Source organism: Mustelus asterias, chromosome 1 (assembly GCF_964213995.1).
Source record: "Mustelus asterias chromosome 1, sMusAst1.hap1.1, whole genome shotgun sequence".
In the NCBI taxonomy this organism is placed as follows: Eukaryota; Metazoa; Chordata; class Chondrichthyes; order Carcharhiniformes; family Triakidae; genus Mustelus; species Mustelus asterias.
This window is the reverse complement of record NC_135801.1, coordinates 116,722,090-116,831,113: the sequence shown is the minus strand read 5'-3', so window position 1 is coordinate 116,831,113 and position 109,024 is coordinate 116,722,090. Positions and strand designations below refer to the sequence as shown.

The following is a 109,024-nucleotide window of genomic DNA, read 5'->3' as shown; positions in this document are numbered from 1 at the left end:
AGTGCTGTGGCACATCCTCACAAGGGGAAGTCGGACACCATTAGAATTTACCGGTAATTGGCATAGGGAGACACCAGGTGGCTTCATTGTACCCAGCTGTTTGATGCTATATGTGCCATTTTGACTCCAAAAAGGCACCTGAGGCGTGCCCACACACACTTCTGCCATACCAGCTAGCCACACCAAGTGCCATCTTAGGGCATTAGCATGCATAGAATGACCACTGGATGATAGTGCTGCTATTTTGGAGGTCAATGGTTTGACTAATACCCTCTCCTAACAGCTGCCAAATACTATAGAACCATAGAGTCCTTACAGTGCAGAAAGAGGCCATTCAGCTCATCAAGTCCACACCAAATTTCAGGAAAAGTATCCCACTCAAGCCCTCCCCTCCGTCCCATCCCTGTGACCCGGTATTCAACAGTGTTAATAACCTAACCTGCACATCTATGGAGTATGGGAGGAAACTGGAACATCTGGGGAAACCCATGCAGAAAGCAAGGCTGGAATCAAACCCAGGTCGTTGGTGCTGTGAGGCAGCAGTGCTAACCATCGTGCCACCATGCTGGTCCTAAAGAGTTGAACATTTTGGAGTAGTCATCAACTCCATTCCTGATCTTCTGACCTGGAGAAGGCGAGACTCCAGACTGGTAAAAGTACATTTTCAGTGTCAGAGAGGCTGTTAGGCGGTAATTAAGGCTGATCGTACCCTTAACCATTGAATGGGATTTGAAAGGAAAAGGCCCAACTATTTCTGGCATGTTGGACTGATAACTATTAGGCAAGTAATACAATTATATGCCCTTCTGAAGCTTTAACATGCAAACCCTAATCCTATTGTTATGGCACAGTAGGTGGTAAATACCAAGATGCCCAAATCTCAGAGGGAAACTTGAAACAGTTCTGAAATTTGTGTATTATGAGGAGGTTTTCAGAAAATCAGGAAGTAACATCTCAGATCAATTGTGATGATATATTAAAGTGAAGCATTTTTTAAAATAAAGAAAAAAATCCACCGGACTCAACCAATGTGCTTCATCCAAACTCAAAACATTGGCGCTATTCTCTCCACAGATTCTGTCAGACCTGCTGAGATTTTCCAGCATTTTCGGTTTTTATTTCAGATTTAGGGTGGTACAGTGGCACAGTAGTTAGCACTGTTGCCTCACAGCTCCAGGGATCTGGATTCGATTCCCGGCTTGGGTGGAGTTTGCACATTCTCCCTGTGTCTGCGTGCGTTTCCTCCGGGTGCTCTGGTTTTCTCTCACAGTCCTAAGATGTGTGAGCTAGGTGCATTGGCCATGCTGAATTGCCCCTTAGTGTCTCGGGATGTGTAGGTTAGAGGGGTTAGCAGGGTAAATATGTGGGGTTATGGGGATATGGTCTAGGTGGGATTGTTGTCAGTGCAGACTCGATGGGCTGAATGGCCTCCTTCTGCACTGTAGGGTTTCTATGATTTCCAGCATCCGCACGCAGTATTTTGCTTTTAACTTCAAATCACTTCTTATGTTGACTTATGTAAATTTTTATTCAAGTTCTCCTGGTTTCTTCTTCTGTTAATCACCAAATCAAACCAATTGCCTTCACACTTTCTCATTGATGTTTGACCTTTGCCATTTGTTCTGTTTCTAATCCAATTAAACCAGTCACATCCCCACAAGCTTGTTTTTCAGTATATAAGAATATGACAGCGATATTACAAAAGACATAATATTAAAACTCTTGTTCTTCCTTTTTGGAAAATTAACCATTATAATTCAAAAAGATGGCTTCATTTTCTAAAGCCTTTTCGCATGAGTTATTGCTTATCTCTATATTCTAAACTGTTATATTATGAGATGCATCCATTGACAGTTGTGCTGTATCAGAATAATTCATTTCAGTCCCTTCTTTAGATTTCAAATGTCCATTATTCCTTGAAATTTCAACACTTGACAATACATCAGCAATTAGGCTTTCTCATCCAGCCACAAATACAATCTGAGTCAAATGTTTATAGTAACAAATCCCATCTAAGGTGTCTAGAATTCCCATCTCAAAAACTTTACAAAAACTTCAGTGGATAATAATTAGCGTAAACAATTGTCTCTGATGGATTGTTGACAACATAAATTTCACAAAATGTTGCAATGTCTTTACCAGAAACAGCATTTCTCTTTTGATGATGGAGTGATATTACAAAAGACAAAACATTAAAACTCTTGTTTTCCTGACAGTTGCCCTCACTGAACAGCAGACACCCTCCACAAATCCATTACAGTCACATTTCTCTCCTTGCTGCAGACAAGCACACAACCCTGGTGGTATACAGAGATCGAAGGTGGGGCAGGGTGGTGGGTGACCCTCTAGTTACAGCAACCAATTAGCCATTGGCAATGCATGCCCACCTGGTCCACTGGGAAGGCAGTCTTGTTCAAGGGGGTGGCAGACACTAGCGGCGATCTGCCATGAGAAGCCTGAACCTCCTGAGACATTGGTGCTTTGACATATTGGGAGAACAGATCCTCTGCCTGTAGATCCTGTGTTGAGGCTCTCACCTCCTTTCAGCTGAACCTCAGTGTCCATTCTCTCTGCTTGTAGAGTGGTATGCAGCTGAAGAAGGCAGCTGGTACTGATGCTGGTGTGGCTTCTGCTGCTGCTGTTGGCGGTCGTGTTGCTTCTCCCTGTCCTCTCATCAAAGGTGGAACTTGGAGCTGTATAAACTGTTCCCATATCATTGTGAAGGCAGCAGGCAGTATAGCTGAAGCGATTTAAGTACTAGACAGGTGACGTGTCTTTCAAGAAGTTGACAAACATCTATCAAGCAGTGCCAGCACTCTGGGAGAAGGAGTGCTTTGAATAGCAGCTCTCACCTAGCTGTGGCTGAAGATCTGCAGTTTCACAGATCAATGTCTTCTGTTTTACTGAAGAAGTTACTCTGCTCTGCAGTCACCTCAGTGACCCTGCTGAGTTGCTGACAGATTGGAAACTGGTGCACTGGCTATTAAAGGTAAAATTCAGGGGGGCAACAGTGTTTAAGGAGCTATTTGAATATTTTAATTACCTGATAGGTATAATGGGGTTCTCCACTCACCTTCAATCCCATCTGGGTGAAACCCTGAAATGGATGGGATGATGCCAGAATCCTGATGAGGTCCCTTTTATGGGAATTAACTCTACCAGGCTCACCCAATGTGCTTCCTCTTGCCTGAAAAAGAATTCCACCCCCCCACCCCCACCATGCTGTTGCTATCTGCACCCCTCTGGAAGGGCCCAGCAGTTTGTAGCATGCTGCCTGACCTTGCCATCCTAAAAGAAGAGCTGTTGTAATCCACTATCCAATGACCAACTGAGAAGCAGGAAGTGGAGGAAGGGAGAAGACAACCAATTCAGTTCCTTTCTGGCCAGGTTGTCCATGATTGATTCATCCAATTGTGATACCAATAAATTCCCTGTCCACCATCAACCCCACAGCTTTGTTACTGACCATCACATTGCCTGCTGGGCAGCAATCATTAAATAAAAGCCATCACAAAATAAACATCCAAAATGAAATTTATAAAGTAAACCATGCCATATTGCATACAAATACCAACACATCACCTTTGTTTATCCTCTCAGTAATATTCGTGGTCTGTTGCAGAATAGATTGCTGATCTGCTGTGACACCCTGCAAGCCTGTTTGAAAACTAGTAAATGCAACCATGATGGTAGCCATCTGAGCTTGTCTGAGCACCCAGATGTTAGGTGCTTTCTGATTGTGCTATAATGAAAGCCGAGACAATGGCCATCAGATGCTGCATTACGGTTTTGTACACTGGTGTGCTAATAATGTTGATCACCATTTCCATGCTAGAAAGACTATGCTTAAAGCTCAGTGTGTAAAGCCCTGTGCTAGGTTGGTTTCAGGCACCTCCCTACTCCTTGACATTAGTTGCAGGCTTGTTCGTGTACTATGAATTTCAGTGTGCATATTCATCAGCTTTTTTCTGTAGGCTAACTTATTGAAGTCCTTATCTGAGTCCTCTGCAGCAGAAATTTGTGTCTGATCTTGCCTTCCAGTGAGTGTTTTTATTCATGGCTGTGGATGTCACCAACAAACCCAACATTTTTGTCCATCCTTAGTTGTCTTTGTGAAGGCAGTGGTGAGCCACCTTCATGAATGACTACATGTATGCTGTGTATAACAGCTTGCTAGGTCATTTCAGAGAACATTTAACAGTCAATAACATTGCTGTGACTTTGGAGTCACATATAGGCCAGGCTGGAAGAATGGCCTGCCTCAAAGGACATTACTAAACCAAATCGGTTTTTATGACAATCTGGTAATTTCATGGTCACCATTACTGATACTCGTTTTTTATTCCAGATATATTTAATAGCTAAATAGCTGATGTAGAAGGGCATACAGAAACCCCTGGGACTTTGAAGATTATTAAAACAAAGTAGACTAGTTTAGAATAGGGATCACAGTGTGCCATATATATACCATAAGGAATCACAAAGTGCCTATAAATGTTATGTATATATATCTATATATCATGCGACGGCATTGTCTGCATAGACACATATATAATCATTGGTAGAGAATTTTGAATAAGTATTGTAGATTTAAAATGTTTTTTCAAATGTCTTGTAAACTTTGGCCAAGATGCAGCCTGCCCCAAAGCATAATGGGAAACAAGCAGAACTAGACAAGCCACATTCTTTGGAAACAATAAGGTATAGAATATATTCTCTATTATCAGTAAGAGACTTTGCAGCTGCAAGCTATCAAGATTTTAAAATGAGGTATTTAGCTTCGAGTTGCAATGAATAGACATATTCAGCTTCCACTGATAAGGGGAGCTTCCCATAGTTTGCAGATAGAGAAGGCGATCCTTGAACCTACCGGATTTGCATAGGTAAGGTTGTCAGGCAATGGGGAAGAACTTCCAGGTGCTGTTGACCAATGAATTCCCAACTCTGCTAGAAGGTAGAATGCTATTGGCCAAGGTAAATAATGTGTATTAATGTAATTGGATTATCCAGTTCAGATGATAGGTTTGTTTCTCCCACCGAACCTTCGAAAAGGTATATCTGTTTTACACTTGTACTGTAACATCAGAGAGAAGTTGGAATCTCCCGGCTCGCTCCCAGTGTGTGTTCGTCAAATAAAGAACGTATTTAACTGCATACTGTCTTTCACGGGTCTTTGTATTAGCTGAGTTCAGCTCAACACATGGCACCAGAGGGAAGCCCCCAGAAAACTCCCTTACAGCTGGTAACTTTGAACTCATGTCTCCAGATCAATAGTCAATACAATAAAGGGGGAAATAAGTTTTAGTCTTGATCTGTCACAGCTTTAACTACCCAGCATGTTTCACCCATTAGGGGATCAAAGGTTATGGGAAAAAGTTAGAAATTTATCAGTCATGATTGAATGGCAGAGCAGACTCGATGGGCCAAATGGCCTAATTCTGCTCGCATATCTTATGGTCTTATTGTCTTATAATCTTCTTCAGATTTGTAAAATGAAGAGCAAGAGATGATGCAATGCTATGGCCACCTATTGTATGTATGCGAAAAACAAATCAAGAGATTTCCTGCATGTCCTCTTTCAGAGAAGAAGTTAAACAAAAACTGTAGATCAAATAAATCTTCCAGTCGTATACTCAAGCATGTGTTCCATTGGTTAATAAAAGGTATTTATTACATACAACACTTTTATCATTACACACTATAGGACCAAATGCAGTGTTGGAATTCAAAGTAACGTAAACCCAAAAAGAAAACACAATTAGAAACAATTGCACTTTGCAACACTTTAAAAAATAAAATTAAACCCAAGTTACAGTAACATTATATCATAAAATTACTCTTGGATATGGAATGAGAGTAGTAATAGAAACAATTATTTTGACTAAATGTCACTTAGCCATTTATATTTGTATGGTTACAGGAAATAGTCCGTTTACAACTTGTATTTAAAAACAGTAAATGAAAATGTAAAATTACAAACACAATAAATATGTTCAGCAATGACAAAAGTTCTGTATTCCAAAAAAATTAAGAATTGTGCCCTTGAGTAAACGTTTTGATATTTTATTCTATATTAAAATTAACTACACAGTGCTTGTTCCTTTCAGTGCTGAATAAATGGGGACTCCATATAATCAACAAATGTTGTGATAGGGTTTTTAAGGATTAATTAAAGCAACAGCATAATATGTTTGTTAGTGCAAAGTATCTTGAGCAAACATTTGGATAATATACAGCTATCATATTTCCATTTCAATCAGTATAAACTGCCACCCCAAATGTAATTATTTACTGGAGTAACAGGGTCGTTAAGTTTTTCGGTGCCAGGTTTGTCTGCATAGTATCTACACATGAACACAGTTAGCACATTAACTGGTTGTCATATATTTTAACACATGACCCTCATCTTTTATATATTTCAGTGTATCTCAGGACAATACCAATCAAATACATGAAATACTACTATTGATATAGCATTTGCATTTGGACAACATTGAACCCTACCTGGAACATTAAGTTGAAATGTAATATGATACCCTAAAATGCAGTTCTCCAGGTGTGCTTCTGTAGGTACTTTTGGGTAAATCAACAAAAATCCAGTGACTTAAAATTGAATTCTCTTTACAATATGCAACAATTGAAACAATAATCTGTCCTCCTTTCTACGTCATATATATTTAAAATTCTACAATTAAGAATGCACAACGAATCACTTCTCAAGCAGATGTGGGAAATAAGAAAAAATGTTCCCTACAAATTAAAGGTCATTTAATCCGTAAAATCTTGCTGAAATGTTTCCAGCTTTCTGAGCAAGTGTGTGTGACACACCTCAACAGCAAATGTCTATTGTGAAAACCTGCAGTAAAATTTTCTGTGTTAACATGCTGTATATTAAGCAATAAATTCTTAATTTTCTGACCTTATTTTAAGATTTGTTTTATTTTGTATTTGCTTTAAGAAACATTGTGTAACATCTTTCAGGGGAAAAAGCATGTTACAAAAAATATACAGAGCTTTCTTCCTAAATTTTGATTTTAGGGTAAGTAAACTTATAGGTTACCATATTTGCCATATCTAAATAAAAATATTTTATTTATTTACACTTGAATGATTTTCTCACCTATTTTAAAATTTCATAATCTGAACCAGAACGGGACTAACATCCTTGCAGGACATTTTGCTAGTGCTGTTGGGAGGAGTTTAAACTAATTTTGTAGGGGGAGGGGACACAGATGATTAGTAGAATAAGGGCTTGGAATCATAGAGCAAAACAAGAAGTCAGAAAGAGTGCAGCTGTATTAAGTTTCAGGGGAGTAAGGCCAGGCTGGATGGCCTCTATTTTAACGCCAGGAGTGTTGCTGGTAAAACAGATGAGTTGAGGGCAATGATTGACACATGGAAGTGTGATATAGTAGCGATCACAGAGACATGGTTGAAGGAAGGACATAATTGGCAACTCAGCATTCCGGGATATAGAATCTTCAGGCGAGACAGGGGAGGAGGTAAAAGAGGAGGAGGCATTGCATTATTTGTTAAGGAGTCAGTTATTGCAGTAAGGAGAGATCTTGGAGGGGGTATCAAATGAAGCTTTGTGGGTAGAGTTTAGGAATAAAAAAGGGCAGCCATATTGCTAGGCGTTTATTATAGACCTCCAGGTAGAGGGATACTGAGGAGCAAATATGTGTTCAGTTTGTGTAGGTGTGTAAAAACAGTAACAATAGGGTTATTATAGTAAGTGATTTCAACTTTCCCAACATTAACTGAGTTATGCATAATGTTGAGGGCTTGGATGGATTGGATTTCTTGAAATGCGTACAGGAGAACATTTTAAATTAATATGTGGAGGGTCCAAAAAGGGAGGAAGCTGTGCTGGAGCTGATTTTGAGGAATGAAGCCTCACAGGTGGTTGAGGAGGTGGTGGGGAGCTTTTTAGTGATAGTGATCACAATACAGTACAATTGAAGCTTGTGATTGGACAAGGAAATAGACAAGCTGCAAAAGAAAGTTTTGGGTTGTGCAAGAGTGGATTTTAGTAAAATAAGACAGGATCTGGCCAAGGTAGGCTGGCAACAGAAGAGCAGTGGGGGGCATTCAAAAAGGAAATGGGAGGGTGCAAGTCCAGCGTGTTCCCTCTAGGGTGATAGGTAGGAATAATAAGCCCAGAGAACCGTGGATGATCAGGGATATTCAGGATACAATGAGAAGGAAGAGAAAGGCTTTTAAAAAATACAAGGGAACAAATCAGTGGTCGCATTAGTGAGGTATAGAAAGTGCAGGGTGGATCTTAAGAAAGCAATTAGGAATGCAAAGGGGGAATATGAGAAAGCTCTGGTTGGTAAAAGTAGGGAAAATCCCAAGATATTCTATATCAATGGAAAGAGGATAACCAGGGAAAGAGTAGGGCCCATTAGGGACCAAGGGGGCAATCCGTAGGTGGAGCCAGAGGACATTGGTAGAGTGTTGAATGAATACTTCACATCGGTCTTCACCCAAGAGAATTTCCTACCCATGGTATGGAATTCAGGGAGAGAGACTGTGAGGTTCTTGAGCAAATTGACATCGGGGAGGACAAGATATTGGAGGTGTTGGCAGCTTTAAAAGTGGATTAATCTCCAGGTCCGGATGAATTGTGCCCTAGGCTGCTGAGGGAGGCAAAGGAGGAGATTGTAGGGGTCTGACCCAAATCTTCAATTCCTCTCTGGACACGGGGGCGATGCCAGATGACTGAAGAACAGGTAGTGTTGTTCCACTATTTAAGAAGGGTTGTAGAGATAAATCAGGGAGCTAAAGACCAGTGAGTCTCACATCAGTGATAGGGAAACTATTAGAGAAACTTCTGAAGGAGAGTATCTATCTCCATTTGAAGAGGCAAAGCTTGATCAGGGATAGTCAGCATGGCTTCATCAGAGGGAGGTCATGTCTAACAAATTTGATTTAATTTTTGAGGAAGTGACCTGGTGTGTAGATAAGGGTAGTGCAGTCGATGTAGTTTATATGGATTTCAGCAAAGCCTTTGACAAGGGAGACTTGTAAAGAAGGTAAATTCACATGGGATACAGGGAAATTTGATAAAGTGGATTCAAAATTGGTTCAGTTGTAGGAAACAGAGGGTGATGACAGAAGGCTGCTTTAGTGACTGGAAGCCAGAGTCCACAGGCATGCCACAGGGATCTGTGTTGGGCCCCCTATTATTCGTCATTTAGATAAATGGCAGTGATGACTATGTGGGGGGTAGGATTAGTATTCTTGCAGAGGACACAAAGATTGGATGGGTGGTTAACTGTGAGACAGAGTGCCTTAGGCTACAAGAAGATATAGACAGAATGGTCAAATAGGCAGATAAGTGGCAGATGGAATTTAACCCTGAAAAGTGTGAGGAGATATACTTTGGAAGGAGCAATTTGACAAAAAAGCATTAATGAATGGTAGGACACTAGGAAGTTCTTTGAAACAAAGGGACCTTGGCCTGTTTATCCACAGATCTCTGAAAGCGGAAGGGCATGTTAGTTGGGTGCTGAAAAAGGCATAGGGGACACTTGTCTTTATCAATCAAGAACAGGAAACTTGAGAAACTCGGCATCACCACCAGCAGCAACCAAGCCTCCCCCGGTACCACAGTAGAAAACAGTACCACTGCACCTCACCTTTATCAATCAAGGCATAGATTACAAAAGCAGGGAAGTCATGTATAGAACTTTGGTGAGGCCAGAGCTAGTGCAGTTCTGGTCGCCACATTTTCGGAAGGAAGTGATTGTACTGGAGGAAATTCACCAGGATGTTGCCTGGGATGGAACATTTAAGTTATGAAGAGAGGTTGAGTAGGCTTGGGTTGTTTTCATTGGAGCAGAGAAGACTGAGGGGCGACCTGATCAAGGTGTACAAGTTATGAGAGATATGGACAGAATGGGTAAGGAGATTTAGGGCGGATGTAAGGAAAAATCTTTTTACCCAGAGGGTGGTGACAGTCTGGAATGCGCTGCCTGGGAGGGTGGTTGCCTCACATCCTTTAAAAAGTATCTGGATGAGCTAATGGCACATCATAACATTCAGGGAAATGGGCCAAGTGCTGGCAGATGGGATTAGGTGGGAGTTCAGGTGTTTCTGATGTGCCAGTGCAGACTCAATGGGCCGAAAAGCTTCTTCTACACTGTATGATTCTTTGATTCTATGAATCCCAAGATTTCATAATCCAAAGGACTATTGTTCGGAACTAATGAGTTGAATTAAAATTGTGTTAGAGACTACTTGGAGAAGGAGAAGGAATAGATATTTGGGGATGGAAAGAAATCAGAAATTTAATCAAAGGTCTAGAACATTGGTAGCAGGACATAGGCCAGACAGCAGTAAGAATCTAAAATTTAATGTTAAAAAATTGAACAACTATTTGAAGAAGTCAGTGAAACATGAGTTGTGAGTTAGATAAATGACATAAAAAATTGGATGGTTAAAATCAGAGATAAAAACAAAAAAGTCTGCAAATACACAAAATCAGGAAATAAGTGTTGTGATTTCAAGTAAATATCTCGTTAGAAATAGATTGTGACACATAGCCATCATATCCCAGTTCTAACAAAGCTTTGATTTTAGTACAGCTTTTCTTTCTGATACAGAACAACCTAATGTGTTTAAGCATTTTCCATTCACAGTTACACATTAGTCTTTTTAATCAGAATTTTACCAGCTATTAGCAACAATGAAAGTTTTGTTGAACTCAATGCAAATTATAATTTCAGGAAAACTTAAGTCAATGTAAATTAGGATGTCCAGTGTTTTCCTTTTGGCTTCTTGCCATGTATAAATGAATGAATTATAAACTGGCAAATTATAAATACACTTTTAGAGTCTTTTTGTGCTGATTGCATGGTTCATATCCTTTTTCTGTCCATGTGCTGCATCTCAGAGATAGTCATGTAGCCAGGGTTTAAAATGTATGAAATATGGGGAAAATGTGTGTGTGTGTGTGTGTGTGTGTGGGTGGGGTGGGGGGAGGAGTGCTGGGTAAGATGCCGAGTTGGTGCAGACTCGATGGGTGGGCTGAATGCCTCCTTCTGCACTGTAGGGATTTTGTGATTCAATGAATAATAACTGTACCCTTGAAAAAGTCCTACAGTCTCCTGAAACAGATAGTGTAAAAACCATGAGACTGCATGGAAGGATTAATAATTTAGACTTTTAAGAAATAATTGAATTGACTGATGGAAGCAAGTTTACGTGAATTGAAAGACTCCATAGCGTTGAGAAAAACACTGCGCTTTAGTGATAGTACAGTTATTGAAGAAGCAATCAGTGATGACTCATAAAGATCATGAAGCTAAAATATTACCCAAGAGTGTTGCAGTAGCTTTTATTTCAATAATCGAAGGTTGCAATAACTTCTAGATTAGATTAGAATGGTTCATTTTTATCCGGACATGCTACATAAAAGCTGTGGTCTTTACATTGTCTCATTAGTTTTATCATGTCCTACAGCACTTGATGCTCTTGTTTTATTTTTTTTTACTTCCCAGGAGATATCAGCAAATCCCATAGAATATGTTGCTTACATCATTTTATACAGTTAACAATCAAAATTAAAATGACCATGATTCGAATTTTATGTCAGAAATTGATGGTCAAAATCAGCAAGGTAGAATATTCTCCAATGTGGACTAATAATCCCTATTATTTCATAAAATGCAAATGCACCATAATAAGCAAAGTGCATAAATTGGCAATTTAAATAAAAATACATACTGCTTAAATGATAATGGATGGCTTCTTGTACTATACAACAAGTCGGAGAACTGACAGGTTCAATCTGAGTTAATTAGCCTGTTATTTCCTACTCCAGGATGCTGTATCAGGATGTTGCAGCTATTGCTGCCAGGTTCAGTAATATTTTCCTTTCGCTAATGTTTATGAAAACATTAATATTTGGACTAAAACAGTTGATTTTACTGCAAGCATGCTGAAGACCTTGTGTTCTGTTATGTATCAGAACTAATTATTTATGTGTGAGTTTAAATTTAGTCTTCAGATACACAGACTGCTCTATTATAATGTGATGGAATCAAGACTAAAGCCCAAATCTTTCAATCAGAGTCGGAACCTCTGCATCAGACAAAAAGCTACCCACTTACCTGGATACACTTAAAGGCTAGACCATGATGCAGAAGACTTCCCTCAGTGCAGGAATCCATGCAGAGAGCAGCAAAGAGAATCAGTGCAAAAGACATGCCCCCTTTTTATGGCACTAGCTGCCATAAGATAAATTTAAATGTCCAGTCTGATTGTTGGTGAATGCGTGAGTGGATGAATGGGTAGATATGTGAGGTAAGTGGGTAGAGTGGCAGGTTGGTGAGGTGGTAAGGTAACAGTGGGTCAGGTGGTAGGGGGTCGGGTGTGTAGAGATTGTAGGGTCGCAGATGAATGAAGTGGATGAGTAGGTTGGTGTGTTGTGGTGTAGTTGGGTCAGTTTGGGAGGGGTTGTCAGGTCAGGGGGGTTTGTGGAAGGAGTTTGGGGGCTCAATATTGGTGACTGGGAGTCAGTTGTATAGCTACCCAGGAGCTAGACTAGGATTTGTCAATTTAACATTTCCTGGTATCCAACCAGGTAAGTACAATGGAACTGTCAGAAATGTCCAACTCAAACTCAGAGTTGGAGACTGTTTCAGAGGGTCCTGGGAAGCAGGGAATTGCCCATCGGTTGTTCAAACTTCCTGGACAATTCCCACAGAGTCAGCGCACCAGCACCTCTGGGGTTCTCCAGGCGTATCTTGGGTTATATGTCCAGTGTCCAATGATCCAGAGACCAGAAGATCTGGGCCATGTTTTTAATTAAATCTGCGGGAGTTCCTTATTTACACTAAAATAGGAAAAATGCTTGAGAAATGTGCAATTTTATTTATAATCGAAGAACTGCCATAACATTTGACCCAATTGTTCAAAATAACTCTTCTAAATTCAAACTAGTAAACAGTTGAATAGCACTGTTGAATAATTGTTTAAATAAAATTGAAATTATGATTGCACACTTAGACTATCAAATCCACTGAGAGCAGTTGTCTATATAATAGCTTCACTGCATCTAAAAGCCACCAGAGATCAACAGTTCTCCAAACATTTGTAACTGTAGGTTTTTCCAATGTCTGTTACTTTCCCTTGTGATTATGCTACAATTTTCACGCTGAATTTAAGCCTACAGCAATGTAAGTTTAGCATAAAATGTATGGTATTATGGGTGTTGAATTTTAATCTACTATTGCCATATATGTTTCAGCAAGTCCCAACCAATGATTGAACATTGGTAGAGAACCAGTAGGAATTGATATAATACACCAAAATGGGTCAGTATCCAAATCTCCAAGTTGGTTGCATTCAGATTAAGAAACTAATTTGCAGTTTAATTCTGCTCATCTACGAGATATTAATAGTACCATGAGATATAAAGTCAAAAAGCCCTGAAGCTGCTTCTTTTTCTTCTCGATAATGAGAAAAAATCTTAAGCAGTAAATCCTGCTTGAATTTTGGTTATCATCCTGCTTAAAATATATCCAAAAAGTTCATTGATCTTTTGGTGGTAGCATTTTCTCAGTTGGTGAAAATATTAGATGTGACAATTTTGGAACGGTTTATAAGCCAGGCATTTGCAAACTTTGTTTGGTCTTGGCAAATTTGGAAAGGTGACATGCATTGCCCCGAGGTGGGATTTTGAATGATGAATGTATTGTTGGGAGTTTTCAATCCTGTTGCTGTTCTTTCCGTGGATGTGAGTTTGCATTTTGGGGAGGAGGAATCAAGTAATGGAGAAAAGAAACAGACAAATGATGTGAAGTGTCATGGCAAGGAGAACCAAGATACCAACAAATAAAAAATAATGCGTGGGAAAGAAAAAAAGACAAAGATAGAGGACTATATAAAAGTGGAAAAAGGACAGACATACAAATGAGTCAAGAAATAATTACTGATAAAATACAAAGATGGAGAAGAACCAACTGGCAAGAACAAACAAAAACTTGGGGATCTAGTGAGAACAGACCCACAGAGGAAAGTGTGGGAGGCAGTGGTGTCATGATATTGTCGCTGGACTAGTAATCCAGAGACCCAGCATAATGCGCTGGGGACCCGGGTTTGAATCCCACCATGAAAGATGATGAAATTTGAATTCAATAAAAATCTGGTATTAAAAATCTAATGATGACCATGAAACCACTATTGATTGTTGTAAAATGTCCTCACTAATGTCCTTTAGGGAAGGAAATCTGTCGCCCTTACCTGGCCTGGCCTACATGTAACTCTTAATTGTCCTCAGGAATGAGCAATAAATGCTAGACCAGCCAGTGACACTCACATCCCATGAATGAATAAAATAAAATACAGATTTATAATGGATTGGAGTAAAACTCAGAAGAAAAACTGCTAGAAAGGCGATTAGGATACAACACTAGAAAGTAGAAGAGTAATACCCACAAACAGGCAGATGCAGACACAGGTGTGGAAGGGGGGGCTAGTAGCTCAGATCTCTTCAAGGTCAAAGTACATAAAGTAACACATCAGCTACAAAAAGGATATTGAAAGGTGGATGAGATATGGGGGTGAATTTCAATGGAGGTTCACCCACTGCTTTAACATCAGTGAATAGCTGTGGAAATCCTGGCTAAATAGTGTCAACTACATTGGTGCCAATATTCCACTGATTCCCTGGTTATCAACGCACAATACAGGAGAAACCCAGCAGAAATTCATCCACTGTGCCCTTTTCTAATCTTGTGACTGCAGATGGGACTGTCCCACAGAGCAGGAGAAATAAAACAGACCTTCAAACATCTGACACAGATTAAAGTAAGAGGGCACCACTGATGTGCAGAGGAAACATTCAGACAAGCATTTTATGCAGCAAATGCCATTTACAATAGACATCTTACCCAAATTCTGTGCAACAGGAAAGATAAAAGAAAAGAAAATTGTATTCTAGATGAGAAGGGTGAGGGCAGGGTGGAGAAACCATTTTTCATTTTTACTTTAGGCTGGTTTAATTTTTACTATGGCATTTTAGATTTGTTTCCTGATCTATATTACTCTAATTCCTATTTTACGTTTGACTGAATTAAGCACCTCTTTGAAACAAATAACCTTTCTCTCTTGTTCTTGTTAGTATTATTTTGCAAACAAAACATTTTTTTTTCTAGAATCACAGACATGTACATCATGCCAAAATCCAATCCAAAAATATAGTTTAACTAAATGCTAAAATTAAAATCAAGTTTCATTTACAATCAGGTTATGAAAATATTTAGTATTTTGTTGAAGGACTTTGGGACACCATTTAGATGTCCCTACAATACAAGTCAATACTTGAGATATTTTTGAGCAAAGGGAACGCTCTTTCTCACAGGTTTTGAAAGTGGTGGTCGCAGGAGGAAACATTACCACACTCAGTTGAGAACTGGAATAGGTAAATGTACGCAGTGGCTTTTCATGTATGCTGCTTTTCATGTATGTTCAAATTTACAAACAATATTGGGAAGCTACGGGGAATGTGAATCAAGATTTACATTTGCAAGCCATGTGTTATTTGCATTCTTGATATACTGAAAAAGGTGACATATGCAGCACATGCAGTGCTTTTTATGGTTTTAACCTATTTTGAAAAAAAATACACTTTAGCACTTTTGTTTAGTGGTAGCTATACAGGATATAGTGGCAGTTCCCAAACGATTTGGGTTCACTTAATTATCTGAGGACAGTCGCTCCAAGCTTTAGCTTTTCTCTTGGCAAGGGCTAGCCAGGCAGGTTCCACAGATACCGGTGCAGCATCGGGAGTTGAGAATCTCTTCGGCAATTCTGTCGCAGCCTGAGTTGATGCCACTGAATCACAAATTTCAACTATGCAAAGAAAATTTAGAAAAGATTATACACAAAAATGGATTTTATTGAAGAGCAAAGTATAAGGTATAAGAAACAAGGATTTCTTCTTACAACAAAATAAAACCATCAATCTAATTCAATGTGCTACCAATTTTTTCTCTTCCCCTTGAACTTCTAAAAGTATTGACTCTTTATTCGACACAGTCCCACAGGCCTGTGTTTAAGCCTTGTCAGTGAATGTATCAGGATTTTCAAACACATTGAGGGAAAGGAGGAATAACAGTTGGTTTGGTTTCTGTGTTATTTTTTCATTCGTGGGACATGGGCTGACCAGCATTTATTGCCCATCCCTAGTTGCCCTGGAGAAGGTGGTGATGAGCTGCCTTCTTGAATCGCTGCAGTCCATGTGCTGTGGGTTGACCCACAATGCTGTCAGGGAGGGAATTCCAAGATTTTGACTCAGCGACTGTGAAGGAATGGTGATAGATTTCCAAGTCAAGATGGTGAGTGGCTTGGAGGGGAACTTGCAGGTGGTGGTGTTCCCATGTATCTCCTGCTCTTCTCCTTCTAGGTGGAAGTGGTTGTGGGTTTGGAAGGTACTGCCTAAGGATCTTGGGTGAAGTGCATCTTGTAGATAGGACACTGCTGCTATTGAGCGCGGTGGTGGAGGGAATGGATGTTTGTAGATACGTCCTGAATGGTGTCAAGCTTCCTGAGTGTTGTTGGAGCTGCACCCATCCAGGCAAGTGGGGAGTATTCAATAACACTCGTGACTTGTGCCTTGTAGATGGTGGATAGGCTTTGGGGAGTCAGGAGGTGAGTTACTCGCCGCAGTATTCCTAGCCTCTGACCTGTTCTTGTAGCCACTGCATTTATGTGGTGAATCCAGTTGATTTTCTGGTCAATGGTAACCCCAAGGATGTTGACAGTGGGTGAGTCAGTGATGGTAACACCATTAAATGTCAAGGGGTGGTGGTTAGAGTGTCTCCTATTGGTGATGGTCATTGCCTGGCTTTTGTCTGGCACGAATGTTACTTGCGACTTGTCAGCAAAAGCCTGGATATTGTCCAGATCTTGTTGTATTTGAACATGGACTGCTACAGTATCTGAGGAGTCGCAAATGGTGCTGAATATTATGCAATCATCGACGAACATCCCCATTCTGACCTTGTGATGGAGGGAAGGTCATTGATGAAGCAACTGAAGATTGTTGGGCACAGGAGACTATCCTGAGAGACTCCTGCAGAGATGGCCTGGAGCTGGGATGACTGACTATCCACAACCCCAACATCTTCCAATGTACCAGGTATGACTCCAACCAGCAAAGAGTTTGCCCCTTAAGACCATAAGACATAGGAGCAGAATTAGGCCACTCGGCCCATCGAGTCTGCTCCGCCATTCAATCATGGCTGATATTTTTCTCATCCCCATTCTCCTGCCTTTTCCCCATAACCCCTAATCCCCTTATTAATCAAGAACCTTTAATCTCTGCCTTAAAGACACCCAATGACCTGGCCTCCACAACCTTCTGCGGCACAGAGTTCCACAGATTCACCACTCTCTGGCTGAAGAAATTCCTCCTCATCTCTGTTTTAAAGGATCGTCCCTTTAGCCTGAGGTTGTGCCCTCTGGTTCTAGTTTTTCCTCTCCACGTCCACTCTATCCAGGCCTCGCAGTATCCTGTAAGTTCCCCCCTCATCCTTCTAAACTCCAACGAGGACAGACCCAGAGTCCTCAACTGTTCCTCATACGACAAGCTCTTCATTCCAGGGATCATTCTTGTGGTGGGGTTTTAGTTAAGTCAGGCAACATGGTCGGTGCAGGCTTGGAGGGCCGAAGGGCCTGTTCCTGTGCTGTAATTTTCTTTGTTCTTTGTTCTTTGAACCTCCTCTGGACCCTTTCCAAGGCCAGCTTTTCCTTCCTTAGATACCGGGTCCAAAACTGCTCACAATACTCCAAATGAGGTCTGACCAGAGCCTTATACAGCCTCAGAAGTACATCCCTGCTCTTGTATTCTAGCCCTCTCGACATGAATGCTAACATTGCATTTGCCTTCCTAACTGCCAACTGAACCTGCACGTTAATCTTAAGAGAATCTTGAACAAGGACTCCCAAGTCCCTTTGTGTTTCTGATTTCCTAAGCATTTTCTCATTCAGAAAATAGCCTATGCCTCCATTCCTCCTTCCAAAGTGCATAACCTCACACTTTTCCACATTGTATTGCATCTGCCACTTCTTTGTCCACTCTCCTAGCCTGTCCAAGTCCTTCTGCAGCTCCCTGCTTCCTCAATACTACCTGTCCCTCAACATATCTTTGTAGCATCTGTAAACTTAGCAACAGTGCCTTCAGTTCCTTCTTCCAAATCATTAATTTATATTGTGAAAGGTTGTGGTCCCAGCACCGACCCCTGAGGCACACCACTAGTCATCAGCTGCCATCCTGAAAAAGACCCCTTCAACCCAACTCTCTGCCTTCTGCCAGTCAACCAATCCTCTATCCATGCCAGGATCTTACCCTTAGCACCATGCGGCACCTTGTCAAAGGCCTTCTGGAAATCTAAATAAATCACGTCCACTGGTTACCCTTTATCTAACTTCCTTGTTACCGCCTCAAAGAGCTCTAACAGGTTTGTCAGACATGACCTCCACTTGACGAAGCCGTGCTGACTCAGTCCTATTTTATCATGCACTTCCAAGTACTCCGCGATCTCATCTTTAATAATGGACTCTAAAATCTTGCCAATGACCAAAGTCAGACGAACTGGCCTATAATTTCCCATCTGCTGCCTCTCTCCCTTCTTAAGCAGCGGTGTTACATTAGCTATTTCCAGTCCTCTGGTATCCTCCCTGCCTCCAGTGATTCCTGAAAGATCACCATCAATGCCTCCACAATTTCCTCAGCTATCTCTTTTAGAACCCTGGGGTGTAGACCATCTGGTCCAGATGATTTATCTGACCTTTCAGTTTCCTCAGAACCTTCTCCTTAGTGATGGCCACTACACTCACCTGTGCCCCCTGATTCTCCTGGAGCTCTGGCATCCCACTGGTGTCTTCCACCGTGAAGACTGATGCAAAGTAACTATTCAGTTCCTCTGCCATTTCTTTGTTTCCTATTATTACTTCTCCAGCCTCATTTTCCAGTGGTCCAATGGCTATTTTTGCTCTCTCTTACCTTTTATATGTTGAAAAAAACTCATCTATCTTATTTTATATTACTAACTAGCTTACACTCATATTTCATCTTCTCCCCCCTTATTACTTTTTTAGTTGTCCTCTGCTCACTTTTAAAGGCTTCCCAATCCTTCAGCTTCCCACGAATCCTCGCCGCTTTGTATGCTTTTTCTTTTGCTTTTATGCTGTCCTTGACTTCCCTCATCAGTCCCCTGATACCCATTGACTCAAGTTTTGCTAGGGCTTCTTGATGCCACACATGGTTGAATGTGGCCTTGATGTCAAGGGCTGTCACTCTCACCTCACCTCTGGAATTCAGCTCTTCTGTCCATGTTTGAACCAAGTCTGTAATGAGGTCAGGAGTTGAGTGACCCTGGTGAAACCCAAACTGGGCGTCACTGAGCAGGTTATTGCTGAGCAGGTGCTGCTTGATAGCACTGTTGATGACTCCTTCCATCACTTTACTGATGATTGAGAGCAGGCTGATTGGGCGATAATTGGTGCGATTTGTCCTGCTTTTTGTGTACAGGACATACCTGGGCAATTTTCCACATTGTTGGGTAGATGCCAGTGTTGCAACTGAAATGGAAGAGCTTGGCAAGGGGAGCGGGAAGTTCTGGAGCACAAGTCTTCAGTACTATTGCCAGAAGGTTATCAGGGCCCATGTTTCTCTGATATTTACTGATTTTGTATGATAATGTAATAATTACAGTCTATAACTGGATTAGTAATCCAGTGGCTTGAACTAAACATCCAGAGAACTAGGGAAATGTGAATGTTTTGTATTCAGTTAAAAAAACCCTCAAAATAAGAAAACTAACCCCATTTTTAAAATTATTTGCAAGAAGATGTCAAATCCATGACTGGATTTTGCAATAAGAATGGTGAGGTTATGAGTGCTCACTTTTATTTAGGAATAATGAGGCAGCAACATTTGTAGTCTGCACATACACAGTTAAACTTCCCTCGCCTCCCACAGGAATCTGTGGGAGGCGAGGGAAGAGATTGCAGAGCCTCTGGCGATGATCTTTGCGTCGTCGATGGAGACGGGAGAGGTGCCGGAGGATTGGAGGATTGCGGATGTGGTTCCTATTTTCAAGAAGGGGAATAGGGATAGCCCAGGTAATTACCAACTGGTGAGTCTAACCTCAGTGGTTGGTAAACTGATGGAGAAGATCCTGAGGGACAGGATATGTGAGCATTTAGAGAGGTTTAGTCTGCTCAAGAATACTCAGCATGGCTTTGTCAAGGGCAGATCGTGCCTTATGAGCCTGGTGGAGTTCTTCGAAAATGTGACTAAACACATTGACGAAGGGAAGGCGGTAGATGTGGTTTATATGGATTTTAGCAAGGCGTTCGATAAGGTCCCCCATGCAAGGCTTCTCGAAAAAGTGAGAGGGCATGGGATCCAAGGGGCTGCTGCCCGGTGGATCCAGAACTGGCTTGCCCAAAGGAGGCAGAGAGTGGGTATAGATGGGTCTTTTTCTAAATGGAGGTTGGTCACCAGTGGTGTGCCCCAGGGATCTGTTCTGGGACCCTTGCTGTTTGTCATTTTCATAAATGACCTGGATGAGGAAGCGGAGGGATGGGTTGGTAAGTTTGCCGACGGCACGAAGGTTGGTGGGGTTGTGGATAGTCTGGAGGGATGTCAGAAGTTACAGAGGGACATAGATAGGATGCAAGACTGGGCGGACAAGTGGCAGATGGACTTCAACCCAGATAAATGCGTAGTGGTCCATTTTGGTAGGTCAAATGGGATGAAGGAGTACAATATAAAGGGAAAGACTCTTAGTACTGTAGAGGATCAGAAGGACCTTGGGGTCTGGGTCCATAGGACTCTAAAATCGGCCCCGCAGGTGGAGGAGGTGGTTAAGAAGGCGTATGGTGTGCTGGCCTTCATCAATCGAGGGATTGAGTTCAGGAGTCCGGGGATAATGATGCAGCTATATAAGACCCTCGTCAAACCCCACTTGGAGTACTGTGCTCAGTTCTGGTCGCCTCAGTATAGGAAGGATGTGGAAAAGATTGAAAGGGTGCAGAGGAGATTTACAAGGATGTTGCCTGGATTGAGTGGCATGCCTTATGAGGATAGGCTGAGGGAGCTCGGTCTTTTCTCCTTGGAGAGACGAAGGATGAGGGGAGACCTAATAGAGGTGTATAAGATGTTGAGAGGCATAGATCATGTGGACTCTCAGAGGCTTTTTCCCACGGTGGAAATGTCTGCTATGAGAGGACACAGGTTTAAGGTGCTGGGGGGTAGGTACAGGGGAGATGTTAGGGGTAAGTTTTTCACACAGAGGGTGGTGGGCGAGTGGAATCGGCTGCCGTCAGTGGTGGTGGAGGCGAACTCAATAGGGTCTTTTAAGAGACTCCTGGATGAGTACATGGGACTTAATAGGATGGAGGGTTATAGGCTGGTCTAGAAGGTAGGGATGTGTTCGGCACAACTTGTGGGCCGAAGGGCCTGTTTGTGCTGTAGTTTTTCTATGTTTCTATGTTTCTAAACATGGAAATCAGGAAGTTGCTGACTTGAGTTCCCCAGCTCCTTAGAACCATGGAATCATTCAGTGTAGGAGATGACCTTTGGCCCATTGAGTCTGCACTGATATGCGAGAAGCACCTGACCTCCCACCTAATCCCATGTGCCAGGACTTGGCATATTATGATGTGCCAAGTTCTCATCCAGATACTTTTAAAGGGTGTGACGCAAACCGCCTCCACCACCCTCCCAGGCAGCGCATTCCAGACCATGACTCTTACTCTGAGTAAAAAAGTTTTTCCTCATATCCCCCCTAGACCTCCAACTCCTCACCTTGAACTTGTGTCCCCTCGTGACTGACCCTTCAACCAAGGGGAACAGATGCTCCCTATCCACTCTGTCCATGCCCCTCATAATCTTGAACACCTCAATCAGGTCGCCCCTCAGTCTTCTCTGCTCCAATGAAAACAACCCAAGCCTACGCAACCTCTCTTCATAACTTAAATGTTCCATCCTAGGCAGCATCCTGGTGAATCTCCTCTGCACCCTCTCCAGTGCAATCACATCTTTTTTATAGAAGCTTTGTTCTGGCAGTATCTTGCCAAGAGACTTAGTGTTCACATATATCAACAGCTACAGTTACAGTTACAGTGTTACAGTTACAGTGTTTACCCACTAGACACCCACTAACTGCACCAGAGCAAGTTAAGGCTTGTTCTTTTGAGTGCAAGTGAATCTTTACCAGCATGGCAAATCTTAATTACTGCCAAACAACATCTCTTATACAAAAAAAATCTTTTGAAAATGTGGAGCCTCACTCCTTCCTCTCTTTATCTTGTTTCCCATGCATGGTTTGGTATTGAACTAAATATTCTCACTAATACTTACTGGTTTAGACTCTGCGTAGCTCATAAGGATTCTTCAATCTGATTGGTTAAAGAGACATGCTGTTGTTTGCTCTGTTCAGACATCGCAAAGAATAACACAGTGACATGGATTTGTGATGCACACATGGCCAGAATGCATGTAAGACCACACATTCTTTGTTAGGTTTAACAACTTTAACAGGTTTCTTTAACATAGGAAACTATCTCAAGATGCTTCCCAGCAGCGTTATCAAACAAAATTTGCCACTGAACCACCTTAGAACATAGAACATAGAAAAAATACAGCACAAACAGGCCCTTTGGCCCGCAAGTTGCGCCGGTCATGTCCCTACCTACCTAGGCGTATATATAGGCTTACCTATAACCCTCAATCCTATTAAGTCCCATGTACTCATCCAGAAGTCTCTTAAAAGACCCTATCGAGTTTGCCTCCATCACCATTGACGGCAGCCGATTCCACTCACCCACCATCCTCTGAGTGAAAAACTTACCCCTGACATCTCCTCTGTACCTACTCCCCAGCACCTTAAACCTGTGTCCTCTCGTAGCAGCCATTTCAGCCCTGGGAAAAAGCCTCCGAGAATCCACCCGATCTATACCTCTCAACATCTTGTACACCTCTATTATGTCAGCTCTCATCCTTCGTCTCTCCAAGGAGAAAAGACCGAGCTCCCTCAGCCTATCCTCATAAGGCATGCCAACCAATCCAGGCAACATCCTTGTAAATCTTCTCTGCACCATTTCAATCATTTCCACATCCCTCCTGTAATGAGGCGACCAGAACTGAGCACAGTATTCCAAGTGGGGTCTGACGAGGGTCTTATAAAGCTGCATCATTATCTCCCGATTCCTAAACTCAATCCCTCGATTGATGAAGGCCAGCACACCATATGCCTTCTTAACCACCTCCTCTACCTGCGAGGCCGATTTTAGAGTCCTATGGAACCGGACCCCGAGGTCCTTCTGATCGTCTACACTGCTAAGAGTCTCACCCTTGATATTATACTCCTTCATCCCATTTGACCTGCCAAACTGGACCACTACACCTTAAGAGATATTAGGGCAAATGACCAATAGCTAGGCCAAAGAAATGGGTTCTAAGAAGTATCTTTAAAGAGAAAAGGGAGGCGGAGAGGTATAGGGAGAGAATTCCAGAGCTTGGGTCATTGGCAACTGAAGGCATGGCCACAAATGATAAGGCAATTAAAATCAGGAATCCTCATGCCAAATTTGGAGGAGAACAGAAAACTTGAAGGATTGTAGGGCTGGAAGAGATTACAGGGACAAAGAGGGGTAAAGTATGGAGGGATTTGAAATTAAAGGCGAGAATTTTAAAATTGAGGCATTGTTTAACCATGAGTCAATGTAGGTCAGTGAGCACAGGGGTAATGTGTGAACGGGACTTGGTGGAAGTTAGGATATGATGGCAGAATTTTGGATAGCCTCAAGTTCAGAAAGGGTAAAAAGTGGGAGGATGGTCAGGAGCGCTTTGGAATAATCAAGTCCAGAGGTAACAAAGACATGTTTGAATGTTTCAGCAACAGATGAACTAAATCAGAGGCCAGTAGGGCAATGTTAGGGAGGTGGAAATAGGCTGTCTTAATGATGGAGCAGATATGTAATCAGAAGCTCATCTTAGTGAAATATAACACCACGATAACAGTCTGGCTCAGTCTCAGATAGCTGTCATGGAAGAGGTTGGAGTTGGTGGTTGGGGAATGGAGTTTGTGGTGGGTATGAAAGACAATGGTTTCGGTCTTCCCAATATTGAGTTTTGCTCCTCCAGCATTGGATGTTGGTCAAGTAGTCTGACCATTTAGAGTTGGTGGGGTGGTTGGGTGAGATGGTTGTGAAGTAGAGCTGGGTGCTATCAGTACACATGTGGAAACTGGAACTGTGTTTTCAGATGTTGTTGCTGAGATGAATGTGATATCAAGAAGCCTTGGCAAATTTGAAGTCAATAGAAATCAGTGAAAAAAACTCCAATGGCTGGTACATAGAAAGATGGTTGTTGATGTAAGAAGCCAATCACCTCAGCCCCAGGACTTCACTGCCACAGTGCCCAATATTGACTCAATCATCTTCAGTTGCTTCATTAATGACAATCCCTCCAATGCAAGGTCAAAAGTTGGGATATATGCTGATTATTGCACATTGTTCAGTACTATTCGCAACTCCTCAGATAATGAATCAGTTCATGCCTGCATGCAGCACAATAAGTGGCAAGTAACATTCGCACCACACAAGTGTCAGGCAATGGCCACCTCCAACAAGAAAGTCTAACCATGTCCCCATGATATTCAACAGCTTTACCAGCTATGAATCCCTCACTATGAACACCCTGGAGGACTAGAAACTTAACTGAATCAACCACATGAATACTGTGGCTACAAAAGCAGATCAGAGGCTGGAAATTCTGCAGCAAGTAACTCACCACCTGATTCCCCAAAGTCTGTCCACAAGACACATGTCAGAGGTGTATAAAAGCAAATTAGAGCGGATGCTGGAATCTGAAACCAAAAGAGAAAACGCTGGAAAATCTCAGCAGGTCTGGCAGCATCTGTAAGAAGAGAAAAGAGCTGATCTTTCGAGTTCAGATGACGCTTTGTCAAAGCTGACTTGCACCAAGTTCTGTGCTTTGACAAAGGGTCATCTGGACTCAAAACATCAGCTTTTTTCTCTCCTTACAGATGCTGCCAGACCTGCTGAGATTCTCCAGCATTTTCTCTTTTGGTGTCAGGTGTGTGATGGAATACTCTCCAGTTGCCTGAATGAATGCAGCTCCCACAACATTGAAGAAGCCTGATAATATTCAGCTTGATCAGCACCTCAACCACCAATTTAAACATTCACTCCTTCCATAGCTAACATACCGTGACAGCTGTGTGTCCTATCTACAAGAGAGCTTGCAGCAACTTGCCAAACCTGCTTTGACAGCACCTTCCAAACCTGTGAATTTTACCGTCTAGAAGATCAAGGACAGTAGGTGCATGGAAATGCAACTCTCTGCACAATCTGTTCCAAGTCTCATGCACAATCTCCCTTGATCACCCTTGGATCTAAATTCTGAAATGCCCTACTTAACAGCGCTGGGAGTGTACCTACACCACAGGGATTGCAGAGGTTCAAGAAGATGGCTCACCACCACCTTCTCAAGGGCAATTAGGGATGGGCAATAAACCTTGGCCTTGGCAGTGATGCCCACATCCCGTGAACTAATGAAAATAAATTCTCGTAAGGTTGAACTGGTATCTTGATTTTGCTTTCTTCATTGACAGTAACTGGGTCTATACCATTTTCGAGTGAAATCACTTGAGGATTTTTAGGGCCTTTGTTTTAATTTTTGGTCAACAGAGGAAAAACTGCATTGAAAAAAATAAACTCGCTGTGGCAAGTCGAAGTTCTACAGAATGAATTTCTCGCATGGACTGAGCAGTAGAAATATTGGGAGCATACTCTTCCAGGATCTCCTCGCACTGAAAACATCTCAAAGGCTGCAACATTACTCATTCAATGTTATTTCAAAATTGTAATGCATATGAAATGTTTTCATATTTAAGACTTGGGCTGGGAATTTCCTCCCCGTCCACGGCGTGTTTCGCACTGGTGCATCGTTCGCTGGTGGCAGGATTTCCAGGCCCCAATCCTGATTAATGCACCCCTCACCGCGGGTAAACCTGCGGTAGGGATGCGCCGTCGGCAGGACCGTTCAGTTCCGCCAGCGTAACAGCAGCAAGATTACGGCATTTGAGTTTCTAGATTGTGCTGTTACTTTTCAACGCAATTCTCCCAATTTCTGTGTAACTGATGCAAAATCCCATAGAATTTCAAGCACAAACTGCATTCAGAGCAATTTGAGTTTTGTGGTTTTTACACCATTTTTCAGGCTGCATCCCCAGGAGACATAATCACCATTGGAGGTTTCCTAATTGTGTACCTTTTGAGATCAATTCTAGGAGCTTCCAAAATTTAAGTTAGAAATTGGAGGCAGGAGTGCTGGTGAGAGATTGATTGAATTATTTATTTATTTAATTAGTCAGTTAGTGTGTGGGTTTTTTTGGCCTTTACTTTTGTAGTAGTATTTTTCTTAAGTTTAAAGTGAAAACCGGACGTGGGCTGCTAAGGAATCTGGGAAGGGTTTTTTAAGCGCGCGAAGTATAAAAGGTAGGCTGCAGTATACAGCGGGCAGCATCGGGAGCGGGCAGTGGAGTGTGTGGGAAACAGAATGTGAGCTATAAGGGCTTTGGCTCATAGGGCTTAGGCAGAAAGGGTGAGCAGGGGTGAGTTTAATTCATTTTTGCTGTTTCTACCTGGTACTGGCAAGGTATCTAGAGGGGATGGGTGTGCAGGCAGTGCTATGTTCCTCTTGCACTATGTTTGAGGTGAGGGACGACGACAGTGTCCCTGCTGATTACATCTGTGGGAAGTGCACCCATCTGCAGCTCCTCCAAAACCGTGTTAGGGAACTGGAGCTGGAGTTGGATGAACTTAGGATCATTAGAGACGCAGAGGTGGCCATAGACAGAAGCTTTAGGGATACAGTTACTCCGAGGAATGAAAACAGATGGGTGACGGTGAGAGGGGCTGGGAGGAAGCAGTCCGTGCAGGGATCCCCTGTGGTCGTTCCCCTTAGCAACAAGTATTCCACTTTGGATACGGTTGAGGGGGACGACATACCAGTGGTGAGCCGCAGTGAGAGGATCTCCAGCACTGTGTCCGTCTCTGTGGCTCGGGAGGGTAAGGGGCAGAGCGGGAGGGCAATAGTTATTGGGGACTCGTTAGTTAGAGGGATAGATCGGAAGTTCTGTGGCAGCAAAAGAGACTCACGGATGGTATGTTGCCTACCGGATGCCAAGGTCCGTGACGTCTCAGACCGTGTTTTCCGGATTCTTAAGGGGGAGGGGAAACAGTCACAAGTCGTGGTACACATTGGTACCAACGACATAGGTAAGAGAAGGGACGGGGATTTAAAACAGGAATTTCGGGAGCTGGGCTGGAAGCTGAGAGCCAAGACAAAACATGTGGTCATCTCTGGTACGTTGCCGGTGCCCCGTGATAGCGAGTTGAGGAATAGGGAGAGAGTGCAGTTAAACATGTGGTTGCAGGGATGGTGTAGGAGGGAGGGTTTCAGATACGTGGATAATTGGAACACATTCTGGGGAAGGTGGGACCTGTACAAACAGGACGGGGTGCACCTGAACCAGAGGGGCACCAATATCCTGGGAGGGAAATTTGCTACGGCTCTTCAGGGGGGTTTAAACTAATTTGTCAGGGGAGTGGGAAAAGGAGTTGTAGTCCAGAAGTCAGTGAGGGTGGTGAGGTATTGGGGAAGGTATCAAGGTCAAGGGTGGGTACCGGTAGACAGGAAGGTGCGTTGAAGTGCGTCTACTTCAATGCAAGGAGCATCCGGAACAAGGTAGATGAACTTGGGGCGTGGATTGGTACTTGGGACTACGATGTTGTGGCCATTACGGAGACGTGGGTAGAACAAGGACAGGAATGGTTGTTGGACGTTCCGGGGTATAGATGGTTCACTAAGTGTAGGGAAGCTGGTAAAAGAGGTGGAGGAGTGGCATTGTTAATCAAGGATAGTTTAACGGCTGCGGAAAGGCACTTCGAGGGGGATCTGCACACTGAGGTAATATGGGCTGAGGTTAGAAATAGGAAAGGAGCGGTCACGTTGTTAGGAGTTTACTATAGGCCCCCAAATAGTAATAGAGATGTGGAGGAAGAAATTGCTAAGCAGATTATGGATAGGTGTGGTGGTCACAGGGTAGTTGTCATGGGGGACTTTAACTTTCCAAATATTGATTGGAACCTTTGTAGGTCAAATGGTTTGGATGGGGCAGTTTGTGTGCAGTGTGCGCAGGAGGGTTTCTTGACAAAATATGTGGATAGGCCGACAAGAGGTGAGGCCACATTGGATTTGGTAATGGGAAATGAACCGGGCCAAGTGTTAGATTTGGTTGTGGGAGAGCACTTTGGAGATAGTGACCACAATTCGGTGTCTTTTGTTATTGCAATGGAGAGGGATAGGGCCGTACGGCAGGGCAAGGTTTACAATTGGGGGAGAGGTAATTATGATGCGATTAGGCAAGAATTAGGGGGCATAAGTTGGGAACAGAAACTGTCAGGGAAAGGCACTAATGAAAAGTGGAACTTTTTCAAGGAACAAATACTGGGTGTCCTTGATAGGTATGTCCCTGTCAGGCAGGGAGGAAATGGCCGAGTGAGGGAACCATGGTTCACGAAAGAGGTGGAATGTCTTGTGAAAAGGAAGAGGGGAACTTATGTAGGGATGAGGAAACAAGGTTCAGATGGCTCGATTGAGGGTTACAAGTTAGCAAGGAACGAGCTGAAAAAGGGGCTTAGGAGAGCTAGGAGGGGACACGAGAAGTCCTTGACGGGTCGGATCAAGGAAAACCCCAAGGCTTTTTACTCTTATGTGAGGAATAAAAGAATGACCAGGGTGAGGTTAGGGCCGGTCAAGGACAGTAGTGGGAACTTGTGTATGGAGTCAGTAGAGATAGGCGAGGTGATGAATGAATACTTTTCTTCAGTGTTCACCAAGGAGAGGGGCCATGTTTTTGAGGAAGAGAAGGTGTTACAGGCTAATAGGCTGGAGGAAATAGATGTTCGGAGGGAGGATGTCCTGGCAGTTTTGAATAAACTGAAGGTCGATAAGTCCCCTGGGCCTGATGAAATATATCCTAGGATTCTTTGGGAGGCAAGGGATGAGATTGCAGAGCCTTTGGCTTTGATCTTTGGGTCCTCGCTGTCCACGGGGATGGTGCCAGAGGACTGGAGAATGGCGAATGTTGTTCCTCTGTTTAAGAAAGGGAATAGAAATGACCCTGGTAATTATAGACCGGTTAGTCTTACTTCGGTGGTTGGTAAATTGATGGAAAAGGTCCTTAGGGATGGGATTTACGACCATTTAGAAAGATGCAGATTAATCCGGGATAGTCAGCACGGATTCGTGAAGGGTAAGTCGTGCCTCACAAATTTGATTGCATTTTTTGAGGAGGTAACTAAGTGTGTTGATGAAGGTAGGGCAGTTGATGTCATATACATGAATTTTAGTGAGGCGTTTGATAAGGTCCCCCATGGTCGGCTTATGATGAAAGTGAGGAGGTGTGGGATAGAGGGAAAGTTGGCCAATTGGATAGGTAACTGGCTGTCTGATCGAAGACAGAGGGTGGTGGTGGATGGAAAATTTTCGGATTGGAGGCAGGTTGCTAGCGGAGTGCCACAGGGATCAGTGCTTGGTCCTCTGCTCTTTGTGATTTTTATTAATGACTTAGAGGAGGGGGCTGAAGGGTGGATCAGTAAATTTGCTGATGACACCAAGATTGGTGGAGTAGTGGATGAGGTGGAGGGCTGTTGTAGGCTGCAAAGAGACATAGATAGGATGCAAAGCTGGGCTGAAACATGGCAAATGGAGTTTAACCCTGATAAATGTGAGGTGATTCATTTTGGTAGGACAAATTTAAATGTGGATTACAGGGTCAAAGGTAGGGTTCTGAAGAATGTGGAGGAACAGAGAGATCTTGGGGTCCATATCCACAGATCTCTAAAGGTTTCCACTCAAGTGGATAGAGCTGTGAAGAAGGCCTACAGTGTGTTAGCTTTTATTAACAGGGGGTTGGAGTTGAAGAGCCGTGGGGTTATGCTGCAACTGTACAGGACCTTGGTGTGACCACATTTGGAATATTGTGTGCAGTTCAGGTCACCTCACTATAAGAAGGATGTGGAAGCGCTGGAAAGAGTGCAGAGGAGATTTACCAGGATGCTGCCTGGTTTGGAGGGTAGGTCTTATGAGGAAAGGTTGAGGGAGCTAGGGCTGTTCTCTCTGGAGCGGAGGAGGCTGAGGGGAGACTTAATAGAGGTTTATAAAATGATGAAGAGGATAGATAGAGTGAACGTTCAAAGACTATTTCCTCGGGTGGATGGAGCTATTACAAGGGGGCATAACTATAGGGTTCGTGGTGGGAGATACAGGAAGGATATCAGAGGTAGGTTCTTTACGCAGAGAGTGGTTGGGGTGTGGAATGGACTGCCTGCAGTGATAGTGGAGTCAGGCACTTTAGGAACATTTAAGCGGTTATTGGATAGGCACATGGAGCACACCAGGATGATAGGGAGTGGGATAGCTTGATCTTGGTTTCAGATAAAGCTCGGCACAACATCGTGGGCCGAAGGGCCTGTCCTGTGCTGTACTGTTCTCTGTTCTATGTTCTAATAGGTATGTTTTGAAAGCTTTTGACTATTTTTTAAAAAAGTACTAAGGAACTGACTATTGTTTACCAATATAACAAGAAATTAGTTTGGTATATTTTTAAAGTCACTTTCAGAAGTTCAAGTTCAGGTTACTCGTGGTGGTAGACTGACAGACACCGGCTGTAATTCTCTGACATCGCCACTGCTGCCAACAAGAATGGAGAATTTGGCACTCAGCCAAATCTCCATTCACAGCAACAGGACTGGAGAATCCAGGCCATTGTGATTTAAGATGCTTATTTTTTAAATGATTAATCTCATTTACAGCTGTGTTACCCAAGGCCAGGATTTTCCAGCCCCCCTGCAGTGATTATTCCGCTGGAGGCGGCTCACCATTGGCTGCCAGCAGTATCTCCTGGTCCTGCCGGAGTTGATGGTCATTGGCATGACTTGCCGCCATGCCGCTGGGGAATCCGTCGCAGGGGGTCGTCTTCGGTGGGACCAGCAGATTCCACCAATGGGAAGAGCCAAAAGATTCCTCCCTAAATTTTACAAAATTACCACTCTTAAATCTATTAAGGAATATTTTTAAAGCAACATTTTAAAAAAATGTTTAAAATGCTGCCAGATTCCGTGGCTTCATAGCAGATTTTGTGTTTGGGGACATGCAAATCAGTTTGAACAGAAACTCAGACACAAACACTTTTCAAAATGGTCTCAATTTTGTGTGCAATTTATAGCAAAACCATTGATTGCAACAAATATGAAAATGCTATCCCATCAACTAACAATAACTACTTAATATATGCAAACATGTGCTCTTAAACAAAGGTATCAAGTACCTGTGACAGAATTTGGAAGTGTGGCAGATTTTTTCAGGTGTTCACGGCGTTCCACTTTTGACATAATATTGCTCCCAATTTTCTTTTCCTCACCCTGACTGGATTTCTGCAATGTGCTCATGTAGTGATTGCCTCCTTTATTGTCCATGGAGCTGGATACTATTGTCTGTAATGACAAAGACAGACAAAAATCAACAAGAAAACATCTCTGCTTTTTCCCCAATGTATTTTACAGGTTGGTTTTCTTATTTGTTTGTTCCAACTACAGGATGATCATCATCAATAGCGGCACGGTAGCACAGTGGTTAGCACTGCTGCTTCACAGCGCCAGGGACCCGGGTTCGATTCCAGGCTTGGGTCACTGTCTGTCTGGAGTTTGCACATTTTCCCCGTGTCTGTGTGGGTTTCCTCCGGGTGCTCCGGTTTCCTCCCACAGAATGAAAGACATGCTGCTTAGGTGCATTGACCCAAACAGGCACTGGACTGTGGCGACTAAGGGAATTTCATAGTAACTTCATTGCAGTGTTAATGTAAGCCTTACTTGTGACTAATAAATAAACTTTGAAATGAAAAATTAACCCCTTTACAGAAAAAGTCCAGTTGTGGTAAGAAGTCCATCTTAGGATAGCTCAAGTTGGATGTATTTCTGGAGGCTTCATCACATGAACTCTCACCTCATACCAATCTATGCCCATGTTCCTCCAATGGGGTGAGTTTTTCCGGCCCGACTGCATTATTTAAAAAATGGAGGCACATAACATAAAGCGATGGCCAACCCACCGCCTTCCACCTGCCCTCCACCTGTTCCACATATTGTGGAGGGGCTGTTATGGGGTCAAACAACCCAGTAGCCCATAGGCCCATTGAGGACCTAAAGTGGACAATTAACTGCCACTTAAGGGCCTCAATTAACCTCCACCACAATTTTCTGGTCCTTTCAAAAGTCTGATGGCAGCAGAGAAGAATCTGTTCTTGAGTCATTGGTAAGTGATCTGACTTTTGTATCTTTTCCCCGACAGAAGAAGCTGGAAGAGAGTATATCCAGGGTCCATGGGGCCCTTGATTATGCTGGCTGTTTTTTAGAGGCAGCGGGAAGTGTAGACGGAGTCAATGGTTGGAAGGCTGGTTTGAATGATGGACAGGGCTAGGTTCACAACCCTTTGTAATTTCTTGCAGTCTTGGACAGTGCAGGAGCCATACATACCAAGCTGTGATACATCCGGAAAGGATGCTTTCTATGGTACGTCTGTAAAAATTGGTGAGAGTCGCAGCAGACATGCTGAATTTCCTTAGCCTCCTGAGAACGTAGAGGAGCTGGTGGACTTTCTTAACTATAGCGTCAGCGTGAAAGGACCGGGGCAGGTTGTAGGTGATCTGGACACCTAAAAACTTGAAGCTCTCGACCATTTCCACATTGGCAAGGGGCGGGTAATCCATCTCCTTGCAAAATCCACCTCAATGGCTTATCCTCCGGGATGAATTCCTTTCCCACTCCAATTAAAAAACTGACTTTTTCAGACCAGAGTGGATTAATTTTGACTGTTAATCAGCCATTTTTCTCCATCTCCATTATGTTTATAATTAGTAAATTGTTTGAAGAAAATGAAAAGCACACAATCTTTTTAATGGCCCTTTGATTTTTCTCCTGGGTCGTTCACAGCAGTGCCATAGAGATTTCCCTCCAATTCCTGGAGACTCTTGGAAGATTGGTAACTCTTATCTGTTTTGTAATATTTTGCCTGAAATGACTGCCTGAAATGTCTATATTTCGGTGTTACAGGAAACATAACCCTACATGAATAACTGACGTCATACTGTTTCACAAAATTTCGGAGAATTTTTACAGTGTGGAAGGAGGCCATTTGGCCCATCGTGTCTGCACCGGCTCTGTGAATGAGCAAATGAGTTGAGAGTGACTGCCCTTCACATCAAGGCAACATTTGGCCAAGTATGGCATCAAGGAGTCCTAGCGAAACTGGAGTCAATGAGAATTTGGAAACCCTCTGCTGGTTGCAGTCATACCTGGCGCAAAGGAAAATGGTTGTGGTAGTTGCAGGTCAATCATCTCAGCTCCAGGACATCACTGCAGGAGTTCCTCAGGGTAGTGTCCGGGCAACTGTCTTCAGCTGCTTCATATTTGACCTTTCTTCCATCATAAAGTCAGATGTGGGAATGTTCGCTGATGATTGCATAATTTTCACTATTATTCGCAACTCCTCAGATACTGAAGCATGGTGGCACAGTGGTTAGCACTGCTGCCTCACAGCACCAGGGACCCGGGTTCGATTCCCGGCTTGGGTCACTGTTATTTGCTGCTTGTCAGCCCAAGCCTGGATATTGTCCAGGCCTTGCTGCATTTGGACATGGACTGAACCGTAGAATTTCAGTAGTGCAGAAGGAAGCCATTTGGCCCATCAAGTCTGCACCGACCATAATCCCACCCCAGGCCCTATCTCTGTAACCCCACGTATTCTTCTTGTGTCTGCGTGGGGTTCTTCCAGGTGCTCCGGTTTCCTCCCACAGTCCAAAGATGTGTGGGTTAAGTGGATTGGCCATGCCAAATTGGCCCTTAGTGTCAGGGGGATCAGCAGGGTAAATACGTGGGGTTACAAGCATAGTGCCTGGGTGGGTCGGTGCAGATTCGATGGGCCGAATGACCTCCTCATGTAGTATAAAGATTCTATGATTCTGTGATTCAGTCCATGTCCAAATGCAGCATGACCTAGACAATGTCCAGGCTTGGGCTGACAAGTGGCAAATAACATACAAGACAGAGGGTAGCAGTGGAAGGGTGCGTTTCTGAATGGAGGGCTGTGACAAGTGGCATTCCTCAGGGTTCAGTGCTGGGACCTTTGCTGTTTGTAATATATATAAATGATTTGGAGGAAAATATAACTGGTTTGATTGGTAAGTTTGCAGACGACACAAAGGTTGGTGGATTTGCAGATAGTGATGAGGACCGTCAGAGGATATAGCAGAACATAGATCGGTTGGAGACTTGGGCGGAGCGATAGCAGATGGAGTTTAATCTAGACAAATGTGAGGTAATGCACTTTGGAAGGTCTAATAAAGATAGGAAATATACAGTAAATGGCAGAACCCTTAAGACTATTGATGGGCAGAGGGATCTGGGTGTACAGGTACGCAGGTCACTGGAAGTGCCAACCCAGATGGAGAAGGTAGTCAAGAAGGCATACTTGCCTTCGTTGGCCGGGGCATTGAGTTTAAAAATTGGCAAGTCATGTTGCAGCTTTATAGAACCTTAGTCGGCCGCACTTGGAATATAGTGTTCAATTCTGGTCGCCACACTAGCAGAAGGATATGGAGGCTTTGGAGAGGGTACAGAAAAGATTTACCAGGATGTTGCCTGGTATGGAGGGCATTAGCTATGAGGAGAGGTTGGAGAAACTTGGTTTGTTCTCACTGGAGCGACGGAGGTTGAGGGGCGACCTGATAGAAGTCTACAAGATTATGAGGGACATGGACAGAGTGGATAGTCAGAAGTTTTTTCCCAGGGCGTAAGAGTCAATTACTAGGGGGCATAAGTTTAAGGTGTGAGGGGCAAGGTTTAAAGGAGATGTACGAGGCAAGTTTTTTTTACACAGAGGGCGGTGGGTGCCTGGAACTCACTGCCGGGGGAGTGGATACGATAGTGAGTTTTAAGGCGCGTTTGGACAAATACATGAATAGGATGGGACTAGAGAGATATGTTCCCCGGAAGGATAGGGGGTTTTAGTTCAGTCGGGCAGAATGGTTGGTGCAGGCTTGGAGGGCCAAACAGCCCGTTCCTGTGCTATAATTTTCTTTGTTCTCTTTGTTCTTTGTACACAGGTGCCAGGCAATGACCATCTCCAACATGAGAGGATCTAATCATTGCCCCTTCACATTCAATGGCAGTCCCGTCGCTGAATTCTCTACTATCAGCATCCCGGGGGTTATCAATCATCAGAAATAGGTTGAGAAAACAAGGTTCAGATGGCTCGATTGAAGGTTACAAGTTAGCAAGAAATGAGCTGAAAAAGGGGCTTAGGAGACCTAGGAGGGGACATGAGAAGTCCTTGGCGGGTCGGATCAAGGAAAACCCCAAGGCTTTTTACTCTTATGTGAGGAATAAAAGAATGACCAGGGTGAGGCTGGGGCCAGTCAAGGACGGCAGTAGGAATTTGCGCATGGAGTCAGAAGAGATAGGCGAGGTGATGAATGAATACTTTTCTTCGGTGTTCACCAAGGAGAGGGGCCATGTTTTTGAGGAAGAGAAGGTGTCACAGGCTAATAGGCTGGAGGAAGTAGATGTTCGGAGGGAAGATGTACTAGCAATTTTGAATAAACTGAAAGTTGATAAGTCCCCTGGGCCTGATGAAATATATCCTAGGATTCTTTGGGCGGCAAGGAATGAGATAGCAGAGCCTTTGGCATTGATCTTTGCATCCTCACTGTCCACGGGGGTGGTGCCAGAGGACTGGAGAGTGGCGAATGTGGTTCCTCTGTTTAAGAAAGGGAATAGAAATGACCCTGGTAATTATAGGCCGGTTAGTCTTACTTCGGTGGTCGGTAAGTTGATGGAAAAGGTCCTTAGGGATAGGATTTACGACCATTTAGAAAGATGCAGCTTAATCCGGGATAGTCAGCACGGATTCGTGAAGGGCAAGTCTTGCCTCACAAATTTGATAGAATTTTTTGAGGAGGTAACTAAGGCGTTTGATAAAGTCCCCCACGGTCGGCTTATGAAGAAAGTAAGGATGTGTGGGATAGAGGGAAGTTTGGCCGATTGGATAGGTAACTGGCTATCTAACAGAAGACAGAGGGTGGTGGTGGATGGAAAATTTTTGGACTGGAAACCGGTTACCAGCGGAGTGCCACAGGGATCAGTGCTTGGTCCTCTGTTATTTGTAATTTTTATAAATGACTTGGAGGAAGGGGCTGAAGGGTGGATCAGTAAATTTGCTGATGACACCAAGATTGGTGGAGTAGTGGATGAGGTGGAGGGCTGTTGTAGGCTGCAAAGAGATATAGATAGGATGCAGAGCTGGGCTGAAAAATGGCAAATGGAGTTTAACCCTGACAAATGCGAGGTGATTCATTTTGGTAGGACAAATTTAAATGTGGATTATAGGGTCAAAGGTAGGGTTCTGAAGAATGTGGAGGAACAGAGAGATCTTGGGGTTCATATCCATAGATCTCTGAAGGTTGCCACTCAAGTGGATAGAGCCGTGAAGAAGGCCTATAGTGTGTTGGCGTTCATTAACAGGGGGTTTGAGTTTAAGAGCCATGGGATTATGCTGCAACTGTACAGGACCTTGGTGAGACCACATTTGGAATATTGTGTGCAGTTCTGGTCATCTCACTACAAGAAGGATGTGGAGACACTGGAAAGAGTGCAAAGGAGATTTACCAGGATGCTGCCTGGTTTGGAGGGTAGGTCTTATGAGGAAAGGTTGAGGGAACTTGGGCTTTTCTCTTTGGAGCGGAGGAGGTTGATAGGAGACTTGATAGAGGTTTATAAGATGATGAGGGGGATAGATAGAGTGAACGTTCAAAGACTATTTCCTCGGGTGAATGGAGCGGTAACTAGGGGGCATAACTATAGGGTTCATGGTGGGAGATATAGGAAGGATGTCCGAGGTAGGTTTTTTACTCAGAGAGTGGTTGGGGTGTGGAATGGACTGCCTGCAGGGATAGTGGAGTCAGAAACTTTAGGAACATTTAAGAAGCTATTGGATAGGCACATAGAGTACTTCGGGATGATAGGGAGGAAATAGCTTGATCTGGGTTTCAGACAAAGCTCGGCACAACATCGTGGGCCGAAGGGCCTGTTCTGTGCTGTACTGTTCTATGTTCTAGAAACTGAACTGGACTGGCCATACAAATACTGCAGCTACAAGAGCATGTTATTCATCCCCTGACTTCCCAAAGCCGGTCCACCATCTATAAGGTGCAAGTCAAGAGTGTGATGGAATACTCTCCACGTGCCTGGATGTGTGCAACTCCAACAGCACACAAGAAGCTCAATACCATCCAGGACAAAGCAACCCGCTTAATTGCAGCCCCTTCCACAAACATCCAATCCCTCCACCCTGACACACAGTGGCAGCAGTGTGTACCATCTACAAGATGCACTGCAGGAACTCACCAAGGCTCCATAAATTGCACCTTCCAAACCCACAACCACTATCATCTAGAAGGACATGGACAACAGATCCTTGGGAGTACCATGGCCTGGATGTTCCCCTCCAAGTCATTCACCAACCTTCACTGTTGCTGGGTCAAAATCCTGGGACTCCCTCCAAATCAGCACTGTGGGTGTATCTACATCTCAGAGACTGCAGCGGTTCAAGAAGGCAGCTCACCATCCCCTTCTCAAGGACAACTAGGGATGGGCATAAATGCTTCCCTAGCCAACTACTCCCACATCCCATAAATAAATTGTTAAAAAATTTACTCAGTGCCATTCTCCTGCCTTCGCTCAATAACCCTGCACATTGTTACTTTTCAAATAACAGTTTAGTTTCCTTTTGATTGCCTTGATCGAAACTGTCTCCACACAACTCTCAGGCAGTGCATTTCAAACCCTAACCACAGTTTTCCCTCTTTTGCTTTTGCTCCTTTTACAAATTACCTTGAACTTGTGCTTTCTTGTTCTCTATCCTTTCATAGTGGCAACAGTTTCTCCTTATGACCCCTTTTGATTTTGAACATATCAAATCCCCTCAACCTTCTTTTCTCCAAGACAAATACTCCCCACTACTTCAATCTATCTTCAGAACTGAAGTTCCTCATCCCTGGAATCATTTTCATGAATCTTTTCTGCAATCTCTCCAATGCATTCACATCCTTCCTGATGTGCTCAGAACTGGACACAATACGCCAGCTGAGGCCTAACATGTCTCTTGTACTAGTTCAAAATCACCTCCTTATACACTTATACTTTATGCCCCCACTAATAGGCCTGGAATTAAGAGCTTGTCGTGTGAGGAACGGTTGAGGACTCTGGGTCTGTACCCGTTGGAGTTTAGAAAGATGAAGGGGGATCTTATTGAAACTTACAGGATGCTATGAGGCCTGGATAGAGTGGACATGGAGAGGATATTTCCACTAGAAGGAAAAACTAGAACAAGAGGGCACAACCTCAGGTTAAAGGGACAATCCTTTAAAACAGAGATGAGGAGGAATTTCTTCAGCCAAAGAGTGGTGAATCTGTGGAATGTTTTGCCACAGAAGGCTGTGGAGGCCAGGTCGTTGACTGTCTTTAAGACAGAGATAGATAGGTTCTTGATTAATAAGGGGATCAGGAGTTATGGGGAAAAGGCAGGAGAATGGGGATGATAAAAATATCAGCCACGACTGAATGGCAGAGCAGACTCGATGGGCCAAGTGGCCTAATTCTGCTCCTATGTCTTATGGTCTTATAATAAAGCCTAGAATTCATTACGCTTTTTCAACTGCTCTCTCTTCATGTCCTGCCACTTTCAATGACTTACGTACATGTAGGGCGGCACGGTGGCACAGTGGTTATCACTGCTGTCTCAATTCCAGGGACCCGGACTAAAGTCCGGCCTTGGGTGACTGTTCGTATGAAGTTTGCATGTTTTAAAATTCCAAAGTTGTGCAGGTTAGGTGGATTAGCCATGGTAAATGCGCAGCGTTACGGGGATAGGGCAGTGGGGATGAGCCTGGGTAAGATGCTGAGTTGCTGCAGACTCAATGGGCTGACTGGCCTCCTTCTGCACTGTAGGGATTCTATGAGTCTATGATAAACACCCTCTGCTCCTGCACCCCCTTTAGAGATGTATCCAGTGTATCTCCATGAATCACTTTACATTTCCTTTTTAAAAATCTTCATCTGGTACCTGTCTGTCCATACCATCAACTTGTTTATGTCCTTCTGAAGTTCTACACTATCTCCTCACAATGTACAATGCTTCCAAGTTTCATATGATTCACAAATTCTTCAGTGAGATTCACCATCAACTTTCCTTTTCAAATTAAACTGTTACAAAGAATAGCAATTATCTTGTTAAACTGTTTGTCAGATATTGTTTTGTTAAATATATTTCTTGAGCAGTTTCTGATCACAAGCATATGCATTTCATCTCTGACATTCCAGGCCTCTAACTCAAATTTGTTTGCCATTTCTTTTCTAATTTCACACCCACATTTTTTAAATAAGGAGACAAGCCACATTGTTTATTTCCCAGGAGTTACAATTTGATTTAAATTGTTTGCTGTCATTTTTCTTCCTTCTTCCAGGGTCTGATTGTATGCAGCACAATTTCCACATCCTCGCTGATTCTGAGGCTACTTGTAACAAGTTCTCCTTCACTATGAACATGACATTTGTCTGTGACAGGTAAACTCAAATTACAGCATTTTATTTCCCCTGCACGAACTGTGTCAGATGTGTGAGTTTTTGGAGACACAATACGGAGATGCCACTGGTTAATATTTTTCATCCAATATATTTTTCTGAGGAGGTCTTGTGGCAGCATCCATACTTCTGGGCCAGAAATTCTGGGCTCAAGTCCCACTTCAGGACTTGGTGGCCACAGAAGGTACATACAGAACATGACCAAAATGATTCATTACCACTAGGTGGTGGTGAGCTGCTTTCTTAAACTGATGCAGTCCCTGAGGTGTAGGTACACCCACAGTGCTGTTAAGGAGAGAGTTCCAGGATTTTGATCCAGCAACAGTGACAGAGCCCGCTCAGCGCTATGCTACTGGCCTCTCCAGCGGGAATAGACCCCCTTTATCGCGATTCACACTAGGGCTCTCTGTGATGTGCACAGTGTGGGAGATTGATTTTGAAAATCCCTCTGAAAAAAAGCAGCGGAATTTACTTCAGTTTTTACGCAAATTCAACACTTAGAATTTTTATGGAAGAATTCCGCACATTGAATCCAATATAACCCTTCCCCGGAACTTTATTCCAAAGAAGGTGAAGTTCTGAAGAATAGTCATATTGGACTTGAAATGTTAATTCTGCTTCCCTCTGCACAGCTTTCCCAGCACCTTATTTTTGTTATTTCACATCCTGAGCATTCGCAATATCTTGCATTCATTCCTGTGATTGTTGTATTAAGGGGAAAAATTATTGTCACCATATGTTATTGATTCTTACCAAAAGGTGCAATCCTAACAGCTTTATAATGAAACTGGCTCCCACAGGCTAGAGGTGTGGTCTATTTGATTCGGACTGGTATCTATTATTAAAATTTAGAATAATAGGAGGTGCATACATTCTCTTTAGCCTGCTTCTCCGCCAGCTTAGCTTCCCTGGCTTGTCTTCTCTCCTCTCGGCTGGCCTGCTGCTCACGGAATCCTTTCTGCTTCTGCATCGCTAGGGTGATCCAAAGAGGCTGGGCGGATTCCACCCTATCCACGAGCCTTGAGCTGTCCAGAGAATGTCTGCTCTGCAGAACAGGTTTCTCTGAAAACAAAATGTGGAGCTGATTAATTTTCACCAAAAGGATGTTAATGAACCAAAAACTGGTGATGCAGGTACACAAGTAATCAGATTATTGAAATCAACAGCATTCACGTGTCAAAAATGAAAGCTAAATACAGAAAAAGAGCTCAGTAAATATCAATCGCGAATGAGTAGACACTTAACCTCAAACTCTATCAAAAAAGAAAGACATTTACTTTAACATTCAATATTTGATGGGGTGGAAATGAAATCAGTAAAAAACATATTTCAGTATTAAATAATAAATATCGAAGGGGCAAAGTTTACCATCCCCGCCCACCACGGGAATCAGAGCAGGAGAGGGGCAGACCATGGAATGACCAGGGACAGACCAGGCAGACCATGGAAAGGCCCGTTGACCTCGGGTGGGATTTTCTGGTTTTGGGTCAGCGCTGAATCCAGAATTTATTCTACATAACCCCAGATAACAAGAAAAAGAAGAGACTGAAATATTGACATGCCAGGAATTTTAGCAAAGAACAGATGTGAAAGAGAGAGGGATTTCAAGCTGTGTTGGATAAATAATAAATTCATTTTCCAAAAACAATTATTAAATCTAATAGTGTAATATTGCTATAACATTGGCTTACTGTTTCTCTCTTTTCTCTGCTCTTCCTGGGAAAATGCAACTTAAAAGGGAATTCTGCAATCTGCTTAGAGATTTTTGTCAAATCCATCATAAAATGGTCACCAAGTGATAGTCTAGAGTGACATTGTGGTTACTCTTTCTGAAATTTCCCTGCCTCACCTCTACCTCCCCAAGGAAAATGTTTGACCCTCATTCTACAGCCACTGACATCATGTGTGGGGAATTGAGACTGTATTACAGAAGGCTGCACAAAAAAATTGGAGTTTGACTAAGATCTGAAGGCAGCGCATTTTAAATAATAGCTCTCTAATTGAAGTCAATGATGAGTATTACAAAATATATAAATTTTAGGTCAAAATGTTAACAGTGATAGTCGCATGCATTTTGTTTTAGAATTTATCATCCTTTTCACATCTGCTGGCTGGGAGCCGAATTCCGACAGCTGTGTTTTTCAAATCATGTTATATGGCTTTTACTGTTAACAGTGCCTGTACGGTCGAGCTGGAATGTTAAATTAGCTTCAGGTCAATTTATGAAGTTAATAGATTAACGTTTTTGCAGCTGAGTGTGGTAGCTTCAGAAACCGATGCGCACGTCGGAAAATAATTTGCAGATATAAATAAAGAGGCGTGAATTAACATCACACACTTTCTACTGCTGCATTTGAATAAGCTGCAAAAACATTAAATCTCTACCTGTTTTTAGCACAGTTCTTTTTGTGTGTTTGATACACGCAGTAGTTGACCTTCAGCTATTGGGTGAGATTCTCTGGCCTCCCCACAGTGTTTTCTTGGCAGTGGGAGGCAGCGTGCTGTTCACTGGCATTGGCATCTTCTTGTCCCACCGCTGCCAATGGGATTTCCCACTGTAGCCACCCTACGCTGCCAGGAAACCTATGGCAGGGAGTCCACTGCCGGCGGAACCGGAGAATTCCAGCCACCATTTTTGGCACTGGAGATATATTTAGTTTACCTCCTATCAGCTGTGAATAATGGTACTTTCTAAATTCACCTTTTTCCTGTATACGATAAATGGAATTACTTATGGAACAATGGATACCCTGAGGTGATCATAACACCATAATTCAATCAAGGAATTCAAATGAACTCTGACAGAGGGACGCCTGAGTGCTTTAGAACCATCATCTGACCCTGAAATGACAGTCTCGCTATCAATCTATGTTGCTCATGTTTTTAGTGTATAAGTAAAGGTTCAAAACATTGAAACCAGGTTGTCTGCAAGCTCCTTACTGCCACCTGTATGAGCTCACCTCAGTAACCAGAAGCTAGTTTTGAACTGATTTCTGCTTGACCACTTAGCAGCAACGGGGGTCTGAAGTAGGAGACATACCTACACCTTATATGATACAAAGCTCTTGATTTTATAGAACAGCGAATCGTTTGACTTGCCATGAGCAACTACACTGGAGGTCTGCTCATTGATGCATATACATGTTAACACTCTGGGTGGGGGAGGAGGGGAAGAAGTTCATCTTCCATCTTAAATGGATACATAGGGCAGGATTTTCCTCCCACTCTGCAGCGTGTGGCCAGAGGTGGTGCAATGTTATGGTCCCACTGTTGTCAACGGAGTTTCCCGTTGAAAACACCCCTCACCACCCGAAAGCTTGCGGTGGGGACGCACTGTTGGCAGGAACGCAAGATCCTGCTGGTATAAATGGCAACAAGGTGTTGGCGACAGAAGCAGCCTGAGTGCATCACCTAACCAAGCCAGTATTGTTCAAATGCCCTCAGTGAGCAATGGGCTCAAAACAGGTCAGCACTAATGTTGATTCCCAGAAGGAAAAAACAGCATTCTTATTTCCCCGATTTACTGGTGTCCCATTTTGAAATATACAAGACCAGTTCAGACCAATATTTTAACTAATACTGTTTTTTCCCTTGCGTTTGGGAAGATAGCAACTCGGCTGTGAGTCTGGGCAGGCCAGAGATTTTTAGATGCCCACGTGGAGGGCGGCACGGTAGCGCAGTGGTTAGCACTGCTGCTTCACAGCTCCAGGGTCCCGGGTTCGATTCCCGGCTCGGGTCACTGTCTGTGTGGAGTTTGCACATTCTCCTCGTGTCTGCATGGGTTTCCTCCGGGTGCTCCGGTTTCCTCCCACAGTCCAAAGATGTGCGGGTTAGGTTGATTGGCCAGGTTAAAAATTGCCCCTTAGATTCCTAAAGTGTGTAGGTTAGAGGGATTAGTGGGTAAATATGTGGGGGTAGGGCCTGGGTGGGATTGTGGTCGGTGCAGACTCGATGGGCCGAATGGCCTCCTTCTGCACTGTAGGGTTTCTATGATTCTATGATTCTATGGAGCATTCCTCCACCTTATAAACAACAGTAACAAAAATGAAAAATTTCATTTTCCCATTTCAAAATTTGTTTACTTGGGAAGTTTTCAGAATGTAATTTGTTTATCTTTTGTGAAAACAAATCACAGAAAAATATATGCAATAAGCAGAGGAAAAAAAAGTAAATATTTCAGAATACTGATTATAATTATCTCTCCCTCTCTGTCTCTGCTTTATTCTGTGTCTGATACGATAAAAAATTTGAGGGGGGTTGTGGTATTTCTGGTCTCCATGTTTCGCATGGCGGGAGGTGGTGTGCCATTAGCTGGTGGTCTGATCTTCTGGTCCCACCGCTGTCAATGGAATTTCCCACTGATTGCACCCCATGTCGCTGGGAAACCTGCAGCGGGAGTGCACCATCGGCGAGACCAGATATCACCAGTGTGAACAGCTAGCCATGGTATTGTTTAAGTGTGAAATGTTACCTAACAATGGTGCTTGAAAATGTCATGTTTCCAAGTCTTTTGAAACAAATATAACTTCATACACATGCATAATTCAAGTTAGTCGACTAAACCATGAGAGAAGATTCTGGAAATGACACATATACAGGTATTTTGTTATATTCCCTGCAGGTGTTCTGGATAAAAAAAGTTCCAGTCAAATTACTGCCTTTTGGGATGGTGACTGTAAAGTAAAAAATACAATAATAAGATTCATGATAGAATCCCTACATTACAGAAGGAGGCCTTTCGACCCATTGAGTCTGCACCGACTCTCCAACAGAGTATCTTACTCAGGCCAACAGCCCATCTGTCTCCTCGTAACCCTGCGCATTTACCCCGTCAATCTACACATCTTGGGGCATTAATGGGCTAATCACTGTGCCACCATACCGCCACAGATTGTAGACTCAATTCCAATGTAAATTTAACAACACTATTGTGCAACGCCAGTACTCTGTTTTTCCCTATGCATTCTATATAATTCACTATAACCACTTCCTTTGGTAGCAAGTTTCAAAGTCTCACTTTTTTTTGGTAAATAGGTTTCTTTTGAATTCCCGATTAGATCTCCTGCAATGATTTGATGACCTCTAGTTATGCTGTTTCCTAAAACGGGAAATATTTTCTCTATATCCACTTTGTCAAAACCTTTCATAATTTTAAAAGCCACTATTAGGTCATCTCTTGGCCTTTTCTCAAGAAAAAAAGATCAATTCAACCTTTCCCTGGTATGTATACCTCCTCTGCACGCTCTCCTGTAATTTGTTGCAATCCTCCTCAGCATAGACTATCTCCCCCCCCCCCCCCACCCCCCACCCAGCCCAGCACCCCCCATCCCACCCCCACTATTTGGTGTCATCCACAAAGTTAGAAAACCTGGTTTTGATTCCAAAGTCCAAATTATTAATGTAAATTGTGAACAGCAGCGTTCCCAGCACTGCTCCTTGTGGAACAACCCTTCCAACCTTCTGCCATCCCTACCCTTTACTCCCATTCTCTGCTTTCTGTCTTGAAGGTAGATAATAATCCATTCTGCCACTTGCCCCCAACTCCCCATTCTCTGGCATTATTCGTTATTATATAACAGAGCACCTTACCAAAGGCCTTTTGAAAAGCTAACCTAACCCTAATGCATTATGACTGTCTACTCTCTCTGTTACCTCCTTAAAATATTTACATGTGCATTGTCAGACTCACAAAATGCCCCAACGCACTTTACACCCAACAGATTACTTATGAAGTGGAGACACTGCTGTTCTGTCGGTATGCAGAGCAATTAATCTGCAGTCAGCAATATCCTACAAACTATAAATGAGATGAATGAGCTGCTTATCGTGTTGTTGGCTGAGAGAAAAATCCCCTGCTCTTTCCCTGTTGTGCCATGGGAACATTTACATTCACCTGAACAGGCAGATAGGATCATGTTAGATTAACAGCTGATCTGGCAAACAGCACCTCCAGCAATAAAGTGCTCTCTTAAGTACTGCACTGAAGTACCAAACTGCATTAGGTGCTGAATTCCTGGAGTGGGACTTCAGTCAAGTTAGCTCAGTTGCTGGCATTAGTTCAAATGGAATAAATTTGTAAAGCACCCAACCAATTACAAAACATTTAGATAAAATTGTTCCAAATAAATTCTATAATTAATAGTTGGCAGAATCAACCGCAGGTAAATAAAGAAATAGCGTTGGATTTGCTGGTACTTGAGACTGCAACAGTGAACCAAGAGGAGAGATCACACAAATTAGGCTTGAATTTCCAGTCATTTAGAATATTAAGGGATAATTTGGGGAACAGATAGGATAGATTGGGAAAAACTATTTCTGCTAGTTCTGCTATTTCAGTCTCGGAATGACATAGCCAGCAAAACAGAGTTTGAACTTTCAGAAGTGAAATGAGGAAACATTGGGGGCGATTCTCCCAAAAGTGCTGAATTGGTGGGAGAACTGTTCTAAATCCCGACTGTTTTGTCAGTTCGGCTTCTCACCCGAATCTCCGCACTCTGTGCACTGCAGAGGTCCCAGCCGTGAATATCATTGTGCTCGGGGGGAGGGGGGGGGGGGGCTATTCGCACCAAAGAGCCTGAAATCAGCAAGATGAGCGGGAACCCGCGCATGCGCACATCGCTGGGAAGTCCTCCCAGCATCCAGATCACTGCCCTCAAACCCCCACAGACATCGCTGGCCTCATCGCTGGCCCCCACAAACCCCCCACAGACATCGCTGGCCTCATCGCTGGCCCCCACAACACCCCCACACAGATATCGCTGGCCTCATTGCTGCCCCCCCCCCCGCCCCCCACACAGACATGGCTGCCTTCTCACCTCATGCCCCCATGGGATCCAGATAATGTGGGTACGCAAACCCTCCATCCCTTGAACATACTGTCCTCACTGCTGCCCTGCAGAGAACTAGCGTTGTGCTGACATGTACAAGCCCAGCCTGTGATCATTCCCTCTCTTGAATGGGAGCCTTGAATATTGCAGCCCCTGGGCAGAGCAGCTAATTGATTCGGAGCCCTGAGTATTGCACCCCACTGGATACAGCAGCCATGGGTGTCGGGGCATGTGGGAGACACTGCTGGCCATCGCTGTGAGCTTCGACAACTTAGCCCAGACTCAGAGGGCTACTGCTGAGGGGCTCCAGAGCCTGGCTTCCTCACAGAATGTTGTAGCGAAGGGGCTGCGGAGCTTGGCCGAGTCTCAGATGGCCAGGGCTGAGGGATTACACATCATGGGGCAGACGCATCTAGGCCTCCAGAACTGGCAGAGCCAAGTGGCGCCGGAGCTTCTGGAGCTCAGTCCAGCAAACCTGGCATCCCATGGAGTGCCCCCAGGGCTTTTAGGCACCCCAAGGGAGGAGGAAGGGCTTGAACCCATGCCGGGGTCTTCCACCCAGGGGGATCCCAGACGTTCCGAGACCTTCCGATTCCCCCCTTCCTCACACTGGGGCACCTCAAGGCCAGCGAGATGAACAGGTTGGCACTGAAACAGTGCCATCCGCAAGTCAGCCAGGGCCCTCCAGGTCCCGGCCATCCACGGGATGTCCGCCAAGGCCATCACAGACAATGGGGCGTGCATCACAGCTGGACTCCTCCACCTCTGATGTGCCTCCTGGGGTAGCACCTAGAAGAAGCAGTAGACAGCACAAAGTTAGAAAGTTGTAGTTCACTAGAGGGCACAGGTGAAGGTTACCAGTAGTCAGAGTTTGGTAATCATTTATGTTAAGAACACAATAAACTGTTAATTGCACTTCATTCTATGACTAATGTGTCTCTGATTCTCTTCCCTCCCCCTCTGCCCACAGCTCAGTGTTCCCGACTCCCAAACATAGAGGTGCTGTCTGTTGAGCCTTGCAGACTCAGCCCATGTTTCAGAGTGCCTGCCCTACCTCCCCCAACATCCACCAGACCCTTGGTGCGTGCACAGATGTGTGCACATCTCTTCCCCCACCTTGGCCAAAAAACATGCGTCCCCAACCCTTACAGCTACGTGGGCCAGGGTGGCAGCATGCATTCAGAGTACAGGTAGGTGTCAGACTTGAGTGGCACCAGGGGCAGGATCCCAGTGCGCACAACAGCGAGTCGTCATCATGCTCCAGCCTCCAGCCAAGGCTCGCAACCATTGCCAGCCCAGGCATATTAACAGGTTCGGATGTTTCTGGGAGATATGGTGGTGGGATGACAGGAGCAGGGGAAGGGTGATGTGGTGGTTTGAGGGCCCAGGTCAGTTTGCAGGGGGAATAGTGGCCGCACGTGCTCCTGGGGTGTGGTGGATGTGTGTTGGTTGCAGCTCCCTCACTGCACAGCACCAGCTCGGTGACGCGGGCTGCAATCAAGGCGTCCCTCGCTGTCCTTCTTTGCCGGACACCTGCCATTGCCGCCCATCGTCTTTCCTCTGGCTCTTCATATGGCAGGACGCCTACCTCGCCCCCTCGCTGTCCTCCTCCTCCTCCTGCTCCAGCTGGTCTCCTCGCTGCTGGGCAATGTTGTGAAGAGCGCAGCAAACGATAATGATGCGTGAAGCATGACAGGGTCATACTGGAGGGCCCTCCGACAGAGCAATCCAAGCAGAGGAACTGCATCTTCAGCAAGTCGATGCACTGCTCTATGACGGACCGGGTGGCTGCATGGGCCTCATTGTAGCGGGTCTCCACCTCGGTCTGGGGCCTCCGCACAGGCGTCATCAGCCATGACCTTAGCGGGTAACCCTTGTCACCCAGTATCCATCCCGGGAGCCTGGGCTGGTCTTCGAAGAGTCCAGGGATGTCCGACTGCCAGATCACAAGGCTGTCATGGACACTCCCTGGGTGGCGTGCATCAACCTGCATGATCTTCAGCTGATGGTCGCAGACAATTTGAACGTTCAGGGAGTGGAACCCCTTCTGGTTCAAAAATTGCTGCGGCCCTGCATGGGGGGCCCGCAAGGCGATGTGTGTCCCATCCACTGCTCCCTGCACATTCGGCATCCTGGTGATGGATGTGAAGCCGAGAGCCCGGCCTCCTGCTGTGCACGACCCACATCGAAATTAATGAACTGCCCTGCCCGGGCATACAGGGCATCTGTGACCTGCCGCACACATCTGTGCACGGAGGCCTGGGAGATACCAGCTAGGTCACCACTGGGTGCCTGGAATGACCCGGAGGCATAGAAATTGAGGGCAGCTGTCGCCTTCACGTCCACAGGGAGTGGGTGGCCGCTGCTCCCCTGAGGTGCCAGGTGTGAGAGCACCTCACAAATGTGTCGCACCATGGTCTTGGACAGGCGCAGCCGGCGACGGCACATCTCCTCCGAATGGGCCTCAAAGGAATTGCAAGCCCTGTACCTCCTTGCCCTCAACACTCTCCGCCTCTGTGCATCCTTTCGGGAGCCTGCTCACCCACCTCCTGGCCCTCAGTGGCAGCCCCCTGCCCTCTTTCCTGAGGGTCTGGTGGTGGCTGCTCCTGCGGTGGTCTCTCCACGCCCACCACCTCCTGAGCCGCCGCCCCCTCCTCCTCCGCCCCTGCTGCCACCAACATGGCCAGCTCCAGATCGAGCAAACCGAGCTCCATCTGCACAGTGGGGTTTGGAAAGATCATAGAATGACGGATTATTCTCATTGGCTGCATAGACCCAGCAACACCCCAATCCCTCACTTGGGCCAGAGCCCCCACTTGTGGGAGCTGGGAACCCCACACAATCCATAGCGCCATGCGTGGCCCGATTAGGGTGGTGTGAGATTCCCATCATGTCAAATGCTGGTGCAGGTCGGTGTGTAGCCATGGACGGCGATGCGCACCCTTGAGCCATTGCTATGTGTGGAACTGCAGCATCCGTTACAGGCATGTGTTGGTGGTCCACGTCACAGGGCAGGGACAGACTGAAAATCAGCACCAGATGTGTGCCCAGTGACAGCAGATTCCTTGCAGTCCATGTCTGAACCTCTGCACCCCGGCTTGGAGCAGCAGCTGCTTCATCTGGTTAGGCCTCAGTCAGCACATGGTACACACCTCCCCACCTCGGAACACCAGCACTTAGTAGAGTCCCTGACCACACCCCGCGGCAAGACTGCCACTGCAAAGTGCTGTGAAGGGGGAGGGTGAGCGGCAGCCCTCGAACCTGCTTCCCACACTGCGCTTCAGCACTGCCCAGGAGCTGGGAGGTGGGAGCCCTCGAGGCTGCTTCCCACATTGCGCTTCAGCACTGCCCAGGAGCTGGGAGGTGGGAGCCCTCGAGGCTGCTTCCCACACTGCACTTCAGTGCTGCCTGGTGAGGGGAGGGGGGCAGGATTCCCCCACCCCCTCACCCCCTCTCCCTGACAGATATCACTGGTCCATGGGCCAACACCTGAAGGCAGCAGGACGAAGGCCACCAGGCATCTCCAGGGCCTGCCTGCAACAATCCCCCGTGCTCCACTGGCAGCACTTACCTTCTCACGCCAGCTCAAGGCTGCCACGCCAGGTTGCAACTTTTAAATAGCTACTCTGATTCGCGCCAAAGTTACATCACGCCAAAGAGGTGGGAGACGCAGACGTGGGCGGAGATTGCTGTGTGGATCCTGATAATGGCATGTAAACGAATGTAAACTCATGTTAATCAGCGGGTCACTGATTTTCAGCAGGTTCCCGGCGGTGCCAGTTTTCTCTGGCTGGAAGATATGCGCGGGGAAAACTGGCGGGGAACCCGCGAAATGGCCGACTCGCGCATCTCCTGGCTCGACCCACCAGAAAAGCTGCAGGTCGTGATGGGAGAATTGCAGCTATTTTTTCACACAAAGGGTGGCAGATGTTTGGAACTCTCTTCTGCAAATGGCAATGAGAGTCATAGAAGTTCACAGCATGGAAACAAGTCCTTTGGCCCAACTTGTCCATGCTGCCCTTTTTTTAAAACCACCATGCTAATCCCGATTGCCAGCGTTTGGTCTATATCCCTCGATACCCATTTTGCCCATGTAACTGTCTAAATGCTTTTTAACACACAAAATTGTACCCGCCTCTACTACTACCTCTGGCAGCTTGTTCCAGACACTCACCACCCTCTGTAGAAATATTGCCCCTCTGGACACTTTTGTATCTCTCCCCTCTCACCTTAAATCTATGCTCGTTAGTTTCAGACTCCCCTTCCTATGGGAAAAGATGTTGACTATCTAGCTCATCTATGCTCCTCATTATTTTATAGACCTCTATAAGATCACCCTAAGTCTCCTACGCTCCAGGGAAAAAGTCCCAGTCTATCCTGCCTCTCCTTATAACTCAAACAATCAAGTCCTGGTAGCATCCTAGTAAATCTTTTCTGTACTCTTTCTAGTTTAATAATATCCTTTCTATAATAGGATGACCAGAACTGTACATAGTATTCCAATTGTGGCCTTACCAATGTCTTGTACAACTTCAACAAGGCGTCCCAACTCCTGTATTCAATGTTCTGACCAATGAAACCAAGCATGCCGAATGCCTTCTTCACCACTCTATCCACCTGTGACTCCACTTTCAAGGGGCTATGAACTGTACCCCTAGATCTCTTTGCTCTATAACTCTCCCCAACACCCTGCCATGAACTGAATAAGTCCTGCCCTGGTTCAATCGATGAAAATGCATCACCTCGCATTTATCTAAAACTCCATACGCCATTCGTCAGCCCACTGGCCCAATTGATCAAGATCCTGTTGCAATCCTAGATAAACTTCTTCACTGTCCACTATGCCATTAATCTTGGTGTAATCTGCAAACTTACTAACCATGCCTTCTATATTCTCATCCAAATCATTAATATAAATGACAAATAGCAGTGGACCAGCACCGATCCCTGAGGCACACTGCTGGTCACAGGCCTCCAGTTTGAAAAACAACCCTCTACAACCACCCTCTGTCTTCTATCATCAAGCCAAATTTGTATCCATTTGGCTACTCCACCTTGGATCCCGTGAGATTTAACCTTATGCAACAACCTATCATGTGGTACCTTGTCAAAGACCATGCTAAAGTCCATGTAGACAACATCAACTGCACTGCCCTCATCTACCTTCTTGGTTACCCCTTCAAAAAACTCAATCAAATTTGTGAGACATGATTTTCCACTCACAAAGCCATGCTGACTGTCCCTAATCAGTCCTTGACTCTCTAAATGCCTGAAGATCCTGTCTCTCAGAATACCTTCTAACAACTTACCCACTACAGAGGTTAGGCTCACTGGCCTGTAGTTCCCATGCTTTACCCTACAGCCCTTCTTGAACAAAGGCACAGCATTTGCCACCCTCCAATCTTCAGGCATCTCACCTGTGACTGTCGATGATTCAAATATCTCTGCCCGGGTACCCACAATTTCCTCTCTAGCCTCCGACAACGTCCTGGGATACACTTCATCAGGTCCCGGGGATTTATCTGCCTTGATGTGCTCTAAGACTTCCAGCACCTCCTTCTCTGTAATATGTACACTCCTCAAGACATCACTATTTATTTCCCCAAGTTCTATGCCTTTCTCAGCAGCAAATACTGATGAGAAATATTCATTTAGGATCTCACCCATCTGTTGTGGATCCGCCCAAAGATGACCTTGTTGATCCTTAAGAGGCCCTACTCTCTCCCTTGTTACTCTTTTGCCCTTTATGTATTTGTAGAAGCTCTTTGGATTCTCCTTTTCCTGATCTGCCAAAGCAGATCAAGGCAGTGTCCCCTTTTTGTCCTCCTGATTTCTCTCTTAACACTACTCCTATACCCGCTATACGCTTCAAGGGATCTACTTGATCCCAGCTGTTTATGCATGTCACGTGCCTCCTTCCTCTTGACCGGGGCCTCAATATTTCCAAGTAATCCAGGGTTCCCTACTTCTACCAGCCTTGCCCTTCACTCTAAAAGGAATGTGCTTACCCTGAACCCTGGTTAACACACTTTTGAAAGTCTCGCACTTACCTGCCATCCCTTTGCCTGCCAACAGACGCCTCCAATCAACTTTTGAAAGTTCCTGTCTAATACCATCAAAATTGGCCTTGCCCCAATTTAAAGAACAAAGAAAATTACAGCACAGGAACAGGCCCTTCTGCCTCCAAGCCTGCACCGACCATGCTGCCCGACTGAACTAAAACCCCCTATCTTTCCAGGGACCGTATACCTCTATTCCCATCCTATTCATGTATTTGTCAAGATGCCCCATGAATGTCACTATTGTATCTGCTTCCACTACCTCCCCCAGCAGCGAATTCCAGGCACCCACCACGCTCTGTGTAAAAAAAAACTTGCCTCGTACATCTCCTTTAAACCTTGCCCCTCGCACCTTAAACCCATGCCACCTAGTCATTGACTCTTCCATCCTGGGAAAAAATTTCTGACTATCCAGCCTATCCATGCCCCTCATAATCTTGTAGACTTCTATCAGGTCGCACCTCAACCTCCACCATTCCAGTGAGAACAAACCAAGTTTCTCCAACCTCTCCTCATAGCTAATGCCTTTCATACCAGGCAACATCCTGGTAAATCTTTTCTGTACCCTCTCCAAAGCCTCCACGTCTTTCTGGTAGAGTGGCGACCAGAATCAAACACTATATTCCAAGTGCGGCCGAACTAAGGTTCTATAAAGCTGCAACATGACTTGCCAATTTTTAAACTCAATACCCCGGCTGATGAAGGCATGTATGCCGTATGCCGCCTTGACAATCTTCTCCACCTGCATTGCCGCTTTCAGTGACCTGTGTACCTGTACGTCCAGATCCCTCTGCCTATCAAAACTCTTAAGGGTTCTGTCATTTACTGTATATTTCCTATCTGTATTAGACCTTTCAAAATGCACTACCTCACATTTGAATTTAAAATTTAAAGTTTAACATTTAAAATTTAGAATTTTAACTTTTGGGCCAGACCTATCGTTCTCCATAGCTATCTTAAAACTAATGGAATTATGTTCACTGGTTCCAAAGTGATCCCCCACTGACACTTCTGTCACCTGCCCTTCCTTATTTCCCAAGAGGAGGTCAAGTTTTGTCCCCTCTCTAGTCGGGCCATCCACATACTGAATGAGAAATTCCTCCTGAATACACTCAACAAATATCTCTCCATCCAAGCCTCTAATACTATGGTTGTCCAGTCAATATTGGGAAAGTTAAAGTCCCGTACTATTACCATCTTATTTTTCTTGGCGCTATCTGTAATCTCCTTCCATATTTGCTCCTCAATTTCCCACTGACTATTTGGGGGCCTCTAGTACAATTGATGCTAGACCAATTGTTAAATTCAAAATTGAAATTGATTGACATTTGTTGTGGGTTGGCAGGTGGATGCCAAGGTAGGCAGATTAAAATGCCCACATCCATTTGCTGGGACATCAGCCCATTTCAGTAGCTTGAGTGCGAGATGCCCTTAATCTCACCCCCCTTGCCCCCTCCCCCCTCTAGTATGTACAGAAATCATGAGCACTAGAATAACTTTGGGAAGTCTTTAAGATGTAAACGGCTATGATGTAGTCAGGATTACGGAGACATGGCTGCAGGGTGACCAGGGATGGGAAATGAACATCCACGGGTATCAGTATTTAGGAAGGACAGCAAAAAGGAAAAGGCTGTGGGGTTGCATTGCTTTTTAAAGAGGAAATTAAGGCAATAGTGAGGAAGAATATTAGCTGTGACAATGTGGAATTTGTATGGGTAAGAAATACCAATGGGCAAAGAAATGTTAGTGGAATTTATATAATGACCTCCAAACTGTAGTGGTGGTGTTGGGAATAGCATTAAACAGGAAATTAGAGATCATATGATAAAGGAACATCTGTAATTATGAGTGACTTTAATCTGCATGTAGATTAGGCAAATCAAATTAGTCACAATAACAAAAAGGAGGAGTTCCTGGAGTGTACACGGGGTGGTTTTCTTCGCTAATTCATTGAGGAACCAATAAGAGAACAGGCCATCCTTGACTTGGCATTGTGTAATGAGAAATGAATAATTGGCAATCTAGTTTTGTGACACCCTTGGGGATGAGTGACAATATTATGATAGAATTCTTCATCATGATGGATTGTGGCATAGTGGATTCTGAGACTAGGATCCTGTACTTTAAAAATGGAAACTACAATGGTATGAGGCATGAGTTGGCTGTGAAGGATTGGGAAACATAACTTAAAGGGATGATGGTGGATTGGCAATGACAAGCATTCAAAGAACGCATGGGTGAACTGCAACAACTATTTATTCCTGTTTTTAAAAAAAGTGAAACAGGAAAGTTGGGAGCAGTTTAGAATTCAGCAAATAAGGACAAAAAGATTGATTAAGAAGGGGAAAATAGAGTATGAGAGTAAACTTATGGGAAAACATAAAAACTGACTAAATGTTTCTATAGGTATGTGAAGGCAAAACGATTGCTGAAGAAAAATGTAGGTCCTGTACAGTCAGAAACAGGAAAATTTGTAATGGGATACAAAGAAATAGGTGATCAACTAAATGCATTGTCTTCACAAAGAAGGACATAGTGTGTAGTGAGTGGGAGGAACTGAAGGAAATCAGTATTAGTAAAGAAACGGTGTTGGGGAAATTGATGGGATTGAAGGCCGATAAATCCCTTGGGCTTGATGATCGACATCCCAGAGTACTTGAGGAAATGGTCCTAGAAATAGTGGACATATTGGTTGTCATCTTCCAATTCTGTAGATTCTGGAACAGTTCCTACAGTTTGGAGGGTGGCTAATGTAATCCCACTATTTAAAAAGGGAGCTAAAGAGAAAACAGGGAATTATAGACCATTCAACCTGATGTCAATAGTGGAGAAAATTTTACAGCCCATTGTTAAGGATTTTAAACTGGCAGATCGGACAGAATGTGGAGATGCCGGCGTTGGACTGGGGTAAACACAGTAAGGAGTCTAACAACACCAGGTTAAAGTCCAACAGGTTTATTTGGTAGCAAACGCCACACAAGCTTTCGGAGCTTTCGGATGAAGAAGGGGCTTGGAGCTCCGAAAGCTTGTGTGGCTTTTGCTACCAAATAAACCGATCGGACAGAGTCAGCATGGATTTATGAAAGGGAAATCATACTTGACAAATCTACTGGAATTCTCTGAGGATGTAACTAGTAGAGTTGATGACGTGGAGCCAGTGATTTATTTGGACTTTCAAAGTCCCATATAAGAGATTAGAATATAAAATTAAAGCACATGGGATTGGGAGTAGTGCATTGAAATTGATAGAAAACTGGTTGGCAGACAGAGAGTGGAATAAATTGGTCTTTTTCCGAATGGCAGGCAGTGACTAGCAGATTACCGCAAGAATCAGTGATTTTGATGAGGGATGCAATATTGCCAAATTTGCAGATCACACAATGCTGGGTGGGAGGGTGAGCTGTGAGGAGGATGCAGAGAGGCTTCAGTGTGATTTGGAAAAGTTGAGTGAATGGGCAAATGCATGACAGATGCAATATAATGTGGATAAATGTGAGGTTATCCACTTTGGTAGCAAAAACAGGAAGGCAGCTTATTATCTGAATGGCTGTAAATCAAGAGAGGAGAATGAGCAAAGAGACCTAGGTGTCCTTGTACACCAGTTGCTGAAGGAAAGCATACAAGTGCAGCAGGCAGTAAAGAAGGAAAATGGTATGTTGGCCTTTATAGCGTGAGAATTCGATTACAGGAACAGGGATGTCTTGCTGCAATTATACAGGGCCTTAGCAAGGCCACACCTGGAATAGTGTGTGCAGTTTTGGTATCCTTATCAGGGGAAGGATATAGAGGGAGTGCAGTGATGGTTTACTAGACTGATTGCTGGGATGCCGGGACTGACTTTTGAGGAGAGAATATGTCAGTTTGGATTATATTCACTGGAATTCAAATGCATCAGAGGAGGATCTCATAGAAACCTACAAAATTCAAACAGAACTAGACAGGTAGATGCAGGAAGGATGTTCCCAATGGTGAGAGTGTCCAGAACCCAGGGGTCATAGTCTAAGGATAAGGAGTAAATCTTTTAGGACTGAGATGAGGAGACAGTTCTTCACCCAGAGAATAGAAAGCCTGAGGATTTCTCTACCACAGGAAGCAGTTGAGGCCAAAATATTGTATGTTTTCAAGAAGGAGTTAGATAACGCCCTCGGGGCAAAGGAGATCAGACTATTGAGTTGGATGATCAGCCATGATCATACTGAATGGTGGAGCAAATTGGCCTACTCCTGATCCTATTTTCTATATTTCTACGTTTAAAACTGTCAAATTAACCAAGCTCATTGTCCCTTTGATAGCTATCTCAATAATTCCTATTTAGGTGAATCAATTATTGGATTTCAAGTTCAGCCAAGCATTCAAGAGTTGATTCCATCATACCATTGTATCAACAAAACACTCAGAGCTGAATATATTAATGCCTTTGAAATCACTCAAAGAGTGCAGCCATATTTTCCAAGCTTTGATGCAGTGAAATAGAAGGATGAGTTGAAAAAAAATGAAAAGATTAAAATACAAAGAACAATAGACAGGGTCAAATCTGAATTTCAATATTGTTCAATGCAAAACAGCATTTTATCCAGTGGATAATGTAATCTAATTCATCTGAACACTTTTTTTCCAAAACTGCTGCTCAATTTACTACTTTCCCAACTCTTAAGAACAAAAGCCCTATCATCAATTACTGTGTTAGGAACATACATAATTTATCATATAGCATTTCATTGCAACTTGTAAAGTTAGATACATCTTTTTTGAAATTCATAGAATTCCTACAGTGCAGAAGGAAGCCATTCGGCCTATCGAGACTGTTAAAAGATTTCTGACTCCAGAACAGGGATCCCCATGGTTCACAACACCTCCGAGCTGGTGTGAACCAGGTTGCCTTTAAATTTGTTAGGGGAGGGGGTTCTTAAATGCCTACCTCTGCAATGGAGCAGATAATGTCAGTATAGCTCAAGGTGGGCTTACGAGCTGTGTCTAGTCATGGGAATAGGGTGGGAATCCCAACATCTGGTTTCACTCTCAATTTTTAAAGCCCGTCCACCATGGGTTGGCCCACATTGGGACAGGAAAATCTGGCCCATGGAATCAGCCTGTAAGTATTTATATCCTTTTCAAACATATCCGTTGATTCAGTATCAATGGCCATGTTCAGTACATTTCACATTCTTAAAAAGCTTATATATGAAGATTTTTTTGATTCAATTTTAACCAGCTTGTTTCATTATGCATGGCGTTACAATGATGGAGAAAAAAAACCATGGAATAATAAATGGAAATATTGGACTTTAAAAAGGACACAAACCCTGAAGCTGCCTGAGAAATGTACTGTTAGCCACTGACTGGAATAGCTGCAGGGATCTCTCTAAGGGACAATGGAACCCACCCTGTGTTTCCAGACAAAGTAAAAGCATCCAGAGGCTGATTATGATCGTCGATAAGGACAAAGGAATATAACAACTATGTCATGTCAAAGACCCTGGGTGTAATTGCCAGATGGATTGATGTCTTCCGGTTTCCTCTTGGAATACATAAGGAAGGGGGTTATAAGCTAACAAAGGGCTACCCAGGGCCTGCTTTCTACCGGCCTGCCTGTGTCTTTCTGTCAGTCTCTAGGCAAAGCGGCTGGAAATTTCATTATTGAAGGTATGATACAGTGCTGGAAATAGTGCCCCTGCGGAAAGGATATGACTATCTTTTGCAGGAATATCTAAAACTCTCTCTCTGACTGTGGAAGTCACCCAGCCAGCAAAAAGGGATCACAGCTGGGAAAAAAGAACTGAAATCTCTACCAAACCACAGAACTACTGTACCAAATAATCAACTATTCACCAGCAGACATCAATTATACCGGATCTAATACATAATGGCTATAACACTTCATCATCTGCTCCTTGCAAGTCAATAACTGTTCCATGTAACCTTTTATTTATCTTTACTTACTATTGGACTAAATTCTTACTTTTGTATTAATGTAGATGCATGTGTTTTACCAGTTCTCCTTACCTTTTTAATAGTTAATAAACTTATTCTGTCTTAACTCAAGAAAGCCCTGGTTGAATTGGCTCCTTTTTAAACATAATTATTGGGTCTGGAAAAGATATCCAATGGAAAGGGAATGTTGTTAGATTAAACCTTGTTGATACCAGCAGAGGATGGGATTTGAATAAAGACTGGAAGATCCCACTGCATGAACGGCTGGAAAATTCCGGCCTCGGAGTTAGCTAGAGAGATTTTGGGAACAAGGCCAGATACAGGTGTTGCTATACCAGGCAAAGAAAAAGTACTGTTTTGGGGATAACCACCAGTCTGCTGGTGAGACTCGAGGAATGAGGCTTGTGAAGAGTTAAAGACCAAATAGTTAACAGATGGTGCCTTGCTACTGGAAGCCCATTCAATTTGGTGCAGAATATTCGATAAAGCAACTTTCTGTAAAAGGATCCTGAAAGGTTCGCCCTGGTAGGGCAGCAGAAAGATTCTGTTAAAGCAGTTTGGAGTTTTATGCACAAGGTTACATTTCTACTGAGAGTATGTTTGACTGTATAAGCATGTTCATGGGATTTTTAATATGTTAAGAAGTTAATGAGAATGGCTTTTCTGTATTTTAGTGCATTACTTGCCCACCAAATAATGTTTAGTCATTGTTGATTTTAGTTTGTTCATTACAGTAAAAGTCTTAAATATGATATAGAGTCATTGAGGTTTACGGCATGGAAACAGGCCCTTCGGACCAACTTGTCCATGCCGCCTTATATCTTGTTCATTTCTTCGTGTTGGTCACTGGGAAATTCATATCTCTTTTTAAAAGCTATCAGTCTCTGTGGAAATTATAACGTTACATAAGACACAAGTCATTATCTTTAGGCGTTTATCTCACTTATAACCTTTTCACCTTATGCTTCTGTTATACAAGATTTGTTTATTATATTGTAAGTGCATAGGCCAATTTTTATCTTTTACTGTGGCATGTGATGTCTAAGCAACAAATCTCTTATCAGGATATGATCCTTTTCCTGGACATGGATAATTATTTATCTGCATCCTTGTGTTTCCAAACTGTCTAAGGTTTATACACAGAGACAATTCAAATTTCCCTTTCTCCCACTTTTGCTGTAGTACTAAAATTGCTAAGAGAAAAGTGCTTAAGCATGCTGACCATTTAAATCATCTTACTGCATTCTAACAGTTCCTCTAAGCATTTCTATCAGATCACCCCTGAACTCCTCATTACTAGGCACTGTAACATATGTTTACTCAGTTCACCTTGGAAGAGTGTCACTGAATTCTCTCCGACGCTGGTTTATCTTTCCTGAGGTAAAGCACCCAAAACTGAATGTCCAAAGAAAATCTGACTCAGTGCTCTGTATATTTGCAGGAGCATGTCATTGATTTTCTACTTCATTCCATTTCTGATTGAGCCCAATGTGTCATTGGCCTTCTTGACACTTTCATGGTAGCTTTTAATGATCAAAACACTGTATTGAAAAAGCTGAATCTTGTTCGTACACCTACTTGCCTCCGGCATGCCTTGCCATTGATCAACAGTATTGCTGACAAGCCCTGAATAGTGGAAACATAACTGGTTTCAAACACCTATACCCTTGTTAGTTGCCAGGGTGTTACTGCAACTTGCTTAGTAGGGATTTGTCAGAATAATAAAATCTGGGCTGAATGCCAGGACAATATTCTCACCATGAATGTTATAATGAACAGTTTTTCTAAGATCAATACTAGCTCTATTGCACTTGTTTTATTTTCAGAATATTTCAGTTTTACTCTAATGAAACCTGGTCCAGCAATTCCGAGATAGAAATTACTGAGTGATAAGTTACAATGCAAAAATCAGCTGTGGCTCAGTTGGTTCTAAATTCAATAATAAAAACAGAAAATGGTGGAAAAACTCAGCAGGTCTGACAGTATCTGTGGAGAGAGAAACAGAGTTAATGGGGCGAATTTTCTGGTCCCACCATCATAGCGGATGAGGGGTGGACCATGGAAAGGTCCATTGACCCCGGTCAGGATTTTCCGGTTTTGGGGCGAGTGCGGTCAGAAAATCCGCCCAATTTTTCATGTCCGTATGACTCTTGTTCAGGTCTGAAAAGTCATACGGACTTGAAACGTTAACCTTGTTTCTCTCTCCACAGTTGCTGCCAGACCTGTTGCGTTTTTCCAGCATTTTTTACTTTTTATTTCAGATTTCCAGCATCTGCAGTATTTTGCTTTTATCCTAGGTTTTAAGTTCAAATCAGGGACTTGAGCACAAAATCTAGGCTGACACTCCAGTGGCACTGAAGGAGTGCTATAATGCTGTTGGTGTCATCTTTCGTAAATGACATTAAACCAACGCCCAATTTGCATCTCGAATGGATGTAAAAGGTGCCTCGGCACTATTTCAAAGAAGACATTTCTCAAACAACACCTACAACTGGGTTATTTGGATTTATCACACTGATGTTTAAGGGAGATGCTGTACATAAACTGACTGCAGTGTTTCCTCTAACAGCAAGTGCACTCCAATAATGCTCCATTGTCTGTAAAGTGCTTTGGGGAATCACAGGGATGCTATATAAATGCAAGCCTTTCATTTCTTTTCACAATACAGTGCTCCTTAAGAATGGAAGTGCATGACCAATATATAGTGAAGCACACTGATACCGAAATACCTACAAAAACTTCACACTTTGCCTACCTTTCTTAATGAAGTCTGACTTTTTGTCTGCCCTCTCTCGCCATGGAATGTTGATTGATGGGAAAAAAGATTTTCTATCCTTTCTTTCCTCTTCTTCATTCTTTAATCTGTATGTTTGTACTGAGGTATCATTCTTCTCATCTTCTTTTCTCACATTTGAATCAAGTGAAGTCTTTGTGTTTTTGTGATCTGCACTCTCAGTAAAGATTGTCTTGTTTAAGGTATGGTGCGGGGATGGAAGTGGGGTGAACCGTGTAGGCTTGGGCGCTAAAGCAGGTTTTTGAGATGGTTGTGGCTTTGATGAGATGTTCTCATTTGAAAGTGCAGCGAGTTTATTTTTAACATGTTTTGCCACGTCAATACTACTTAGATGTGTAATCCCAGTCTGTGAAATGTCTGAAATGCTATTTGAGCTGTCTTTCAAAATGTTACTATTCTTATTATCTTTTCTACAAGAGTATTGCTTACCAGAGACAGTGTATGATTCACGTTCTTTATCTTTTGAGGCGAGAAAGGCTGGAATTCCGTCCATACTATCTCCAGCACTATATCGTTTCTTCCGTTTTTGTTCTCCTTGCTGTTCATAGTGGAACCGGAGGGAATAGTGCGTCCTCCTTAATTTTATACCAAATGGTGATGTGTCCATTGGCGCCCCTTCCATTTGCGTGCTCAGATTTGCAGCAGCTTGGTTAAAATGTGGAGATTGAGTTTGCGGCAGCGAATGTTCTTTCCTCAGTGTAGCGGGAAGACTTGGAACTAGAAACGATGGAAGATCTTTGGCAAACTTGTAACCTTCAGCAGCATCTGCTATCCTAATGTTGTGATAATCTGTGTGTGAGTCATCTTTCATGTCTTTGGCTACGTCCTGTGCAATGTCTCCGGATGTCAAAGACCCACTAGGCTCAGAAGAGTCCATTGTGCAATTATGTGCAAGCACGGTTTCCTCAGGGGTAGTTTGTTTCTCTGTTTCAAAAGAGACATTTATTTTCTCAGAATCACTGATTTTACTGCCATCTGCCCATTTCTGCCATGCAGGTGTTATGGAAAATTTTGCACTGGCAGACAGAGTTTTTCTCAAGCTGCTATGCGTACTGGAAGCTCTGAAGGTGGTCCAGTCATCGCTGAATCTGTCATGAGCTCTTCTTTCTTGAAACCTTTCATCGGAACTTTTAAGAATTTTTGCCCTAATGGTAGCCCACTCAGTTAAAGCTGTTGATCTGGACTGGTCAGCTGATTGCTCTGGATTGAATTTGGATTTACCGATTCTGGTCGCCTGATTGGATTTATTTGGTTTTTCAACAGGTGGCAATTCAACACTTTTTCTCTCTTCTGAAAAGCCAAGCAAAGTCTTGCAGGCGGTGTCCTTGATCTGTTTCAGATCAACAGCAGTACTGCAAAGTTGAGCTCCCGTAACCAAAATGGCTGTGTGGGGAACATAAATTGAAGATGAGAGGCCTTTACCTGGCTTCGTTGAGGACTGTAAGTCACTCACATCTGAGGAAGGAACAGCTTCCCTTGGATGGGTCACAGGGGTTAGGTTAACTTTCTGAAAAATGATTTGCTTTTCTCCCGAAGCAACTTGGAATGAAAATGGGCTTGGCATTGTTTGTCTTTGATCTACCTCTTTCCATCTAAGTTCCCCTCTACGTTGCTCCTCTTCCTGTGCCTCGAGGAATCTTTGTTCTTCTTGGGTTAACAGCTCAGCATCCTTTTGACTCTGTTCTTCTTCCCTCTGCTGTTCCTTCAAATAATTCTGCCTCTCTATTTCTTCCTGTTGTTTCTGCCCTTCCACATCTTGTGTTCCTTGCTCTTCATTCAGATGTTTGTTTTCAGCAGCATGGCAATACTGTTCTTCTTTCCTCAGCTTATGTTTCAGACCTTCTGCCTCCAAACATTTCTGTTCTTCTTCCTTCACTTTTACCTCTTCAGGAGATGGCTTTTCTGCTTCCCGATTTTGTTTCTCTATTTCATGACGTTTCGTTTCCTCCTCATGTACTCTCTGTTCCTCCATTTCACATCGTTGTTCTTCCTCATGTAACTGCTGCTCTTTCGTTTCACATTTTTGTTCTTCGTCATGTAATTTCTGGTGCTCCAATTCACAATGTTTTGGTTCCTCCTCATGTATTTTCTGATCCTCCATTTCACCAACTTTTGGTTCCTCCTCATGTGATTTCTGTTCCTCTATTTCATGACATTTCTGTTCTTGCTCATTGAATTTCTGTTCCTCTATTTCACAATGTCTCTGATCTTCCTCTTGTATTCTTTGTTCTTCCGTTTCCTGTTTTTGTTCATCTTCCCATCTCTTTTGTCCCTCCAACTCATGATGTATTTGTTGTGCTTCCTGCCATTTGTGCATCTTTGTTTCACCTCTATGCTGTTGTTCTTCATCCTTATGATGTCTTTTCTCTTCCAGTGCTTTTTCCTCTTCTATTTTGTAATGTTTTTGTTCATTCGCGACACGAGTCTGTTCCTTCTCTTCCAGCTTATAGTCAAATTCATGAATAGTAATGCTCCGCATATCCTACAAGTTACAAAGATGTTAGTTCATTTCAAAAACTTCTATATCATTTTTTTTTTAAAGTTTATTTATTCGTGTCACAAGTAGGCTTACATTAACACTGCAATGAGTTACTGTGAAAAACCCTAGTTGCCACAATCTGGCGCCTGTTCGGGTACACTGAGGGAGAATTTAGCATGGCCAATACACCTAACTAGCACGTCTTTTGAACCGTGGGAGGAAACTGGAGCACCTGGAGAAAACCCACGCAGACACGGGGAGAATGTGCAGACTCCACACAGTGACCCAAGTCGGGAATTGAACCCGGATCTCCGGCGCTGTGAGGCAGCGGTGATAACCACTGTGCCACCATGCTGCCATTTGCACCTACCTGTAATAACAATTTAAATATCAGATACCCCAGTCTCAGCCTCAAAAGAATACTCCCGCTGCACCTGTCTGATAGTTTCCCACTTCCTTGAGCAACAATAATAATTTAGCGACAGATCTGTCCAATGGTTAGAGGCTTGAAAGCAGTCACCTGTCAACCTGCTCACTATGGTTAGAATATGTTAAACAGACAACATGCAGGATCGAGTAAAAATGAGGTTGATACTCTCAAAAGAAGCAGAAAACAGATGCCTTGTGATCATTGCAACTGGAGTGTGAGCTGATAAATCCATTGCTTCATCCAGATTTGATTATTCTACTTTGTTCAGCCAAATGATATTTCAATGGGCAAACACAGATCAATGCAGTTTAATGTGGTAATGCTTTTGGAGGAAAAATTAGGAGTGCAAATTTAAAAAATAAGGAAGTAATGATAAATATACAAACAGTGGTTAGGCCATAACTCATGCAATTTTAGTGTGCATTATAGAGAAGACAATAAAACCTCAGAGCACATACTATATAAATTCACCAGAAATGAGAAACTAATGAGTACAGATGTGAGAGCTAAAAGGCTAAGAAGTAATGTAATAAAGGTTTCTAAAATTATGATTATTTTAAATTACTTGTACTAAGATTACTTTAAATTACTTAAATTACTTATAGAGTAAAGAGGGAAAGATTACTTCCTCTGGTTAGCATTATTGACAATGGATCATTCATTTTAAATTAACAACAAGAGGATAAGGAGATGGATGAGGTGACATTTCTTTATGCGGAGCATTTGGAGAGTGGAATTTTTTCCCACTGGGAAAGGTTGAGGCAGAAACAATTGCTTTAAGGGACATGGGATAAACATGTGAATCAGAGAAAATTATAGGACTCTGATCTAAGGTCAGCAGTGGGATGAGCTTTGGATTATACTGACATAGAGCCAGTAGAGACACATGCCAAAATGATCACTTTCTGTTCTGTGTGTATCATAAAATAAATAATTGGCACCTTACTGATATTGGACAACACGCGTTACTGCAAACTCTCCTAACCTGAAAGATAAAAACATACGAAATTCTCACAATAAACTGAACAGTCGATTTACCCGTGCAAGTCTCCCAGGTTTCTTTGAGATTCTCTGATTTCTTGGCTTGACAGAGAGTTTATGTTTTGCAGCAGTGTTGTCCAGGCGGCTCATAGACTGTGGAACAGCATCAAGGTTAATTGATTCAATAGTCCCAACAGAACTCACTCGAGTGAGGGGACTGGTGGGCCATGAAGATCGAACAGGCGTAGCCTATAAAACAACAGTTATAGTCATTACAGACATCTTAGATTTTAAATATATAAAGAGTTACAAATTACATTAAGAGAAGAAAGTGTTGCTTAAATTAAAATGAAAAAGAAGCTACTATAAATGCTGGAGATGTCAAACAAAGTCAGAAGACACTAGAGCTTTTCTCATACAAGTTTCTACCTGAAATGTTAATGTGTTACTTCTCTCAAAGTCCCAGAGAACCTAAAATAAAAGCAAAATACTGCAGTTGCTGGAAATATGAAATAAAAACAGAAAATGCTGGAAAAGTTCAGCAGGTCTGGCAGCATCTTTGTGGTGAGAGAAACAGAGTTAACGTTTCAAGTCCATGGCGGGATTCTCCGGTCACGCTCGCCTGAAAACCGGAGATTCCTGCCCGAGTTCAATGGAACATTGCATGGTCCGCCCCCCAGCCCGCTAGAATTCCAGTAGTGGGCGGGATGGGAGAATCCCAGCCCCAATGTCTCTTCTTCAGAGTCTTTTAAACAGCTGCTGGGCACTCAGCAGTCCCTGTGCCACCTCCAATCTGTGCCTGGGAAGGTTCATTGTGCGGGCTGTTTGTAGTAATCTCATAAAGAGGTCTTGAGACTTGTGTGGCTGAACATATTGAGAACACATAACTTCAGACATATCTCATGACTCAGTGCTATTCTTCATGGTTGCTTCTACCAGACTACCACTGTACTATCATGTGACTCTCCACATCATAATGTGGGTGGTAATGTTTCCCCAGTTCCACCTTAATCCTTGCTATGCTGAACACCCTTATACTATAACTCCATCCTGCACCAGCATTCCTGGAACGAAGATCCTGCCATTTTAGGGCACTTTCTATTGAGGCAGATGTGATGAACTGGGAAATTTCCCGATTCCCGCTACCCGACTCGGGAACGAAAATCCAGGCCACTGTGTTTGACTTGTTCCAGCACTTGTTGTTTATGCTTAAGTACTGGTGCACAGTACTAGATTTTTATGAAACAGCTATACTTCTTCTAACTGAAATATTAGATAGCCAAATTTATAGGTATTACAAAATGATTGCAGTTTTACCAACCCTCTCTATTTTCACATTTATTTCCCAGCTTCCAAGATATAAATAAACTGGTCAACCATTATCTAGGTGATGTCAAACTTTGTTACCTGTTCTTCTGCTTCACTTCCTGTTCCACCTAAACACAAGGAACTTAGTCGGTTGGATGGGTCATTGGGCTGGAGAACGGCAAATGAAATGGAAGGATGGATTAAAAAATACGGATGGTTATAAAAGTGAAAATAATTACAGAAGATAAAATCGAAAACAGTGTGAAAGCTGCTCGAATCCAAATGGAAAATGGTGATATTAAACAATGTAATAAAATGTTCATTGCACTTTTGAAATAAATTCTAATTTCATCAATAAGGCTAGATTTTAAATTGTGCAGCAATATTCAATTCACCTCATTTCCCTATCATTCCATACATTCAAAAATCATTGAATGACAGAAATGGAATTAGGATTAATTACAAAAAATGTAAATGGTATAATGACATTAATTTCTAATGGATGCTTGAACAGTATGACAGTTAATCTGAACATATGATTAAGGAACAGGAGTCGGCCATCACCACTGCAACCACACCAGCTCTGCCATTCAATAAGATCATGGTTGTTCTGATTATGGCCTCATCTCCACATTCTACCTACCCCCCCGATAACTTTGACTCCCTTGTTAGTCAATAATCTATCTACCTCTATCTTAAAAATATTCATTGACCTTGCTTCCACTGCTTTCTGTGTAAGAGAGTTCCAAAGATTCACAATCTTCTGAGAGAAAATGTTTTCACCATCTTTGTCTTAAATGGGAGACTCCTTAATTTAAAATGTGTCCCCTTGTTCTATTCTCTCCCACAAGGGAAAGCATTCTTTCAGCATTTACTCTGTCAAATCCCCTTAGAATCTTATGTTTCAATAGAATCACCTCTCATTTTAAATTCCAATGAATACAGGCTTAGCCTGTCCAATCTTTCCTCAAGTTAAAAGAAGATGTTAGAAGCTATTATTAAAGATGTTATTGCAGGACACTTGTAAAAATTCAGGGTAATCAGGCAGAGTTAACATGGTTTTGTGAAACAGAAATCATGTTTAACCAATTTATTGAAGTTCTTTGAATAAGTAACACACGACGCCCTTTTTACCATTTTGATTCTAAGTGCTGGGCGGACTTGAAACTGGGAGTGTTTCAGATTCGACTTTTAGACCCATTCTCACTCTGCCTGCAAAAATATCAGCGATTCTGAATCGCGCTGTACAAGTCTGTGGGCGGGGCTTAATGCACCCGAAACCCTGCAACTCCGATCGGCGCCTCCAACTGCGCATGCGCAGAAAAAACAGGTAGAGTGCCGCTCCCCTGCCACATCCCTCCTGGGCCGGATAATGCCTCCCCTGGCCCCCCCACAGACATTGCCCCACCCCCACAACATTACTGACGCCCATTATCCCCGCACCCCCCGCCACCCAGACTGATCACGGGCCACTCCTCCCTTCCCCCCCAACGATCACACGCAGAGTGGCACTGGACCCCCCCTTCCCCCCCACTGATCTCAGTCAGAGTGGCAGCAGATCTGCCTTCCCCTTCACTGACCACAGGCAGAGTGGCAGTGGACCCCCTTCCCCCCTCCCCCACCGATCGCAAGCAGCAGACCCCCCTTTCCCCCCACTGATCTTCGGCAGAGTGGCAGTGGACACCCCCCCCCCCCCCCCCCAAACTGATTTCAAGCAGAGAGCCGTCGGATGCTAGGCACTTACCTCCTCACTAACTCAAGCGCCCGAATCAGACTTTTGTGGAGCACGTCTGTTTTGTGCTGATTCTGGATGGGCGAACATGGTGGTAAAGGGGGATGTGCCGGTAAGGTTGGGCATGCAGCTCATTAAGTCAATTCAAATGCATGCAAATTAATTTAAATGGCGTCGCGCCCGTTTCGGACACAGTCCCGATTGTGTCCATTTTCCAGCCTTGGTAAAGGGGGAACAAGCGCGGAGGCGGGCGCGGATCGTATTACTCGCCTCACGCCCGACTTTACCAACTTTCCGCGCCCAAAAACAGGTGCAACTTGATGGTACAATCGGGCCCATGCTGTGAATCAAGGGGAATCTCAATGGATGTACTGTAGTTAGATTTTCAGATAAAGTGCTACAACAAAGGTTATTGTCAGAAAATAAAGCGTAGGATGTAGAGGGTAACACACTGGCATGGACAGAAGATTGGTTAGCTAAGTGGAAACGGGGTATGCATAACTGGATATTTTTCTGGTTGGTAAGATGTAACAAATGGTGCGCCGCAGGGATCAGTGCTGGGGCCTCAACTTTTTGCAATTTATATAAATGACTTGGATGAAGAAACTGAAAGTTTGGTTGCTAAATATTCTGATGAGATGAAGATGGGTAGGAGCAGCATGAGGGCACAGTGGTTAACACTGCTGTTTCACAGCACCAGGGACCCAGTTTCAATTTCATTCTGTGTGGAGTTCGCACGTTCTCTCTCTGTCTGCGTGGGTTTCCTCCGGATGCTCCAGTTTCCTCTCACAGTCCAAAGCTGTGCAAGTTAGGTGGATTGGCCATGCTAAGTTGCCCCTTAGTGTGTAGGTTAAGTGGATGTGCTGGGTTGCGGGGATGGTGCAGGAGGGTGAGCCTGGGTGGGATCTCCCACCATGCTGCTCTAGTCCTGGACTCCCTCCATGTGCTTTCAACAAGGTTCCCAATACATTGGTGGCGTCCCTTCACAGTGACTGAACACGTCAGTCATGCCCGAATGAGGGAATGAGGATGTCTCCCATATTATATAGGGCTAATGTCATTCATTCCAGTCACTGTCAGTGTGCACTCTCTGCACCTTTTGTGGTGCAGCTAGCCCCCCTATCCCACATGCCTCAGCCTCCAGTGACACTAAACATTAAAGGTATAACTCACGAAGACTAATATTAAATCAGGAGAGAATAAAATTTCGCTTCTGCATCACCATGATATGACCCTGGTCATTGGGAGCAAGTGAGCTGCTTTCAGCCAGACAGTCAGACATTCACTGAAGCTCTGTGAGGATCTATGCACTGTCCCCACTACAAGTCGTCATCATCATCCTGCAATGTAGGGACCATAGGAAACTCCTGTTTCCACGTGACAGGAGCCTTATCACAGAGAGTGTGTATTGCAGTGGCACAGTGGTTAGCACTGCTGTCTCACAGCGCCAGGGACCTGGGTTCTATTCCCGGCTTTGGTCACTGTCTGTGTGGAGTTTGCATGTTCTCCCCGTGTCTGAGTGGGTTCCCTTTGGGTGTTCTGGTTTCCTCCCACAGTCTGAAAGACGTGCTGTTAGGTGCATTGACCCTAACAGATGTCGGAGTGTGGCAACTAGGGGAATTTCACAGTAACTTCATTGCAGTGTTAATGTAAGCCTTATTTGCGATTAATAAATAAACTTTAACTTTTGCCATCAGTCAAATGGGAGTGCAATGATCACAGAAACCAAGTGAAGATAATAGGATGTCCTCACTGGATGTCCTCCTCACACTCTAACAGCAATGAGCATGTCCCGAACTTGTCTGTCTTGTCTGGCCATGACCAACATCCTCCCCTCAAGGACTTCCTCAGTCTTGTCCCCTTCAACATCCTTCTCATCAAAGGAAACGTGCTACTCCTCCATCTCCTTCTCGGGTAGTTCCTCCCCATGTTGCAGTGCCAGGTTGTGTGGGGCACAGCAGGTGACCATGGTGTGTGACATCCTGAGGGGATTGTATTGTAGGGCTCCACCAGAATGGTCTAGCCACCGGAACCTCATCTTCAGCATCCCTATGGTCTCTGCTCCACCAAAATGCAAGTTGCAGCATGAGCCCCATTGTATCTTGTCTCAGTTGCACTCTTGTGGCCTCCGTGCAGGCATCACCAGTCACCTCCTTAATGGGTAGGCCTTGTCCCCAAAGCACCAACCCTGCAGATGCTGTGGATCCTGAAACATGTCAAGGATTTTGAAACCAGTCATGATTTGTGCTGCTCTGACAGCATGCTGCCATGGGTGGGTTTTTTCATGAGCATTATGATTCCGGTGTATGGGCCTACTAATGAGATGCAAATGTATTCAAATGAGGTTCCGGAAATTGCACGGTGGGAAATGCAGCCCGCCTCTGATGGGGGAAGGGTCAATCGTGGCAAGCTTTCATGCTGACGTAAAACACGACTTTGATCTTGCGATATTTTCCGCTCCTATCATTGAACCTGCGTAATGCTAATGGGAGTGGAAAATCCTGGCCAATGACTTTGCAATGCCATTGCCCAATCATGTAAGGGGTTTTGTCTCTATGAAAATGCGGTGAAGCCATTTATAATAAACAAAAATACAGTTTTACCATGTGTTTGTAAACAAATGGAAAAATGTCACCAACTATTTCACATGAAGGGCCTGATTTTGTTATCTGTCCAGGGCTGTAAATATCATTCACTGAGATTCCTCTTTCCACAAGATGTATCTTTCGAGTATTGCTTCACTGCTCCAATTACATCATGGAAAGCTCCCTAATTTCAACAGATTTTTGTAGGTTTTTAATGATGGGCGGGACGGTAGCACAGTGGTTAGCACTGCTGCTTCACAGCTCCAGGGACCTGGGTTCGATTCCCGGCTTGGGTCCCTGTCTGTGTGGAGTTTGCACATTCTCCTCATGTCTGCGTGGGTTTCCTCCGGGTGCTCCGGTTTCCTCCCACAGTCCAAAGTTGTGTGGGTTAGGTTGATTGGCCGTGCTAAAATTGCCCCTTAGTGTCCTGGGATGCGTAGATTAGAGGGATTAGCGGGTAAAATATGTAGGGATATGAGGGTAAGGCCTGGGTGGGATTGTGGTCGGTGCAGACTCAATGGGCCGAATGGCCTCTTTCTGTACTTTCTGTAGGGTTTCTATGTTCTATGATGCATCTGCCAACACTTTATCAGTCCCGTGATGTTGTGAAAATGAGGCTGTGGGTCAAATGAGAATGATGCAGCATCTGCCCAACTGTCCAGGCCTACCTTTGAAAATGAGTGTCTGAATCTACTTCATGCAAATTGTTAGGTCAACAGACCAAAATCTAGTGATAACTGGACACTCACCTTGAGTGTTGAACCTGGTAATTGGGTTTCCTGCAGAACGGATTGTTCCAATGGACTTTGGAGAAACGCATCGACCTCTGAATTCTTTCCGGTATCTTCCATTCTTTTCCCAGTAAGAGTCAGCGGGGGCTGGCCAAATTTAATATTTTTTGCCAACTGGCGCTAAGAAATAGAACAAAATGTAAAACTAATTTTGTTTTCTCAAGCTTTTCAAATTGCTTGGTGTTAATTCATAAAAGCAATAAGAACTCATCTGAATAAAAACGCAGTATACGCTGATTATCCTGTTTTTATTCTGATTTCTAAGTGAGACCTTTGACCTTTGCACATTGTTTTCACTCATAGAACCATTAAAGTATCATGCTATACAGTGGGGAAACATACACTTAATCTAACCATCTTCCTCTGCCACCCCCCTCCCCATAAAAATATTATACATTCATTGACGTTTGCGGCACAGAAGGCGGCCATTCAGCCTATCGCGTCCATGCTGGTCAACAAAGATCTGACTACACTAATCCCACTTTCCAGTGCTCGGCCTACAGCCCGAAAGGTTATGGCAAGTGAATATCTAAATACTTCTTACATTTTACCCTTTCAGACAGTGAGTTCCAGACTCCCACCACCCTCCGAGTGAAGAAGTTTCTCCTCAGCTTCCCTCTTAGTCTTCTACCTCTTTTATGCCCCCTGGTTATTGACCCCTCTATTAATGGAAAAAAGTGTTTTGGCTGCACCTATTGTTGGACGGCACATTTATTTTATGTATCATAGGTAGAAATATATATGCAGCCACATTGATGAGAAAGACATGATAACAATTTATCGAACATTATAAATCAATAACATTGTTGAGAAAAAAAGGATGTATTTTCTCCTACCCAAGAGGAGAAATTCTAGATTTTCTGACTCACTGGATGCTCAGCATATTGGAGCTTTCAACTGTGAAGAACCAATCTCAAGAGAAATGCTCAACTGAGAATTGTTCAACAAAGAGCAAGGGCAGTTATAACAGAAAGAGCAATGTGGGATTAGAAGCATTCTACAGTGCAAAAAGTTTACAGTTCCTTTTGTTTTCAATAAGCTTTCTCATCACACAAACAATCAACATCAAATTATTTGTTTCAGATAATGAGTATTACAAGAAGGTGGAAATCCAGGTCACCTGAGAAAGGTGAGAATTTTTATTAGTACCACGGTTACTGATTTGAAAATGACTCATAGCAACTTCTATTGCCTGCACATTGAACTTTGCTCAGCTTATAAAACCTTGATATATCCACTCAATGTCTCCTTGCTGTTAGTCTTTTTATTGTCATGGATATATGCTTTATACAAAGCAACAATTTTTAATGCACTGGCTGGAAATATGGTTGGAACTTTTAAGAAACAGGCTTTTTTTAAAAACAGGCTGAAGTGATTTGAATTCACAGCCAAGATGGTCCCCTAATTTGCATTACTGGATTTCAGATTCTAACCTCATTGAGATGGATATGGCAGATCTACAAAAACCCCTCAGAGGAATGTGAATGAACCATATTTCCTATTCCATTAACACAAAACCCTGATACTGAACTGGGTGGATACAAACCATCAAGCCTAATCAATTGAACAATGGGACCCTGGCTAAAAGGGGGAATTTCCTGACCTGATCTGATCAAGCTACAATTGGAATATGCAATCATTTTGAATTATTGGTCAGTTGGAGAGGGTAGAGACATAATAAGCTACCCTTTTAAGTAGATTTTCTAAGCAGATTTGAAGATAAGCAGCTGAGAAGCAGAGGGAGATCTATCCTCTCTCTTTCCACCTAACCTGCAAGCGTTAGGTGCTTTTCTGCTTTGGTTTGACTTTTTCTGCATGTTCAGCAAACAGAAATTTTAAAGTCAACTGAATCACCAAACTAGAGGCTGTGAATTCTTTTCAACTTTTATGGACTCAATTTCGGGGAGTTCCCTCACCTCATCTTCCCTCTCACCCTCAAATGAATGTCACTATCTGACTCTCCCTCTTCCTCACAGGCAACCCCTCTCTGAATGGCGAGGGTATGGATGGTGCAGCATGCTGTGACCATGAGTGACACACACGATGGAATGTATTGCAAAGCTCCTCCTGATCTGTCAAGGCATCTGAACCTCATCTTCAGCAGCCCAAACATCTGCTCTATGATGGCCCTAGTGTTTTCATGGCTGTTGCTGTAGCTCCTCACCAAATCTGTTCTGAGGGCCCTCACTGGAGTCATGATCCATCTCTTGATGGGTTAATTCTTGTCACTTAGAAGCCAACCATCCAGGGAATCAAGTCAAATGAATAGGTCTGGCACCTGAGAGTTACACAAAATGCACAAATCATGGTCGCTGCCCGGATATCTTGTCCATACCTGCATAATCAATTTTGGGTGGCACGGTGGCACAGTGATTAGCACTGCTGCCTCACAGCTCCAGGGACCTGTGTTCGATTCCTGGCTTGGGTCATTGTCTGAGTGGAGTTTGCACATTCTCCCTGTGTCTGCATGGGTTTCCTCCAGGTGCTCCAGTTTCCTCCCACAGTCCAAAGATGTTCAGGTTAGGTGCACTGGCCATGTTAAATTGCCCCTTAGTGCCCTGGGATGCATAGGGGTAAATATGTGGGGTTAAAGGGATAGGGCCTAGGTGGGATTGTGGTCGGTGCAGACTCAATGGGCCGAATGGCCTCCTTCTGCACTGTAGGATTCTATTCTATGATTCTAATTCATCGATTATAGTCACAAACCAAAAGGATGCTCAAGGAGTGAATGCCCTTCCTGTTGATAAATGTGCAGGGTTGGCCAGCTGGAGTTTTTATAGTGATGTTCATACAGTCAATCACTCTCGAGACCCGCTGGAAACCTGCCATCATCGCAAAGCCTCTGGCTCTTTCAAGTTGACTGCGATGGTCCATTGAGAACAAAATGTAACTATCTGTCCTTCTGAACATTGCATCTGTGAAGACCTTGATATGGTGGTGTGCAGCAGGCTGCAGAATGCCACTAAAATCTTCACATGTAGACTGAAAGGATTGTGTTGCAAAGAAATTCAGCACAAGAGTCACCTTTACAGATACAGGTGACACCAGTACAGGTCGGATGGGATTCCCCTGCTAGCACATCACAAAGAGAGGTGACTGTGGATCTTGAGAGCCTGAGGCTCCTCTGGCATTATATCTTAGTCTTTTGACGGTAGCTCGGTCTCTACCTGTATACTTGAGGGGCTGCCTCTGTTCTGTGCCTCTGTTGATGATTCATGATGGCTTCATCACGTTCTTGGTCTGGAAGCTCTGCCACTTTCATGCACCAGCAGTGCATTATTTACCTTCTTCCTCTCCCCCTCAATCTCCTCCTCCTCATCCTCCTCTCCTCCTTATCAGAGGATGTGTCCCACAGAGACAATTATTCCCATGTTTACCCCAGTAAGAATGCTCAGGTGCTTGTGAGGGTCCGAAGGGGCCTCTTAACAGGAAGAATAAGGCTTTGAGGTAAGAAAAGTATGAAGTGGAAATTCAGTTTTTTTAATAAGGCACTGTCAGCAGTCACAACATCCTGAAACATAGAACCATAGAAACGTTACAGCAATGAAGGAGGCTATTTGGCCCATCTTGTCCATGCCAGTCTGAAGATACCCAGGCACCCTGTCTAATCCCATCTTCCTGCACACAGCCCATAGCCCTGTAGTTTACAGCATTTAAGATGAGCAGCTGAGTTCAGACAAAGGACTGAGTTGAAGACTTCAAACCCACCCCTACATAGAACAAAGAACAAATAACAAAGAAAATTACAGCACAGGAACAGGCTCTTTGGCCCTCTTCGGCAAACTATGCTGCCGGACTTAACTAAAACCCCCTACCCTTTCGGGTACCATGTCCCTCTATTCCCATCCTATTCATGTATTTGTCAAGACGCCCTTAAAAGTCACTACCGTATCCGCTTCCACTATCTTTTTAATTGAAAAATAATACTTTTTAATTGAAAAATAATACTTTTAAATTAGTTTAAATTACTTTTTCGCGGGTGTTTCTTTAAAAAAAAACTTTGAACTCTAACCCGGAAGTAGGCCGCTGGGTGTTCTGGGAAGGGTCAAATTTTTCTTCAGCGTGCGGGAGGTTTAAAAGCAGGCCGCACTATTCAGCGGGCAGCGTCGTTAGCGGGCAGTGGATTGAGAAGGGAGCAGAGTGAGAGCCGAAGGGCTTTGGCTCTAAGGGCGTAGGCAGAAAGGGCAAGGCGGGGTAAGTTCAATTCTTAAGTATGTTTCTCTGTGTTCCTTGAAATAAGTAGGGAAATTATGAGTGTGAGGCCAGTCTGTTGTTCCCAATGTAGGATGTGGGAGGTCCTGGAGGCTCCTGGCCTCCCTGACGTCCATATCTGTGATGGGTGTGTCGAACTGTGGTTCCTAAGGGACCATGTTAGAGAACTGGAACTGCAGCTCGAGGATCTTCGTCTGGTTAGGGAAAATGAGGAGGCGATAGACAGGAGCTATCAGCAGGTGGTCACACCAAGGCCACGGGAGGCAGACAAGTGGGTAACATCCAGGAAGGGGAAAGCTCGGGTGATAGAGAGCACCCCAGTGGATGTGCCCCTTCACAATAAGTACTCCTGTCTGAGTACTGCTGGGGGGGACAGCCCACCTGGGGAAAGCAGCAGTGGCCGTGTCTCTGGAGCAGAGTCCGGCCCTGTAACTCAGAGGACTAAGGAAAAGAGGAGGAAGGCAGTATTAATCGGGGACTCAACAGTAAGGGGGTCGGACAGGCGTTTTTGCGGAGGCAGACGGGAGTCTCGGATGGTGGTCTGCCTCCCTGGTGCTGGGATCCGGAATGTCTCTGATCGCGTCCCAGATATCCTGAGGTGGGAGGGAGAGGAGCCAGAGGTCATGGTACATATTGGTACCACTGACATAGGTAGGAAGGGGTCATGAAAAGAGAATATAGGGAGTTAGGTAGACAGTTGGGAAGGAGGAATGCAAAGGTCGTAATCTCAGGATTGCTGCCTGTGCCACGGGAAAGTGAGAGCAGGAATGGAGTGAGGTGGAGGATGAATGCGTGACTGAGGGACTGGAGCGGGGGGGCAGGGATTCAGGTTCCTGGATCATTGGGACCTCTTTAGGGGAAGGTGTGACCTGTACAAAAAAGATGGGTGGCACTTGAATCCCAGGGGGACCAATATCCTGGCAGGAAGGTTGGCTAAGGCTACTGAGGAGACTTTAAACTAGAAAGGTTGGGGGGAGGGAATCGTGATCAGGTGACTGAGGGCGAGGAGGTTAGCCCACAAATAGAGAAGGATTGTACACAGTGTAAGAGGGAGAATAGACAGGTGATGGAGAAGGGGAGAGCTCAGACCAAAGGTTTGAGATGTGTCTATTTTAACGCCAGGAGTGTAGTGAATAAAGTGGATGAGCTTAGAGTGTGGATTGATGCTTGGAAATGTGATGTGGTGGCCATTACGGAGACTTGGGAACAGGGACAGGACTGGATACTTCAGGTGCCGGGTTTCAGATGTTTCAGAAAGGACAAAGAGGGAGGCAAATGAGGGGGCGGAGTGGCACTGCTGATCAGGGATAGTGTCACAGCTGTAGAGAAGGTGAAAGCCGTGGAGGGATTGTCTATGGAGTCTCTGTGGGTGGAAGTTCGGAGTGGGAAGGGGTCGATAACTTTGCTGGGTGTTTTCTATAGGCCGCCCAATAATAACAGGGATGTTGCGGAGCAGATAGGGAAACAGATCCTGGAGAGATGTAGGAATAACAGGGTTTCGTGATGGGAGACTTTAATTTCCCAAACTTCGATTAGAATATCTCCAGGGTAAGGGGTTTGGATGGGGAGGAGTTTGTTAGGTGTGTTCAGGAGGGTTTCCTGACACAGCATGTGGATAAGCCTACAAGAGGAGAGGCTAATTTCGATCTGGTACTGGCTAATGAGCCGGGACAGGTGTCGGATCTTCTCAGTGGGGGAGCATCTTGGGGATAATGATCATAACTCTATCTCCTTTACGCTTGCATTGGAAAGAGATAGGGTCAGGCAAGCTAGGAAAGTGTTTATCTGGAGTAAGGGGAAATATGAAGCCATCAGGCAGGAGATTAGAGGCGTAAATTGGAAGGAGGCATTCACAACTATATGATGACATCAACAAGTTCCATCCCATCATCAGACTCACCATGGACTACTCTCCGGAATCGGTTGCATTCTTGGACACACGCATCTCCATTAAGGACGGTCACCTCAGCACCTCACTATACCGCAAGTCCATGGATAACCTCATGATGCTCCACCTCTCCAGCTTCCACCCTAAACACGTTAAAGAAGCCATCCCCTACGGACAAGCCCTCCGTATACACAGGATCTGCTTGGATGAGGAGGATCGCAACAGACACCTCCAGACGCTGAAAGATGCCCTCATAAGAACAGGATATGGTGCTCGACTCATCGATCGACAGTTCCGATGCGCCACAGCGAAAAACCGCACCGACCTCCTCAGAAGACAAACACGGGACACAGTGGACAGAGTACCCTTCGTCGTCCAGTGCTTCACCGGAGCGGAGAAGCTATGGCATCTCCTCCGGAGCCTTCAACATGTCATTGATGAAGACAAACATCTCGCCAAGGCCATCCCCACACCCCCACTTCTTGCCTTCAAACAACCGCAAAATCTCAAACAGACCATTGTCCGCAGCAAACTACCCAGCCTTCAGGAGAACAGTGACCACGACACCACACAACCCTGCCACAGCAACCTGTGCAAGACGTGCCGGGTCATCGACACAGATGCCATCATCTCACGTGAGAACGCCATCCACCAGATACACGGTACATACTCTTGCAACTCGGCCAACGTTGTCTACCTGATACGCTGCAGGAAAGGATGTCCCAAGGCATGGTACATTGGGGAAACCATGCAGACGCTGCGACAATGGATGAATGAACACCGCTCGACAATCACCCGGCAAGACTGTTCTCTTCCTGTTGGGGAGCACTTCAGCGGTCACGGGCATTCGGCCTCTGATATTCGGGTACGTGTTCTCCAAGGCGGACTTCACGACACAGAGTCGCTGAGCAGAAACTGATAGCCAAGTTCCGCACACATGAGGTCGGCCTCAACCAGGATATTGTCACACTATTTGTAATCCCCACAGCTTGCCTGGACTTGCAGAATCTCACTGGCTGTCCTGTCTGGAGACAATACACATCTCTTTAACCTGTCTTAATGCTCTCTCCACTCACATTGTTTGAACCTTAAAGACTTGATTAGCTGTAAGTATTCGCATTCTAACCATTATTCTGTAAATTGAGTTTGTGTCTTTATATGCCCTGTTTGTGAACAGAATTCCCACTCACCTGAAGAAGGAGCTTAAGGCACCGAAAGCTAGTGTGGCTTTTGCTACCAAATAAACCTGTTGGACTTTAACCTGGTGTTGTTAAACTTCTTACTGTGTTTACCCCAGTCCAACGCCGGCATCTCCACATCATGACTACAGGGGAGGTACCAGAGAATTGGGGAATAGCCAATGTTGTTCCTTTGTTTAAGAAGGGTAGCAAGAATAATCCAGGTAATTACAGGCCGGTGAGCCTTACATCAGTGGTAGGGAAATTATTGGAGAGGATTCTTCAAGACAGGATTTATTCCCACATGGAAATGAGTGGTCGTATTAGTGAGAGGCAACATGGTTTTGTGAAGGGGAGGTTTTTCGAGGAAGTGACGAAGATGATTGATGAGGGTAGGGCAGTGGATGTTGTCTACATGGACTTCAGTAAGGCCTTTGACAAGGTCCCTCATGGCAGACTGGTGCAGAAGGTGAAGTTGCATGAGATCAGAGGTGAGCTGGCAAGGTGAATACAAAACTGGCTCGGTCAAAGAAGCTTGTGTGGCTTTTGCTACCAAATAAACCTGTTGGACTTTAACCTGGTGTTGTTAAACTTCTTACTCGGTCAAAGAAGACAGAGGGTAGCACTGGAAGGGTGCATTTCTGAATGGAGGGCTGTGATTAGTGGCATTCCTCAGGGATCAGTGCTGGGACATTTGCTGTTTGTAATATAAATAAATGATTTGGAGGAAAATGTAACTGGTTTGATTAGTAAGTTTGCGGACGACACAAAGGTTGGTGGATTTGCGGATAGCGATGAGGACCATCAGAGCATACAGCAGGATATAGATCGGTTGGAGCTCGGGCAGAAAGATGGCAGATGGAGTTTAATCCAGACAAATGTGAGGTAATGCATTTTGGAACATCTAATACAGATAGGCAATATACAGTAAATGGCAGAACCCTTAAGAGTATCGAGAGGCAGAGGGATCTGGGTGTACAGGTACACAGGTCACTGAAAGTGGCAATGCAGGTGGAGAAGGTAGTCAAGAAGGCATACGGCGTGCTTGCCTTAATCGGGTGGGGCACTGAGTTTAAAAATTGGCAAGTCATGTTGCAGCTTTATAGAACCTTAGTTAGGCCGCACTTGGAAAATAGTGTTCAATTCTGGTCGCCACACTACCAGAAAGATGTGGAGGCTTTGGAGAGGGTACAGAAAGATTTACCAGGATGTTGCCTGGTATGGAAGGCATTAGCTATGAGGAGAGGTTGGAGAAACTTGGTTTGTTCTCATTGGAACAAGTTAACTGTTAAATAAATGAGAAACCTACCAGGCATGAAACATGCTCTCCAAGCATTTTATTGCTCACACCATGTATTATTGGAAACAATTGGGACATCAATAAGCATAAATATTCCATTTGATCAAATTGGAATAATAAGGGCAGGATCCCACTTTCTCTCCCCACCCACCTGCCATATTATCTGGATCTCAGGTTGAGAGATATCCACATATCATTGAGCAAATTCCCACAGGATAATAAATACTGGCAATACTTCAGTCACTAATTACCCTGAATTAAAGATTAGCAATAAATTTGCAGAGATACAGAATCATGAATTCAATCAACCTTCCTGACAGTTTGGCTGCAGAACAGCCTGGCAACTCGCCATCAGACTCCCAGATTTACACTATTTTAAAGGTCAGGAGCCTTTTGTTACATTTCTGGGTCTTGTACTCAGATATTCCTCTCATGTTCAGTGTCAAAGCTTTGTTCCTTAGTGAACAGTAGTATGTTTCTTCTATTGTCAGTACTTGAAAATGTAGGGCTGAAAAAAAATCTGTACTCTATCTGATTACTGAATATAACCTAAACCTCCTTGAATTCTCCTAGACTTCAGAAAGCTGTAGGATTAAAATTTATATTAGATCATAGGAAATTGGCAGAATATATGTTCCCGCTTTGATAAAGAAAATAATCAGCAGGTACAAAATACACACATTTGAATGCACTTAATCTGAGATAATCTCCCTTAATATTACATTTCCTACACTTCTCGAGACAGTTATACAAACCTCCAATACATTTTGGTACATTCAAGTTCAACAAGGAACAAAGGAAATCCTTGGCACCATCCTGGTATTCTGTCTGTGATTTTAATTTCTCAAACTGCACAAAGTTCCCGAATTCTGGCCTGACCAAAATGTTACAACATTTATCATTATTTCTTTACTCTCGTACTCTGTGCATCAATTCATAATGCCCTTCTTAAGAACTTTATCAACTTACTTTAACACTTTTAGGGAATTAATCATACCAAATTCTCTCAACTGTTGCACTGGACTTCCATCCAGTGGAACAGCTCAGAAAAAGAATCTCCGAATCGCAACCATATTTGGGAAGTTACACTCATTCTTGTAAGAGAGCAGAGACTGTACCTGCTTACTACAGTAAGACTACATATGCAGAAGGGATGAGGCCAGACATACCTTTAACTGGAGATCCCTCATCCCTGAACTCTCAGGGAGCCAGTAGAACACTGCATGGTCAATAAGGTTCAGCTATCAGGAACATAGAACTGGCCCAGATGGAGGTATCCAGGCAAGGAAGCTGCTAGGATTCCAGGAAAGATGTAAAAAAAAATAGAAGAAAATAATGGATCACACCCCTTACGCAAAGGCCAAGCTGAGAGGAATGAATTCAGTTTCTGATGTTGGTTGGACACCTCCCCCTGGATGGCAGCCAGACATTAGAACTATGGGAAGGGAACATAGGAAACCACTAATTCCATGCCAGTAAGGCGCCCTCCCATTGACTTCAGCAGATGAGTGCTGGAGGCACCAACAGGCCTGACCTCGGTGTGACTGTGAGGATTGTAGTCTATGCATTGTCAACAGTTATCTCTGATAACTATTCCACATCCTCCTCAAGTGCACCTACATCCTCACTCACACCATCTGTAAAAACTGAAGTCGATCCATCTATTTGTCTTTAAGTGATCCTCCAAAATCAAACTTCCTCCTTCATCCTGAGTGGTATAACATTGATGTGGGGAATAGAGGGTTAATATGTTTAGAATGGGTTGTGTCCATGAAAGTTGTCTCTTACTGTAACCCTTGACCTATATACGTCTGTTATTGTTTTCCTAGATGTGTTTGCTAGAGGTGGAGTCACTGTAGTTGATAAGCCTGAGCTGTTTATTGAGTTTAATTTCTTTACCTTACTCCTGTTTTTTCCCGCTAAACATGCAGACAAAAAAACTTGGACAGCTGTAACCATACTGTGTATAAATGTATGATTATTGTAACTGCTCTTTGAGATGCTTCAGTTCACTGAAGCGTTCCCTTACATTCTTGTGAGAGAGATTCCCTACCTCAAACTAACTCTGGATTCTAACTCTCATTTGTCCCACAACAAATACCATTCTTTTACACCTAAAGGCTGCTAAAAAAACACTATTTCCTTTTATATTACTTGCTAATCATTTTGTCATATTCCTTTATAGCTGGTGGGTTCCTGCATCCTCTTGCCACATGTTCCCAATCCCTCGTGATTAGTTCATCAGAAGTAAAGTGTAAATAAATCATAATTTCACCGCAAACTGCAGGAGTGGGAGCAACTCTGAGGCATCTCCTGGCCTATGAATTTGAAGATTTCCCACCACTGATCTTTCAATCTATTTGTTAATTTTTCTGCCCTATTAATCTGGGCCAGATTCCCACTTAATTTACAATCCAGCACTTTAAATTTGAGCCTTCCTGCCCTTACATTGAACATAGCAATACCATGTTAGTTCTTTCCCAGCTCCTCTAAATTCATGTCAATTGCTTGCCCCACTTCATTTCCCTGTCTTTATACAGGGTTAATCCAATTAATTTATTTGTAAATTAATTTCCAAAAGTAATACCAAGCAACAACTCTATCCTGTGAACACTGGATGTTGGTTAGTTTATTTATTAGTGTCACAAGTAGGCTTACATTAACACTGCAATGAAGTTCCTGTGAAAATTCCCCAAGTCGCCACACTCCGGCGCCTGTTTGGGTACACTGGGGGAGAATGTAACATGGCCAATGCACTTAGCCAGCATGTCTTTTGGACTGTGGGAGGAAACCGGAGCACCCGGAGGAAATCCATGCAGACACAGGGAGAACATGTAGATTCCACACAGACAATGACCCAAGCCAGGAATTGAACCTGGGTCCCAGGTGCTGTGAGGCAGCAGTGCTAACCACTGTGCCATCGTGCCGCCTCACTTCTTTAATGCATTCTAGTATTTTGCAAAATTGGTAAAAATGAACCAAATTAAATGTCTTTCCTCCATTGTAAAGTGATATAGATGAAGCTGACTATCTTAAATATATTAATTATTTGTGCACGAAAGCTTGTTCAAAATACAGTCCATGTGTGACCTTTCTCCGTTGTTTAAAAAGGTTGATGTTAACCATCATTACGTTTTAAACATTTATTTCACCCTCTTCCCCTAGTGCTGTTACTTCTTGTTAGGGTCAACTCTGCAACTTGGTAGAGTTTTCGAGACTCCCTGGTCTATGGGTGGATGAGGGTAACTGCAACACTCCACTGCTACATCAGCTGAGATTAGCTAAACAATGACACCTCAAGGCTTGGTCCTGTGGACTGTTGATTTTTAAATCTTAGGTCTACATCAGAAGATTCATATCTCTAACTATCAGTACAGTTTTTTTTACAGTAATTTGATGCAAAGAAGAGGGCAGCTTTCAGATACTCCTGTCAGACTATCAGGAACTAGGGAAGAAGTTAAAAAGTAGAAACTCAAGTTTTGTAATCTCTGGATTACACTCAGTGCTATGAACTAACAAGAGTAGAAATAAGATCATGAGTGGCTTGAGGCATGGTGCAGGAAGAAGGGCTTCAGATTCTTGGGCACTGGGATCAATTCTAGTGGTAGGTTGCATCTCAATAGGTTCCGTACCATTGCCCTTATGGGGAAGCTCATTAGTGTGTTTGAGAAAGACTTAAAATTGGCAAGGAGATGGCACCAGCACATGTGTTTGAGGGATTCAAAATACCCTGGTACTAAAACACTAATAAAGATCAATAAAACAGAGTGGATTAACTTAGGATAAGAATCATAGACTGCTTTACACATATATTTTACAGAGGTACTATTTGCATTGAAACACACAGTTAGAGAATTCAAACAAGTATTTCTGAAAAGTGTGTTATTGAAAAAGCATACATCTTGGCTAATGGCACAGAGTTCTAAGGCATCATGGAAAGTAGTCAAGTAAAGTGAACTACATTCTTTATAGCAATACACTCGCAGAAGCATAGCTCTTATCGACATGGGGACTAGACAGTCCCCATGAACAGAATATTTCATCAGCCACGGACAAAGCTAGTGATCCCAGACAGCTTAATGAACAAAGTATTAAACCAGATAAGATGGTCTGCAGCAACCAACAGGTGGCCATGGGAAAGACAGTCAGAAATCACTCGTAACTACTGTTCCCATGCTGTCAGAGAATAAATGTAATTGGCCAAGGTATATGACATTTACTAATAATAATTGACCTGTATTAATGATGATTGGTTCATTTCTGACTGGGATGAGCCAGTGGGCGTGTAAAATGACTTTTGGAAATTGTGTAGTTATATTGCCAATGTGATGTAACTTCAGAGAAGTGTTGGAATGCCCAACACTTGTCTCCCAGCGTATGTTGGTCAATAAAGGTCAATAAAGGTTGGTCACCAGGATACTGTCGTCGCGAGTCTTTGTATTAGCTAGAATTCAGCTCAATACTTAATGTCTGAAAAAACCCCTACAATATGGAAGTAGAAAAAAGGAATAAGGCACATAAAGGGGAGAGTGTTGAATAGCACTAGCAAAGTAGTACCATACTCAATAGGAGCAGACTATGAAGAATATTCATTCCATGACATTACCTACAACTACTTTCTAACTCCATCAAAGTGAGAGGATTAGAATTATTTCCTGTAAACAGGGACTGAACCACCTCAACTCAGAGTTGACTTGAGGCAATTAGTACATATGCAAAGCCAATAGCAACTGCATGCATTGGCTCAGGCCAGGGTCACGCGGCCCACACTGCAATCTTCCAGTCAAAGCTGTGTTGGCATCACCATATTGTTGCAACATCTCTCACCTGAAGACTTCGTATTTTTCCTGGGAGGTTTTCCTGGAATGTAACTTCTGCCGTTGCTCCTTCGCCTGCTGAGCCCTCTGGGATAAAAATACTGTCATGTGACAATGCCCTGGTTCCCATGCTAGTGCTAGCAGACCTGTCAACATTTTATAAATAGGTTACAAGGTACAAATTGTGTTAATACCTTGCTTAATTTTACTTGTATTAAACAGGTATAATAAAAACCTGTCACATGTGGCCCTGCCATTTACACTTCAAATGTATCTTTTTAAATTAATTCTCAGAAGTATTTATGCATCTATATTTTATCAAAGTGTATAGTCACAGATATATTTTGTAAATATATACATGTATGGATTTTTTTTGGATGAGTAGATTCACATCAATATATATATATTTAAAATCACTGTATTAATGGACTGGCTAGATCTAGTTCATCAACATGCTTCAGGCTTTCTGTCCTGTCTTGGTCATGGTCAGCATTGTGGGTATGTGAACAGTGGGTGGGTTGGGCTTAGCTCTACCTGTAGTTCAATAATCTGTCTGAACTCACAAGTGAAGAAAGTCAACTTGAATGAGCTATTGGAAGATTGTCAGCACTTCTAGGGTCATGCTGCCTTCAGAAGAGAGTAAGAGGGGATCGGGGTACCATTTGCTAGAAAACATTGAGGTTGTGTGTTAGTTGAAACAGTTTCGATCATTGAGGAACTTATTTTTCCAAAGCTTAATCATTTAAATCATACATGTGAACAGTAACTTTCTGAAATATCACTTCTGGAGGCCTTCCGCCGAGGTTTGGGCCTGAAATTGCAATGGAGAAAACCAATTCGAACACACATTGCCTGAGATTGCTGCAGGAGACAGAGATTTTCAATCATATTCAATCACAGGAGGTAAGGAAGGTGTTGTGTCAAGTTCACCAGACCTTGTGTCAATTTGTTGAATAACAATTTTAAAATTCTTTCAGTCTGATCCTGGGCAAAGTGTGTGACGTTTATAGACATTACGTCTCCCCTCCTCAGAGTGTTCTTCCTACTGAAAAGGTGGGGAATTCATTCACATGATCAAAAAGAGAAATATACTTCAGTGTTTCTAAGACTAAAATAGTTTCAAACCTCGCCTTAGAGATGAAAACACAGAATATTAATCCATTATACTAGCGCACTTCCCTAATTCATTTCAATTTTGAATGTTTAAGGATTGAAATTTTTTGAAAATAGAGTTTTGCTCTATATCTACCTGCTTAAATATAAATCCCATAAATAAACAGATTACAAGAATAATGTTCGGCAAAAAAGTTTATGAAAAGTCAAATTGTTAATTACTCATTGCAGCTCTTTTAACAGTTACCCCTATGATTCTTATTTTTGGACACACACTCCAAGTCCAAGTTTGGGAAAACCCTTCTTAGACGCACGCTTTGCTTTTTCATAGGTACCCTGATTCTGTCCATGTCACAAGCATCTTGCACGCCCTTATTTGCAGTGGTTCAAGAAGGCAGCTCACCACCACCTTCTGAAAGGCAACTGGAGATGGGCAATAAGTCCTGGCCTAGCCAGTGACATCCACATCCCAGAAATGAATTTAAAAAATGAGGGGCACTGATTTTGAAAATGCAATAGCTAGTTTTAAAAATGAAAGGAAGTCTAAGGGGAATACTGCATGGAAAAATGCAGTCAGAAATATCACTTTTGCCTTTAGAGAAATAATTTTTAAATTTTCTATCTGAGATGAAACCCTCCCACTGTAAGTCTCCAGAACAGCACTGAGTACATCCACAATGGAGGGGGGGGCTTCCTGTTTCCAAAAGCAGCTCCTTTCATTTTAACAGTGCTTGAAATGTTCCACTCCTTGGTATTGTCTGTTTTTAAACTATATATTACGTTATCTGTTGTGTAAAATATCAGCCGAAATCAGTCAATTGCAATCTCAAATTACAAAGTTATTAAAATAATAGGGGCCATCCAATGTCAATAAATTCTGTCAGACAAAACTTTTATTCCACTGAAATCTGGATTTTAAATTGTATTGTCATTTGTCCGATAGACATCCTGATATTAAACTGAGAAGAAAACATTTTCGCCACAATTAGAAGCCAATTATTTCAGACAACAGAACCAATTTACTCCAGATTCAACTCAGTCAACCATAAGGGTAACAATTTTCCTGCCAAATTTAGAGCAAATGAAAGATGGCATAAGAATTATATTCATAGAATCATACAGCGCAGAAGAAGCCCTTCAGCCCATCGAGTCCACACCGACACATCAGAAACACCCGAACTGCCACCTAATCCCATCTGCCAGCACTTGGCCCATAGCCCTGAATGTGCCAAGTGCCCATCCAGATACCTTTTAAAGAATGTGAGGCAACCTGCCTCTACTACCCTCCCAGGCAGAACATTCCAGACTCTGCGTAAAAAGGTTTTTCCTCATATCCCCCCCTAAACCTCCTGCCCCTAACCTTGAACCTATGTCCCCTTGTGACTGCCCCTTCAACTAAGGGGAACAGCTGCTCCTTATCCACTCTGTCCGTGACCCTCAAAATCTTGTACACCTTGATCAGGTCGCTCCTCAGTCTTCTCTGCTCCAGTGAAAACAACCCAAGCCTACACAACCTCTCCTCATAACTTAAATGTTCCATTCCAGGCAGCATCCTGGTGAATCTCCTCTGCAACCTCTCCAGCGCAATCAATTCCTTCCAATAATGTGGTGACTAGAACTGCACACAGTACACTAGCTGTGCCCTCACCAAAGTTCTATACAACTCCAACATGGCTTCCCTGCTTTTGTAATCTATGCCTCGATTAAAAAAGGCAAGTGTCCCATATGCCTTTTTCAGCACCCTACTAACATGCCCTTCTGCTTTCAGAGATCTGTGCCAAGATCCCTTTGTTCCACAGAACTTCTGGGTGTCTTACCATTCATTGAGTAGTTTTTTGTCAAATTACTTCTTCCAAAGTGTACCACCTCACACTTTTCAGGGTTAAATTCTATCTGCCACTAATCTGCCCATTTGACCATTCTGTCTATATCTTCTTGTAGCCCAAGACATTCCGCCTCATTGTTAACCACCCGCCCAATCTTTGTGTCATCTACAAATTTACTAATCCTACCTCCCACATAGTCATCTATGTCATTTATATAAATGATGAATAATAGGGGACCCAACACAGATCCCTGTGGTAAGCCACTGGACACTGGCTTCCAGTCACTAAAGCAGCCTTCTGTCATCACCCTCTGTCTCCTACAACTGAGCCAATTCTGAATCCACTTTGTTAAATTATCCCGTATCCCATGTGAATTTACCTTCTTCACAAGTCTCCCATGTGGGACCTTGTCAAAGGCGTTGCTGAAATCCATATAAACTACATCAACTGCACTACCCTCGTCTGCACAACTGGTCACCATTTCAAAAAATTTGCTAGGCATGATCTCCCTCCGACAAAGCCATGCTGACTATTCCTGATTAGGCTTTGCCTCTCCAAGTGGAGAAAGATACTCTCCTTCAGAAGTTCTAATAGTTTCCCTACCACTGACATGAGACTCATTGGTCTGTAGTTCCCTGACTTATCTCTACAACCCTTCTTAAATAGTGAAACCACACTACCTGTTCTCCAGTTGTCTGGCACCTCCTGTGTGGCCAGAGAGGAATTGAAAATTTGGGTCAGAGCCCCTTCAATCTCTTCCCTTGCCTCCCACAGCAGCCTAGGGCACAATTCATCTGGACCTGGAGATTTATCCATTCTTAAGGCTGCCAATATCTTGTCCTTCCCAATGTCAATTTGTTCAAGAACCTCACAGTCTCTCTCCCTAAATTCCATACCATTGTCCTCATTCTCTTGGGTGAAGACAGATGTGAAGTATAAATTCAACACTCTAACAATGTCCTCTGTCTCCACATGCAGATTGCCCCCTTAGTCCTTAATGGGCCCGACTCTTTCCCTCATTATCCTCTATTCTTTGATATACTTACAGAACATCTTGGGACTTTCCCTACTTTTACCAGCCAGAGCTTTTTCAGTTACCCTTTTTGCATTCCTAATTGCTTTCATAAGGTCCACCCTGCACTTTCTATACCTCACTAATGCCTCCACTGATTTGCTCCCCTTGTATTTTTTTTTTTAAAAAGCCTTTCTTTTCTTCCTCATTGTAGCCTGAATATCTCTGGTCATCCATGGTTCACTGGGCTTGTTATTCCTACCTACCACCCTAGAGGTAACATTCTGGGGGCTTGCATCCTCCCCATTTCCTTTTTGAATGCCTCCCACTGCTCTTCTGTAGATTTTCCCATTAGTAGTTGTTGCTAGATTACCTTTGCCAGATCCTATCTCATTTTACTAAAATCCATTCTCTCCCAATCCAAAACCTTTTTTGCAAATTGTCTATTTCCTTGTTCATAACAAGCTTAAATTGTACCATGTTGTGATCGCTATCACTAAAATGCTCCCCCACCACCTCCTCAACCACCTGTCCAGCTTCATTCCCCAGAATCAGGTCCAGCACAGCTTCCTCCCTTGTTGGATCCTCCTGTACACATTCAAGAAATCAACTCCATTCAAGATATACTATGCATATCTCAGTTAATGTTGGAATGGATTTTCATTAAAATATTACACACTATTATACATAATAAAAAAGCATTTTCAACTTTGTTCCCCAGTATCGAATACATGCATTGAAACATTTTAATGCCACAGACTGATGCATTCTGATTTTGAGGCATAGCTTAATGGTATAATTTCATAATTAGAATGTATTTGCAAAATATGCTTGTGGCGTGTTTATGAATCATATTGGCTAAACATTGTTTGAATGTGGAGCAGATGCCATACACATGATCATGCATACATACACACCTACAAATTAGGAGCAGAAAAGTAGGCCACTCGGCCCTTTGAGTCTACTCTGCCATTTAATAAGATCATGGCTAATCTGATTTTAACCTCAACTACACATTCCTGCCTACCCCCAATAACCTTTCACTCCTGTGTTCATCAAGAGTCTATCTGTTCAAATGGTTGACATAGTGGCATTGAATAGGAAATGTTGACACAGCAATTTGAAAATGTTCAAAGACTCTGCTTCCATCAGGAAGAGAATTTCTCATCTCCGTCTCAAATGGACGACTCTGTAGCTCACCACTTAGAGTCATAGAGGTTTACAGCATGGAAACGGGCCCTTCGGCCCAACTTTTCCATGCCGCCCTTTTTTTTTAAACTTCTAAGCTAATCCCAATTGCCCGCACTTGGCCCATATCCCTCTATACCCATCGTACCCATGTAACTGTCTAAATGCTTTTTAAAAGACAAAATTGTACCCGCCTCTACTACTTCCTCTGGCAGCTTGTTCCGGACACTCACCACCCTCTGTGTGAAAAAATTGCTCCTCTGGACACTTCTGTATCTCTCCCCTCTCACCTTAAATCTATGCCCTCTAGTTTTAGACTCCCCTATCTTTGGGAAAAGATATTGACTATCCAGCTGATCTGTGCCCCTCATTATTTTATAGACCTCGATAAGATCACCCCTCAGCCTCCTACGCTCCAGAGAAAAAAGTCCCAGTCTATCCAATCTCTCCTGATAACTCAAACCATCAAGTCTCGGTAGCATCCTAATAAATCTTTTCTGCACTCTTTCTAGTTTAATAATATCCTTTCTATAATAGGGTGACCAGAACTGTACACAGTATTCCAAGTATGGCCTTACCAATGTCTTGTACAACTTCAACACAACGTCCCACCTCCTGTATTCAATGTTCTGACCGATGAAATCAAGCATGCTGAATGCCTTCTTCACCACTCTGTTCACCTGTGACTCCACTTTCAAGGAGCTATGAACATGTACCCCTAGATCTCTTTGTTCTGTAACTCTCCCTAACGCCCTACCATTAACTGAGTAAGTCCTGCCCTGGTTCAATCTACCAAAATGCCTCGCATTTATCTAAATTAAACTCCATCTACCATTCGGCAGCCCATTGGCCCAATTGATCAAAATCCCGTTGCAATCGGAGATAACTTTCTTCACTGTCCACTATGCCACCAATCTTGGTGTCATCTGCAAACTTACTAACCATGCCTCCTATCTATCCTGCCAACCAGAAAATAACCCATTCATGCCTACTCTCTGTTTTCTGTTAGGTAGCCATTCTTCTCCATGCCACTGTTACCCTTACACTATGAGCTTTTATTTTCTGCAATAACTTTTGATGTGGTACATTATCAAATATCTTCTGAAAATCGAAGAACAGTAAATCCAATGGTTCCCCTTCATCCATAGCAAATATTATTTCTTCAAAAAACTCCAATAACTTGATAAAACACAATTCTCTTTCACAAGACCATATTGATTCTGCCTGATTGTCTTGAATTAATCTATGTGCTCTAAATTTCATCTGAATTCATCTATATGCATCTGAAAGCTTCTAACATTTTGTCTGTGACAGATGTTAAGCTAACTAGCCTGTAGTTTCCTGGATTCTGTTTCCCTTCCTTTTTGATTAAAGGAGTGACATTTGAAATTTCCAATATGGTGAATCTGGTGAATTTTGGAAAATTAAAACCATCACCATCAATGCTTCAAAAACAGAAAATGTTGGAAAATCTCAACAGGTCTAACAGCATCTGTGGAGAGACAATAGGGCCAATGTTTTGAGTCTAGATGACCCTTCATCATAGCTAGTTGATGCTTTTACCATCAATGCATCAACTATCTCACTAGCCACTTCCTCCATGACTCTAGGATGAAATCCATGAGGACCTGGGCATTTGTCAACCTGCAATTCCATGTTAAGATACAAATCAAGATAAGATCAATAGGTTTAAACAAACATATAAACAAGTGCTTGGATTTACGCTCTTGTTTGCATCAAATGTGAATGGCAATGGGAGTGGAAAATCTCATGGGAGATCCGAAATGCGTTATGTGTCAATGGGAAGTCCCGTCACGAGTGTTGCCGTTCCCCGCCAGTGAGGTCACAGGATTCCCAATGTTCAACATCAGAAACCCCATTAGAATACATTTTAATCTGCGTATCAGACTTCTATGCCTGATAATCCCACCCTCCCGTTATATCATCCATTCGTGAATTACAACTGCTCGCTACTGTATGCACCTGGTGGGCAGAACCTGCCAGAGGAGTTCAGGTGAGTGTATCACTGGCGGGGGGAGAGGGTCATTCCTGGCCAGTACACAGGCAGTGCCCCCTAGCACTGCCCAGGGATCTTCTTCTTGAACCACTGCAGTCAGTTGTATTGTTTGGTGCACTCCAGTGTTTTGTTTTACTGATGAAGAAAAGTGTGTGACTTAGAAGGGAACCTGAAGAAACGGTGTTTCTACACACCTGCTGCCCTTTTCCTATTCAGTGGTGGAAGTTACAGGTTTGAAAAGGTCTGCCAAACTTGTGCTCAAAGAATGGTCCTCTACACACGGTCTAACCCATAATCCTTAAAGAGACACAGTGGACCACCACCAAAAAGTTATGAAATACTTTCTTAGATGTGGAACCAAAGAGCCAGCTCCTGCTCAGCTTCCTTCACTTCCCCCATTTCAGTCCTGACCACCTCCTCTCATTTCCCATCGCCTGCCCCTCACAAGCCTATGCAAGGATTTCTGCTGCTGATACACTGGTTCAAAATCCAATGTTGGTTCACGAGCTAAGGATGTTAGAATCTCCAAAGCAAGCTTGCATGAGGAGCAGGGGGTTGTCAGCAACTGCAGAATTGTGCATCACCAGAATGAGTAACCCATTGGAGTTTAGAAGAATGAGATGTGATCTTATTGAAAAATATAAGATTCTGAGGGGACTTGATTGGGTGGATACCTTGAGGATGTTTCCTCTTGTGGGGGAGACTAGAACTAGGGGACATGGGCGGCACGGTAGCACAGTGGTTAGCACTGCTGCTTCACAGCTCCAGGGACCTGGGTTCGATTCCCGGCTTGGGTCACTATCTGTGTGGAGTTTGCAAATTCTCCTCGTGTCTGCGTGGGTTTCCTCCGGGTGCTCTGGTTTCCTCCCACAGTCCAAAGATGTGCGGGTTAGGTTGATTGGCCATGCTAAAAAAATTGCCCCTTAGTGTCCTGGGATGCGTAGATTAGAGGGATTAGTGGGTAAAATATGTAGGGATATGGGGGTAGGGCCTGGGTGGGATTGTGGTCGGTGCAGACTCGATGGGCCAAATGGCCTCTTTCTGTACTGTAGGGTTTCTATGATTTCTATGATAGTTTAAAAATAAGAGGTCTCCCTTTTGAGACAGAGAAGAGGAGAAACCTTTTTGCCCAAAGATTCATTGGTGTGTGGAATTCTCTTCCCCAGAAAGTATTGGAGGCTGATTCTTTGAATCTATTCAAGGCACAATTAGATTTAGTTAGGCAAGAGAGTCCCGAGTTATGGGGGGCAGACAACAAAGTGGAACTGAGACCATAACCGGATCAGCCATGATCTTATTGAATGTTGGAGCAGGCTCGAAGGGCCAAATGCCCGCCTCCTGCCCCAATGTTCCTATATTCATGGCTGAGCACATTTCTCATTACCAGATTTGGGGAATCTACCCCAGTTCCATGGAAAGTATAAGGGCCTGTCATAAGCATCAGGCTTGTGTTAAAATGGGGACCAATTCTCCATTCATTCTACACATCATGGATTGTACCCATGTCCATGGTGAGGATTGAAGGTGGGAGAGGGTGGGATAGTGGAGGGGGGCAGGTATAATTCAGTGAATGGCCTGTCCTCCACCTACCTGCTGTCCCTGCCCTCAATGCAATGTTACCAGCAGCAAGGGTGGCATGGGCAGGCTGCCCATTTAAGGGCCTCATCCCAACATCACTAGGATTTAATCAGCAGTGGAGCGGGTCCAGGACAAGAGGCCAGGCCAGCAGCTTTCCCTGCATGGGCTGATAGCGGCCAGGTGGTGGGGTTCCTCCTTAAGAGACACCCAGGTCCATTGGAGATCCCCTCTAAGATGCAAGCTCCCCCAGATTCCCTTATCCTCGGGGTCTCACAAACCCTGGCTACTCATCCCCGTCACCAGGGCCAGACAGATTGGTACCGGCGGCGACCCCTGACTAACCTGCTAGGTTGGCTCCAGCACTGAACACCCGTTTAAGCCCCAAGTGCAATACTGGCATTGACCACTGCTCCCAGGGGCACTGCCTGTACTGGAGAGCTGCCGGCTTCTTATTGACCAGTTGCTCTCTGAGGCGGAACTTCCTGTCTTTGAGGGGAGATAACCCGCCGCCAGATCTATTAATGGCCCATTGGCCATTAAATAGCTGCAGGGTGGGGCTCTCCACTGCCCCATCCCCAACATTTTAATTGGGGAGCAGGGACCATGGTTTCATGTAAAATCCACCCCTATGTTATAGTGACGGGAGGATATTATACATGCATGAGTGGCTCCATAAACTGAAATGACCTGGTGATCTGATCTGAATGGTTAGGTTTTGTAAAACAATGTAGCACCTAAATATGATATCCATTCAGTATAGGAGGCTATCCAAAGTTTAGCAGCTCCAAGACACCCTTTGATGAGGAAGACTAGAGGCTACAGAAGGTTAAAATCATCAAATTATCAAAGTTTGATGAGAACTGAGCATAAACATCAGTGCATTATGATTTATTATGTTAAATTCATAGAAACCCTACAGTGCAGAAAGAGGCCATTTGGCCCATCGAGTCTGCACCAACCACAATCCCACCCAGGCCCTGCCCCCATATCCTTACATCTTTAACCACTAATCCCTCTAACCTACGCATCTCAGGACACTAAGGGGCAATTCTGGCACGGCCAATCAACCTAACCCGCACATCTTTGGACTGTGGGAGGAAACCGGAGCACCCTGAGGAAACCCACACAGACACGAGGAGAATGTGCAAACTCCACACAGACAGTGACCCAAGCCGGGAATCGAACCCAGGTCCCTGGAGCTGTGAAGCAGCAGTGCTAACCACTGTGCTACTGTGCCGCCCATTGAAACCAAATTGAAACCCATAAAGCTGGTGGCTGAACGTCTTATTGCTTTACTCAAAATGTTATTGATGGGCGGCACAGTGGTTAGCACTGCTGCCTCACAGCGTCAGGGATCCGGGATCATTTCCAGCCTGGTTGTCTGTGTGGATTTCTTCTGTATGCTCAGGTTTCCTCCCACAGTCCAAAGGTTAGGTTGATTGGCCATGCTAAATTGCCCCTTAGTGTCAGGGGGGTTAGTATGGTAAATACATGGGGTTATAGGGATAAGGCCTTGGTGGAATTGATGCCAGTGCAGGCTCGATGGGCTGAATGGCCTCCTTCTGCACTGTAGGGATTCTATGAGTATACTAATGAGTCTGCTAATATCTAAAAATGGCACGTTGTGATCACATTTGAATATATTGCAAATATTACACACGGTAAGTTCAGAATGCACCATACTCTTATACCGTATTCATTTTTTAATTCATTTATGGGATGTGGGCGTTGCTGGCTGGGCCTGCATTTACTGCCCTCCATTTCAGAGGGCATTTGAGAGTCAACCACATTGCTGAGGATCTGGAGTCACATGTACGCTAGACCGGGTAAGGACAATAGATTTCCTTCCCTAAAGGACATTAGTGAACTAGATGGGTTTTTACAACAATTGACAATTGTTTTATGGTCATCATTAGACTTTCAATTCCAGGTATTTATTGAAATTAAATTTCCCCATCTACGATGGTGGGATTTGAACCCAGTCTCCAGATCTTGCCCTAGGTCTCTGAATTACTAGTCTAGTGTCACCTTTCATAAATGAATATATTGCATATATTACACATGGTAATTTCAGAAAGCACCTTATCTTGTTTTAGCAATGCCAAACTCAAATCCAATTAAGTTTCAGTAATTGAGTCTGTGTTTTCCTCAAATTAACCTGCTGTTCTATCACTTCATCTTGGTTCCAGTTCCTCAAGCAAACAATCAACATGCATGATCAAAACTAATGCTGAATGTAACACAAGTCAGAGTTATTGGTTCATGACTTTACTATGCTACAGGACTTCTATACTCTGTTTATCTAAAGAGGAAATAACAGAGCACCTGAATAAGAATGGTTCGATCAAGCAGACGCAGCATGGATTCATGAAGGGAAAGTCGTGTTTGACGAATCTACTGGACTTTTATGAAGATGTCACTAGTGCGGTTGACAGAGGGGAACCGGTGGATGTGGTGTTTTTAGATTTCCAGAAGGCGTTTGATAAGGTGCCTCACAAAAGGTTGCTGCAGAAGATTGGGGTACACGGAGTTAGGGGTAAGGTGTTGGCATGGATTGGGGATTGGCTATCTAACAGGAAGCAGAGAGTTGGGATAAATGGGTGCTTTTCTGGTTGGCAGTTGGTGACCAGTGGCGTGCCGCAGGGATCGGTGCTGGGGCCTCAATTGTTTACCATTTACATAGATGATCTGGAGGAGGGGACTGAATGTAGGGGGGTATTCAAGTTTGCTGATGACACGAAGGTGAGTGGGAAACTGAATTGCGTGGAGGATGCGGAAAGTCTGCAGAGAGATTTGGATAGGCTGAGCGAGTGGGCGAGGATCTGGCAGATGGAATATAACGTTAGCAAATGTGAGGTTATCCACTTTGGAAGAAATAATAGTAAATTGGAATATTATTTAAATGGAGAAAAATTACATCGTGCGACTGTGCAGAGGGACCTGGGGGTCCTTGTGCACGAATCGCAAAAACTCAGTCTGCAGGTGCAGCAGGTGATCAAGAAGGCGAATGAAATGTTGGCCTTTATCGCGAGGGGGATAGAATATAAAAGCAGGGAGGTCTTGCTGCAACTGTACAAGGCACTGGTGAGGCCGCAACTGGAGTACTGTGTGCAGTTTTGGTCCCCTTATTTGCGAAAGGATATATTGGCCTTGGAGGGAGTGCAGAGAAGGTTCACCAGGTTGATACCGGAGATGAGGGGTGTAGCTTATGAGGAGAGATTAAACAGATTGGGTCTGTACTCGTTGGAGTTTAGAAGGATGAGGGGTGATCTTATAGAGACATATAAGATAATGAAGGGGCTGGATAGGGTAGAGGTGGAGAGATTCTTTCCACTTAGAAGGGAAACCAGAACTAGAGGGCACAGCCTCAAAATAAGGGGGTGCCGGTTCAGAACAGAGTTGAGGGGGAACTTCTTCTCTCAGAGGGTAGTGAATCTCTGGAATTCTCTACCCATTGAAGTGGTGGAGGCTTCCTCGTTGAATATGTTTAAATCACGGGTAGATAGTTTTCTGATCAATAAGGGAATTAGGGGATATGGGGAGCAGGCGGGTAAGTGGAACTGATTCGCTTCAGATCAGCCATGATCTTGTTGAATGGCGGGGCAGGCTCGAAGGGCCAGATGGCCTACTCCTGCTCCTATTTCTTATGTTCTTATGTTCTTATGTTCTGTTTAAACTACATAGAACATAGAACAGTACAGCACAGAACAGGCCCTTCGGCCCACGATGTTATGCCGAGCTTTATCTGAAACCAAGATCAAGCTATCCCACTCCCTATCATCCTGCTGTGCTCCATGTGCCTATCCAATAACCGCTTAAATGTTCCTAAAGTGTCTATAGAACAAACTGCAATGAAAAAATATAGTTCAAGGAGTTTTTACCTTAATTCATCTTCAGATTCCCCATCAGCTGACCCAATCCCATTTCGAACATCCCCAGTCGATTGACTGGATTTTAGATTTACTTTCACAGGAATTATGGGCGGTACCTTCCTTCTTTTTTTACCGAACAGTTTCCTTAATGGTTGGAATTTGCCCTGCTTTTTCTTCTCTGTTAATTGCAAGGATCACATACACTTTATGTATTTTATTTGCTGTTATGCCAAAAGTCAACGTTGATTGCATAGAATAAACAGTATTGTACAGTCATATGCAAAACATGGGCAAAGTGCAATTCTGACATCAACCAGACATCTTCTGTAGTTTAGCAACTGGAGTTTCTTGCAGATAAAAATATATACTTGTAAAACGTATACTTGTTGGATGCATTTAAGTTTAATACAGTTTCAAGGTTTTATAAGGTCACATCACTCTAAGGCCAATGAAATGAGGTGTCAGAATTTATAATCAACTTGCTGTGATGTGGAAATGCTGCCTGCAAACAATAGTTCCACCCATTACAATGCTGTACCTCAATGGCAATTTGTATGAGGCAGACAGGAGCATTGTGTGCTACACTATAGTATCTCCCAATGGACATTGATGGAAAAAGGTTTTGGGTACCCAGACTCTCTGGGACGAAATGTATATTGAGCGGTTGAGCAAAGTGGGTAAAAGTGGATTAGCAGCCTGTTTTACACTCCACCTGAGAAACAAAATCATGTGAGGTATAAAATGTGGGTTTCTTATCACCTGTTTAGTGCTTTGATTGAAGACTGATTTTGTCCCACGTGTGTGTGCTGACACATACACAATTTACCTGATTGCTGTCAGTTAAATGGGATTGTCTGGAACTAAAAATGGATTTGCAAATCACAAAAACCAGGTAAGAACACTGCTGATAGCAGGAATGGTCTCCTTTCTAATCTTTTGTAAATTTAGATATACAATCACCCAATGCACTGGATAACAGATAAATACAGACTAATTGGATTAGCAATTGCAACTGCACAGATTTTTGCCCTCTTATTCCAGAAAGTTTTATATTAATAAAGAATTTTTGAAGGATTATTTAAAGAATTTTGGGGTAGGGTCATGCAAGACAGAGGTAACATGCAAACATATATAACAAAGTTACAAATTTCAAACCTATGCAATGCCACTATTTTGTTCGCAAGTTATAAATAAATGAAAAATAGGCAAATAACTCAATTTTCTGACGAAGCGGAGCAATATAATCCCCACCCCCTCCCCCCAGTAGAATCTTTGAGCTGGATTTTCAATTGGGGCACCCTTTAAACCTTTTGGGGAGGTTCTGATTCCCGGATTCCCCACCCTATACCTGGGGTCTATGATTTTCAGTGGTGTCTTCACAGGGTGCAAGCTGGTAAAAGCTGGTTGGGTTGCAAACCCACACCCCATATTCCCAATCTGGCTGACTCCATTACAGGGATAGGCATGGCCTAGTTCTTTTCAATTTTCATGGAGTCGGATCAGCTTTTCAGAGTCATGGTTCACTATACCTCAGATGTTGTGAACCCGTAATCTGCACAAGGGCGTCTTTTTGGAAGGTAAGTTCAAAAGATCCTCTTCATGCTCCCATGTCAAGGTATGCCCCCCATCAACTTCCTACAGCCCTTCATACCCCCCCATGTCAAATTATGGCACTTCATTGCCCATTCACCTACTGTACCCATAGACATGAACCTAATAGTGAGAGCAGGATGTCTAAAAAAAGCTGTAAGAAAAGGCATTCATTCATAAATTTCCATTGTCTGAAAAAACACTTGCTTATTACCGCAACCCAATAAATGTGTCAATCATCCAGGCCATTTAAAGTATCAACAACTGAAACTGCAAGTACTTGAAACCTCTTCATTTTCTGTAAATAAACATTGTGAAATTGACAGCCAGAGAGCCAGAGCTGTCAACCAAGCAATGGTTGCCCCAGGGCTCAGGTATTTCAACAGGCTGATAGATGTAGGGTTCTCAGCCAAGCCTTGTACTTTAGCACGGGTATATGAGAGGCCATAGAGGGGTGGCTGGGGGCATATCTTGGCATAGGGAGCATGGGGGAAGGCACAGGGTTTTTTAGGGGGCATTTATTGGCATGAGGGGCCATAGGGGACACTTGGGGGCACAGCTTGACATGAAGGACCCCAGCAGGTGTTTAGGGGCATAAGATAGCATAGATGGGGAATGGGGAATGTGTGTGGGGATAAGGGAGGGTGTGGATTGAAGGCTGGAGGGCATTTCTGTTTTTATTATGACTGGGATGATGTCCCATTGCACTGAGATGAGTGTTGTAAGCAGTGCACCTCTGCACCTGACAGCCCCTGAGGCTGACGCCAAGTTTTCTCCTGGGTAAGCTGGCCCAACTCGCAGGACCCCTCCCCAACCACCCAAAAAAAGAAAATCCTGATTTGAAATGGGCACATAAGGACAACTGAAAAATTTTGATTGCTTCCTATTAATTGGCCTTTATACGCCATTTACTTACCCTAACTAGCAATCTGTCTCTTATGAGCAGACAGCCCTGCCACCCTCGAACCCACCTCTGGGAAAATGGTCACAGCATAAGATCGCGCCCACAATCTGACATGCTGGCTGGTGGAATTGGTTTTTATGCCCGTCTCTCTTTGTACTCGGCCCTATATGTTCTGGTAGAGCAACTGGGGACAGAGAGAAAGAAACAGCAAACCAGGGATTTGGGGTGGGGTGGAAGGTAGGCGGGGGGAGGGAGGTGGTTGCAGAGATTGGGAGAGAAATAGAGAAAGAGAGAGAGAGAGAGAGCTCTTCACGGATGCATATTTAATAAGCTGAACAGTGCAAGATTGCACATGGGCAATTAGCATCCCACCCCCAGCAAAGATCACTCCCACTTCCGAGCCTTGCCATCAAACTTAGACTCTGGAATGGGTGGTTTTAGTTTTGGTTTGATTTATTGCTTTTACAACCTGATGTGCATTGAAAGAAGTAATAAAAAGCTTTCATTCAAAGTTACTTCCTACATGTTTCAGTTTCTATTCTGAAATCTTTCTGTTCTTTCGTCCTCGTTCTCTGATTTAGAAATTATGGTGTTCATCCTTCTATGGGCCTCTGACGGAAATCTTTGTCGCTTCTTTGGACACGGGTGAGGTCCCTGAGGATTGGAGGATAGTGAATGTGGTCCCGTTGTTTAAGAAGGGTAGCAGGGATAACCCAGGAAATTATAGGCCGGTGAGCTTGACGTCCGTGGTAGGGAAGTTGTTGGAGAGGATTCTTAGAGACAGGATGTATGCGCATTTAGAACGGAACAATCTCATTAGTGACAGACAGCATGGTTTTGTAAGAGGGAGGTCGTGCCTTACAAATTTGGTGGAGTTTTTTGAGGAAGTGACAAAAACGGTTGACGAAGGAAGGGCCGTGTATGTCGTCTATATGGATTTCAGTAAGGCATTTGACAAAGTCCCACATGGCAGGTTGGTTAAGAAGGTTAAGGCTCATGGGATACAAGGAGAAGTGGCTAGATGGGTGGAGAACTGGCTTGGCCATAGGAGACAGAGGGTAGTGGTCGAAGGGTCTTTTTCCGGCTGGAGGTCTGTGACCAGTGGTGTTCCGCATGGCTCTGTACTGGGACCTCTGCTATTTGTGATATATATAAATGATTTGGAAGAAGGTGTAACTGGTGTAATCAGCAAGTTTGCGGATGACACAAAGATGGCTGGAATTGCGGATAGCGAAGAGCATTGTCGGGCAATACAGCAGGATATAGATAGGCTGGAAAATTGGGCGGAGAGGTGGCAGATGGAGTTTAATCCGGATAAATGCGAAGTGATGCATTTTGGAAGAAATAATGTAGGGAGGAGTTATACAGTAAATGGCAGAGTCATCAGGAGTATAGAAACACAGAGGGACCTAGGTGTGCAAGTCCACAAATCCTTGAAGGTGGCAACACAGGTGGAGAAGGTGGTGAAGAAGGCATATGGTATGCTTGCCTTTATAGGACGGGGTATAGAGTATAAAAGCTGGAGTCTGATGATGCAGCTGCATAGAACGCTGGTTAGGCCACATTTGGAGTACTGCATCCAGTTCTGGTCGCCGCACTACCAGAAGGACGTGGAGGCGTTAGAGAGAGTGCAGAGAAGGTTTACCAGAATGTTGCCTGGCATGGAGGGTCTTAGCTATGAGGAGAGATTGGGTAAACTGGGGTTGTTCTCCCTGGAAAGACGGAGAATGAGGGGAGATCTAATAGAGGTGTACAAGATTATGAAGGGAATAGATAGGTGAACGGTGGGAAGCTTTTTCCCAGATCAGAAGTGACGTTCACGAGGGGTCACGGGCTCAAGGTGAGAGGGGCGAAGATATTAGAGGGATGTTTTTTACACAGAGGGTGGTGGGGGCCTGGAATGCGCTGCCAAGTAGGGTGGTGGAGGCAGGCACGCTGACATCATTTAAGACTTACCTGGATAGTCACATGAGCAGCCTGGGAATGGAGGGATACAAACGATTGGTCTAGTTGGACCAAGGAGTGGCACAGGCTTGGAGGGCCGAAGGGCCTGTTTCCTGTGCTGTACTGTCCTTTGTTCTTTGTTCTTTATAACAGAAAAGGTCAAATACTTAACCGGGGATTTTATGATACGTGGCCACTCAGATAAGATAAATGCCATGATATTGGCAAACAGGCAAATGTCATGTGGAAAATGTCACATGATTTAAGCATCATATGATCAGCAGCATGTGATTAAATGCTTTGTGGCAGGCCACATGAACAAATTTCCAGAGATATGCTGAACCCTAATGCAGGGTGGTTCGATTACTTATGCTGAATCTTGTCCTTCTGTCTTTTAAATACAGGTAATCAATAAATCATATAGATGCTGTGATACAATTTGGTAAGTTAACAGTGCATTATCCCAGAGTACATCATTAAACAGACTCACCCTTTGCAATAACCTCTTCAGTATTCCAGCTGAATTTAAACACCAAATAAATAATTACAAAAGAGTATTTTCATCCATAAATGTAATTGATATTACAATAGAGGCCTGAGTTAATAGGACCATTAGTGTATAATACTGCTGGTGCATTGGTAATGTGCTATATGCAATGATATTAAATTGGAATATATTGTATTTTTCTCGTGACTGGACAGAAAAACAATCATTACTCACCACAGACCTGTTAATGGTACACGGCGCAAAAATAAAATTTATTAGGCTCACAGCATTCCCAATTAAGTAATTAATTAACCATAGTCCACAGAGGACCATAGGCATCTCTCTCCATCAGTGAGAAAGAGACAATTGATTATATGTAGCTTGAGGGGCACTACGCCACAGCATGGGGCAAGGTGCGAAGGCAGGCTTCCGCGAACAATCACAGCAGATACAGGGATTGAATCCATGCCGTTGGCACACATTCTAGCCAGCTAGCCAACTGAGCCAAATGACTCGCACAATGAAGTGATTAGCTTTTAATAGATCAAACAATAGTTCAAACCACCAAAATCAAACAGGATGGGGAGAAGTAGGCAAAAATATTAGGTCAGGCTCATTTTCGAAGCTGTACTTCAAGCCTCGCCAAAATACTTCAGGCGAGCAGCAGATGTCACGTCTCCACAGGCACTAGAGGGTTAAATGTTGGGTTACTTCCATCAGCAGCAACAGCCGTGGTGAGTCTGGGGTGGGGAGGACAAATGGCGGGGATGTAATCATGCTCAGCAGTCAGGAGTGCTGTGGGGCTGGAGGGCACACTCATGTTTCTCATCAAATCATAGAATCCCTAAAGCGCAGAAGGAAGCTATTCGGTCCATCGAGTCCATCGAGTCTGCACCAACAACAATCCCATCCAGACCCCATCCCTGTAAACCCATTTACCTTGCTAATCCTCCTGACACTAAGGAGCAATTTAGCATGGCCAATCCACCTAACCTACACATCTTTGGATAGTGGGAGGAAACCCATGCAAACACGGGGAGAATGTGCAAACTCCACACAGACAGTGACCCAAGGCTGGGATTGAACCCAGGTCCTTGGTGCTGTGAGGCAGCAGTGCTAACCACTGTGTCACCTTGCCGCTCCACAATCAAATTTTAAAATAATGTACTTATTCTTTTCATGCTGGGCTCATGTTAGGCCATATTCATGCTTGCTCTGCCCTGCAGGGAGCTGTGAAGCAGCAGTGCTAACCACTGTGCTACCGTGCCGCCCTTTTGACTTAAAAGCCCAATAACTTTATGAAAAAGCAATGCTTTCAATCCTTGGTTTGTTTGGGGAGGAAGATGAGGCTGTTGTACTTTTATCATTATGATTTACATCAAGTTTTAAGCGGAAATTTTCCAACTGTGCATTGTGGGTGGGAAGCTTTGTCTGTATTATCGGTAGTGGAGGCTCCCCATCAGCAAAGTGAGAACAATAACCCCATGTGGCTCATTTGGCAAATTTGCTAATTCATAAATGTTTTTCATGAAAACATTGATTCCAGTGGGATGTAAATTATCAGGTTCTTCAACGAGAAAATGACAATCCCTCCTCAGGATTGCAGCCCACCTGAAAGTGACAATTATTCCTCCCTCCACCTGCGCCTCTTTAAACAACTGTATAACTGAACTCATTTTAACGCTCATCACACTCAGTATTTTTAAAATACAAAATGTACCTTTGTAATTGTAAAACACAATGATGATGTTTTATTCAAAGGATTCCTTTGTTCTTTGCTTAGCTAATCAGTTTAGAATTACATTCTAAGGGTGCAGGGTCTGAGGTCTGTACTTCAATCGGTAATCATTATTGTGATGCTGCAAAGCTAAATTCGCCCAAAATTGTCCTCATAGCTGCCGCCTGACATATTACTCTCAAAGAACCTATTTGCTAATAAAATGGTTAGGTCCTTTGTCGTTTATAAGCTGCTTTCAAAATACTTCATACCTAAGTACCTTATTAGATTGTATTATTACGTTGCTTTTAGAAGTAGCCTGGGTCACTCGTGCTGGAAAATCTGGCACTAACTTCAATGCCGTCAACTGCCAGTTTCCAGATGCAATTTTACAACTCATCCGCTTCATCCTGGACCACAATATCTTCACCTTCAACAACCAGTTCTTCATCCAGACACACGGAACAGCCATGGGGACAAAATTCGCACCTCAATATGCCAACATCTTCATGCACAGGTTCGAACAAGACTTCTTCACCGCACAGGACCTTCAACCGATGCTATACACTAGATACATCGATGACATTTTCTCCCTTTGGAGTCATGGCGAACAATCACTGAAACAACTATATGATGACATCAACAAGTTCCATCCCACCATCAGACTCACCATGGACTACTCTCCGGAATCGGTTGCATTCTTGGACACACGCATCTCCATTAAGGACGGTCACCTCAGCACCTCACTGTACCGCAAGCCCACGGATAACCTCATGATGCTCCACTTCTCCAGCTTCCACCCTAAACACGTAAAAGAAGTCATCCCCTACGGACAAGCCCTCCGAATACACAGGATCTGCTCGGATGAGGAGGATCGCAACAGACACCTCCAGACGCTGAAAGATGCCCTCATAAGAACAGGATATGGTGCTCGACTCATCGATCAACAGTTCCGACGCGCCACAGCGAAAAACCGCACCGACCTCCTCAGAAGAGAAACACGGGACACAGTGGACAGAGTATTCTTCGTCGTCCAGTACTTCCCCGGAGCGGAGAAGCTACGGCAGCTCCTCCGGAGCCTTCAACATGTCATTGATGAAGACGAACATCTCGCCAAGGCCATCCCCACACCCCCACTTCTTGCCTTCAAACAACCACGCAACCTCAAACAGACCATTGTCCGCAGCAAACTACCCAACCTTCAGGAGAACAGTGACCACGACACCACACAACCCTGCCACAGCAACCTCTGCAAGACGTGCCGGATCATCGACATGGATGCCATCATCTCACGTGAGAACACCATCTACCAGGTACACGGTACCTACTCTTGCAACTCGGCCAACGTTGTCTACCTGATACGCTGCAAGAAAGGATGTCCCGAGGCATGGTACATTGGGGAAACCATGCAGACGCTACGACAACGGATGAATGAACACCGCTCGACAATCACCAGGCAAGACTATTCTCTTCCTGTGGGGGAGCACTTCAGCAGTCACGGGCATTCAGCCTTGGATCTTCAGGTAAGCGTTCTCCAAGGCGGCCTTCACGACACACGACAGCGCAGAGTCGCTGAGCAGAAACTGATAGCCAAGTTCCGCACACATGAGGACGGCCTAAACCGGGATGTTGGATTTATGTCACATTATCAGTAACCCCCACAGCTTACCTCATGGACTTGCAGAATTCCACAAGCTGTTCTGTCTGGAGACAATACACATCTCTTTAACCTGTGTTGAATGCTCCCTCCACCCACATTGTCTGTACATTTAAGACCTGGCTGGCTGTAGAGATTTGCATTCTAATCAGTATTCTGTAATTTGATTTCTGTGTCTGTGTACTGTTTGAGAATGGATATCCACTCCATCTGACGAAGGAGCTCTGCTCCGAAAGCTTATGGTATTTGCTACCAAATAAACCTGTTGGACTTTAACCTGGTGTTCTGAGACTTCTTACTAACTTCATTCAGCATTGGTGCACCAAATTCACAGCAATTGGAAAATAAGACAAATCTGTAACCTCATGGCCCGGCATTTCCTCGGATCTACAATTAGCATCAAGCCAAGGGATTAACCCAGATTCGATGAAGAGTGCATGAGGACATGTCAGGAGCAGCAGAAGACATAGCTAAAAATGAGGTGTAAATCTGGGGAAGTTACAACACAGGGCTACTTGCATGCCAAACAACTGATGCAGCGTACAACAGAAAGAGCTAAGCAATCCACCAAGTGATGGATCAGATCTAAGCGCTGCAGTCCAGCGTGAATGGTGGTGGACAATCAGACAACTAACTGGAGGGGGAAGGGGAGGGAGGGGCGGACGTGGTGCTCCATAATACCCCATCATCAATAATGGGGAAGCCCAGCACATCAGTGCAAAAGACAAGGCTGGGGCATTTGCAACCATTTTCAGCCAGAGTGGATGATCTATCTCTGCCTCTGCCTGAGATCCCCAACGTCACAGACACCAGTCTCCAGCCAATTCAATTTACTCCACATGACACCAAGGAATGCCTGAAGGTACTTGACACTGAAAAGACTATGGGCCCTGGCAACATTCCAGCAATTGTACTGAATATGTGCGCTCCAGAACTAGTAGTGCTCCGAGCCAAGCTGTCCAGTACAACTACAACACTGACATCTACCTGGCAATGTGGAAAATTGCCCAGGTATGTTCTGTTCACAAAAAGACAGGACAATTCCGACCAGGCCAATTACCGCCCCATCAGTCTATTCCCGATTATCAGCAAAGTGATGGAAGGCATCGTCGACACTGCTAAAAAATGGCAATTCCTCAGCAATAACCTGCTTATAGACATCCTGTTTGGGTTCTGCCAGGACCACTCAGTTCCTGACCTCATTACAGGAGTGACTACCCTTGACATCATGGCAGCATTTGACTGAGTATGGCATCGAGGAGCCCTAACAAAACTGGAAAAAATGGAAATCAGGGGGAAACTTTCAACTGGCTGGAGTCATACCTGGCACAAAGGAAGATGATTGTGGTTGGTTGGAGGTCAACCATCTCAGTTCCAGTTCATCACTGCAGGAGTCCCTCAGGGTAGTTTCCTAGGCCCAACCATCTTAAGCTGCTTCATCAATGACCTTCCTCCATCATAAGGTCAGAAATGGGGATGTTTGTATTGCACAGTGTTCAATACCATTCACCACTCCTCAGATATTGAGGCAGTCTGTGCCCATATGCAACAAGACCTGGACAACATTCCGCCATGGGCTGATAAGTGGCAAGTAACATTGGACCACACAAGTGCCAGATAATGACTATCTTCAAAAAGAGAGAATCTACCCATCTCCCCTTCCCATTCAATGGCATTACCATCACGGAATCCCCCCAATATCAACATCCTGGAAGTTACCATTTACCGGAAACTGAACTGGACCAGCCATGTAAATACTGTGGCTACAAGAGAAGGTCAGAAGATGAGAATTCAGCAGTGGGTAACTCACCACCTGACCCCCCAAATCCTGTCCACCATCGAAAAGGCTCAAGTGAGGAGTGTGATGGAATACTCTCCACTTGCCTGGATGAATGCAGATCCAACATCACTCAAGAAGCTCAACACCATCAAAGGACCAAGTGGCCCACCTGACTGCACCCCAACCACCACCTTTAACACTCCCCACCACCAGTGATGCACAATGGCAACAATATGCACCATTTTCAAGACGCATTGCAAGGCTCCTTTGACAGCACCACCACACCTTCAATCTTTGCCACTAAGGTGGAAGGACAGCAGATGCATGGAAACACTGCGACTTGCAAGTTCCCCTCCAAGCCACACACCATTGTGACTTGGAACTATATTGTCATTCCTTCACCGTCAATGGTTCAAAATCCTGGAACTTCCTTCCTAACAGCTCTGTGGGTGTACCTACACTGAACAGACAGCAGCAGTTCAAGGAGGTTGCTCACCAGCACCTTCTCAAGATCAATTAGGGAAGGGTTAACACTTGCTGGCCTAGCCAGTGACCTCTGCACCATGTGAAAGAATAAATAATTGCATTGAAGGCAGTACAGCAAAGGTTCACTGGGCTGGTCCCTCAGGTGAGTGGGTTGTCTTATAATGAGAGATTGAATAAATTGAATCAAGATTCTCTGGAGTTGAGAAGAATGAGAAGTGATCCCATTGAAACATTCCAGGATATGATGACCTTTGACAGGGTAGATACTGACACATGTTTTCTCAGAATGGGGGAACAAAGGGGGAACAGTCTCAAGATACGGTGATTATTTCAGGCTGAGATGAGGAGAAATTACTTTATTCAGAGGGCTGTGACTGTTTAGCATTCTCCAGTCTAGAAGGTTGTGGATGTGTCAACACTGAATACATTTAAGGCTGAGATAGACAGATATTTGGTCTGACAGAGAACCGAGGGACATGGGGAGAATGTGGAGTTGAAACCCACGACCAGCCATGACAGTACTGAATGATGCAGCAGGCTCCACAGGTTAGATGGTCTCCTGCTCGATTTCTTGGGTTCTAATGGCAGCCACCTGCTCAGTTTTTTCAAAGGCTCTGAAGGTCTGGACTTTTAATCAAAGAAAAAATCAAAGCACACGATCCAGATGGCACCTTAAGGTAGGAGGTTCCAAACTATGTGTCACGATACCTGATGGGTTGCCAAGGTTACAT

General features: G+C 43.9%; 1 protein-coding gene across 1 annotated transcript; it reads right to left on the bottom strand.

Annotated features, from left to right (window-relative positions):
* Positions 1-15,703: 15,703 nt before the first annotated feature.
* cracd (capping protein inhibiting regulator of actin dynamics) lies at positions 15,704-97,822 on the bottom strand. The gene is made up of 12 exons (XM_078238952.1): positions 97,738-97,822; positions 85,133-85,268; positions 71,686-71,847; positions 66,719-66,787; positions 65,369-65,560; positions 63,750-63,903; positions 61,851-63,674; positions 61,383-61,799; positions 40,682-40,872; positions 40,164-40,214; positions 31,446-31,551; positions 15,704-15,864 (listed from the first exon to the last, which is right to left on the bottom strand). Exons 2-12 carry the CDS (start codon positions 85,250-85,252, stop codon positions 15,704-15,706), a joined length of 3,447 nt encoding a protein of 1,148 aa, XP_078095078.1. The 5' UTR covers positions 85,253-85,268; positions 97,738-97,822.
* Between the last annotated feature and the right edge of the window lie 11,202 nt (positions 97,823-109,024).

Excerpts from the sequence above, each read along its gene's own strand:
- cracd (XM_078238952.1), bottom strand. The coding sequence starts at position 85,252 with ATGGGAACCAGGGCATTGTCACATGACAGTATTTTTATCCCAGAGGGC. Across the intron at positions 63,904-65,368 it reads AACCTGGGAGACTTGCACGG|GATATGCGGAGCATTACTAT; the intron begins GTAAATCGACTG and ends TGTAACTTGTAG. Across the intron at positions 40,215-40,681 it reads AGAAGCAGGCTAAAGAGAAT|AGCCCTAGTGTGAATCGCGA; the intron begins GTATGCACCTCC and ends CACATCACAGAG.